At 39.7% G+C, this 144,179-nt stretch overlaps 4 protein-coding genes across 5 annotated transcripts in view; 1 reads left to right on the forward strand and 3 right to left on the reverse strand.

The window, feature by feature from the left end:
* TXLNG (taxilin gamma) overlaps positions 1-8,583 on the reverse strand; it is a 24,389-nt gene extending 15,806 nt beyond the window's left edge. Inside the window, 2 exon segments of the mRNA XM_063182987.1 lie at positions 8,286-8,510; positions 8,512-8,583. Of these exon segments, the coding sequence (XP_063039057.1) occupies positions 8,286-8,510; positions 8,512-8,583 (297 nt within the window).
* Positions 8,584-14,502: 5,919 nt separating this feature from the next.
* SYAP1 (synapse associated protein 1) lies at positions 14,503-33,536 on the reverse strand. The gene is made up of 9 exons (XM_063182997.1): positions 33,310-33,536; positions 30,092-30,210; positions 27,916-27,982; positions 26,801-26,874; positions 26,309-26,448; positions 24,215-24,360; positions 20,241-20,299; positions 19,152-19,296; positions 14,503-17,605 (listed from the first exon to the last, which is right to left on the reverse strand). Exons 1-9 carry the CDS (start codon positions 33,506-33,508, stop codon positions 17,478-17,480), a joined length of 1,077 nt encoding a protein of 358 aa, XP_063039067.1. The 5' UTR covers positions 33,509-33,536; the 3' UTR covers positions 14,503-17,477.
* Positions 33,537-33,784: 248 nt separating this feature from the next.
* On the forward strand, positions 33,785-92,891 carry CTPS2 (CTP synthase 2). 2 transcript variants are annotated; one of them, XM_063183009.1, is made up of 19 exons: positions 33,785-33,885; positions 35,271-35,476; positions 36,805-36,975; positions 37,300-37,400; positions 39,190-39,306; positions 39,998-40,081; positions 42,588-42,668; positions 44,016-44,167; positions 44,416-44,548; positions 46,658-46,746; positions 47,454-47,548; positions 48,356-48,418; positions 49,028-49,071; positions 76,984-77,080; positions 78,898-78,953; positions 79,678-79,774; positions 81,168-81,312; positions 89,524-89,634; positions 91,291-92,891. In XM_063183009.1, the coding sequence occupies exons 2-18, from the start codon at positions 35,293-35,295 to the stop codon at positions 89,591-89,593; spliced, it is 1,779 nt and encodes a 592-aa protein (XP_063039079.1). In that variant the 5' UTR covers positions 33,785-33,885; positions 35,271-35,292; the 3' UTR covers positions 89,594-89,634; positions 91,291-92,891. The 2 variants fall into 2 exon arrangements, with proteins under 2 accessions (XP_063039079.1, XP_063039076.1); XM_063183006.1 differs by lacking the exon at positions 33,785-33,885 and adding an exon at positions 34,027-34,188.
* S100G (S100 calcium binding protein G) lies at positions 53,677-56,151 on the reverse strand. The gene is made up of 3 exons (XM_063150385.1): positions 56,112-56,151; positions 55,743-55,902; positions 53,677-53,916 (listed from the first exon to the last, which is right to left on the reverse strand). Exons 2-3 carry the CDS (start codon positions 55,872-55,874, stop codon positions 53,803-53,805), a joined length of 246 nt encoding a protein of 81 aa, XP_063006455.1. The 5' UTR covers positions 55,875-55,902; positions 56,112-56,151; the 3' UTR covers positions 53,677-53,802.
* Positions 92,892-144,179: the final 51,288 nt, after the last annotated feature.

Genomic DNA, 144,179 nt, shown 5'->3' on the forward strand with positions numbered 1-144,179 from the left:
AAATTCACATCAATGAAATTATTCAAAAAAGTGAATATTAACTGACTTCAGGCCTGGACTCCTACTGCCTATGACTTTTAGAATATATTCTTTTGGCTCAATTAAACAGAATTTTCTCTAAAGATTTCCTAAAATGCTAAATGTTTAATCACTTAAACAAAAAGTTAACCACCACCACCAATTGTTTTATAACACTGTTGTGACATGGTTATATTTTAGAGCAGAATACCCCACGTTCTCTATATAATACTGTGTACTTTACTAAGCACCTCCAGACTTCTCTCTCAATCACCTGAACAACTTTCTCAATTTCTAGAAACATTTCAGGCTGATGAGAATTGTAAGGATGTTTGGTTGGGTGTGTTTTTGCTTTGTTCATTTCGTTACACGGCAGGGGCTGAGATTTAGGACAATCCTTGAAAAGTTGCATGGTTTTTTCTGTCCATTTGCAATCCCAATATACAACATACATGGATAGTTAAAAGCACGATAAGCAGAGCTGAACTCACTGCCAAAGTAAAATTCATGTTGATTTATTTTCAGTGGACTGAATGTAAATTTCCTTAAAATCCCAAGGAATTGTAAAAACAGCTTGTTTATACACAGTCATGCTGTTAAAGCACAAATTAATATCAGATTACCTTGCATTTTCTTAATAAAAATGTGTTAATTCTTAAAGCCAGGGGTTTGCACTGGGTTTTATATTCTGCACAGGACTGTTTTCCTCTTCAAAAGGAATTAGCCAACATCAAAGGAATGCAGCCAACACTCATAATATATTGTGAGATGTATTTCAACTCCAAATTTGTTCAGCATGCTTGAAAAGGTTATTTAAAAATCATTTAACAAATACATCTTTTTTTTGAAATATTCATGCATAACAGCTTTATTGTTCTCTATTCTTAAAGCAAGTCACTTTCTTTAGACCTTATCTCAAGGTACATTCATTCTTGAGGAGATGGACTTCACACAGTGTCTTTCTCAAAGGACAATAAGCATTTTAACTGGAAATAATCTCTACAGACATTAAGAAGCAACTTTTGACTTTCCAAGGAAGATTCACTTTACAAGTGTGGAAATTATGCACATGCTTTATGGACAAACATAAATGCACTGCAGTTTGATTCTCTAACCATGGCAGACAATTTACTGATAAATGCCTACAAAGGTCATGCAGTAATTGAACTGCTGGAACAAATAACCAATTACAACATTTTACACCTCTAAAAAGTCATCTGTAAAATGCCAATTTTTTTCCCCTTGGCTTGTCCTAAACTGTGGGTCTTTCAGGAAAGGCTTACTCCTCTAGGGTCAGTCAAATAAACATGAAAGAACAAGAAATGTGGAAACACAAGAATGTGAAAACAGCACAGCTCTCTTCACCTCTCTGTGTGTACCAATGGCTGAAGCCATGGCACAGATGTTGTGTAAAACCCAGGATTCACACAGAAGCTGAAGACACTGTCACATTAAGCTGACAAGACAAGAAAGGTCAGATTCTTCTAACACAACATGATACTAAGAGTACCTGCAGTACCAAGAGAACAGCTGAAACTTGCAGGGTTTTTATTTGCATAGAACATGAACTTCTGATTCAGACACTTGTACCCAAGTAGTCTTGCAAAACATACAGAAAGTTTGCTTTAAACTCAAAGTTTTGGGTTTGGCACCCAAAAGCATGAAGCATTTCCAGACTTTCTGATATCCATAAAGAGACTTGGGAGGTTTTTTTTTTTTTGAAAGCAGAGCAGAAAATTGCCAGCAGCTCCAAGAGAAGGTGAGAAAGCCTGACTGGCTGCAGTCACACACTGAACAGCAGCAATGCCCAAGCTCCTCTGGCCTAGCACTAACGTTTGTGCAACTTGTTCTAACACAGTTTACAGCCAAATCAGCTCCTCAGCCCAGTTCACTGCACAGCAATAGGCAATCCTGCCAACAGAAGGGGAAGCAGGATGATTGGAAAGAAGCCAAAGCACAAGAGCCTCTAAAAAATAAAAGCCAATGTAACCGCAGTCAGAGCACAAGAACTAAACACACAATACCTTATTCTCACCACAGGTACACACCTTGGCTACTGAAGGACTGGGATGTCAACAAGACCACATTTGTGTGAGTTTGTGACTGCTTCAAACCTAGTCAACTGAATAAATCTCACAGGTTTTTACTGGAGAAAATTCTGTTGTTTCCAGTGAAAAAAAGAACAACTGCTAGCAGGGGCATACATGTGACCAGTAAGTCATGAAATGCCCATGTCTTTCTGAGCAAACAATCATAGTAACCTAAATGTCAATTCAGAGCAAGCAATTCACATGCATATTCTAAAGCATCTGGAACTTTCAGGAAGTGAACACCACCACCTCATTAATTCAGTAGAGCTTTTTGTTGAAGTCAAATTAGGTGTCAGTTCAATTTTTTACTGACAATAATAATTTCTAAACTCTGAGTATTCTCTATTCTTTGTCAAAAAAAGCCACAAGGACTTTTAGAATTTCAGACTCACTCTCCAAAGTCTAACAGAAAAGGCAGAAATAACCTATCAGAATACTCAAATGAAGAAAAAGGTTTGCGTACAATTGTCCTGTACATCTCCAACACATTTGAAAATTATAAAGATGGTGAAAATATACAGAACTTGTCAACCCTCTTTTGGTTTTCCAAACATGAACATGGAACAAATCCAAGATTACTGACAAGCAAATAAGCTCCCTGCAAAACCAAAGCTCAGTGTAGCAGCAGACAGGCTTTGTAAAAATATCCAGTTTTCTTAAGTACAATTACAAATTGTTGACCACAGACTAGAATACTGTACTCAAAAAATGGTTCTATCAGGAGCTAGAACAATCTGACAGCATACACACACACAAAAAAACCCCACACAAAAACCCCTTCCTTCTAAGTTAAAACTCAATCTATCTGTCAAGTTGTAGCCCGTAAGTTTTAGCAAATCTGAGAGCAGTGGCACAACATACTAAAACTCTAAATTAGAAAGTGTTTTCATTGTAAAAAACACAAGTCTGCTACTGCCTGACAGGGGCCACAAACACAAATATCTAGATGATTTCCTGATTATGACTAACAAAGAATTTTCTACATTAGCTGTAACTTTAGATATTAACACCATTAGCCAGAAGTCTCAACACCCTTCTTACACCCAATGCTATTCTTAAAACACTTTAGCTGCAGGTAGTTTCATATTTGGTCTGTATCAAGCTTCAAGCTGGAGTATAGGAATAAGAAACAACACTTTGAGAATGTGAAGTATTAACCCGTATTAATCACTGAACTTGCTCCCTCCTTACTGAGGCAATGGTGAGAACAACCCTAACTCTTACCTCTCATCTTTTCAAATGTGTGCTCATCAGACTAGTGAACTTCTCAGCTGAACATTCCAGCCAGAACAGAGCACTTCCCACAGCACATTGTATAATAGTGCTGATTCAGTACTGACTGAATAAACCCAAAACAAAACTACCCCAGCAAAGACCTTCTACTGAAATCACCATTACCTTTTCTAACTGCTACCATTCCCTCTCAGCTTCCAGCCATCCTCAACCACAGGTGGCTCATGATCTGATAACCCAGAGTCAGACTATTAAATGCCTAGAAAGATTTACAGAGAGGCAAAAAGACTATGTTGCACAGGTAATGCGCAAATTCATAAGATCACAAATTTATCAAAACTCTAAGATATGTGCAACCTACCTAGCTGTGAAACCAACTATTACAAGATGTTGACATTTCTGAATAACCATGTCATCTTCAAGCTGCTTAAGAGTTACAGGACAAACCACCTGAAGATGACTGTAGGAAAATTACTGGCAACACTGCCCCTGTTCACCCCAGTTTTGAGTCAGTCTTCTGCTCTGCTCCTTCAACCTCGATCAAAAAAGATGCACATCAAGAAAACTCTACCTTATTTCATACCTACAAGATCAGCAGACAAGACACATACCCCATATATGAAAATTGCTACGATCACACGAGTCTAAGCCAGCTTTTCTTCAAACAGCTCAGCTTCAGGAACATGCACTGCACATAAGGACAGAACAGACACTTGTCCTACAGAACTTGTCCTACCACCATGCCAAAATGTAACACAAACCCACTTATTTTTTTTGTTCTACACCTACACAAGTCTACAGCACACTATGCTACACATCATGCCTAAATATACTGTGCTACACTGTCAGTGCCATGCTTACCTGTATTCCATATTCCTGTGCATACAAATACACAATCTTTCCCTAAACCACCTGAAAATACTTCTCTGTATTTTTAATAAAAACCCCCACGATTAGTAACTGCATCATAATCAATTTTATCCTGAATGTTAGCTAATTATCCTAAGAAACATAAGCAGTAGCATTAATCTGTGAAAACAACTCCTACATACCCCATAGCAGCAGTTGGACTGTACTGTGAAAAGACTCTTCCACCCTTAGTCTGTGGAATAGCTAATACTGCAGGAAATATCCAGGAAGCTTTGGAACAAGCACATGTACATAAAACACATTTTCACAACTGTGATGACAACCTATGTAAATAAATATATAATCAATTCCTCAACATCAGACTCCAAAAGAGATAATCTGAATAACACTGTTCAGCTGACTACATTTCCAAACTTGCTTCACATGCAACTGGTCATAAAAGCCTTCTTATACCCCTTATCTTGACTGCAGTAAAAAAAAAAAAATAATTGCAGCAAAAAGGTAAGTTGTATTTATCACAAATGTGTATGTTCATAACAAATATTAAGCTTCCTGCATCCCAGCAATTTACTTTTTCCTGCTAACACAGAAAAGCTTATTTTGAAAACATGTATGTGATACACTTTTCCTCAAATCGATTTTTCAACAGTAATGTTAAATAAAGAATAATTTTATTTACAACTTCTGCATGAAAACCACCATTTTAGGACATCACAAAATTTGAGTTTGAATTTTATAGCAGGTGCATCTTCATCCACTGGTCTAGACACAATTATTCAGATTCTTCTGACCACAAGACTAGATTATTCGGGTTATTTCTCTATGCAATACTTCTCTATACTGTGCTCACTGACCTGAATGATCACACAGTTCTAATTATACCTTTCTCAAACCTAATGGCCTCTGAGGTGGTTTCCCCACTGAACAAGGATCTCAGCTGTGAGATCTGAAAGTCATTTCAAACAAACACTTCATCACATTCTGTCATTACACTAAAAACTATGTTCTGGGCACTCATTTATCTACTTTCAAAACACAGGACAGAGGAGCCAGCAGCATTGCTCATCACTAGTTTCAAAGGACTGCAAGGTTAGAAGTTCCAACACAGCAGGACGACTATTAAGAAACACCTACTTCCTAAATTTGTATTTTACCTTCATAAAAGTCAAGACAGACTCTTTGTTAGCAGAATTCCACCATTAAGTTTCCTGGCCTTATAACTCAAGACCTAGTCTTCAATATTGGTTCAGAAACATTCTCACATGATCCCTGCTTCTAGCCCTCCCTTCTTCCTTTTACCCTTAACCACACTGGGTTTTTTTGCTCTTTCAGTGACCTCATGACACAGATGACATGCCTGTTTTTAAGAAAAGCTTTTAAATTCACCTCAAACACAAACAGGAAAAAACCCAACCATCTCTTTCCTCACTTAGCTGAAGGCACTAAAACAGTGGTGGTGCATCTCTGACATCCCCACCCCTGGCCACAGTACCACCCCAAGGCCTTGGCCGTGACAAACAGCACCCAGGAATAAAGCTCATCCAGAGCTTATCAGAAACACTGTCTGCTCCCAGGAAATAGTGATGTCTAACAAGCTCATGGCTTTCAGCAAACATCCTTGAAAATAATTTTTTTTTTACATGAATAACAACACAAATGGAACAACATTTTTGTTACGGGGCTTTCAAGGGAAGTTACCAACCCAAATTTGAACCAGGATGAAAAATTCTTACAACTGAAGTCCTCTCTCTTGAGACCCTACAAACAGTGGTCTTAGTGATATCCCTCGAGCTCCCCTGGACCATGGCAGGCTGTGGGCAGCATTTCCCCCTTGGGGGCAGCTCTCAGACCCAGCAACTCCCACGTTTGCCATTCCTGGAGGAGCACTGCCAGCTGCTGGTGATGGAGCCTGGGCTGATAGCACTCCTCAAGGCTCAGCTCTTTGTCCCTTGAGAACACAGAAAGGCACCAACCCTGAGTACTTCCCCAGATCTGAGGGGAATTCTTCACAGACAGACACCTGCTACACACTCTTCAAGTCTGTGTCTGTGCAGTGTAAATACATATTTGTAAATATATTTGCTATAGCAAATGTGCTGTGAATGCTGCTCTCTGAGATTCTTAAGCGCTTCACATTTGTGAGTGAGTGAGGTCTGGGACTTACTGTTGTAATGATAGTAAATTCTACAGAATATTTTGTTAAATTGGTTAACTGGAGGCATTGATTAATTGCTGTTAAGTTCAAGTGCTTTTGTGCCTAAACTATCAGCCAAGCCTGGGGCTAAATTTGGCAGGTGGGAATTCACTCTGAACCGTGTGACTCAACAGGAGGGTCACCTTATTTCTTTTCATCCTTACCCTTTCCTATCCTTACCTTTTTCCCATCCCTGGCATCCATGATGATCATTTTGGCTGCTTTTAGTTTTAGATCAACTGATTTTATTGAATTTTTTTCACTGCATACTTAAACCACAGAGTAAGTAGCAGAGTGAACCTTGCCAAGCAACTCTGTCATGCTTTTGCTTTTATATAAAATCTACTTTTGCCAGAGATTCTTAAAACAACCTAAAAAATTCATGACAAACACCTCCTATAACTCTAGCAAAAAATTCACTACAGGAACTCAAAGCTTACATGGATGCTTTCAGGGCATTTACCCACAGGACAAAGTGCTGCACATCTAACAAGACCTTTTTTAATATAAACATCAGAGACAGGTGTTAATTAAGAAAACATTTAATATAGTGTGAATCACTTCCACCAATGAGGCTTCACTTCCTCTTTACTATAAAGTTAATAGTTTTGTAGTTACCCACAGTATGATTCTGGAAAAAGCAGGGTAGACAAGTTCTGAATTCCCAATGCAAACAGGTCACAAGGAACCTAAAAATAATATCAAGGCAGGGGGAGGGAAATCTACAAGAGAATGTAGAATTTGCTTAACATTCCCTGCCATATTTCACCTCTTTAAAATAATTACATTCCTTTCCACTGTATTTGAAAAAATATGGAACACAGGGTTTTTTTTTAACATCATCATCATCTGCTTTCATAATAGACACCAAAGTTACTTACACGTTACTTCTTAGTAAAGAACTAAAAAAAAACACACTGCAGAGGACGGTGCTTTTCAGTGAAGAAAACTAGCTCCATCGCTTCCTAGACCTTTTTAACAGCAAAAATAAACCACCACTAAGAAGTTACTATTTCTGAGATGCTATCGTTTGTACCACGGAAAAAAGTTACCACTAAAAAGCCACTTGAATTTATGTAAGAGCACAGGATGAGATACTTCAGCAGCACACGAGATTAGCAAGGCAGTTCTGTCACAATAAACACCGAGCCGATATTGCACACAGCAGCTGAATTACAGCATATTTTAAGTCTTTGCCGTTGGGTGACCAGGCACAGGTATTTTAAGCTCTTCCCTACACGGATCTGCAACCAGAAATTATTGTAACATCACCGGGAACAACCCTGCTCTCAGTGTGGTTTCGGCAGAAAACGAAAAAAGAAATAAAATGGCCTTTTGGGGTTTTTTACTATTTCTGAGGTTAAGAGAACGCTGCCGCCACCCCCGCGGGCAGAGCCGCCGTCCGCTCCCGCCGCGCACCCCGGCCGAGCCCCGAGGGTCCGGAGGGCAGCGGCGGGACCCCGGCGGGGGGGGCATCCCTGCATCCCTTCCTCCCCCGGCCCGCAGCTCCCGCCCCCCGCGCACCGGGCCCGCCACGTGCTGCCGCTGCCGCCCCCGGCGGCCCGCGCTCGGCAGGGACCGCCCCGCGCCGCCCGGGCAGCGCCGAGGGGCCGCTCCCGACCCCGCAGGGCGAGCGCGGCTCCCCGGGGGCCACGCCGGGACCTCACGGCCGCGGGTGCCTCGGCGCGTCCGGCCTCGGGGGCAGCCCGAGATTCCGGCTCCGCGGAGCGGCGGAGGCGGCGCGGGCACTGCCCGCCCCTGCCCCGTGCGCCCGGGCCGGGCGGCCGCGTGGGGACGGGGCAGGCGGGGAACGCGAGCCGGCGGGGCGGGGAAGGTGGAGCTCCCTCCCGCCGGGCCCGACCGGGCCGCCGCCGCCTCACCTCGGGGCTGCCGCTCGGGGCCGCCGCCGCCGCCTGGTCTCCGCCGCCGCTGAGGCTCGAGCTCCGCTGGGTCGGTCCCGCCGCGCCGCCGCCCCCGCGCGTCGCCATGATGTGACGGCAGCATCCAAACAAGTGCCGAGCGCGGGGCACCGGAAGTGCTCCCCGGAGGCCCGCCTCCCTGCCGGCCGCAGCCAATCGCCGCGCAGCTCTGCGGCTCACGTGGGGGGGTTTGCACCCTCCCTGCCGCGGGGTGTGCCGGGAGTTGTAGTCCGTCCGTCGAGGCGCGGGGACGCGGCATGGCCCCGGGCGGACAGCGTCAGTGGCGGCCGGTCCCTTCTCTGGGGAACCCCTACTGCCTCGTCCCTGTTCCTGCCTCGGTCACGGCTTTGAAGCTGGGGCCAACTCAGCGGCGTGTCCGTGACGGGGCAGCGGGCGGGGCGGCCGGGATCAGCAGAATCAAAGAGTGCGTCAGGTTGGAGGGGAGCACAGCGGGGCACCTGGTCCAACCTGCCCGAGCAGGGCATCCCAGAGCACTGCGGCTCTGGAATATCTCCAGCGAGGGAGGCTCACTGGAGATACTCAGTGACACTCGGCTGCTGCTTCTGCAGGAAAACTGGGGCGTGCGAGCGGGGAGAGCGAGTTGCGCAAGGAAGTTGTGCCGGGAATGGCAGCGCGGGGCAGCCGAGGCCGGGGCTGCCGGCAGTGCTTCCCTTGGGGATGCCCTGGGAGGCATCGCCCGGCCCCGGCTCCTCCTGCTCGGGGGCACCGGGATGAAGGGTCCCGTCTGGGGAAACAGGCATTCGGCACAGGAGCGGAGAATGAAGCTGCCAAAGCGTTCCTGCGCTCCCGTGAGCCACCATCCGTGCCATGTGCACACGTGGGGCTCGGGTGTCGGGGCTGCAGGGGGATAACTTCAAATTGGTAGAAACAAACATCGTAGAAATATATTACATATGTTTCTGCTTTCCGGGAAAATAAGCCTACCCACTCCATATATGAGTTACTGAATAAAAATATCATTCTAAACCTCCCAAAGCACTTAATACTTCAGAGAACAGGTCAAGTGTTAGTGTTGAATAAAGTTGCTTCAGTGGGGCAGTAACTGCTTAAAATATCTTGTCCTTACATCTTAAATCTAAACTTACTAGAGTATTAGAATAAGTATTCAACTGTTAATCTCAAAATGAAAAATAATTTTACATTTTTTTTGTATCAACCTGATCTTTGGATGGGAGATTTGTCCCCCCAAAACACTTGCTCTTTTACAAACATGCATAATACTGGTAAAAATTCTTGGAAAAACGAAGACAGCCCACTCCTCTTCCCCAGCAGAATTTTGTTGTTTTAGTATTTTCCCTGTGCATCCCTTCCATTTGAGTGTGGCAAGAGATCCAGTCATCAAAAATGCTCTGTTTGATCCCTGGATAGCTCATGAAATCCTTAAATAGGGCCTTAAGATTACTTTTAATTTCTTCCAAGCATTATTTTTTATACATATATATATATATAAATTTACAAAACATAAATTACTTTTGCACTGTCCCCCTCTTAGACACTTTTGAAATGGAAGGAAGATTAATTGCAAATACGAGGTACTTGGAGAGAATAAAGAATGACAGAACTCTTGCTGTCTATAATAAAATTAATTGTGAGCTCTATTTTGGTGAATTTGGGTGCCAGGGAAGTTCGCGTATATTGTGCAGTAGAAGAAGGCACAAGGCTGATTTGTCAAAGAGAAAAAAGTTTTCTTCAAAAATTATCAGATGTTGAAGAATATATTTCCAGCAGTAATGCTTTTCACACATGAACTGCATGTTTGAGGTTTTCTTTCTGCTGGTAAAGTGACACAGATCAATTATAATTATTTTGTAAAGAAAGGTACTATTCCTAGTAAGTCAGTTTTTTAGAAGTTCAGGGTTTTTTGAGGATAGCTGATGCAGGTGTAGTGTGAGAGGTACCAGCAGGACTCAGATCTCTGGTGCACTGTTTGCCTGCAGTGCTGTTGTCCTCTGGAGAATAAAAATGAGAAATTGAATTAAAATAATTACTTTTAGAATTTTAAATTACCTTTAACATTCTCTACCTGTGTCTCTTCTTGTGCTCATGTGAACATGCTTTCCCTCTTCCCCAGTTACCAATAAAGTGCATGTCAACAGGATGGGAAATTTATAATCCATTCTTGCAAGTAAATACAGGTACTGAGAACATATTTTCAGCTGTGCCCTGTAAATGACCTTGCTGGAGGTTGTTCGTGCAATCCTACGCACCAGGAGCAGCTGTTCCACCCAACTGGCTGCTGCCAAGAAGGTGCAGTGGTCTCAAGTTTTGACAGGCAAGAAGCTGAAATTCTAGGAAGATTAGTTCTTTTAAATTATTATTTAGGGATATAACTAAATATCCATTGGCAGAAATCTTTAGTCATCAACTTTTTACAAATTTTGGAGTACTCTGTTTTTATGAGCTACAGCCAAGTTATGTGGTTATCACCCTGCTTAAGGGTAGTCTGACTTCATGAGCCTTCTCCACTTTCCAGCCAGGTGCTTCACTGCCCTCATTGCAGAGGCACTCCCAGGCAACTGGGAGAAAAATTAGTTCCTCCATTATGTTTAAACACATCAGCAAGGTGGCAACTAGAACAAGACGTTCAAATCTTTAACCAAAGACAACTGAGAAATTGTGAAATAAAGATATTTCTTTCCTTACAGCATTGTTACAACATGCAATGCAGTCAGGAGAGTATTTCATTTTGTCCTTTCCTCATGATGATTATGATAATTGCTTCTATTGAAACTTTGGAGAAGGTAAAAACTATCAGAATTTTTTTTGGAACATTTCCCTCCATGACACTGAGTAGGAGCAGTAGTTCTTCCAATGTTACTTTTCACAGAATAACTAATCAAAAATTAAAATGAAGGCAGGAGGGAAATAGAAAAAAAATACAAACAAATCAAAAACCAAACCCAAATCACCAGGCTTTACAGGATCCTAAAATTCAGTGGTGGCTAGGGAAGTTGCCTGGGGTCCATTGTGGACAACACTACAAACATGTACTGGCTGAACATATTATATAGCTACAGATAAAAACAAGAAGTTGAGGTACATGTGGAATGAGATGAAGAGAAATACAGAAAACCAGGATGTGTCAGCTGGGTGGTGCTTTCTTGTATGTGCTTGTTGCATGTCACACCTCACTGCCAGAGAATGACCTCCAAAGGTGAGTTTTGAAGAAAGCTGCTACACACTATTTGGTATATGGAAAACTGCCCCCATTAAAATTTGAAAAGAGTGAAGTTTGAAACTTCTCACTTGACTCAAGAAAGTTAACTTGTGGGACATAGAAAGAAGGCAAAGTCAAGTCCTTCTCCTATGTCACACATTTTTCAGGTAAATTCAAAATCAATAAAAAGATTTGTCCCCTTCACACATCAATAAATTCTTACTCCACAATACCAGGGAAGTAATGAATTAGTTCTAAAAAAAGAGCTATATTTTTTTATGAATAAGAACAATAGGCAGTTGCATGTTTGTGCAAACATGCTTTGCAATGGAATTGGGATGTCAGCCATCAGGGTAGGAAGGGGAGCTGTGGCCCCAGGGAGGAGGCAGGAGGTTGGTGTGGGGTTTGTGTGAGCCTGGCACTGCTCACTCTGAAACTGCACCTCTCCTGGCTTACAGCAGCCAGGCTGGGGGCTGACACCCAAGCCAGAAGCTGCTCTTGCACTTGTGACTTAAAACATGCAGGAGATTTTCTTTCTTTCTTGCTTCCCCAGCCCAAGGGGATGCAGACCACTCCCTCCTGTAGCCCTTGGCACCTGGCCTCCAAAGCTGGGGTGCTTGCCAGCTCCAGTGGAAACAGTGGCTGAGATGGAGAGTTTGCTAGCTGACTCAGGGCAAACATTATTAGTGGTCTTTGTAATTGCTTATAACCATTCTGTTTTCAACATGTGCTCAGACATGTCAGCTGACTACCAAAAACATCCACAGCCAGAGAAACCCAGAGTGGGTTGGATAACAACATTCTTCCACCTGAAAGATCCTTTGCACCAGTACTTTTGCCTGCTCAGGCAATGGTTCCTGCTTTTTCATGAACATGCCCACTAATTTTTTGACACTACATCCCACCATGAGATTGTTGTTTCCACATCCTCTCCACCCCAATAACATCCTTACAGCAGGACCTTTCATCCACCCAACACATGATGGGCTTGAAAATCTTGTTACACATGATACAGGATGAAAGGTGGTGATGATACAGCACAACCAGAACTGTTTGATGTTTAAATTGCTGGCATCAAAGGGCATAAGGCCAGCATTAAAACATTTCTGAAGTAAGTGGGACAAGAAGCTGGGTGTATCAACCCATTCTCTGGCCATAATTTGACTGTGAGGTAAACAAATTTAATTGGGAAGGAGAGGAAATGCAGAACAGCAGCAGTTTTATCTGGCTTTTCAACCCTCACATTTGTGTATGGAAACCATAGCCACGAGAAGAAATAAATAAAAGCAACTGCAGAATTAAGGTTTTATGCAGGCAGACAAGTTAAAAAAAAACCTACTAAGCACAGTTTTCTTTAGACCATCATATATCAAAGAGGGCATCAAATATTTATTCTTCTAATTTTATATACAGCCCTTAACTAGAGGCGTTTTTCTTGTCTTTCCCTACTTTGCCGGAATCACACTGAGACAAAATAACCTATCTGCCTATGTAGTTTTGGGGTAATTCTACCTCCCAAGTTTATCTGGAGAGGTTTGTCATAGATTCATGAATTCCTGAATTAGCAAAGGAAAATGTCCCAACCTGTTCATAGTGAAAACCAATCTTTAAGGAAACAAAGCAATTGATTTAATTCTTAATTTTTACAGAGAGCCATATCATTATAAATACCAGTGTGACAAACTAATGCTAATTATTTTGGTTGTACTTTGTCTCTCAATGGTATCTAGTTCAAAGTAACAGCTGAAAAGTACATGATAATTTCTTTAATATATTTAGACACTATAATACACGTGGGTTTGCATTTATATGTATGCATGGTCTTGATCTATCAATAAGAAATGCTGGGCTGTACTGAGAATAAAACAGAGCCATGCATGTCTTCTGGTATTTTTGTAGAAATTTTTGTTTTCTCCATTGTTAACTGTAATATATACAGAAAATATAGCAAGAAATCAATTGACTTGCCATTTTGTTAAAAAAAATTAGAATGACGATCTAACACACACAAACAATCCACATGTTTAAAACAAAGGAGAAAAGCATTGAAAATTAGTATTTTGGAAGGAAAATCTACTAATGGGTAATGTTATTTAAGGCTAGGCTACTGTACTGCTGTTACAGATCTATCACTCAGCTCTTACTGAGACATAAGAGTGTCAGGCCAGAGAATACATCCTGTTGACTTCTGCTGAATTGAAACCCAGACCATTATCAGGGTGGTAAATGGTTTTGGTTTTTACCTTTTTTTCTTTTATATATTGTCTGTATTCTTTACACATATATTTGTAGCTTCTTATTGTAGCTTAGCTTCAGCATTTCCCTAGGCAGGAAAACAAAACAAGTTCCTGGATCCCTATGCTGTCTTGGTTGTCCTTAGAAACCAAGGTTGAAAACAGCTTTTTGAGACATATTTTTGTAAACAGGGCCTGGTCCCCACTGAAGGTGGGGAGAATTTAGAAGGTACTAGAACTGGGGGGATTACTTTACCAGGTCAGTTGCTAATTGCAGGGCTCTTGTCAGATATGCCAATTTACAAAATCTATAAAAATTGTACACACGTCACACAGGGCATGCATGTTCAGTGTTTTCCACCAAACCAGCTGTGCACCTGAGGATCCTTATATAAAAGATTTATATAAAACCCTTTTTATCACCCTAACTGTGTCTGGCTCATATTTTTAGGCATCAATGGTACAACCACATTCCTGACAGCCCCAGGACTGAGGGCCTGATGCAGCTGCTTGGCACTGCACAGAGAAGTAACCAGACACACTTTGCTCCTTTCTATCAATAGATATTGCAAGGTAAAAGTCAATAATATGTGAGTGGCCAACAGTTCAAGGATGCATCTCACAGTCCAGCAACACACTCCTGCACATAGGGTTATTTAAATGCACAAGGGTAAAACTGACATCCTGCACTTCAATACGACATAAATCACCCCACCAGCCACCAAGATCACCAAACAGCAAGGAAAAAAATACTGAGACAAAAAAATAAAAAAAACTAGAGGTTTACTAGAACAATTCAGGAAACTGAAAGCTTTGATTAACTTTGATAAGAGATCATCTGTAAGTGATCACATAAAAACTTTTCACTACACTTTTCTTATTTCCAGATTTGACAACCTTTCCTCTTCTTCCAGGACAGATTATTAAATTTTTAAAATTCCATACAGGTATTAACTAATAGCAACTGGAAATATAATAGCTGAAGATGATTCTTCAGTGCACAGAATAAGTGGAAATGCTGGTATCTCAGAGCTATTCTAAGCTACCTACATAATTCCTGGGTGATCTTTGCCCTGTTTCCCAGAAGTTAATTAAAAAAATCTGCAAGTTTATCTTCCAAGAGAGCTTCTTCTCAATGTTTTGAATAACTGTACTTTCTATCACACTGTATCCACAGGATGATGTTATTTACATTCATTTTTGGTTTCATTTTGTAGCACTGTTTTGCTGGGATGCACTGTACCATCCCAGTACTTCTGATTTTGTAATCTTTTGTTAAGAAAAGATTACACACACTTGCTTATGTAATATACTAATATGACACATTTGGGTACAAAGGCATGCAAAATTCACCACAAACATGAAAATGTCTGCCTGTGCTCCTCCACCATGGCAAGTGGAATGCAGAAACTTTCTCTCTTCCCATGAACAATAAGAACTGATAGGCACTTGTAGCACCTACCTAAATAAAAGTCATAGGCCAGGCCTGAAAACTGCAGGATTATGGAGAATTTACTTCAGTTTTCCAGTTAAAAACCAGATACCCAGATTTGAAAATATTAATATGACTTTTGATAAGAGACTTTAAATATCAGAGCTCAAGTCAAATTCAGTCTTGCTACCTTGTCTTTTTTAAATGCAAATTTAAGCAGTGGGTTGGTTTCTTTTATTTTATAGATATAATTGCTTTTCACACAAAGGGAAAAATGAGCATTTTATATGAAGGAACCATCTTTTATGAGAAATGGAATTTAATATCTATGACCACTATACAGGTTATGCTAACATGAAAAGTAAGATGAGGCTTGATGTACAAGCTCCATGCAGATAAGGCCATCATACATCTGAAAACATTAGGAATGATCAGGCTTGTTTTTAAGAAAGCAGACTTTTGGAGCAGTGATTTTGGAGCTCTCAGTCATCCAGGGAATATTTGCCACTATCAGAATAGAACTACCCATCTTTTTAGAAGGTGCCATGTCAAACTGTACAGTAGATAGCTCCTATATCTCCAGCTTAAATCTACAGCAGTTATATTTGTCAGGAGTAACCACTGAGCTGTGAATACTTATTTTTATAAGCACAACAGATTTAACTTTTGTCATCTTTAATTAATTCCAGATATAAAAGCTCCTTAAGTACATCTTATTTACCGTGACTTACCTCACGTCTGTAAACTAAGTGAAAAACACTAGAAAAATACAAATTGTGCTTTAAATGGTTTGAAGTTGAGAAATTATATAGCAATGAACTAATTTAAGAAGCCAAATGTATGCAGGTTTAAAACAATTCCTTTTCCATAACGAGAAATAGAGGAGAACTTTCTGTCCAAGTTGCTAATGGAGACAATTTAAAATATTCCTTTCTTACAGTAACAGCAGTGGAAACTACTTAGCTCTTTTCATTTCCCACGGGATGAATATTGACTGAGTAATTACAGCTATAATCTCTTCAGTCTCTTTACAAAAGTTTTCTGCAGAATTATGTCATTAAGACAGAGCTTACTGTATGTAACATGCCTATAATTCAATTGTGCTTAATGGCTCCGACCTACTTAATTTTACCCATTTTCTTTTGTATTTGGAATTTCATTAATGTTTTGTCATAGGAGTTTATGAAATAGATGACAAACTGAACATAAAATTTTAATTTATCTATATATAAAGATACTGACTTGATGGTATAACCACAGGAAACACCCAGATGACTATGAAGAATCAAAAACCTTTTAGAGAAAAAAACCCTATTTTTAAATTTAAATTTTATGTCTTAAGCACTGTGAAAAAGTGTATTTTTAAAATCTGTGTCTGAAGCATAATTCGCTCCTCACTGCCCTCCCTCCAAACAAATGAGCCAATCTTATACATATTTACAATATTTAATAAAGATGTCCAAACCAGTGAAAGTTTTCACATAAATGTTTCAGCACTTAAAATTAAAGAGAAGCATTTGATTTGCTCTCAGCTAAGACAGTAAAATTAAATGGAAACATAACAGCCTTCTGCAGAAAGAATGCATTAAACCATTTCTCTCTGTGGGGAAAGGCAGTATCTCAATATGATTAACAAACCCAAATTTAATTCAAGTAGTTACTAACTCTACTAATTTAAATGCTTAAATGTTTGCTGCCTGACTGATAAATAATCAGCTTCTTTTGGATTCTGCATTAGTGTGTTTTACCAAATCCTTGAAGGTTATTCAGTAGGGTTTTCTATCATTTCTTTGGCTACATACATTAAGGAAGCTAAATACATGTGAAATCTACCAACTATAAGTACCTTAAAAATAGTACACATTTACAGATTATACAGGAATCAGAGTGCAAATATCAAGAGAGAATTGTTGTCAAGGACTAAGTTACTTACAACATCCATTTTTACATCCCAAACAGAAGGCTGTGGACAAAAAAAAATTGCAATTCTTAGATTTAGAAATCTCTTCGAAGAGCTTCTTGATCACCTAAAAATGCCTCAAACTGAACCACTGCTTCATGTATTAATGTTATCACTTCTAATTATAACCTGCAGTATCTGCCTCCTCTTTTTTTCTTTTGAAGAATATAGAAGTTCAGAAACTGCTCATATAAAGAACAGATATACTGGTTGTATTCCCATATGGAATTATAATGACTTTAGATTCTTTTATGTCTTCTGAAGATATTTTTGTAAGCAAAATATGAAAGCAGAAATCCATGTCAGTCCTCCAAAAGAGCTTTGGGTTATAGTGATTTTGTGAAAATGTTTAATTTTCTTCTTGCAGCATTTCTTCTATTTCTTTATCCCAGTTTTCATCACGCTTTTCTGATTCTGTCACCACCTCATACTCTTGAAGCTCTTGTTGTAATTCCTTTTCCCAATCAGCAGTTTCTTCTAAAAGAGAAAAAAAGATGTGTAAGAATTTAACAGATAATATTGTATGTTGCTTATTTATATAAAACTAGATATATTTGCACTGAATCTCTCTTATATCCTCTAAACTTTATGGACTATTCTCCTTAGAAACAAAAGGAACTTCAGAAATTTCACCTTCTTATTGATCACAAATAGGAAGGTGAAATTTCTGAAGTTCCTTTTTAAAAAATTAAATCAAATATTTTAATTAATTAATATATGCATACTATAATTATTATTAATTAATTATTATTAATATTAATTAATATATGCATACTATAATAAAGATATGAACAGCAAATACACAGCTAAGTCATTATGAGTGTCCCTTTGCAAGATCATTTTCTACAATCTTTCACTCTGCTTTCAACTGAATCTCCCTTTACAATTTTAAATTCCCATTAAAAAAAAACAAAGTTTGTAAAAGTGTGGATATACTGTTACAGAAAAAAAGAAATCAAGTCAAATACTGTGGCTGGTTTAAAACAAAAAAGGTACTCTCCTCACTATCATTTTAAACATTCTTCTCACTAGCTAGGCAAGCTCATTTAATCAGGGTTAAAGGTAATCATATTTCATACTTCAGGGCAAAAAATTAGTCAGAAGGCATTCCTGTGTTGCTAATCTCTGTTTCAATTAGCTCTGCCTATCATAGGCAGGAGTGTGGGGGAGGAGAGGGTGTTCACGTGCTACACGCTGGCTGCTGCTTCAGCCTGGTACGCAATTCCAGAGTCCAAATCAGCTCAGGCCAGCTGAGATTGCTCTGAACAAGTAACACATTAATGACCTATTAAAACACTTTAATCAAAGAGCAAGATGCAAGAAAATCCAAAGCACATTCTAAGCAAATTCTGCAAATTTTGTGATAAGCATCTGCATATAAAAGTGTTGTCAAAGTAAATTATCTATGGCCAGAGTCACATCTTCACAGGCTGTTTTTATGCTCTTTACACTGATACTAGTTCTTCTGAATTATTTTAATTAATAAGCTTCACTTAATTTCTTATCATAATTCCCAAACTATTTGTTAAATTTTAAGTGTTCCAAATGCCTATAAACCTTTATAGGGAGAAGCCTGAATCTTCAAACTCATAGTCTGGTGCAAAAGTTGCCTTTTTAGCTGGTGCCAAAAGAAGAAAACAGAGCCTGACTTTCAAATACTGTACTTTACCTACAAGGATGTCAATTAAAGAAAACAATTCACATGCAGAAGAACCTATGAAAGAGAAAGGAGGAGATAAAAAGAAAAAATACCCCACACTCACTTTCATCAAAGAGTGACCTAAAAGTGTTAAGTTCTTTGGATTTAAAGCCCTCACAGTTAATATTCTATTTAAGATGTGGTTTGACCACGGCAAAAATGATCATTAATTTCTGCAATATCTCATTGAAGGTTGTTTTGTACACTTTTGAAAAAAATGTTCACAGATCTACTTTTCTAAATTGAATTACAGCCTTTTTTTCTTTTAAATCAACCTGTCTTAGAATTGCTCTATGTAAGATACAGAGGTAATAGTAGCTTTACCTTCTACTATTGAAGTCTCTTTCTTTTTGTCCAGCACTAGTTGTTCCATTTCTTTTCTTAGATCTTCTTGATTCAGGTTACAGGTATCAAAAGCATCACTCACAAATTCTGATACACCTGGACTTGTGGAAATCTCTTCCTCATCCTGCAACAAGACACTTCAGTACAAACTTACCAGACAGAGTAAAAAAAGTCACCAATACATACTTCCATTTATGTGACTGCTTTTAACTAGAGTTGGCAAAAGCCAAGCACATTACTTTCACAACTATTTTTCTTTACTGGCTAATTTTCCTTACATGTATTTTTGTACAAACAAAAATGTTAGATAGCTGTACTGAAAATTATTTGGTTTACATTCTAGGCTTTTTGTGTTGTCTTAACAACTTTAATTCTGAGTTTGTAATCTTCAGAAACAATAATAAACTCCAGAGTGGTTTAGAACAGGACTTAAACATTAAAAATTTGATCACAATTTAGTAACACCAAAGTAAGATTAAGAGAGGACAGTTCTTTGGAAATCTTTGCATGCTGCAGATTATTGGCAAGTGAATGCACAGCTCTGTTTCTGCCAAGAGTGTTCTCTGGCACCAATTTTACAATCCAGAAATAAACAAAGATCATTTTGTGTCTAAGGTAAAGGCTTTTGCAGTACCCAGCAAAAGTGAAATAGAACAGTGTTAATATTGCAATGCATCATTTAGATTCCTTATACTTCAGCCTGACTACTGCTTGAAGAGTTGGACAGAACATGGCACACAAATATATTTTTATGAAAGTACCGCTCATGTCTCAATGCAATGCTAACCTTCTACTCCCAAACGTTTTGGAAATTTCACTCTTGACAGTAAAATCACATCATAATGTGCAGGGAAATATTCTTCAGATAAATACTGTTTCTGCTACTAAAAATGAGTTTCAAGATTATATGCTGAAAATTATCATCACAGCAAAGCAGCAGCAGGTTAGGGCTGTCAGATACTATATTATTATGGTTTCATAGCAGAGCTTAGTCAAAAAGATGATAATTACTTATTAAGGAACAGTTTCATGTACTAAGTCCCAGATAAAATAAAACAGCATTTTTACCTCTTGTGATTTTATTTGAGGCTTTATCGTAACAGGTGGTGTTTTTGGCCGTACTGTTTCTGTCAAGGGAAAAAAATGGTAGATAACATTTAAATATTTAAAAATCTAATTTAATTTGCATAGCTGTTAAGTATACAAGGAAATACTGTATTTTAAGGAATCCTTGTGGTTAAAGGCTGAATTTAGCCACAGGTGAACCATTTTCAAAAACAAAGCGAAACAATTTTCTATTGTTAATCAAGACAAATTTAGCAAGCCATTTCCTCATTATGGCTCCAAACTTAATAGACAGGATCCCTCTGACCCTCAAAAGGACATCCCAAGATCTTTAAAGTTACAAGTGCATAAACTTGTAAGTTTAAGTTTTAAACTCACGAAGTCCAGTCAGTGTCTATCACAGAAGTTTTCAAACTCCCATGGCTGGGTTCTACTGCTGACATGGGTGCCAGTTAGCTCTTGGGCAGACCAGACTGCCCATGTACTATGCACAACCCTAAGGGCACATGGGAACAGTGCTCTGCAGCCTTACCTTTCACACAGGCAAAGGAAGTCACTGAGAAACAAACCCTAGAAGCTGGTATCAGTTTCCTAAGAAAACTTGGTGTGTATTCTGTATTTAGAGCACGGTGCTAGGAAGACAATGACTGTTTACAAGCAAGGTCAGATCTTTTCCCTGGCAGGTAAAGGAATGCCCCAGCTTTTTCTCTCTCAGGGGACAGGAGTTACAATGAAGAGCCAGGTGGCTGCAAGAACAGTTAACATTCAGGGGAGGCTGTGGTAGTGGTCAAGTGCTTGCTTAGCAGCTCTCTTTGCTTAAACATGCAAAGCAGCTCTGAGCTTGCAGCTCTGCTTTCTACAGGGTGCCCAGCTGGATCCTTCCTGCTAACTCAGCAATTTCTCATTCTTTGTGTTTAATTTTTAAAATTAAGGTCAGTTTTAATTAAAATCATTCCCTAATTGGTAGCTGTCCCTGCTTTTATAGCTCATCTACTCAATGCCCACTGCTCTGTCCCATCTTCTCTCTTTCTTCCACTTTCCTGTCTCCAGAGAGTCTCACTGCACCCAACACTGCAGCCAAAGAGGCTCCAGCATTCCCTGCCAGAGGAAGCTGTAGGACATGACAGTAACTGTTTGCTGCTCAAGAGAGGGGCCTCAGACCCCCCTGCTGCTCTGGTGCAGGTGGGACACAGCTGCTCTGCCCTGGCCATGTCCCCATCAGGTGTGACTGATGTACCATTAGCACCATTCTGCACTACAGGCCTGCCATCATCTCCTCCATTGCACTGTGCTCTCATCCCAAGGTGACTTACTCCCTAACTACAGAGCTGCTAATACCCAGAGAAGGGCTGGAATTTGGCATTTTGTTATAGGTCTTATATGGTCTTTACACTAGAATGTGCAATTTCTTCCATTTGTCTCTTCTCTTTTCCTTTGCCATCAACCGTGCTTATTTAACTTTCTGAAAATAGCAGCTAAGGAGGAGACACAGAAATGGAAGGCTAACAATTCTATTTTATAGACACTCAGCTTTAAGAAGAAACCCTGAACATTATGAAGAACTACCAACAGGCAATTACTTCCAGTTTTAGCCTCCAATTAGGGAAACCAACTTTCAAAAAATATCATGTATGATTCAGAGCTTGCCAAATCTATGCAATTTCTGAGTCAAACAAAACATGCATTTACTACAGTCTGGTACATCTATCTTTGCCATTACAGAACATGCAGTCATTAGGAAATCTATCTGCATATCCCATACTGGTGGTTTGAACTGTAGAAGAGCTGCAACAGGCCAAAAGACAATGGAGTTTTTTGGTTTTTTTTTAAATGGAGATATGTTTTGCTTTAGCCACAACGGGAATTTTACTAGAATCCAGCAACTTTCTCTTTGACTGAATGGTACTTTCCAAGGGTTTGGGTGAATCAAACATAACATTTCTGTTGTTCAATAGGATCAGATGCAGTCTCTCCTGCAAAGCTGAGACACTTCAGTTAAAACAGCCACAGTTTTGGGACAGTAAACAACTGTCCTGAATAAAAGCAGTGGGAATTGGTGCCTCTTGGTCTACAGTATAGTCTGGAGTTGCCTGTTCTGTCAGCATTGCTTGGATGATGATGCTGACAGGACAGGCTACTGCAGAATCGACTCAGAGAAAATTCCTTTTTCCACTCTATGTGGGGACCCTGCCTAGGCTGACACAGGCACACTCCAAACAAAACCTGTGAGAAGCATGAGACAAACTGACAACAAAGGCACATGGGCAACATAGAAGCCCAGCTTTGTAATTCCATCTGTAGCCTCCCCTTCACCCCAAAGTTCTGCTCCTTGGATGGGCAGCTAAGGCCTGAGTAACCTCAGCTCAGACTGTGCACAAGATTACTTAAGCTGTGCAAAAGACCTGTGAAAAAGTCTGTAAAAAGAGTAAGAATGGTGACTCAAGAGGAAAAATACCTATATGGAAAGATATATTCAAAGAGGAGGAAAAAGAAGTTAATTTGGCAGCAATCACCTGACTGAAAGTCAGGCCAGCAGTGTCAACAGGACATAAGTATTACTGAACTTCATGGATGACAATTCATTGGTATTGGGGATATGAGAACCATTCCAAGGTGCAGAAAAGGCTTTGCCCTTCTGCTCAATGCCTACCCAGCCTGCCAAGATCCTTCAGGTGCCTTACTGGGGTAGTGAGTGTATCTAGGTTAGGCTAAGATTTAATGAGCTACTGGTTATCTTTTGTGTTTCTGCCAATAATTAACTGCTTTATACTCTTTAAGCCACAGATATTCCTGCTTGCAGAATCTATTAACATGCAAAGAGGTGCAGTGGTTTGTAAGAGGGCCAGTAAGAATCACCAGTAGAAACTGATCAATGTAACTGAAGACAGCTTTGTTGAAGCAGCTTTTTCATCTCAAGGTTGAATCCCAGGGAGCCTCCTGGCCCCCTTTTTTTTCTGTTTCCACAATACATTATGGGCCTTTGCACACCCTGCACTCCACCACCACAGCAGTTCTGTATCACTCACTAACTTCTGTTTGGCATGAGGGATGAGCAAAAGCCAAGAGCAATCCATATGCCAGCTAGCTGGGTTGGCTAGTACCTGTTGTCTGATCAAGTGAACCAAAGGTATCTCCTACTTCTTTCTGAAAGGTAAAAAATCATACCTAAGACCACTAATGGTCATGAGCTGTCATAAGCCAAGTACAACATTTCTCCTCTTGAGACTTCCACTCATCTAACAAAGTTGGCTGAAACTGGAAAACAGCTTAAAAGCACCAGGAGCCTTCTCTTCCCCAGCCTACACAAAGACACCAAGTATGGTGAGAGAAGCCTTGATTTAATAGGCAATCCAGGATAAAAATGTGATAGCAACCTGATGTATGCAGTGAACATTTGTTGATGCCTAAAGATTTTTTGTTTTTTTTTTAAATAAATTTGTAGCTTTGCACATTTTTAATAAACAGCTGTATAGTTTCTAGCACTTTCTTACACTTTGGAACACTAATTACCCTTTCTCACATATTATGCCAGATTCTTGAAATTGCTTGGTCTTATTTTCAAGAAGAAAGAGTTTCTAACAAGGACATCCTGGTTTGCACTAGCACCTGGGCTGAAATAATAAGATACTTTGTAGATATAACACCATATAGGGCTAAGAATCCTTGGAGGGGCTCCAATGGGGCAGATCCAAGGGTGGGTTACAGGGCAACTGTTCTCCTATTGGACGTACTTGCTAAACATTATAATTAATTAATCTTATAAAAACTGTGAAAATTTGATGCTGCACATATATATAGGTATTATGTGTGCAACTGAAAGCTTTCAATAAAAGATTGCTCTTTATGTTATCAATTTTAATACTGTTTGAAAAATGTTTCTTCTCTCTTTTACTGAATGAAAAATTCTTTCTTTCTGATTTTAGACAACAGCATTACACTGAGTGAATGAACTGTGCTAAAACAAATGTTTCCCATACCTTTCAGTTCACTGTCCTCTTCTCTGCCTTTGCCCTCCTCCTTTCCTGCTGCTTGCTGTTGAGCTGCAAGCGCTGTGAGTTGTGCAGACTGTTTAATTAGGGACACCCTGTAGAAATAATTTCTCCAGAACACCTCTTCCTTTACACTAGAGAGAACAAACACATTTTTATTATTACATTTGGAATACGGTTCCTTTTACCATCTAGCAGTGAAATAAAATTAAATATGCAGAGAAGAGGAATAGACATAGCTGATATTTAAGAAAAATCTTAAAAAAGAAATTTCTGACATTAACACATTCTAAGAAGTCTATCATTTAGAAGTTCCTGATCTCTCAATTTGCAATTGAATTGAACCTACAATAGTAATGTTATAACTCTAGATAAAGCTTAACAATATGCAGTAATATATGGTATGGAAAAATATTCTGGTGCTCCATTTCTCCTGACAAATTATGCAAACAAACCCAACAAGCCAAAAAACTCCGTTCTCTTCCCCTCTAAGCCAAACCCTCTATTATTGTCAAACTATAATTGTCTACATCTTCCCTAGACATCTGGTGGAACTGGAACACCTGTGGTGGCAGAAGCCAATCCCAGATTGCAGCAGTACTACTTCACTATCTGCACATCCTTCAGCACATCCACAGAACTTATAGTAACCAGAAACTGCCATCTTGGAAATGACTAGCTCTGGTAAGTGGCAGACTATCCCCTACCTCAGGTAACATTTCCCTCTGAAATTCCTCCAGCAAGAAAGACAAGATCCAATTTTAACCCATAGGCAACAGAAGGCAGAAATGGCAAGAGCTGTGGGGAGGAACTCGTGTAGGCTGAGAAAGAATGAAGTTACCTTCACACCTATTCAGGCAAACAGTGACTGAGACTAAGAACAGGCAAAACAAATATTAAGCAATGTTGTAGAAAAGGCAAGGCTAGCATGACCAGAGGCTGAAGACAATATGGGAGCATCAGAGAATATGGGCAGATCTTCAGAACTAACAACAGAGAAGAAGGCAAACAGAATGAGGAGCTGGGAAGGTTTATAAAAGGAGAAGTGTTGCAGACATCTTTTATGAAAAATCCTTTCCTTAGGATTTTTCCTCCTGAGAAGCTGAGAGGCCTCAGGAACAAAATGTAAACATTGATTATCTGCTGCTGTGGAATGCAACAAGTGGATCTGTGATTGGCCCATGTTGGTTGTTTCTAATTAATGGCCAATGACAGCCCAGCTGGCTCAGACAGAGAGTCTGAGACAGAGCCTTTGTTATCATTCTTTTCTATTCTACTCTTAGCTAGCCTTCAGATGAAATCCTCTCTTCTATTCTTTTAGTATAGTTTTAATGTAATATATATAATAAAATAATAAATCAAGCCTTCTGAAACATGGAGTCAGATCCTCATCCCTTCCCTCAAACTAAGACCCCTGTGACCACCATCATAGAGGAGATTTAAGACAGAAAATGTTGCAAGGAAAGATTTTCTTTCCATTTTCATCCTTAGACAAGGACAATAATGTTGGGAACTCTCCCTTAAATAGAAAGATGAGTTGAGAAATAAGTCTGGGACTGGACAAGGAATAACAGCTCCAGAATAAAGCTCTGCAACACAGCTTTTCCCATTTCCTATCCAAATCCAGTTTTTCTTGCTTGCATTGCTGCTTTTTTGTGACACATTCTGTTACCATTTCTCCAGGGGCAGTCTCTGACTATCTGTAATCACCTGTATGGGATATCAGTTACACCAACAGATCTGAACATTTTGCTTGTTGCCTTTACCTTTCTTTGGAGGAAAAAAAAATCATAAAATTTAGCACACTGGACATACTGAGGACCTCTCCCATACTTAAGTCAACAGGTCCTTACTAGTTCTGTCTCACAAACACTTTTTTTCTTACCTCAAATTGCAAATTGCACTGCAATGCAGGTGCAATATTGCATGTCTTAGACACTAGAATAAAAATATATGTACACAATATATGTATATTGGAAGAACATAAAGACTGAAGGAAGTGAAAGGAATAAAGAATAATTTATGAGTATTTACAGACATATTAAAAGCATGATGGTACAGTTACCAGAAGAAATTACTTACTGTTTGGGAACAAGGTCAAACCTCATCCTATTGAGAAGCTCATCTTCTTGTAACATGACCAGTGCAACAGGGTACATTTGATCAAAGTCAAAATGAAACTGCACACCTGCTGGGGGATCCCGCAGAAAATTCCGTTTATCCTTTGAAGAACATATTTATAGCCATTAAATGATATCAGAAAAAGGACACCATATTTCACACACAAGAGCAGTAAAGCAATCTGTAAAGCCTTTATAAAAATAAAAACCATATTGAGAATCTGCTTGGGTCAAGTTGAAAATGATAGAGCTATTTACTCTTGCACATGATTCATGTGGTGACAGACATATTAAAAGTAGGACACATAAAACACACGTAAAAACACATCATTTAATAAACTTACTTAAAAAACCCAGTAGTTTAAATTTCTCCACGAATCTTACAAATTAAATCTCCAAATTACAAATCTCCAAATTACAAATCTCCAAATCTTACAGAAAATTAAATACTTACTGCAGATAAAGCCAGTATTTGTTGTTGAATTGTCTCTTCTTCATTGCTGTCTACCCAGGGAGGCACTGCTGCTTCTATTATTGAAAACAGGAAGATAATTGTATGTAAATTACTTGGAAAAAACCTCACTCCAAATAACAGACCTTACATAAGGTAACAGTGTCATGAATTACAACCTCTTATACACTGAGTTACCTTACATAAGGTAACAGTGTTATGAATTACAACCTGTTATACACTGAGTAAGTCTACTCCAGTTCAGCTGGTCATTATTGTTATTGCCAATACTTTCCAAATAGTTCTTTGGGCTGTACAGAGAGGAAAATAAACTATTATAGATATATAGATATTTATCAATCTCTTCAGTGCCAATGCAAATTCAGCCTACAGAGACAATTTGATGCAACTGTAGCAGATAAATAACTCTTATGCCCTTAAACTAACAAAACAGCACTTATTTGCCTGTGCAGCTGATATCAGCAAGATCTTTCACCCACATGGATCCACATCAGATGCTGATCCTTCTTTCAGTCAGGCCACCTGTCACTCCTCCTTCGGCTAATCTAGCTCCCTATTTTCATGAAGCTTTTAGAAATAGATTAAGAGAATCCCAAGTTTACTAAGAGACAAAATGACAGAAATACAGACAACACAATCCCATAAACAATCTTGCAAGAAGAAACTGAACTAACATACTAATTAAAAACACCATGAAAAATTTTATCACAATCCATTAAAACCAGCTCACTTTAAAGATTAAGAGAGACACTACATACTCAAACTGTCAGAAATTATTGCATTCAGGTAACATAAAAAAAAATAAAAGTCAATGATGAAACACAATGTGAGAAAACTTTGCCAGCATGGTGATCTTTGAGTTTATTTCACAAAGCAGAATTTGGTTAAAAAGCAAATCTAAGCCAACTACATAACGTAACACTAACCTCACTTAAAAATACAATCTTCCTATTCCACCACAAGCATTAAGTTCTGTCATAATGTATTTAATGAAATAGTGTTTTGATAGATTAGTTTTAGATACAGCTCAATTATCCAGCTTTCAGCAAGGTTTCACTTATGTGATGCTAGACATCATCAAAAAAAGCATACATTACCTGATTTTTTGGTTTGCTGCTCTTGGACAAATTTCTTCTGTTCCTTCTGAAAATCTCCAATAATTGTCTAAAACAAAAAATAGGGAAGCACAATTAAAAGAAAATTAAAAATCAATCTTCTTTAAACTTTTGATTTTGCATTTAAAACTATTGTGTATGCTTTCAAGATTATATTTATAGTTTTATCAATTTCAGGGAACAAGGAAAAAAAATAAGGAAAATCTTAGCTGATAATTTGAACACTGGCATATCCACGTATTGTCTTGTCTAAAACAGAGCCAACACAGACTGTTTAGACTTATTTAAACATGTTTTTAAAGCACTAACATGTAGAGATACTCTTGGCCTTACAGCAGTTTCAAGAGTTGCCTAAGAAATACATCCATGGCAAGAAACTGGACTTTCAAAACTGTAAAGTTGCATTTCAGAACACCTGCTTAGCTGAAACAAAATAGCTTCTCCACTTATGTTGTTGACAATTTTTCATTAAAAAAAATCATGTTTAGAAATATTCTATATTGAAATTTGAATTTAAAAAATGGAGAATGTTCTCAGAATTTGGTATGCCATAATCTAGAGCTAAGAATGCAAATGTTCTGTGGTTGAAAGCAGAAACAAAAAAGATGAAGCTAGAAACAAATACCTAAACCACTCACAAAAATACAACTTTTATGTGGTGAAGTCTATGGATTAACAAGTTGCCAAAAAGCACAGAAGTCTTCAAGCTAAATCCTGATAAATTCCTTACTTCTTTTTTTCTTCAGTGACCCAGTTTAAGATTACTATCAGTGAGAGACCTACAGTAGTGTCAGTTATACAAACAGATTATTGTGGTTCCTTCTGCTTTAAAATTATGTTAATTTTTTTCTACTTATGGAATAAAATAATTTATATGGTATAAGAAGAAAGCTTTGTGATGATACAGATATAATCCTGTTTCTCTTGTATGTAATACTGATTAATTGAAACAGGGAATTCATATTACTTTAAAACATTTAGAAAAAAGAAAATTGTATTTTTGGTATAAAATATACTGTAGGTAGTTGGCTACAGTTTCTTAGGAGCATTATTATAAGTGTATTAAATTAACAAATAACCTTGTTAATTGATTTTCCCCCTTTGATGTAGATCAAAATTACATTACAGACTCTGATGTTACTGTAGAAGAAAATAGATCTCTGCTATAATTATATAGACAAATGCCTATGAAATCTCAAGACAAAAGTAAAATGTGATCACAATAGAAATTAATTTGATGCCATTTGATGGAAGACAACCTGAAAACTAATTCTGTCAAGAAATAGGATTCTGTTGTATTAAACAATAAACAGGCAATGCTGTAGTTCCCCAGAAGGGCTGTCTGAGAGACAGGAGCAGGAAAGGGGTTTGCTGTGTCAGACACTCCTGGATGCACAGTCCTGCTGGGATGGTTTTGACCAGTTCCCTTTCCCTTCCCTTCCCAGATACTCTCAACAGCAAACAGAACACTTCATGGCACTTATTGCTGCCTTTTTCTTTTTTTCTTCTCCTTCTGCCAGGTTTGTGGCTCGAAGCACTGGAAGAACACTTGATGGCACAAGTTAAGCAACTGGAGCTGACAGGAACAGAGAGGGCAAGAAGAGGGCAGGGTCAGGGTGGGGAGAAGAACAGGACAGTAACAGTGTTTCATTAGCTCACTGGTTCTTACAGAGCTGCACCTGTATAACCCCAGGTCCTAGGATACAATATATACAATGCCAAGCTAATTTTGACTTCTGCCTTTAAGGTTCAAGCTACCTCATTTCTTTTTCCAACTAAATAAGCTGTGGGGCAAAAAGAAACCAGACATCTTGGGACAGACATTCTCCAAATGCCTGTCTCTAATTCTTCCAGCCCTCCCACCTATCAGCATTTTTCATATTTTCTTCTGATCTTTCTCCAGTCTATCAACATCCTAAGGGAAGTGAACAAACATGGGTGCAGCACTGAGAAAAGCAGGGTGACCATTTTTTGGAAACTCTACCATGTATAAACAAATGTCACATCATTCATCATGACAAGAGATGCACTGTATCTCTTGAAAGACATAATATCTAAAGACAGTTTAAGGAAATGCTATCAAATGCCAGATATGCCACATGTTGTAACAATGGTAAGCAAACAGATATTTCAGATCATGTGTCTAGAAATAAATTACCTTATCGATGATACTGTCAATTTTTCCTTCTTCTACAGACTTCTTTATTGTCTGGGCTGTTTCAGCAACAGACTCAGATATCTTTTTTGTAGCAGCAGAGGCAAAATTGAAGAGGTAACCTTGCACAGACAAAAATACAAAGACCTGAGAATAGACTTCTTTACATCCAGTTCTCTTTCTACATTTATTTCATCTTCTCTTTAGACATTTGGATACTTACTTAAAAGTTTCTTTCAAAATAACTTAACCCAGCTTCTGGCCTACAAAAAACTCCTAAAATTCTATTTATCCTTTTCTTTATCAAACCTTTATCAAACATTGCTAAGGTCCTTGAAATACTCCTTTCCAGTGAGTTTTCTGAAGCAAAATGTCTTTCCTGATTTCATATAAGTATTTTGGAGGCATTAAGCCATAAAGTAACTTAGCCACAGTGTTAAAACATAATTATATGTTTTAAGAAAATCAACATGCTCAATAAATTCTTATAAACTGAGGCAGCAAATCCATGAAAAAATTCAGGCAGGTAACACCTTTAAAAGTCTTAGCATAGAAGCTTGTTCTCGATGTTTGCTCTTATCTATTTTGCATTGTCTTCCTCTAGGAAGCGAAAAGCACTGTGGCTCTGTTCACTTATTTTTCTGAGCCAAATTTTCTGAAAATATTCAGTGCCAGAACAGCAATGAAGACTATTCTCAAAGACTCACATTCTTTGTATTAGCAGTGCTGAAGTGAAGAGAGGTGTCAGGGAAAGAACTACATACACATAGCATGGCCATCTGCATTGTACTATTCTATTTTAATTAGGGAGAACAAACTTGCAAGAAAAAAGATGTATATCATAAACCTTCAGAAACCAGCTTAGAGACAAGTGATTTTAAGCCATTGGTGCTGTTTCTCAGCTAGCATGATGTCACAAGTACTTAATTATACCCAACTGGCTGCATTCCAACTGCAGTGCCTCAGTTGTAGTGCATACATTGTGTCAGTGCCACAGGAAATAAAATACTTGCAGAGGGATCTAGAGAGGGACTCCTAGGCAAACATCAATGGCATGAAATTTCACGATAAATTTCTGGAATACATGCTGGATTCTTCATGTGGAATGAATATAAATTGGGAGAGGAGTGTCTGGAGAGCAGCCCTGCAGAAAAGATCTGGGGGTGCTGCTTGGTCATCAGCTCAATAGGAGTCACATATTTCAGTTATTCCAGAAAATCACCTTTGACTTCTATACAGGGGGTTGTCAAAAAAAAAAAAAAAAAAAAAAAAATCAAACAACTAACAAAAAAAATCCCCAAAACAAACCAACTCCACCAAAACCCAGGTCCTCTGTTTCAAACAAAAGACCACCCTCTTTCTCAAGAACTCTCAAAAAAATCCAGTTTCTCTATGGGTTAAAAATGTAAAAGATAATCTTATAATAATAAAAAAAAAAAAAGTTAAGAAAAGTTCCTTTAACACATGGTTGTTAGCCACTGGTAGAATGAGTTACTTTGGAACACTGATGTCACCTCTTGGAAAGCTGACTATGCTCTGTGGTGGATAAAATGTCCTCTTGTAATGATATCAGCAAATCAATACCAAAATATGCAGAGGTCTAGCCAAGCCTTAAGACAAATTTTTATATGTAACTTTCGCTTACAAGTCACAATGGTTGTAACCAAACATCCTTCAACTTACTGGCATCTTTTGTATCTGTTATCAGGCTTTATAACCCATCACATGAGTTGGGTATAAAAAAAGGTAAAGTTCTACATTTTAGACATAGACACATACATTATTCACCTTATGAGAGTAGAGGAAGCAGGAACCTATTGGACTGGTTACTCCCTACCAGCTTTTATTGGCTGTTTCATGTGTCCCTGGAACCTCTCCTCTCTGCAATTGTTTTAGGTGCAAAATGTGCAGAGGCATTTGCTGTCTGGTGACATTCTGGCACTATGGCACAAAGTGAACCCATGCTGAAGAGCAAAATGCTTTTTACTTCCATTAAGGGCAAATATTCTTTTGAACTAAGGTACCTGTGAAGTTGCAGAAGGGGTGGTACCTAGCCTTAGAAAAATAGGAAGAGTGGTGAAAATAACACTTTCAAATGACTAAGAAACCTACCTTCCATCTTACAAGTGTAAGCCTGTACTAAGAATATGTATCTAGCAATACTTCTATTATTAGTTCACATTGGCAAAACGCTCATAATTTCTGTAATGTCATGATAATGAGCAAAAATAATGTCTATAAGGCTTCAGTTTTACCAGTAAAATTCTTTATCTGCCAGGACATTCTTTTCAAACAGCTACCCAGATTGTTGGCCATGCAGAGATTTCTAGCATTATGTGTTAAAACAGCAAGAAAGCCTTTCCACCACAATCTATTCTGGTGTCACAAACAACGGACCCATTGACCACTAAACCAAAATTTCATTTACAGAGCAAGTTATGGGATGGATCTTTATATAGATAATAGTCAATACTTATTCTTCCCCAGAAACTCTATCCTTCCTGAACAATCAGAGCGATCTGCAGATTGGAACAACCAGAGTCAGCAGCAGGTTAGTATCAATTTACCACAACAAGACAGGTATTTGACCAGACTACACCGACTGAATTGCTGCAGTTCTGGCCGCCCAAGACAATGGACAGTAAAGAACCAGCTCAGATTAACCTCTCAGATGATCCTGATCCACAATTTCAGAGCATCAATTAAAAAAAATCCAAAGCCCCTACCTTAAAAAAATCCTGTAGTAATGAGCTTAGGTCTATATTGTGGATTGATTTTAACCAAGAATTCACTACAGTAAAGTAGGGATTTTACTTACAGCAAGTTACAGCTTTCCCCATCCCCGGCAGCGTTCAAGGCCAGGCTGGATGGGGCATTAAGCCTGGTCTAGCAAAAGGTGCCCATGGCAGGGGGGTTGGAATGCGATTATCTTTAAGGTCCTTTCCAACCCAAACCATTCTGTGATTTTAAGACTGCAGACATGTTCAACAAAATCATCAAATACTATAATTTTCCTATTAAAAAAATCGCAAATGCCCACAGTGCAACGCACGTAGTACATTACGTAGACAGATCTATTCTCTCTACACACAGACCTCCTCCCACAGTGCCAACACAACAGATACTTAAGAAACGCTCTGAAGGAGGCGATAATCGAAGGGCCCTTTGCAGCCTTGTTTCCTTAGCTCATATTTGAAAGCCGGCAGCCCCCACACACTCACTGCCGAATCCCTTGGCCTGGCTGAGCAGCGCCTCCGAGTCCCCCTGCAGCTCGCCCTGCTCCGGCTCCTGCCCGGCCGGCCCTGCCTCCTCCTCCTCCTCACGCTCCTGCTCGGCGGGGCCGCTCCTCTTGCCGGCGGGCAGCAGCTGCTCCTCGCCCGCCCGCTCCAGCCCCAGCCAGCTGCCCAGGCCGCGCAACATGGCTCAGGGGCGGCGGCGGCGCTCGGCCGGCCCGGCGCGGCTGCGGAACCGGGCGGCGCTGAGCGCGGCTTCCGCGTGCGCCACTTCCGCCGGGAGGCGGCGCCGCCAGGGGAGGGGCGGCGCGGGGCTCTCGGCACCTGAGGCACCGGGGAGTGCCCAGCGGGGCGGTCCCGACCGGGGTGTGCCCAGCGGGGCTGTCGCTGTCCCCGGCCCCACGCGTGTTGCCGGGCCGCGCTGGGAGGCGCGGTGCCTGCAGGAGCTGTGCCCCCGCCCCGGGCAGGTGCCGCCCCCGCCCCGCCGGGCTGGGCTCTCCCGCGGCGGGCTCTCCTGCTCCGCGCTGCCGGGCGCCGCTCGGAGCGGCCGCCCGTAACACCTGCGTAAGTCTGAGGCCTCTCCCTGCTCGGCCCGAGCGCTCCCGCCGTGCGGCGCGTCCGGGGCGCAGCGCCCACAAATCCCGGCTGGAGGCGGCGGCTCCTGTGGATAAGGCTGGACGGAGCTGTTCGTGTGCCACTCCCCAGCAAAATGACTTCCTCCCTAACGCTATTTCCTTCATCTTTTACAAGTGTCTTCCCTGACCACCTGCGGTTCTCTTTACCTGTTTGAAGTAAACGCGTTTCCTGAAGCTGCTGGGATATCGCTGTTTTTGCTAAAATCACAGCAAAAATTTCATTTTGCTTTCTGTAAGCAAGATTTAAGGGTTCTGAAGTGGCGTGTACTCAAGATTTATACCGTTGTTGAAATTATCCCCCCTGTTTTCCTGAAAAGGGCTTTGAAAATGGCTTAGATGTTTATGATGTTAGTGTTGACAGCGAAGTTGGCTAAGTTTTGAAGGAATAGCCTGAAACAGAGGTAGTAGGGTCCAAGTATTAAAATCTTTGCTATTAAAAGAATTACATATTAAAATTAAATGTCAAGGGAAAGTTAATCCTGGTGTTCCTTTTTCTCCTGAGTCAAATGTGTTTAATGGTTATGGTTGTCTTTTCAATCATATTGACAAGCAAATAGCTTATTAATTCCGATTACCAGAAACGTAACAGCGTTGATAACATGCCTTGTTACATTCCTGAACTCAGTCTCCTGAAGATCTAGGCCTTATTTATGTTACTTTAGTAAACAAAAAGAAGAATTAAAATGTTCATTAGGTATCTACTGCTTCATACCAGCAGCTGAAATACCACATTGCTTTGATTTATATTGAGGGTCATTAGATCAATTGCTATTGCATGTTGTTTTGGGTGAATTGGGTATTTAAGTAAGGAAAGATTGGAAAGATTTTCTTGCCCCTAGAGTTCTTGCTTTATGGTGAGCCATGCTGTCACTGGTCAAAAATTGTTCAGTGCTTAGCCTCCACTGCCGCCTGAATGGAATGTGAATTTGTTTACAGATGAGATATGTGTCATCCTCTCTCAGATGGGTGGAAAAATGCAGCTTGTAGCTGTTTGCTAAAATATGTAAATAGTAAAAAGTTTTGTAGTACTTCTGTGGATTTGCCACCCAGCACCCCTTTCTATCTAGAAACATAAATTAATACCTCGGCTCTGTGTGTTGATCAGCCCCATCAGGACCTAGAGCATAAGATAAGTGTTTATCTTACAGATTGGTGTACAACCTGGGAGAGGTGAGTCCTGCTCCCAGGTTCCAGGATGGTCATTTTTATTGTATGTTGCATAAGGTCATTTCAATTTAGATCTTTGCAGATTGAGTCTGTGATCTTTCCAGACATGAATGTACATTCCTCAGAAGTAAATGTCTGTTGTTTTAGATTTCCAGCTCTAGGTGTGTGCATGTGTGCTGATTTTCCAATGAAGTACATCCTGGTAACTGGTGGTGTCATCTCGGGCATTGGCAAAGGGATCATTGCAAGCAGCGTTGGCACCATCCTGAAATCATGTGGTCTTCGTGTCACTGCAATCAAAATTGACCCTTACATAAACATAGATGCTGGAACCTTTTCCCCATATGAACATGGTATGAAGATAAGTGCTGTTCTCTTTCACATAAACATTTATATTTACAATAATGTGTTCTTTTTAAAAAAAAAACAAAAAAAACAAACACTAGTATGGTGTTTACAACTTGTTTTATCATTCTTTTGAAAGTTTATTGCTTACTCTGTGTTCTCAAGGACACTGTCTGCTCTAAGTTAAGAAACAGAAGCCTGTGTTTTTGAAGATACTGTTATGAGCAGATGCTTCCTTTCTCTAAAATCCCACTTTACTGGGAAAATCCTAGCTGTAAGACTTGTTCAGTTAATGCTGTCTTCAGTTCAACTTGATTAAAAACCCCTTTTAAACAGAACTATGAAACTTACTTGAAACTTAAGTCCTTAAGAATTACTTGAGAATGCTTTTCTCTGGGTATCAGGGCCTTCTAATGTAAGTGCCTTCATGAGAGTTAGCTTAAGTTCTCATTTTAGTAAAAAAAAAATTATTCAAAAACATTAGTGAAGCTTAGAGAACCTAAGTTCATTAAAGTGGAGTGTTGTACTTTGGTGGAATATACATTCCTGTAGTCCATTTTTTTTTCTGCATTAATCATGTAATTTGTTTTGCCATTGATTTTATTGGGTCATGGCAAAATATTTACAGTTTTCTGAAGAGCTTTCCAGCCTTACCTCAAGATCTAGTAAGTTGAGTTCAGAATTTAGAGACTCTTTAGAGGGCTGAGAAAAGTGTGAACCTGAAGGGTATTTTAAGTGGATTTTTCAGGGTCAGAAATAACCCTTGTTGTGGGCATGGATGAAACAACTGATTCAGAAATGGTGATGATGTTTGAAGAAGCATTTTTCTTCATCTTAACATTACTACCGATTGAAGCCTCAATCTTTAAAATAGATCCAATCAACGAGAATTTATAGTGAAACACTTTGAACATGTATAATAATTCATGCTTACAAAAGCATAGTTTTTCTCTCCTGCTGGTAAATGAATATTTTGTTTGCTGCTGATTTATGATTCCTAGAGGTTGTTTTCTTCCAGTGAAGGATTACTCTGCTGCTGAAATGCTGGTTAAATATTTATGTGGCTTAAATATTTTGGCAATGTAATTTTCATTTTGTTTGCAAAACTATATGTATTTGAGGGATGGACATTAGATATAAAACTGACTTGGATATTAAGTCATACAGACTGACAATGCAGGTTGGGTTGCATTATGGACTTTATTGATATGTTGTTGTCATACATAATTTAATTTTTTTTTCTTCTATTTTAAGGTGTCTGTGGAATTCCTGCTGTGTGTTTCATAATTTCTGATTATTTTGTTGATTTTCTGCCTGTTTTTGCTTTCTTTTTCAGGTGAAGTTTTTGTATTGAATGATGGTGGAGAAGTTGACTTAGATTTGGGAAATTATGAGAGATTTTTGGACATCAGTCTCTATAAAGATAACAATATCACCACTGGAAAGATATATCAGCATGTCATTAATAAAGAAAGACATGGTGATTATCTGGGAAAAACCGTTCAAGGTAATATTTTTAATTTTGTATTTTTTTTTGTAATTTTAATTTTTAGTTTTTGTATTTTTAAATTTTAGTCCATTCAGTCTTCACAAAAGTGGGGATCAGCTAGAACAGGTTGCTTCTTGCTCTGCCACCTTCCTCCTTTCTTCCTTCCAAAAGATATGGGCATATTCCTGTAATGTTTGGCTTCTGGGCTCAAGGAAAGGAGAACTAGAGAAAGGACCTAGTAGTTTCTTCTTGGCTTTCTGTTCACTTAACCCCTTTTGCATGCAAAAATTAGTATATGGACCTAAAGTAAGCTGTGCTTGCCTCTTTGGTTTTGTTTTGTAGTTGTTCCACACATAACTGATGCAGTTCAGGAATGGGTAATGAATCAGGCAAAAGTTCCTGTGGATGATGACAAAAAAGAGCCACAAATCTGTGTAATTGAGGCAAGTATGGAACCTTTTAGGTTGTTTATCTACAGTGAACACAATGAGCTTCTTTGCTTTCTCTTTGCTCCTTACTGTAAAGGGGTCAGACTGAAGTTTTATGGAGAGCAGAAATTCAAAAACACTTCCTATCGTCTTTGGTTTGGTCTGAAAGAGACAGGCATGGTCTTATCTCTACAGCTTCCATTTACTTGACTAAATCCACTCTAGAATACAGCTGAAATTGAGCTTCTTAAGAGTTCATTAAGTTAGAGAATTAAAGCAGTTACTGTAATGTGAACTGCCTATTCAAAGATCCAGATGTTTGACTGGAGCTTTATACTGTTAATAGTATTGAGAAAACTTGTGTAATACCTCAAATCTCCTGTGGTCTGTAGGAGAGCCTTTAAGAGCCTTTGTAGCTTCTGTAGAACTTCAAATGCTCATCTTGTTGCTTGTGGTCATGCTTAAAGGAATATATTTAAACAATGTGTAAGTTTGTGTCCCACTTTCTGATGTTATCTTTGGTGGCAACTTTGTAATTACTGAACCTGCTGATGTTCTGCACGATGGAAACAAGGAGTTTGACCCACCCTTAGTAGGGCACTCCGACAGCTGGATGAAAGCCAGTATTTGCTACTAGCACTATTACAGCAGAAAATACTGAAAAAAAGATTATAGTTGTGAATTTGGCAGAACATCTCACAGATTTAATGCCAGAAGTGAGCTCTGCAATCAACAGTACCATAAACTTTGTGACCCAGCAGCAGAATTACTCAGTGTTTCTTATGCAGAAGAATCTGCCTTGATTGAGGCACACTTACCACTATACCTATAGATCTTTTTATGATGTTCACAGTAGGAATCAAATACTTAATTTAAAACAAATATGAAAAAGTAAATACAAAAGTTGCACAAAAACATTAATGAGAGATGGTCATATCAGTCCTTTAGCTACAGTTTTTTCAGGTTTTTTTTCTGTTTTGGTTTGGAGGTTTTTTGTTTGTTTGTTTGTTTTTGTTACATTTATACCTCTAGCCTGGCAAATATTTTTCTTTAGTACTCTAAAAATAATTGTAACATTTTTACATTGTAAAATCCTGAAGGAGTTAGACTAAATGTGTGTGATGTACAAATATAGATGTCAGTTTTTCTGGTACTGGATGAACAGAAATATGCAATTCTGTTGAAAACCACTTGGTGGCACAAAAAGATCATTCTGAAATACAACTATTTCATCAGACTGTGTGCAAAGCTGCTTTATTCAGTGCTTAGTCTGCTATTGCTCCCTGTGTCCTTGAAAGGCATCTGATTTCTGTCTTTATAAATAAATTTCAGCATGGATTTAGTCTTGCATTTTGGTTTGATAATAAACAATTATTGGTGTTGGAAAGCTGTGATAATATTGAGAAATGTCTGTCTCTAGTTAGTCACAAGTATTTTTTAATTTGACAGGAAATAAAGTTTTCCTGTACAAAAACCTTTGCATCAGTTTAACTATTGATTGCTGGTTCACCACTTTGAAGGCAGTGTGAGGCATGTATTATTCAGCAGCACCACACATCTTCCCCTGGGAAGCTTGTGTATTTGGTGGAAAGTGAACATAACAAAACTGGAAAATTGTTTAATGTTTTCCACAAGAAACAAACCGTGCAGAGTAGATGAAAGCACTTCGTAGAGTATATTTGCACATTTCAATTGTCAGGGTTTTTTTTCAGATAAAAGTTTCAGAAAACATCTTGAAATACGTGAGACTTTTTTTATTTTGTGTTTGCATTCTGCCACTCTGACATATCCATTTCCTTTTCAGCTGGGGGGAACCATTGGAGATATTGAAGGAATGCCATTTGTTGAAGCATTCAGACAGTTTCAGTTCAAAGCAAAAAGAGAGAACTTCTGTAATATCCATGTTAGCCTAGTACCACAGGTAAGTTATTAGAGTTAATATTATAAATTTTAATCTATATTGGCTTTATATTTGTTCACTTGTCTCATTAACCCTTTCATGCTGGAGTCAAGTCAAGACCACTGTAACTCCCTGTACAGGACTGAAAGTATTTTTTCATTTGAACTCTAAATTTTGCTTCACTACTCACTGGGGATATTTTGGTAAGCAAAGGTTTGTAATGATGATAGATTTCACCTTCTACAGACAAAAAGATAATTACCAACTACAGCTGTGGATTAGAGAATTGAACAGCAATTGGTAGGATCAATTCTGTGTAATTGAGAACAGAATTATTTATTACATGTGAATATCTCAAAAACAGTCACTGGAGGCTTTGTGCTGTGTTGGACATTCTCCATTTTTTAGCCAAATCCAACTTTTAGAATATTCTTCTTCTATTGTCCAAACCAATTATATGGAAATTTTTCTCTGAAAACAAAAACAACAAAATAAACTTGACATGAATTGGAACCCTGTGGTTTCATCACAGTATTTCATATACAAGTGATAACAGTCGTGTCATTTCTGTGTCTGGCATATTATGGCTCTCTTTGGATATGTTTATTTCCTGAAAATATTATTACTTGCAATGAATTTTGTCTTTTAATCTGTAACTGCTTTGTTAGCAGATATTAGCTGCTATTTGAGCTTTCAAAATGTGCCTTTTCAGCCTAATGCTACTGGTGAACAGAAGACAAAACCAACACAGAACAGCGTTCGAGCACTGAGGGGTCTAGGCTTGTCTCCAGATTTGGTGAGTCAATAAATACAGATTTTTATTTATAGGTCATCTAGAAATATCCTTACATAACTTGTGTTCAAAGAATAAGCCATAGTCTCTCAGGAGAAATGAGAATTTTAGAAGAAATGCAAAATATGTGCTGCATAGCTCCATTAAAGCCACAGGAAATCAAATTAGTCAAAATCACTCTAAGCTAACTTAATTCAACTAACTTCTTGCAATATCTTGGGACTGTAGCTAGGTCCTTCAAAGGCATCTTTTTTACAAAAATAATTATTCACTGCTAAAAATAATTGAAATCTCAATTCACTTTGTAGAAAAACCTAGAATGTTTCTGTTTTCTTGTAACATTCAGATTTTTTTTTGCATTATTAAGAAGAGGCAGTGTGTATATCCTCAAAAAAGAAAACTTATTCTTAAGATAGTCACACAACTAAATTTTGTGAATTTTGTGTTGTGCTTCTTTCTGGTTTTTTTTTTTTTTTGAGCCCTTTCATTTAACATTTATGAATGAATGTGTTTTTAGCTACAAAACCAATGGATTTGGAAATAGGGGATGTGTAAGATGTGTTTGTGAAGTGGCTGTGACATGATAATCATAACCAGCTTGTGGAAGGAAAGACTTTTATTAATGTAATGCTGTACCCTGTTCCAAGTTTCAGGGCCTAATCTCCAAAATCCCTCTTGAAGTGCTAATTGCATAAGAAAGTTTCCTGTTCTTTCTGAAAGCCTTTAGGGCAATTTCCAGGGCCTGACTTCTCCTTCCCCACCAAAAATAATTTTTTTAAAAAAGCCTGTTAAGTGGGTGTGTAGTAGAAGGAGAACAGACAAACACAGTGACTGTCTTGCATCTTGGGTTCTTGCCTGGGGCAGTTCTGGGACTGCCAGGAGCACAGTATTGTTTTGGTTTTTGACTGCTGCTGTTGACACCTGAAGCAGGGACAGCTCTCACTTCAGGTGCAGCCTCTTGGTGCCCTTACAAAGTTCCTTGAGTGCTGCTTCAGGGCAATATTTAAATGGTTGCTGTCTTGGCCAGGCAGAACATGGGGCAGCTCCCACAGCTGAGCCTGTTCCATACAGTTCTGAATCCCTGCTGCCTCCCTGCCTGCTCCAGGCATCCCTGGGGGGGCTGCTCAGCTCTGTGTGCCCCAGCCTGTCTGTTCTGAGTGCCAAATGTGCTGTGGCTGCAGAGATCCTGTGCTCTGATGCAGCACTTAGAGTGTGCACTTGTCAGAGCTGCCCTGTTGGATTCAATTGTTCCTCATTGTGTGTTATGTTCCTTTGCAGTGCATCTCTCTCATTTTTATTGTAGCTTTGCTATTTTTGTGCTGGCTCTGATGTTTTTGATTTCTGTGTCTGCATTAGCTTTAAATTTGTCTCCACAAGATGGATGATAGATTTCAAAGTGGGTTTACTCATGTGCTTGTACTGTCAAGGTTTATAAATTATACCTTCAGATTCAAACTGTACCAAATTTTACAAATGAATTGTGCTTAAGTGAATAGAATGTACAGTTTGTTTCCTAATTACCTTTTGATCTAAAAGCACACTAATTTTCCCTTATACTTGGCATTTTTTTTTCTGTTTCCAGAATTACTTCTAAGGTTAGGGTAAGTTAATTAGACTCCATCAGTATCAATGTAGCTAAGCTGCATTAGCAAGGTGATCAAAGGGCAGCTACAAGTTTCTGAGCAAAAGGGCTGGATGAATTAAGTAGTTGCATTTGCTTGAAAGATGGGGAAAGTAATGAAGTAGCCTTGTAACAGGCTCATCCTACTTTTTGTTATACTTTCAGGTTTCAAAATAACTGAAGGGAGTGGACTGAGTAATAAGTAGGCACTTTACTAGAGCAGTTCTGCATTTTGATCTAGTTGCCTGGAATTATATAATGCACAAAAAGACCCCTTCCAACAAACACCAAAGTATATAATTATTTTTTAATTGGTTAAAAATTATCAATATTTTCTAAAATTACTGGGGTTTAAATGTATCAACAAAATACTAGTACCAGTAAAAACTCCCAGAATTATGAATTAGTTTTCTCCTCTTTGGCCTCGTTTTTGTCATGATGTCTAAATTAAGAAGATGCTGAAATACTGAAATACTCATGCATGTAAGCTAAGTATTATTGCTCTCAATTTAAATCTGATCATATTGATTACAATATTTCTTTTGATTCATCATATTCATTATTATAGAGCTGCTAGACTTGAGGCAAAGAGTATTACAATAGTAGTTGCAAGAAATAAGATTATGAGGAAGGAATATTAAAGAGAATGCCAATGGAAGATGAATGAAAATTGGTCAGTATGAGCAGGTGATGGATTTGCTTCTGCCTTGCTAGTATATATTTGTGAGCTCTGATATATCCTAGAACTCCAAAAGGGGGGAAAGAGTAAAAAAAGGCACATTTGTTTGTGCTCTGCTTCCAAAAGAGATGAATTTCACTATGAAATATTGAGGATCTTCTATTGGTTTGCCTAGTAAATATTTGAAGTTTTTCCTTCTGTTATGACAGATAGTCTGCAGAAGTGCAAAACCTATAGAGATGGCCGTGAAGGAGAAGATTTCCATGTTTTGTCATGTGGAGCCTGAGCAGGTCTGTATTTCAATATTACATGTGGGACAGTATACAAATATTTCTGTGCATTTCTCTTTTCAACTTCTGACTGTTTCATTCATATGTGATTGTTTTTGTAATTTTTTATCTTGCAATTATGGATGCCATAGCATTTTCAAAATATCAGGAGTACATACGTTAAGTTTTATGTCAGACAGTCATGAATAGTTTAAATGCGTGTTGAGTAAAAGCTAATAAAAAATAGATTTTGAGTGCATGGTTTGTTGTTATACATAGCATGAAACTGTACAGTTTTCACAACTATGGCTGGTTTTATTCATTATTTATCATTATGTATTTATTGTCCATAAACCATCTCAGGTGATTATAATAATGGATTAGCAAAGTGTAGTTAAAGCTTGGTGATTTGCTTATGTCCACAGATGGTCACAGCCACATGAACACTCTTACTGTGATTATATGTAATAGGCTATTTATACCCTCAAGCATGCATCTACTGTATATTCTCCTATAATTCATGTCTGGTTTTTTCCCCCCTAATAGTTTACAATTAATTGCTATTCAAATATTACTTTTGATTAATTCACTGCTCTTTAAATATTTTTGCAAGTGAGAGCATTTTACTTTTCAATGTTCTGGATAATGCTGAAGGTACAACAGATTCAGATTGAATGGGCACACAGAGAGGCAGGGGGCAGCACACACATGTACAAGGTTTGTGATGAGCAGAAGCAGCTCAGGCGTAACAAAGAGAGTATCCTTTACTGTTCATGTCTTGAGAACACTTGTGCTCAGGATTCTGAGCTCTGTGATCTCAGGTAAACCAAGCACAATCACCTTCATTGCTGGCAGCTTGGATGCAGTTTGTAAATGTGTTCTGAACAAAAAGGTCCTTAGATGAACTGTACTCAGTAATTACATAGGCTAGTTCACTAACAACATCCTTTTAGGTGACTTTGTCACAACCAAATTGGGTCTGTTTTGTTAGGTTTGTTTTTTTGCTTTCATGCTTAATACTCCTCAAGCCTGTGAGAGGGGAGGAAAGAACTGCTAGCAAGCATGAGTGTTTGTGGAGCCAGATGTTTGCATTAAAACTGATGCATTGATAGCCTTGACAAGCATGTATGATGGTGTGAAGAGGAAGTAAACCACATTTTTACTTTTTGAGTAACTTTTTTCTTGTAGGTTTAATAGAACCTTAAATAGTAGATTTAATAGAACCTTAAATATCTGTCCTGCTCATTCAAATATTTAAAAACCAGAATGTGTATAGAATAAAAAATGTATGTAGTATCCAAAAGTAGAATGAATGTTTCCTATGAAAAATTTACATAAGTTTTTTATGTTATGCCTGTTTTTTGTTAGGTGATATTTATTCATGATGTTTCTTCTACTTACCGAGTACCAATCCTATTGGAGGAGCAAGGCATCATTAAGTATTTTAAACAGAGGCTAAATTTACCTATTGATGACCAGCCAAGTGATCTTCTAATGAAGTGGAAGAAAATGGCTTGCAGGTATTCTACATCCTGCTGCTTTCTCTAGAAGTGCTGTAATTCCAGGTCAGTTTTGGCTGCTATGAAGTCACCGAACTGGACTGAGTGGGTTAGTGCTGATGGACACCTGTGAATGGTCTGGGTTTAAAACCATTTGGGAATTTTAGGAGATATTTTGTGGAGTTAAAGAAAAAGCAAATGCTGTTAAAATTTTTTTTTCTTCTTTTTGTGAAATTTGGTGTAGTAACTGAAGAACTTGTTTTTGTCAGATACGAAAGGTTGCTGAAGGTGTGTTCCATAGCTCTCGTGGGCAAATACACAAAGCTAAGTGACTGCTATGCATCTGTTTTCAAGGCTCTAGAACACTCTGCACTGGCAATTAATTACAAACTGGATTTAATGGTGAGCATATTTCTGGCTTTTGCTTTCAGGAATACTTTGATTCTGCTGTTGTATCATTCTGTGGTAACCTACTACTTCCCATCATGTGTGGCAGTTTTAATTCATGTGAAAACTAGAAAATGAATCATGCAGATAAATACAGACTGGAGACTTTCATTTTTTAAAAGAAATGTTTACAGATTTAATTATTTTATTTAGAACTAAACTACCTGAAAGGAACACTGAAGTTACCCAAAACTGGATCTGATGAAAAAGCAGACTTTATCTGCAAATTTGTATTTACTACCATAGTTAGATTTCACTTGTTTTCATGACACATAGTGTTATGGTGAATTTGGCAGTCCTGGGTTCACAGTTGGATTCAATGATCTTAGACATCCTTTCCAACTATTTTATTTATTTTATGACTAGAATTATTTATTGACTAGAATTTAATTATTTTATGACTAGAAAAGGGAAAATGTACCAGTCTTAAAAAAAAAAAAAAAAAAAGAAAAGGTAAAAAATAGCATTTGGGGAAATGGCAGATGGTCAGCCTTTTCTTGTTCCCTGGGAAGAGTATTAGCTAATACTCTAAAAAAGTTGTTTCTGTGTGCATGAAGAAACAAGAAAATGGGAACAGCCAGAATTGATCCCTGGGGATTTTTAGATCCTGACTGGAAATGATCCTAAGCAGCCTGCTCTAATTTGACTTGTTTTGGGCAGGGTATGAGGCTGGAGACTTCCCAATGTCCTTTCTGCCCTAATGATTGTGTCACTGTAGTGTTTTGTACTGACAGCTGCAGAGGGGAAAGTTTTTATGATATGAAAAATAGCTTTGCTTTTAGCAAAAAAGGTGAAAGGTGCCCTGTCTGAAAATGCACAGCAAGCTTCATGTGCAGCTGGTCTTAGTTTTGGTGGGACTTCTGCATTAACAAACATGAAAACTGAGGGTTGCTGAGCTCTAGTACAGTTGCAACCAATGTTAACAGACACAGTTCCCACTGTACTTAACTGCATGTCCAAATCTCCTTTTAGTGCTTATGCCCAAAGGCTGTCAGTATAATCCCATGCTCTGAAGAAACTGCTTTATCTGAATGACAAAATGTTGATGCTTCTTTAACTGATAAATGTTTCTTAATATGTTTGGCAAGGAAAATACAGTTAACTCCAACTGTCATTAGTTTCTCTTTCCAACCTCACACTATCATAGTGTCTTTTTAGTTGGTTATGTAATATTCTTCTAGTATAAAATAGCAACATTCAAAAGTAGTTATTTTTCTGTTGTATTTTTGATGCCTTCTGGAATGTGGAAAAAGTAGAAAATATTTGCTAGAAAGCAGTCTTGTCTGGGAAACTTTCAGCAATCTCCTTGTCAGTTGCCTTTCTCTGCACACAGGTGAGTTCTGCCATTTCAGATGATCTCATTTTTATGGAGGATGGAGTCTACATCAGAATGTGGTTAATTATGTTAATCTGAGAAAAAAGCTGACAGAATCCAGAATCAAACTCTGATCTTTTGTGTCCCCAGTGCAGTACATTGTTCCCTCACTTAACTCTAGTGGTGCATCAGGACCTGTGCTTTTTAATGACACTAGAGATTCTAATGCAGTATTTCCACTAGGGCATAGGTAATGATTCTTTCTCCCCTTCTACCCAAGAGACCCAGGAACACCTTTCTCACAGAAAATGTAGATTTTTCCAGTCTCATTATAAGATTGGACAAGCTGTGGCACCCAAAAGCCAGGCAAGGAAAGATCCTGGCCACATCCCATTGGGATGGCAGGAAAAGGTCAGCACCACTCCTTGTTTGGCCCTGGTTGCCCTAGGAGGGTAACCTGGGTTCAGAGTTGCACATTCTAGTCAATCTGCTTCCCTGGAGGCTGCCAAGCAGGGCTGCAGGCAGACCCAGCTCCTGAGCTGTGTGCAAAGAAAAGGGCACAGATTGCTGCAGTTAGAGCAAACACTGGATCTTGAAAGCAAATACAGGGTCTTCAGTGAAGTTGTTACAGGTTTATTGGCAAATTCACTTGAAACTGTTAATAGTTTCTCTTAGCACTTGATCATGTACTGTCTACTGCTCCTTCTGTGGAAAAAGAGACCATTTCATTGTATGTTTTTCTTTATTAGTACATAGATTCAACAGAACTTGAACGTTCTATGGAAGCAGAGAACTCAGTGAAATATCACCAGGCATGGCACAAACTGTGCAAAGCAGAGTAAGTGACATTGGGCATTCTGTATCCTAAATGCAGACTGTGATATTTATTTCATGTGATGAAAAATGCTTCAGTAAATTAAATAATTTCTCAATGCATCCAGACTTTTGTTACTTATGTGAAAGGATAAATTGAATGGGTGGTGAAAAACTTCAGCAAATTGAAGTATCAACATATATCCTCAAAGTCTGCTTAATCTCTTTAGACAAATTGCAGTTTTTTGGTTGTTGGTTTAGGGTTTTGATTTTTTGTGAAAAAATCAAAAAAGTGATATTTTGATGTGAAATGTGCTTGTAAATGCACACTGAAAATGTCTTTGTTAAGAATCATTGCTAGGATTTCAATTTGTGTTTTTAAAGTGATCTTGTTTCTTGTCTAGATGCATTTTGGTTTTTTGGTATTAAAAGATCTAAATTTTGGGTGTTAGGATTTTAAGCAGTGAATATGTAGCTAGTTTATTTGAGCAATATTTATTTAAGCAGTGGGAATTTCACTGTGAAATGTGATATTGGTCAGATGAGAATTGGGGTAGGTAGATGAAATAAATCTCCAATTTTAATGTCTTTGTATTCTGAATGTTCATATAAAACATGCCTTTCATGAATTGTGCTTGCTTAGTTTTAACTTCAAGAGTCTTCAAGTTGTGTGGATTCCTCTGCTGGCTTGATTCTACATGTATATTCTTTTGTATATGGCTGTCATTACAGTGGCATTCTGGTCCCAGGAGGTTTTGGAATTAGGGGAACAGAAGGCAAACTCCAAGCTATCTCCTGGGCAAGAACAAAGAAAAAACCTTTTCTTGGTAAGATCATTAGAGTGAGAAATTTCTGTGTTTAGGAGATGTATAGCAAGCTAATTGATTTGATTAAAAAAGACAAACCCCCACATTAGAGAAGTATCCTGTCTTAGGGAAGTATGTGTGATGTTGTGACTATCTGCCATGTAGAGAATTCCCAGGAGCATAGTCTTGTACCACATCTGCTGTATGAGGAAGGGAAAAAAACCAATCCCTTCTGCAAAGGTTTAATTTACATGCACAAAAGTGGAGAGTCTTTGCTTCTCATTGTAATTATATCACTATAATTCTCTTTATTAAACAGTATGCAGAAAACATAAATGTCTTTGCACCACTTTTTCTATATTAAAGTTTTTTTGTTTTAATTTACTGTTATATGTTATTACAGTAAAGTAAAAAATATCATCGGGCCTATAAGCTAAGTTTGTGTACCTCTGAGGCTTTGCTTCCCACTCCACATTTCTTACTTTTAAGTGTCTGAGTAGTTGCCAAAGCAAAGTTTGAATCTGTATATACCAGGCTTTCAGTTTCTGTTTGTATTTGCAATAATTATTGGTAAAATAGATGAGAGGAATAAAATATCTTTGAAAGGGCTTAAAGTGCATAATTGTGTCACGTGTATTTTTAATGTGCCAAGTTTGAAGTGTGAGTTTTACATTGAGCAGCCACTTTTGGTTTAAGTTTTTTGTAAGTCTGTGTATATGCAATGAATACCAAGATTTCAAAGCAGTCGAGTTTAAGACAGAGCAGCAAGTACTTAGTCAGTCCCACTCTTCAGCCTGGAAATTCTGGAGTTTTTGTTTTCTCTTCTAGGAGTTTGCCTGGGAATGCAGTTAGCAGTTGTGGAATTTGCAAGAAACTGTTTGAATTGGGAAGGTGAGCTCAGTAGGCTGGTGTGAATATGATTTATTTAGAGGGACTTTTATTCTCTGTGTGAAATGTATGTCTATTATTAGAACTGTTTCCAGATCCTGTGGTTGTTAGATACTTAGCCCTTGCAGCAAGACCATTTTCAGCTAAGTACCCTGTGCTACCTCTCTGTGCAAGGGAGGAAGAGCTCTTTGTTATGTGCATTGTTTGAAATCTGCTTTTTGATCTAAAGAGTGTAGAAGAAAGTGTGCTTAGAGTTCACCTCTGTAGTCTCTTTCTGAAGTGTGCTGGTGGTGAGAAGTAAAAGCTGAGTTTTCTCACTAGCCTTCATTAGCCAGAGTGGCCAAACAAGAGCCATTCAGTAGCAGTATGAAGAGATTTAACTTATCAACAATTTCTAATACTAAGAGCTGAGAGGAAAGTGTTTTGGAGAGGGAACTTATGTGTCTGAGGTCATATGCTTCCTATGATTGCTTCAAAAGTGGTGCAGGATGCATTTCAACTCATGAGATTGTAACATAAATGTAGACAAGCTCTGAAATGCCACAGAGCTGTTATGAGTTTGTAGTGCATGTAGAGCAAATGTACTGTGCTTACTTTGAACTTCTGTTCCAGATGCAAATTCTACAGAATTTGACCCAGACACAAAAAACCCAGTTGTAAGTACTGTTTTTTCCCTGCATGTGTTTTTTGAACATACATCTTTCTTAAAAAGAGAATTTGACTCTGTGTTACTTAAAATTTATCTATATTTCTATGTGGTAGGACATGAGGTGGTATCTCCTGTCTTTACTCAGTATTGCTTAGAAAGGTATTTTCTTTTGATAGTGTCTTGCCATTGCCTATTTGCTTCTGTGAATTGCCTTAGCTTTATTTTTGTAACTTTTCTAATGGTTTCCTTGTGTGTAAACTCATGCTGGGAGTAGACAATAATTTTCAAGGTGGCTTTACTAGGGAATAAAATATAAAAGGGAGCTGAAACGAGTAGCACAAGCTATTACCAAAATAAAAATTTGTATGACAAGAAATGGGCTGGAAAATTTTTATATTTCCTATATATATATATATATATATATATATAGTATAAATAACCACCACAGCCATCTTCCCCATGCATCTTATGATCCTCCTTTTGACAAAAATGTCAATGCCCCAGGTATGGCAGGGCTCTCTGCATCATATTCTGATGATAGGATTTTAGAGTGGATTTCACCACATTATTAATGTAGTAAAACTTATAAGTGATCAGGGAAAGGGGGTTTTTAAGAAAATGAAAAAGAACAGAAGTAAATATGAGAAATAAAGCAATATCTTGGTGTGAGATGTAAATATTTGCTCTAGTGGCAAATTAAGTAGGTTGCTCACAGTAACCTACTGTTTCTCTATGAATTTCCTTCAAAAGAATTTTGTTGAGATTTACAAGTAAAATATACTTTTTTTTTTCACATCTGCTTAGTCTGAAATGTGCAAATAAGAGGATTTTTAAAGCATTTGCTCAGTTTGTCAACGTTGCTTGTTTGCGTAGGAAAGATAATCTAGTCTGAAATTCTGAGGGTAAATTAAAGATCTTCAGAGTTTCAGGGTAGCCTTGCTGCTAGAATTTGGTGGTATTTGGAGAAGTGAAGGGTGAGTGAAGGGAAACTTTTGGCATAAAATTTGTGGTCTTGCCATAGTTAGAAGTCTCTTCCTTTCTCCTTGATTATGTGCAAAAATGTACTCTCTCTCTGCAGGGGTCAATTTCATAATAGCAATGTGTTGTAAAATGTGGAAGATGTTGCAAGCTTACTGTAGAATTTTAGGTTAGAACAAGATAGAGCACAGAAGAGTGATTCTGGGGCATCCTTATTTCTAGAGCTTTTTGAGTGTCAGTTTTATTTAATGATATTTATCTAATTTGATTGTCAGTTTTATTTAATGGTGTTTAACTGGGTGATCTGCAGTTTACATTCAAGGGCAAGTAAGGTAGATTGTTAAAGAGAAAATTATGTGTACATAAAGTTAAGAAAATAATGGAGTGAATGTGTCATAGAAGATTAATACATTGTTTATGATGGAAGCGTTGCCATTGCAGTGTGTATAATGGATATTCTGTTTTTCTGAGCTGCATTAAGGTTCTGAAATTGGTTATTGACAGTCATATTTCAGCGTCTTAATCTGATCTTTGACACCTCAGTTCTGGAAAGAAACAGATGTAAATCATTCCAAGTGGGAGATTTGCACTATCAATAATTACAGCCACTAAATAATCTGCCTTAGCAGAGTCCATCTTGTGTGAAAGCTGTTTAGTTATTCCATGTAATCAATAATAACAGTTGGAAGAGAAGCAGATTGCTGAACTATCAAACTGATGTAGATGTTTCATTATCCAAGAAAGTTAATTGGAGTATATCAGCACTGATAATATCTTGTGATGCCACTGTGCACTAAATTAGGACTGAAGCAGTGTACTTTTCTTTTGGTTTCTCCTCCTTTGAAAACAGAGGAGGGAGAAGAAAGGTACTGGTGGGGCAGTAGTTACATTTCCTTTTATTTTTTAAAAAATAAGATAGAACTTGACAGGTAGTTTGGCAGGGGAACTGAGGGGCATCATAAAAGATGCAGCTACTTACATTGCTTCTTAATTTGCTAAGCATTCAGGTACTCAGAACTGTACTACTAAAGTTGATAGTTTCATCTAAAGCACTTAGAAAATATTTTGGTCTCTTGTGTTTCTCTTTGTTGACTGCATCTATGTAAATTTGAACTTTTTGCTGCAAATAAAAACTACAATCATCAAGTAGTCCTGTAAGTCAGTATTACACAGAATCACAGAATCACTTAGGTTGGAAAAGACCTGCAAAATCAAGTCCAACCTTAAACCAAATACCACCTTGTCAACTGGACCACAGCCCTAAGTACCACGTACATCTGTGTCTTGAACATCTCCAGGGATGCTGAACTCACCACATCCCTGGCTGGCCCATTCCAATGCTTAGCAACCCTTTCAGAGAAGAAGTTAGTCCTGATTTCCATCCTGAACCTCCCATGGCACAGCTTGGGGCCCTTTCCAGTCATCCTGTCACTGGCTGCCTGGGAGAATTCCCCAGTGCCCACCTGCTGCCTTTGGGCAGTCGTAGAGATTGATGGGGTCACGCCTGGGCCTCCCTTTGTCCAGGCTAAACCCCAGCCTCCTCAACAGCTCCAGTCTGACTTGTGCTCCAGACCCTTCTTCAGCTCTGTTGCCATTTTCTGGACATACTCCAGCACCTCCATGCCCTTTTGCCCAGAGCAGATTTCCAGTCACTCTTCCCAAGCCTGGAGCATTGCCCTAGCTCAGCAGGCCATAAGGGAGATAAATGAGCTCTGAGCACAGCCCAAGTTCTTGGTTGATTATTTGCAGATGATGTTCCCATTATATATTTTTAAGCTTTCTGCTTTACTCCCTAGCCTTTTTGATAAATAATGATAGGTAAATTTTTAGTATTCTTTGCAGGAGGATGGCTGTTCAGAAAGGTCATGCATATGCTTGAGTGTAGAGCTTGGTATGAATTTTCTCATGCAAATAGTAATTTCACAAATAACTCCTTTAAAGGGAAACAATATGGTCTGAACTGCTAGTGAACTGGATTCACTGGATGGATAAAGAGTTGTTTTGTTCCATTTCTCTCATCTTCCTCTACTATTAAACTTAGCTTTTTTTTTTAAAAGATCCTTTAAATTATGTTATTTGTCAGTTTTATTGCAACTGCATCTAATACTGCTTTGGAAGAAGAAAAAAAGAAGAAAAAAAACTTTCTGGAAATAATTTTCCTTTTTTTTTCCTTTGATTTACGAAAGCTAATTTTAATTGTGATCATTGTTCTTCATGAGCAATTACATCTTGTATCATGAACCTGATCTTACTGCACTGGGTAAAATAACTGCATTTTCTATATACTCAAGAAATTGTGCAGAAGTATTTTTTGCCAGTAGGTGACATTCTTAAAACATGTTAATTTCCTAGTGCCCATGTTTCCTATTCAGGATGTCAGTAACCTGATTGAAATCCGAAATTTCTAAGGTCGTCTAAGAGATGAAAAGGAATGTATGTCTCACACATGCAAAAAGCATGTCCTAAATTTCTGTGATTGTACTTAGGTGTGTGTGTAAATTTGCTAGTGGAGCTTGGTTAGCATAATGTGCATGTGGTGTATTTACTTTTTAAATCAAAGCATATCATTAATTTAAAATATTTTTGCAAACCAGGAAAAAAAAATACATACAATTTTCTTTCTTTCAAGAAATAACATATTTCAACAACCAAAGGGGTTTTGTAAAAGAATGGCCTGGGAGCATGTTAGGACAATTATATGATGTTTAAACATCATATTTTTTAAGGCTTCTATTCATACATCACTGGTGTGGAGTACTTTATTCCTCCTTTCATTGAAGGGAAATTCAGGGATGGGAGCTACCGTAGTGTGGGATCTTGAATGCACTTCACAGGCTTTGCAATTAAGCCATGTCTTTAAGTCCTTAAGTAAATTAAGAGATCTATGTGATTTATCAGTATAATGGATGATGTTGGTGTTAAAATTCAGTCCAAAATTCCAAGTTCTTTAGTAGGATTAGTCCCTAATCCACTGATTACTTGTCTTCAAAATATACATTCTTCATATTTCTCTTTCACTAATTTCTTCTTGAAGTAAATAATAATGCCCATGACAACACATCTGTTACAGGAATCATGCAATGAAAAGGTTAAGACTGCACCAAATAAAGCTAATGAACTTTAACTGCAACGACAGTCACTCAGTTTATATATATACTTGTATGTTCCCATTCACAGAGTCATAACAAAAAAAGTACATACTTCTGTAAATATAATTTAAATTGAGCAGCTAATGTTGCAGTTATCATATTTGGCATTGTTACATTGAAAATGTAACATATTGAAAATAAATACATATTGAAAGTAAATACTTAATATTTGAAAAATTTAAAAGGTTTGTTTTATGAAGTGTCGTCTTTTGTGAATTATGAAACTGAACTGTGAGGAGTATTGGATAGTGTACTCTAGTAAACACTCCTCAAATGGAATGCTGCATCTTTCTTTTTGTGTGTTTTGGAAGCTGTGTGATTTGAATTTCTCTAGAGGTCCAAATAATAGCCCAGGTAGAGCAGAATTTGTTAAATAAAACCTCAAATGTAGCATGAAATAGAAGCAGTAGTTCTGAACTAGTTGGAAGGCATTTTAGCTGGAATGTGTGGCTGGTGACTGTGGATAAAAGACAATGCAGACATGCTTTTCTGTTAAATCTTTATTCCATATGCTTTAAAATAATAACAAATCTGTGGGTTTAGATGTACATGTCATGTAAACAAATGCCAGGCTCTTCTCCAAAGCAGTGATACTCGTCCTTGCAGATGCCTCACTGTCCTGTACTAGTTATCTTTTTTACAATCATCATAAACTCATCAAAGCTGACAGATCCATCCTTATTTTTGTCCAACGATTTAATTATGTTATCAAGTGAGAATTGATCCTGTTTTCATAAGACAAGAATTAAAGAAAAAAAAGAGAATGAAATGATTAGATCACCATGAGCATTTTCCTATGAAGCACGTTGCCAAGAAATGATGCAGTCAATAACAGTCAGTGTTACTTGAAGGTGTTACTGGTGGTGTTGTATTTACTGGTTTGACTGGTTAAACTAGTAGGACAGTGTCTGCTTTTGCCTGCCAAAAATGTTAACAAAGATGTATAAATATTTGAGAAAGATGAAGTATTACTCAGATGGGTTACTTCGTTCTTCTGGGTAAATTTGGAATCTGGGAAATGGAACAGGTGAAATAGCTGCAGCAGGTGCATAATCACCAGTAAAAATTAATTAGCATATGACCTACTCCTTTTTTCGACACTAAATTTGGCCCTGTATGCACGTTTTGAAAAAATATTGTTACTTTCTTTATGCTTTGGGCCAGGATCTGAGGGTCTCTTTCCCTCTCCCTTCTCCCTCCTTAGTAGGAATACTGTATTCACTGCTAAAAACTTTTTGCTAATGTAATACATTTAGCTTCTAATACATTATTAGCTTCTTTTATTTGTTATGTCTGGTAAGAGTGCATGTAGCATCCTGATGCAGTGGATATTCTGATAACAACCCTGATCAGGCTAATTAAATAATGTAAACCAAATTTGGAGTTATAATTTAAATTCATAAAATGTTTTCTTTTGTTCATACCCTGGATCTCTGCATGTTTTATAATGACCTGTTATATTTTGATATTGATTTATTGTGGTGTCATAAATATTTGGAAACAGACTTGTTGCTTGAAAATGTCTGAGGTCCAGACAGAAAACATCAATATTGCTTTTTCTGAACAGTTCCATTTCCACATAGCTGGGAAAATCTGTATGATGTTGAATTGTCTTCAGTGTTACAGAAAGCATTATATTTCTGAATTTGCCATCACATTCCTGTTAATTTTTGACAATCAATTTCTAAGCTGTCTTTTAAGAGAAAGAAAAAACCCTTTGTGTTTTATTGGGTTTTCTGGGGAGCCTGTTGTTAATAAGCCATCTCATGTTAATTGAACTTACTAAACTGGATTACTGTAGTTCTCAAAATACTGTTTTTCAATGGGAGTGCCACTTATTTCAGACCTTCAGCAGAAATTGCTTTTGTGAGATATCCGAAACACAGTATTTAAAGATTAGTCTAGCAGAAAAATCTAAATTGACTCCTAATGCAATTCAGGAAAGATTTGGCAGAGAATATATATAAAATGAGAGAATATATATAAAATCAGAACAGAGATTTTTTTTTCTAGCTACAGGAAATAGGTATTTCTCTCTCCAGCTTGGTGGCATCTCTTTTCTTTACTTGGCATCGTTCTGCAATGGCAAAACTTCTTTTATTATGTGATGGTGGTAATTTAACCTAGATAGAAAATGGCTGAAGTCTCTTGCTTTTAAATGTGTTCTACTATTTTACTCTGTTTATAGATTTTTTCTATATATTTTATAGATTCAAGATTAATTATTTAGATTGAAATGAAAAATATTTTATAAGATTCAGATACAATATTTCAGATTGCATTAAAAAAAACCAAACCCAAACAGAACAGCTCTTAGATTTTTTTTTGCATTTGATTTCATAGGACTTTGTATTAACTCTGTGCTCAAATATCTGTTGGAAGCTACTGTTACCCATGTAAATGAAGTTTTATAAGCCAAACCTTATTTAAGAATTATGGATTTAGTGAAACAATTTGGACACAGTAATCTGCCCTGAACATCATTGACTCTATTTCCTTTTTCTCATACATTCCATAGAAGCACAGTGAATAGAATGAGAGTGAAACTTACCTTCAGGTACTGTGCAAATTGATTCTGAAGCAGACTCTTCAGCCCACCAATGGACAGGGCACTGGTGCTGCCCTCCTGTAAAGCATACTGAGTAAAATACTTCAGGAGGTTTTCGTTGAGTAAATGTTCCATGTTTCTCAGATGTTGTCTTGAAGAATAACTGCAAACAGAACAGACAACAACAATCACAATTTGAAATATATCTGACACTCTTCATTGTTTAATTAACCATTTAATGAACAATACTTAACCTACATGAAAAGAGTTGAGTTTTTTTCTCTGTAAAATTGATCAACTTTCCCAAGAAAGGAAATTGTCTAAGTTAGGTTTAAGGGTTTGAAAGACCCAATATATTTAGGTTATGCTTACCTCACCGAGAACCCGGAGCTTTCAGATGTGCAGCAGTGAGAGTCTCAGATTGGGACAACCTTTATAGTTGCATGCTCCACCCTAATTATGAAACTGGCATGTGTCATTGAGTCAGTGCACTAGTTATTGTGTTTTCAGTAGTCAAAGGAATAGGACACTTCAGTAGTAGAAATGAGTAATATTTTTTTATCTCTGAAATATGTCATCATCCTCCACTGCACTTGGTGTATATTTATTTGGTCTTTATGGGTGATACTGGAGAGGTTTTCTTGCTTGAATTTGTGTATTCTTCACTTCAAGATGAAGTACACTCAGAGAAGTGTGGAAAAGACTCCTATGGCAATGTGTATAGCATTTGTTATTATAGTGGTCTTTTGGAAAATGGCAAATATAAGGGGTTTTTAAACCTACCCAGATATGCAAATGAAATATTAAGAAGCTACTCACTCTTTGTGTGAGTAGTTAATCACACTTCTCCACATTTTGTGCTATTTCTTAGCACAGGAAAAAGATGAAGTTCATTTTGGAATAAAATATTGGTTGCTAGTGTTAAGAAACAAAACATAGCATGATGTGAATGGTAGAAAATGGAAGTGTTCTAAATGAGAAAGTTGAATGTGAGGTTCTGAAAAACACTCCCTTCTTGGGAACACCTTTATAACTGACTGTTGTGTTCTGCAGGTTCTGAATGTTCCATTCTGAATGTTCTAATGGTTTTATCATGTTCCATTGATAGTCTGTGGGACATCCTGGAGCTGATAATCAGCCTGTGGTTGATGCTTCATGACCCAACACTGTTTATTTTGCAACTGCTGAGTTGCTGGCTCTGGCTGTGGTTTCTTCTTGTGGTTTCTAATCTGCCTGCATTCTGTTGTCTTTTTTTTTTTTGGTGCTTGACTTCAGACCCACTGACTAGATTTTTCGCCTTGTCCATCACTTTTTCAGAATCAGTTGTCATTTCATCATTTATAACTCTAAACAAAGAACTTTGTGGTTCTGTAGGACATGGATGGGGCAGAAGGGATGTTTTTGGAACTGCAGCTGTTTGGGTGTAGGATTCCATAACAGGTAAGTAGGAGGTTTCCTGAGAAAACCAAGCAAACTTTGGTAGATGAATTATGTAGATACACACCTTGCATTAGCAGCCCATTTGAGTGTGCTTGCACTCACTTCCAAGTGTCAGGAGAGTATTATAAGAGTCCCTAGAGATCATATAGCTAATGATTTCCTTTTCCCTGGAGTGGGGTTATCAATATTTATACTGGATGTCTGCTCAACTTATTAAGTGCCTTAATAACGGGGCATCTACAGCCTCCTTATCTGGTCTATTCCTTTTGGGTTTTGTTAGAGTGTATTACTGTGTGTCCACAAGCCTTGCTGCACTCAAGCCCTTTGATTCTCCTGTCTCAGTAGATAGGCAGAACAGACATCTTCCTTCTTAAAATGGCCTTTGACATCAGTGAAATTCCCTGTCTTCCTTTTTTTTTTTTAAATCAGAAATCTTTGCTAGTTTAGTGTTCCTTTGTGAGTCCAGCTACTTAGTTTTAGTAATTTCTTCTTGACTTTCTTCAGTTGTTTCCCATTCTGCTTGAGATGCCATGTCCAGAGTTGTGCCACTTGTTCCCCTCTCTGGGTGGTGTTGCAGATTTAAATAGTTCCAGAGGCATTTGGCAGATGAGGACAATCTCTGTGTTATTTTACAGGAAAGTGTCCAGCTACAGAGTTTTAACAGTGGAAGACTTGTCAAGTTCCTTGACACTTAATTTCAAGATTGTGGAGAGCACAAATACAGTGATTTAAAATTCAGTGCAAAAGCTTGGCATTGGCTTGGAATTCACAGAACTGGGGCAAGGCATCCCCCAGTATCTGTCCAGTCCAGCTGAGGGACAAAGCTGGAATTGCTTTTTGGCTCTACAGAAATTCAGGAGCTGCTGCTGTCTATACTAACAGAACCTCTCCTGCTGCTATGGGATTTGGGAGTAGCAGTGCAAGCAAGCATGGGGCTCGTGGCCTGGAATGCATTGTATGGGTTAGGGTGAGTCCCACACACCAAACTGGGGCATGAACTCCATGGTTGTTCATGACAATAAGATAATGATAAGTCCTTTTGTCTTCTTTTTCTTTCTGCCAACAAAATGAAAAAGAAATATCTGCTTCTTTCTCCTTACATCCTATTTTCCACCTTTGGTAGGTGGTCAAATTTTAGTAGTATTGTGTGACTGGCTAATCTGCTAAGGCTTCAGTTCCACACCTGCTAATTCCTCCCTGCAGCTCCTGTCTGGTGGCCTCACCATCCTCGCTGCTTTATCCCTTTTGGAAGCAGTGTTGGGAAGCTGGTGTGCCTGATCTGAATTGTTGACATTACAGTATTTACCAGATTTGTTTTAAGTAGTCAAATGACTTGTCTTTGTACCTAAGGCACCTCCCTGAGTACAGAATGGAGTAGTAAGATGCTTAGTGATATGGAAAAGCTGCATTTTGAGGGATCACAACTCGGAATTCAGCACATTAGCCTTGTTAATTTACTGAGAGTTCATTAAAGAACACCACCTAATTGCAAAATAGCATAACCAGTTTTACTGAAACATCTTCCTGGGAAAGTGAGACCAAGGTCTGGAAATGTGGGTGATTTCCTCAAGAGTTGTGTGCCAAATCTGGGGGTGAATCCAGTGTTCTCAGATCAGCTCTGTTCACAAGGCACTGTTATCTGTGAGGCTGTTTGAATGAGAGAATGGCAGAACTGGGATTTGCAGTTTGATCTCCCGACTCTTTGTCCTCCTCCAGTAGTTTGTGTGGCATCTCTGAACTCTGGAATCAGCCACAGAACTCAGTTTGACAGGCCCCAGTACTCTGTCTTTTCCAGAAGTGTCTCCTTGTAGGACTTAAGTGTTGTTCTGAAATACATCCACCTTACCCAGCACAGCCCAGCAATGGCAGAATGATATCCAGGTGGAAGGAATTCTGGTTGCTCACTAAGAATCTGAGCAAAAGTAGGGGAAGATAATATGTTACTGTTGCTGCCCTGATGATGTGTGACTAGCAGATATCAGCATTTATCTGGACTAAAGAGCAGCACTTGAAGCTTTGATGTCTGTGCAAGCTGACATCAGTGTAGAAGCAGCAATCCAACTTTGGTTCCAGGGCCTTGCTGCTCTTTCTTGCAGGTATGAAAATACATAATTCCTGCAGTTTCTGGCATAATTCACTTGGGTTTGCCCTGTTCTACAGAAGTCATTGTAAGCACAGTACCCGTTTGGAATTGACATTTTTATTTTAGCTTAGATACAAAGCCATTAGCAATGGCTAATGCATGTCCCTGTGGTGGCGGTGTGTCATTTTCTTTCAGAGTGTACACATTCAGTATTCACTCAAAACTGGCTACTGGTGAATATTTCCCCAGTAAACTGGCTTGTTGGCATATTTGGAGGAAGCAGTTCCAGTCACATTGGAGAGTAAGGGAGCACAAGCTGCAGGGATGGCTGAAGTCTGGGTGCCACCAAAGTGGTAGGAGGGGTGAAGTTTACAGCATCACAGTCATGTGCATTTAATGATGGATTCAGTGGGATGGTAATCCAGGTGTTGTCTCTTTTGCCCTTGTCACATCCTTCCTGCCACCACTGATGGCTGAATGTTATGTGATTCTGTGCTCTTTGCTTACCTTAAGGTGATGGACAATAAATTGGGTTGGTCTGCAAGTGGGTTTCTATGCCATTCATTGACAGTGTTGGAAGGGACAGGGCACCCTCCACAGGGGTGGGGCTGTCACCTGAGGGCAGTGACTATCTCAAATCATCCTGTTTAATCCCCTGGTGATGGGTTAACGCCCTAACCCTCCAGTATTTTTCCACCTTCTTTGGTGTATTTTATTGTAGCAGCACCAGGCTTGCTTGTATGTAAACCCAGCTACTTTAAGCAATTTCAGGAATCTCTGTGAGGCTTATTTCACAGCCTAGCCAGAGTACTGAAATGTCTGCTGTCAAAATGAAGTTTGCTGCAATGGAGAACATACCTTTGTGGATGTTGAACACTTGTAAAAAAGAGCAGGAAGCGGCTTTGTGCTTAGTGTCCACTCACTTATTTCTACTTACATAGTGCTTGTGCATCATCTCAGGCTTACAGACATCCATCACTGGAACAAAGAAAGCCCTTTGTTAACTTTGCTTGTTTTTTGTAGCAGAAAGAGATGGGAGATGTGGGAGAAAAATGATGGGACAATTAAAGTAAATTGGGATGGACTGGGGACTCTGTGGAACGTATGAGTCCTATGTGATTTGCAAAGAAATCTTGCAAGGTGTCAAGTTTTGATTTCTTGTTGTGTAAAAAGGCAGAGCAGAAATTGTGTAGAACTAGTGCTGGTATAAAGAATGTATGTGTGCCTCTGCCTCTGTAAATTACCAATCCCCATGCTGCATCTGAAGTTAAATATGGGATGCATTGTGCTGTAGATAATTTGCGAATAATGAAATCCATGGAGGTGCAGATGGCTGCTGCTACCATGGTGTGAGTTCATTTCAGCTCTAAGGGCTTTGGTGAGTTTGCAGAGTCAGTCCCACAGCTTTAGGCGCTCATCTTCAGGCATTCTTGACCTGTCTACAGAAAGGAACGGGCTTTAAAGTTGGGATACTGAGAGCCAGTGTAACCCATGGGAAATTTTTCCAAGATATGGGGTGCTGGCAGATGTGGGAAATAGCTCTGTAGTGCAAATAGGGGGGTTGTGATAGAACATTTCAGTGTTGTCACTTGGTTTTTACTGTTAGCCTAGGAGAAGACAAAGGACTGACTGAGAGAAAAGGAACATTCAGTGAACAAACTTTCTGAAAAAGATCGAATAATTATGGGTGAGAAGTTCAGCAAACTGCACTGCAGCCATTGTAGAGAACATGGCATTGCTTTGAGGGATGGAATTGTTAGATGGAAGTTGGGGATGAGTTGTAAAATCCTTTATGTGTCACAGGTGATGCATTCCCTATGTTAAAATTGTCATTGTTTGTAAAACCTGTAGTGGTGACGTGTAAAAGGGTTGTCTCATCTCACAAATTAAACTTGAGCTATATGGGTTATCCTGACAAGAGTCTCTTGCAGGCCCTCCCTTGTGACATACACCTAATGAGATGTTGAAGGTGTCTCCCTAAACAGGACGGGGTGTGACTGCTGCAGGGATGAATTATTTAATAAGATGCATTGTTTGTAGTCAGCTTTAAATTGGTGATGTGTTATTCATTGTAACTATATGTGTCAGCTGTTACTGTCATATGTACACATCTGGCAGACTAATTTATTACTGAAACTCCCTGTGATGTAGATATTCTATATTGCACAAGATAGTTTTGAGGGAGAATGTGTTTCAATAAGAGGTTTTATCCTTCCATTTGTGAACCTTGACTCGTGCAGCTGTGCAGTCTGGTTGTTAGTGCCACAGCTGAAATTTACAGTTATGTAGCCACTAAAACCCTTTATCTTCTTTGTTGCATACTAACTCAGATTTGTTTTTTGAAATTCTTTAGAGTGATCAAAAATGTGTAAATCTCCATTCCAGCAAAGCATATATGCATTTATGGAGGAGTGGCTTTGGTTGAATTTCAGGTAGAGCAAAGTAACTATAAGTACAATAATGCTGTACAAGAGGCACTAGTGAGTTTATTTCTCTGGTGAGATGAAGTCTTTTCTCAGCTGCCCTTTGACACTGGAGATAACTGGAGTCTCTAGATGTCACATCTGTATCTAAAAACCTTTCTTAATCCTGAAGAAAAAATCGATGAGGGGAGTTGGAATCAAGTTTGTAGCTCATTTTCAGAGCATTGTTGTTGCTCTCAGCAGTGCAAACCTGATGGACTGTTCAAAAGAGGTCTAGAGGTGCATCTAATAAGACAAATGGGCACCTAATTTAGGGATTATATCACATTGAGATGCTTGATCTCAAAAGAGGAAATGTACCACTAAGAAACTCCCTTGCCCAGCATATTTTTTATCTAAAAATAATTATAATCTGTTTTCATGCAAGTCTAGGACTACTGTCTGTCAATGTAATAATCCTACTGGTGAGTAAGAAATGTCATATCTGCTTGTCTTGATCCTGGAAGGGTGAATCCATTTTGTATTCTTAGAATTTATTGAAAATGACTTGACAGACAGGAGTCTGATACCATATGAGTTTGTGTGGCTTTCTTATAAAGCCTGCAGCTTGAGATGATGGTGAGGTGATAGGTGTGGTGTGGTGACATGATAGGATCCTCTTGACTCACTTTGTGTGCATGTGGGATTGGGTTCTGGGTTCTCTAAAACAGTTCTGGCTTTTCTTTTAAAGAACAGAAGCTGGGAGCAGGAGTGTTCTGGTGTTTTCCCCCCTTGAACCAGTGTGCACTCTTCTGTGGATGCACACTGAGCAGGGACAGGGGGCTCTAAGCAGTCAACCATGTTCAAGCCCCTATCAATCAGTGACTGAGGTCTTTTATCAGAATTGTGCTGCAGTGACCCTTTAGGCCCCTGGGGCCCAGCTGGAACTGTGCTGACTTTGCTGCTGAAGTGGAAGGAAATTGTTGAGGTAGTGCCAAAATACTGAGCTGAAGGTGCTTGTGCTAGATAATGACCACCTACATTCTGCCAGGAAAAGGTAAGTGTGGAGAAAACAGCAGCAAACATGAGAGGTGCCCTTAGGCAGAAATAAATGGAGGTAATTTTTTGGTAGAAACTTCTGATTCTCTTCAATTTCTTCCCCTTCAGCACTGTGTATCTGGATGGTCAGCCTTGCTGGCCTGATCAGACTCAGCAGTACAAAATGCAGAGGCAGAGGAATAAATAGAACAGTGGTAAGAACTTTGGAGCTCTCTCTTTGATTTGGAGAAAGAGATGCTTATATGCACCAGTAGAGCTCCAGAAGTTACTAGTTCTCAGTGAGAAGACTGCAAGTGAGCCATGCTTTGTAAAATCAGATTATTAGTGGTATTATGGGGTATGTTTCATTACCAATGGGAAGCATAACAAAAATGATGCTACAAAGTAATGGCTTTACCTTTGGCATAGAAATCCCTCATCTTGTTAGCATTTTGATGTATTAATGTCTAGATAGAATAGATATTGCTAAATTATTGCTAAATTATTTTCAAAGGAAAACTGTCAAAATTGGCATTAGTAACTTTCAGGTCTCTCTGAAAGGTTAATGGAAATTTAGGACAATGGAAGCAAGAAGCTCCTAGAAAATTCTCCCCTTATCCTCTATTTTGACCAAGTAAGAGTGGACATGAGGGAAAATCAATGAATTTAGAGGGACTAATGAGGCCTATGAGAAGAGTAGCAGTTGTCTAACAAACAGTATAGAGCAATCAGTTTTCTAACTATTTTGTATGTGATTATGGCCTATTGAAAGAAATTAAGCTGTTGCTATTTACAGAAATTGTAGTTAAGATAGGATAGTGCTTGTACACCTGGCTTAATTTTAGATTATCTAATTACTCAATTTGAATATTAAATCAAAACCAAATTATTAAATCAAAACCAAATTATTCTAGGTTCAAGAAGTAACTGGAGTAGTAGTTTGGATTTTCTCAGTTTAGACAAGTGCATCATATTTAAACATCTGTAAACCAGAGCTTTGAAGAAGTAGATTTGCATTTTGTAAGCTGAAATGAACAATTATCCAACTCAGCCATAACTTGCTTCTTAGCTGTGCTAGTGAGGAAACGAACTATCAATTAAGTTGAATTTTCCTTAAAGGCAGTTTAATTTATTTTGGGTTAGTGACTAGTCTTCCCTTCAACACAAAAGGACTTGCTTTTTTTGGTTTTTTTTGTTTTTTTTGTTTTTTTTTTTTTTTTTTCCTGTAATACACAGGAGTTCACAGCTAAGCTATAACAAAATGTAGCTTTAAGTAATTTCTTAGGATTCAGAATCAAGAGTGGAGTGAATTTTATAAGAAAGTTTTAAGTGTCTTTAGCTTGTGAGGCAGTGCACCAGATGCCATATAGAGCTCAGCCTTAAGGCTGGCGCCAGTTTGGAGCAGAGCTGTGTAACCCAAGATGCCTGTGCATGCTATGCTGAAACATCAAAAAAGGAAAACATTGCTTTTCTTCTGAGACATTTTTCCCAGACATTGGTTATCCTCTGAGAGAAGTCCGTTTTTCCCAGCACCTCTGAACAGTCACCTTCCATTGCCCATTGGATCCTAGTATTAAGTATCTAGCTGTGAAGAATCTGGAATTATAAATTTGAAAAAAATGAAAATATATGTCTAAAACCACTTGGTGATTATTGCATTGCCACTGAAAGATAATACAGATTTATTAGCTGTGGCTTCCATTGGCATTGTCATTTGGCCTGGCTAATTAGGGGGAGCCTGTGTAGGCATCAGAGACATAACTTGCCATGAAACTCTTAACTTTGGTCTTCATTGATGAGAAGGAACTTGCCCAAGAGCCTGGGAAAACCACCAAAACCTCATTATTGCTGAAGCTGTAAAATGAAAAATTAGTTTTGACAAATCACAGCAGACATGCTACGCCTGCAAACGACACAGATCAGCGACTGTACTTTCTTGCACAGCTTGACTTTGTGTACAACTTTTTTGTCTTGTGGCAAAGAAATATTCTAATCTTTCTCAGGATAATCCATTTTAAGTAATGATAAATAGAGTTCTTGCAAGGTTTGTGTTATCTTGCTGTTTCTCTCACTGTGAATCTGGAATTGTAAGTGAGACTATAAAGAAACAGTATGAATTAACTAATACAAAGTAAATTACCATTTTAGAGATTTAGTATCATTAATACCATTATGTGGTGAATATATTTATATTATCACCTTCTCAGTCAACTTAATTAATTTTTACCTGCTTTTTCTGAGCCGAATCTTAAGTAATGAGACATTTTAATATCTCTCTTCTTGGAGAAATAAGACAGCCAGTAATTAAGCAAACAACTGAAAAAGTTTCTAAAAAGAATTTTTTCAGTGAACTTATTTTCTTCATTCCACCACATACTTGCAAACTCAGCAAAATGTGGAGGTCACGTGACAAATAGCACTGAGAGGACCTTTACTTTAGATAAGGAATTAAAAGGAGAGAACCCTGCTTTCCTCTGGAGACCCAAATTGAGCTGATGAAATACATTTGTGGCTAAGCACACCTGTAATTATTTCACAGGAAGGCAATGTGTGTGGTGCTCTACAGTGCATGTTATGGTATCACCTTTAACAAGGGCACACTGGGTCAGGCCACGGCTCCATCCAGGCCAAAGGCCCCTTGGCCAGACTTCTCCTGTCTCTCCCTTTACAAAATCTTTGTTGTCAGTGTCCCAACCTGTTATAGCTGCCCAGGTGCTCTGTACTTCTACATTTTTGTTAAAGCTTCAGCTGCATTGCCTGGCATGGCCATCAGGTTGTTCAGACCCTGGGTCTCTCTATCTCCATGAGGCATTTGCCACTTGGCTGGGTGACAAGGCTGCTGGGAAGTTATTCCCCACAGGTATTGGATCAGCTGTTTCACCCTTCAGTCTCTTCAAAATTGAATGAGTACCACCTGTTTTCAGTGATTTTTTGCTGTCTATTTTGTCTGGTTTGTAACCACTTCTTTTAACACTTCAATTTGAGAGTTTCCCCTGAAAATGGATTTAAGCTTGGCAATGTCTTTCAACTGCTTGACACTGCACACAAGCCGAATGCTCATGTTTTTTCTGCCATGGTCATTGTTCTGTGTATGAGTTTTATTTTATCTTTTAGTCCTGATATTTGATTAACTTCACAATGCCATTTTTCTCCTTAAATGAAAATGAATAAAAACAATTGACTCTCAGTTACTGATGCCTTTTACAAGGTTCTTCTTAAATATTTGGGGGATGGGGTAAATTATTTGGTATTTATATATGTATAAACTTAAGGGTATTTGTGTTTCTTCATTTAGACATTTAGTTTATGTGAAGAATGCCTTCTTGATGTTAATGAACTCCCACCTTTTTCCTTTCTTAAAATTTTCTTCAAAAGAAAGCATTTTTCTAAGTAGAAATGCATGCTGGATTATCAAAAAAGCTTTGCCCTTTCCAGTACTTACAAAAGGAATTATGTGTAACTAATTGTAAATCAAATAGGGAAATTTGTGCTGTGTACAAAACATTTTTCTGGATGAAGTGGATGTAGGTGAGTGTCTGTCAGGGTTTGATTTAATAAGCAGAGAACATTTTATTTAATGGAGAACCGTGTGCCTGAGTCTGCATGGGTAATGCTGCAATATATTGTGTGTCACTTCAGAATGAGCTGAGGATGCTCTGGGATGCTGTAGTGTTGACAAAGAATGGATGTTCAAGGGACATTCACAAAACTCCTTCTGTGCAGGTTAGGGCAGATCAGCACTGCTCACCTCATGGCTTAGATGAGCTTTTCAAGCTGCCACATGTTTTGGTGAGGTTCTCCAACTTGAATGTATTGGCTCCTGTCTGTGTTGTGGTCCCTACAGAGAGAAGCACTTGGGTGGTTCTCTTAAATTGTTTATCTAGAAGTTATGCAGCTGAAGTTATGTGAGGTGATTGTCACACATAGGGGAAACACTGTAACTAGGGAAGTAGTTCCTCACCATTGTTCTGTTTGGCAAGTCAATAATGTAAAGGGGAATTGTCCAGATCCCTTAATACTGTGACTATATTGCTTCGTATAACAATTCCAAAACATCTCCTCCACCCACTGCCTTAAAACAAGCTTGCAGAAATTGTGCATTAACAAAAGATCTAAAAATTAGGGAACATGAAATATTTTACCTTATATTCAATTTATATATTTACCTAATATTTAATTCCTTATTTTAATGTTCACAGATTCCTGCATAACTCAATAGATTACTGGGGTTCATACATTGAAAATGACATGAAATCTCCAATTTTATGAATGCCATTTCTGTAGACATTTCTCCCACTCAGATGAGGCACCAAGTGACATTAAGGCACTGGCCTTGTTAGAAGGTTATCTGGGAAGGTGTGGTTTCTGTATCCTTAGCTGCCTTGTTTCTAAAGTGTAGGAACAAGATTAGATATCACAGAAATCCTGGTTCTGCTAGGTGAAAAAAATTGTTAAATCTGCCTTATTTTTCCCATACCAAATGGAGGTAATGAAGCACACTTGCCTTTGTAAAGTGACTTGATACCTGCAGAGAAAGGTCTGTGCAGCAGCTGAGGAAGTCCACCCTTTTCCTAATAGCCTTTTATACACCCCAGTGTGAGAACTGGAGCTGAACATGTGCCTAGAAGTGCATGGGCAATGAAAAATAAAGGATTCAAATCAGTTGAATGGTTGTATTGGAGGGTGTGTTTTATTAGATGTGAGTGGCCTGTTCATTATGTTGTGAAGTATTTAATTTTTATTAAAACTAAAAAAAAAGCTATTAGCTGAAGTTTTCATTTTAGCGTAAAGTTTAGTTCATGGGGAGGGTCTGGTCTGCCCCCGGACCCCTCCTGTGAAGTTGATGTGATGGAGAAAAAAATAATGTGGAATATAAGAAAATGATGAAAGTTCCCCAAAAGGAAGACCTTTTTATTAATGAGGTTTTCTGTTTCCTTAATTCTGTATTTATTTGCTTCCCATCCTTCATTGTATGTGATAATGCAGTGTTCCATACTGGGGGGTTAGGCACTGAACAACAGAACTGCATTTGCAATGGATTTGACAGTGATGTGCTGTAGATCTGTGCTTTTAAACTAAAAGTTCTTTCTCGGGCTCTCTGTCTCTTCATTCTGCTGTTGGAGACTATCAGAGGTGCTGATGAAGGATAAAAATGATTTTTGTATGGGTGCCACTGGGAGACTTTGCCTTTGTGAGGTTGGCTGTTAGGTGCCTGTTGTGTGCCACTGTGGTGATGCAGCCTGGAGCTTTGGCTGTGTGGCAATGTCTTTTGGTTGCTCAGTAAACATTTGTAGCATTTGAGTAGATCACTGCATTATCTGCTGATTTAATCTGTACCTGGCCACCCACACTTTTCACAGAGGAACAATTCTGCTGGGTGTGTTCAGCTGATGTCATGCTAATGGAATGTCTGCTTGATCTGCACTAGTATAAAGTCAAATCTGTAAATGTTACTTTCTTAGAAACAATATTGGTATTTTTTTCTATAGGCTTTCACCATCTTGTTGCTAAATAAGAAGCAATGTGAAGATCCATTTCTCTTCCTCTCTGACCTTTTTTCTAGTGGTTCTCCATATGCATATTCACATCCTCTCTGCTCTCTCTTCTTACTTCCTCACAGGTAGCTCTTTCTTTGGGTTTATATTCTAAAAGTGTGTACCATGTCCATCCCTAAAAATGAAAATGAAGATTTGCAATTCTGGTTTTATGATCTGTTAGCAAGCAAGAACTGCACAGGCATGTCTGGACTGTCATGTTAACTCTGGGCCTTGTTATTGGAATGGGAGAGGAGTGATTACTGTTTGATGTACCTGGTGTGGGTGCAACTGGTCAAGCCACTTGTCCCTTTGAATGGTGTCTGAACCTACCCCCTGATTATACATTATAAACACAACTAAGGAAAGCAAATTCTAAAGAATTCTTGTCATTTCATGTTGAAGGGGATAGAGTTAACATGCTGGGGGAGAAGATCACAAGAAGTGCAGAATTAAATAATGATCTGAACAGTGATGTTTATTAGGTTTTTGGAGGAAGTAGGACAGACAAAATGAGACAGGAGGGATGCTGCTCAGAAGGAAAACATCATGGTTTCTACTTGAGGAAAAAAAAAAGTATTGTAGGTCATAAGTGTTTTATCAGAATAGAGTCTTCCAGAAAAGATGGTCTTTGGCCAACTGAAGCTTTTCTGAAATGGAAGCAGGAAGCTATTAAATGTAATGTAGATCATGTGCCTCAAAGCATCCCTGAAATGCCTGGCAGAGACAATCAAGGTAATTAATCTCTGCTATGATATAAATATGCAGCATTCCTTTTGGTTTTCTGAAGCTGAAAAGATGTTTACTGTTGTTGGATAGACAGTAATGGAAATACCAAAGTATTTACAAGATAATCTGTTTAAAGTCGTGTTGTAATTATCTCCCTATGCTGTCTTTTTTTCTAATATAGTTCACACTAGGAAACTATAGGATTTAGAAAATCCTAGAATTACAGTTCAGTTCCTTGATGAGCACTATATGATATCCAGCTCTTGCTTCAGTTTTTCCAGAATGAGAGGAGAAACATTATGATGTATGTGTGGGAGGGAGGATAAGGACTCAAGGAAATAATCTGCTGTTGAATTCATGGGGGAAAGAAAATCCCATTGCTTGTTGCTGGAGAGCTTTCCAGAAGAATAAATGTCGATACTGTATGCCTAACAAGATACCCAGCATTCATGTTCTCTATAATTTAGGAAAAGTTATAGACAGGAAAGACAGATATATCAGATGTACCAAATATGTCAAAGTACATGTGTTATTCTGGGCATCCAATGGAAGACAAGAGTAGTATTTAAAATTAGAATGATTGAGCCAGAGGCTTTCTGCCTAGATATTCCCTGTTAAAATATGTTTGTTCTGTTCTTAATCCATAAGATTAACATTACTAGAATTTCTCAAATTAGTAAATTAAGTGGAAGTACCACTAAGTAATGAAGTGGTCAGCTTCAGTTCTAGAGGGCCTTTCATTTTGTTTGCTTTGTTAAGGGGTGTAGGTTGTAGAGGTGAGGGAACTGGGATGACATTTAAACAGGAGTTAAATCAAACCAGAAGCTTTCAAAGAGGAAGAGAGAAGGAGGGCATTACAAAAATGCATGTCAAATATTTCAAGATCTCTACATGGTAGATATGAATCAATTTAAACAGTAAAAGTGATCCTGCATGCATTCCAATACCAGTTATTTGAGCTTGCAGTGTTCTTCCTGGTTGTGATCCTCTGTGAGATGCTGTTTCAAAATGAAAAAATGTAAATGAAGAACAGAATGAAGTGGAAGGTAGGAAGAAGCATGGCTCTACTGTTAATTAGTATGAGAGCTTCATCTATTTTCATTTCTACAAAGTTACAGCTTAGATGTAAAAGAACAGTTGAAAAGAAGATAGACTTGTGCCTGAGAAGAAATTTTTTCAATTAAAGGTTACAGTGGTGGGCACGAGCTGCCTGCTTTGTGTGGTTTTCCAGAGTGGACTCAGCTGAGCTGCTTGTTGAAGGAGTCAGATTGGCACAAGATTTGGGCACTGGATATAGATCAAGATTTACTTTCACAACTGTCTGCAGTTATCTTTAGTGGGATTTTTTTCCAAAGACAGCTTGCATCATACCTTGTAGCAGTTTAACATGCTTGCTCAGTGGTGTCTTTAACACATTTTGAGATATTTTCTCACTACTTTTCTTTGGGATTTTGAATTGTACTACAGGGGTTTTGTTCTTTGAAGAGTTAAAAATTAGCATTTTTTATTCTGAGTAAGTGTATTGTTCTTCCTTCTATTCAGCTGATTTTCATGGAATGTTCATGTATCAGAGATACTGATTTAGCCCAACTAGTAGAAAATTCTTTTTGATGTAGAAATGTCAGATTTTAAATTCTGTGTCTGTTTCAAAAGGTGATCAATCAGCCATTAAAGTGATGGTCAGACACTGATCTTTGGGCATAATATGAAGCATAATGCCCTAATTAGAAGGAGTGGTAGAGGGCTGCTTCCTATCTTTCTGTAGCAAAGAAATCCTTATGGAGCTAGAGTCCATTCTTTCTGTTTCATTCATTTACTCCAAATTGTAAGTAAGGAATTATCTTCTTTCAGTATCAACCAGTGTGATTGTATATTTTTGTCCTTCAGTTTAAAACCTCAATTTAATGATACATTAATCAGATGCAACTAAACCTAGTTGGTGAAATCATCTTAGCTAGAAGTTGTTTAAGCTTTGGTCAAATGTGTGTTGTCAGATAATGTAAAAATGAATGATCAGGCTGAATCAAAAAGAAAATATATAATTTCTCTTAGAAGCAAAGCCACAAAAAATACAGATGTTCAGGTTTGTGTTCTTAAAACTGACATGGATTTCATGCTCTAGATAGCACTTGCACTTCTTTCTTCTGTGAGTAGAGCTCTTACTTGAAAATATTGTCTCTTTTTCAACTTTTCAACTAAGGGTCCTTATCTTTTTATTTTCTATTCAAATAGCTATCCTTTTGATAGGATGCTTTTCCATATCCAGTGAATCAAATAAATAGTCCACAGGTGTCTTTCAGCTGATCTTCCAGGGATTTCTTCTCAGCTCTACATTTAGCTGGGAAGTTTTACACTACAATAAAAACAATTTCCAACTAGAAAAAGAATTAAAATGGGTCAATCTGTAATTTTCTACTTGCTGCCCATTCACTTCCTTTCTAAAAGAAATACCTCAGTTTCTGTGTCTCTGGTTATTGAGTACCAAATCATCACTGAGCAGATTTTGAAGGTGGACAGAAAATCAAATGGGTGGTGACACCATTCTGTGGGAGGCATCAGTGGTTGGACTCCAGGCAGTCTTTCTTACAAGTCTGATGGTGGTCTGATTACTTTAGGGAAATGGGATGAAAAACAGTTGTTAGTTCTCCTCATGTTCCCTATGAGGATAATGGTTTTTATGGCAGATGAATAGAATTTCTTCAAGAAGTACCATGATAGTGTAGGTCATGGCGCTGAGCACTGCCTGAAAGCTGGTATCAGTAATTCTCCTCAGTGATGGTCTGGAGTAGTGACCACTTGAAATAATCAGTTTTCCTGCTCACTTTCCTTGAAGTAAACAATTTTCCTTCTGTCTTGCTTGCTGAAGGCAGAGATAACTGATAATGAAGTGGTTTAAACTAGCACAGCTCTGTTAATGAATGAGAAACAGCTGGAATGGATACTTGCTCAGGCATGGTAACTCAGGGAGGAGCAAGTATAGAATATTGGACAATTTTGAGGGTAAAACATCTGTTGTGCTTTGTGTCCACCAGGGACAATTTTGTGTAGTTTAGGTAATGGGGCTTGTCTGTGGCCCAGTCTTCTGTGGCAGCTGCCTGCAGGATGTAATAACTCTCTGAGTCAGAGACCACCCAAGCACAGCGCTGTTCAAACAGTCCCAGGCTGTGTTTGATTATTCCTCTCTCACCTTTGTGGGTGGGGTGTTTGATGAACATACTCACCAGGCTCTATCTCACTCTCTAGGTTCTCCCTCTCTTTAGGATGCTCAGGCTTGCTTCATGCCTTCCTCTTTCTGATATACCTGATGTAGATTTAAGGGCATTTGATTTAAGAATTTCACCTACTTGGAATTGCAGCTGCAGAAGTCCTCTTCAAAGGCAGTGACAGAGTTCTGATTTTTTAAAGATATATATGATAGGATTAAGGATTTCACCTAGCTACAGATTTGCTGATCTTTCTGAAATTAAATTAGAATTTAGTCATTAATTATGATGTGAGATGGACCATTATGAAGTCTGAGAAGACCCTTGCACATCCTTTTTAGTTATTCAAGTCTGTGGCAAATCCTGCCCTTCGTGGCATGGCGTGACTGACACTCCAGTGTATTTCTGTAGCCAGCACTATCTGACCCTGTGCCTTTCACTAATGCTGACAGTCTGAAACTTTCTGCTTGATTAAGTCTTTAAGCCAGCTCTAGGACATGTGTTTGGAATAACTTGAATGAGTTCTCAAAATGCTATTAAGCAATATCTTTATGGGCTTTGCATATCAACATCTCCATTAACTTCCTCAGTTCATTGCACTCTGCTTACCAGTGAGTAAGCACTGTTTGAAAAGAAGCCACGCCCTTCATGAATTCTCCTTGAGAAAATGTTACAAAACATTCTGGAGCAGAATTTCTGCTTAGACAGAATCCTTAGAGAGCTTTTAGACTTTAATAAATGAATGCTCCATGGCAGTTACTTAATTCTAAAGTAGGAAACAACAGATCTGTGGAGAAGAGGAACACCCAAACTGGAAAATAGTTGACAGTGGTATTCTATGGGATTTTCAGAGTTTTAAGAAATTTAAATTGGTGTTTGTTGGAATGTTTGGATACTGTGCTGTAGTTTATTGAAGAGAGTAGAGGACAGGATTTTTCAAGCTGGTTGCTTGTATCAATATGTAATTGCATTAATCAGCTATTGATAATTTCTGCTTTGATCTTACACATGATGGTGGATGTCCTTTAAAAACATTACTCCGATCAGAGTAATGGGGCACTGAGTAGTCTGAAATCTGGAAGTGGCTTTGTTGGCAGTTAATTCAGTCCTAGGGCACTGAGTGCTTCACATGGGTGGGCAGTGATGCAGTTTGCTTGGAACTGGGAAATCTCTGGGGGAAAAGGGAGCAAGGCAGGTAGATGTAATATTTGCACATTCTTTCAGTAGCTGAAAATGTAACACTCTGAACAGCGAAAGTCTGTCATTTTGGTTTCCTTGCCAGGTGGGAAGGTCTCAGTGCCCCTGGTAGTGTTGTAGTTGTCAACTTTTTCTTTATAATATTTGTACTAGTTTGTTTCTAAAACAGAATAGATGTTAGTATAAATATCCCATTTGTAGGTGTCTGGATTTTTCTACTGATGAACTTGTGATTGATTGATTTGATCAAATCTAGCAAGTACTGACTAATCCTACAGAGAATGATGGAAGAGTCAATAAAAGGATGAATTCCTTAAGTTTGAGTTGAGTCCTTGTCAGTTTGTGCTGCTAGATTTTTTTTCCATAGCTATGTTCAGCAGGGATTACTATTCATCAGTACCTGTCACTGCATTCCCTGCTCCTGTCAGCTTTCCCTCTACACAATCCCTTGTGTGCTGTGTTCAGAGCCTCTTCTCAGTGTTCAGGTAATCTCCAGGGCTGTGGCATCTCCTGATGCTTTGATCTGCACTTACATGTGTAGTCATTTATTTCAGCATTGTTAAATCATTTGCTCACCAGTCAAGGGCTGAGTAAAAAGACAAAAAAAAACCCTAGACCCCAAACTTGTAAAAAGGTGCTTTCAAAGCTACTTAGCTCTCAATTGTTCAAATCAAGTAATGCTCATGTCCCTCCTCAACTCCTCAAAAACAAAGCCTGCAAACAAAACCCAAGCAGACACCCCTCCACTCCCTCCCCTTCCCCTGCCAAGGTAACCAGAGTAGATGAATTTCTCAAAATGGCATTGCAGAACATGAGGCAAAACAAAGATAAAATGTAATGGTCCTGGCATGATTGCTAAAATGATATTTGTGGGGATTTCAGAGCCTTGGCTGCTCTGTGTTGAGTCTCAGGGCTTGAAAAGTTTTCTCATTAGCTTTTATGTTTTCTATCAACAATGAAACAATCCAGGCAGTAGATATCTGAAAGAAGATTTCTGTTCATGGATAGTTGAAGTCACTATTCATTAGTAACATGATTATATAGTGGTAAGACTGCTTTATATCTAGAATGTGCTTTATGTTGTGTTCCAGTGATTCATTCTTAATTTCATGTTGGCTATCTGGTGTAATACATATAAAATCTCTATAAAATCCCTGTAGTGTTGGTAGTTTTCAGAGATTTGGGTAAGAAAGACCTAATTGATGCCTTATTTATTCTTGCATCCTCCCTACAGATATATTTTTGTTGCTTGTGGTGCCTGTTCTGTGCTGTTCTCTGCCCTTCAAAAAACTAATGCATAGGAAGAGCTGATTTATTCTGTGCCAGGAAGCATAAGCTTGTTGAAGAGTCTATTCAGTCGCACAGTTTAAAATTACCACTATTTTAAACCTCTTCTTTTTCTGATCAAATAAATTCTATATAATATGGCAAAATATTTCATTAATATGACATTGCTTTTCTGATTCTCATGATTTTCTTTGGGCTGTAGGGCAGCAGTGCCACTTTGGTTTCAAAAGCTTCTTGCACAGATGTTGTTGCAGAGAAACTCAAGTTATATATAGACAAGTAATATTGAGGGCTGTGCTGTTGTAGTTGCTGGAGGTCACCTGGGCCACTGAGCCAAAGCAGTTCCAGGGCATTAATTCATAAATAGCTCCTTTTGCCACCTGATGACAAAAAGTAATAAATCAAACCTTGTCCATTTCTTACTAATATAACAGTATTGGGAGAGATGGAGAGCTGAAAACACACACACAGACACACACACATACACGCAAACACTTGGTGTGGAAACTCACCTGAACCTTCCCTGTGAGACCATTTCTGCAGCCAAATTTTTTGTAGGGCTGGCAGTGCCATGAGGGGGTCTGACCCAGAGGATGACAGAAGCCTTCAGCAGAGCAGATGCTCTACTTCTGAGACCCTCTTCTTTTATTGTGGCCACTACTTCAGGAAAAAAGTGAAAATAAATGAAAGGAAATAAAATAAATTCAGGAAATTTCATATTTTTAAAATAGTAAGGATTCAGTGAATGTGTTTTCTTTTATTTTATGTATTTGTAGAGGGGGGCTTACCTCAACATCTTGCACAGGTCCTTACTTTTGTGATTTGAGAGGTAATTGAAGAATCTGTAATATCCCTTTGGTTTCATCACAACTCCTGCTCATGACATTTTATAATGAATATATTGCTTATAAATAACATTTTGAATGTATAAGGTTGTACAGAGATAATTGCACAGCTGAAATGCATTGGCACAAGGCCAAAGGTTGAGCACTTTCCACCATCTCTCCTAAATTGAATAACTTCACTTTACGAAGTGTATCATCAGATATTGTTTTCATTACTCTCAGAGGGCAAATTAAGGTTAATAAAAATCCATTGAGATTATCCATATATGTGAATATTTGTATTTTTAGAACTTTTCTTTGTCAATTACATTTCTCACTGACTATGTTTATGTGAATACAAGTACGTAGGTCAAAGCTTCAGCTCATGTTTCTACAATTTCAAACTGTTTTACTTCTCTTAGACACATTTCCTCTCAACTGGATTGTGAGACCCTGCAAGGTTTTTCAAACTGAGCAAAGCTAGGTGCACTCCTTCCACTAGGCTGTGGTTTCTGACATGCCCTGAATCCCACTTTCCTGGGTTTCACCTGACCCACGTAGAAGCCATTTGGCTCATCTGCTTCAGTCCTCAAACCCAGTATTTGTATATCCTTGTCTTTAAATTTTATGTTAAATAGCATATTCTTCATATAAGGCAACCCAGTATTTTGTTAATACTCTTATTACTCTTCAGCAATCTGAGAAACCCTTTAGAAGAGATGAAAGGAGGGGAATGGTTTTCCATTTTCTGTGATAAGTTAGTTATATCTATAATCTGAAATAGCACACACATACTGGAGTCACCTGTTCCCATACTCTGGTTTTACAACATTGTCCTCTCACTACAAGTGTCCTCTTTTCACTCTGCTGCTGCATGCCCTTCCCCTCTTCCTACTGCCCAAGAGATTGGTTGCCTTCTTACTTGATACCACATCTGTGTCTGCCTCTTGGCATAAGAAAAAACAATATAAGAAATGGCCTAGTGTACAGAAATTTTAGCCCATATTATTTACTCATATTTAATATGTATAATCTTTCAGCCTCTGTGAGGTCAAGGGACTTTGTTTTTCCAGAGATGGTGTCTTTATCACTTGGTGGACTTTTTTGGTCTATGAATTTGAATTTTTAAAAATCTGTGTAATATCCTAGCACAAAGAATAGCTTTGGGCAGAGTTATCCTATTGGTAACATTTTGGTATAAGTTTTAAAAGAAAGGTGTTTTTCCCACCCCAAAAAATTAAAATAAGAATTTTTTAAGTTGCTTTTGTGTTAACATTAGATGAAAACATTTGTCACTAACTAGTTAACCTTGTCAGTCTATTGCAATGCAGTATTGAAGAACAAAACATTAGAAAAACAAAAGAAAAATAATGATTGGGAATGGTTGGAGGTAAAATATGTAAAGTTGCCACTTAAAAATCTATGCCACTTGCTAGGCTAGGCTTGTTTGTTTTAGGATTTTTTTATTTGTTGAATGAAACAGTGTCTGAGCAACTTTTCTCTACAGGTTATTGACATGCCAGAACACAATCCTGGAGATATGGGAGGAACAATGAGACTGGGGAAGAGGAGGACTGTTTTTAAAACTGAAAATTCTGTTTTAAGTAAGTTATTTTTCTGCTCTTATGACTTTGCCTTTTGGATAGGAGCTTTGTAACATGGAAAACCAAAAATGCTATAGTCTTAAGCAAACAGTTAGGTGGCAGCTTCCTTGAGCTCATTCACTCTGATCCTGTTATTTACATTTACTGAGAATTGGAGTGAAAAAAGGAAATGAGAGGCATCTGTAGCTCCCAGTGAAACTATCACTGAGGGTCCAATGCTTTTTTAAAAACAATGAGTAAAATGTTGAGAAAACTGAAATTCTTCTGATGACAGTTTAATTCATTATGTTCTTGAGAAGGTCAGAGTGCTTTCTTCCTATTTTCTTGCTTGATCCTGGAAGGAATCTTGTTTTGGGAAAGCAAAGTATATGTTGCAGAAAAGGAAAATTATTTGCTGTAACAGGATGCTTCAGATAACAAAATAAAAGAAACCAGAATATAGAAAAAATTATTTAATTAGATCTACATGTATTTTAAAATTGAAGTAATGCTTGTCTCCTATTAATCAGCCCATTATACAATAGTAATATAGATGATGCTGCAAAAGTGTGAAAAATAGTTTCTTGTCCATTAACTAAATATATGTTTATTTCTTATATTGCCCTGCCCCGATATTGATCTGAGGTATTCTCTATTTAACTATGTTAAACTTAAGGAATGTATCCTTCTGAGTACTTAAAAATTACATCTACTTCAGCAGGAGACCAGAGTGTAATACCATATGCACATTTAATGAAAAATCTGCAATTCTAGAGATGCCCATACTAGTGATCTAACTGTCCTGGGTGATACTTTGCCTGTGTGTGATATAGATATGCATATCACAATGTTCTAGTCATTGTGTGACCTAAACACTTGGAAAAGTTAATAAAAATTACCATGTGTTGTAACCTTTGACCAATATTAAGAGTTGTTTAAATCTGTTTATATCTTTGGAAAGAATAAGAAAAAACTATAGTAGTTTAATCAGGAAATCTGACTTATTTTCCTTATGCTTTACAACTTGGATGAAAAGAATAGTTTTAAAAAGGTGGTCCCTTAAAATTAAGACATACACCATACTTTGTAAAATGGCAGTATTGTTATTCTACAATTTCTGAAGATGTTCTTGGCAGTTTAGTTCATGTACCAACCCCCTGGCAAGACAGTAATTCTCATGACCTTAGTGTAAATTGAGAGCAAAGTTTGAGCCATGATTATAAGTAAGAGATACGATTGAAATCTGGTTTACTGCTCAAACTTGCTCCTTGTTGCTGTGAAAGGCAGAGTGTTTGAGATGACGCACAGAAGACTGCCAGAGTCATTTGGGTAATGAGATCAGGAAAACAGAGAAAAGCAATATTCTCTGTTCTTTGGAGGTACTCTGCCAGGTGCCATGCATAATCTATTAAAATGGAACAGATGCTACTAAAAGGCTTCCTTCCCTGCATCTTTTGTGTACAACTGTTGTAAAACCCTGAAGGGATTTTACATTGCTGGCTCACTCAGACTTTTTTTTTAAAGCTTTATAATTTAAATTAGTTAAAGTGTGTTTAGAGTCTAGTTTGCCTAAGCTATTTCTAGTCAAGGAATGTTGAATCTGAATCCTGAATAAACTCAGGTAACAGTGAATTAAGAGAAACTAGTCATCACTCAGGATGAGTGATGAGTGTTCTTCCACTCAGGAAGAACAGAAAAATGCAGTGAGATGAATAATGTCTTGTTGTGTTTAACAAGTGTTAAATGTGACTTCTTTAAGGTTTAAATTACAAGGAATAATTGTAGCAACTATTAAAGCAACACATGAGCTTTTAATTTCTCTTTTGTTGTTTATTCAGGGAAGCTTTATGGTGATGAAATGTTTGTAGAGGAGAGACACAGGCATCGCTATGAGGTAAGCACTGTCCTTTGCATGGATCCACTTCTCTGTATGCAAACATCTGGGATAGGGTGCCTGAATACTTTCAGAATACTGACATTCAAGGAGACACACATGAGGTGGACTCCTGGAGTTACCTCTAAGGTAGTTCAGAAGGGATCTGACTCCATCAGTGTCTCTAAAGGGCCTTGAACTATCAGATTTGTGCATGCTGTAACTGATTCAGACAATATTAACCTTCCTTGAAAGGGAGGAGAATATGATGGTGGCAAACCTGCTCAAGTTTGGATATTAACTGAGTGGTTAAAACATCATCAAGGAAATGAGACAGCTCACTGCAGAGCTCCTCAGTTTGAAGGAAGAGCTGCATCACAGCTTTTGTCATAACCACCGAAATTCACTGTTCAAAGGGAGGTCAGTGGGCATCTGGTGGGTCATTTAAAAAGGGGGAATTCAGACTGCTTGGTTTCAGAAGAGCAGCAAGCAGAAGGTCCAGGGTCCTGGCTTTAATTTTTGAATATTGCGTAGTCACTTTTAAAATTACTGGTTCATCTCTTTATTTAATAAACATGACCACTTTTACAAATTTATGCCAGAGTTGTTAAAATAAGAAAGCAAAAGTTCCCAACCCTTACCCAATTCTCTTCATTCTTGTATGCATGAAAAAACCATTACAATTACTGTTTGTTAAATCCAAAAATAAACAGAACTACCATTGTTATTGCTTTCAACGTTTCAGGTGAACCCAGAATTGACTCACTGCTTTGAAGAGAAAGGGTTGAAATTTGTTGGTCATGATACAGAAGGGAACAGGATGGAAATTATTGAACTGGAGAGTGAGTGTCTTACTTGTTTGTAATACTTATTGCATCTGTTAAAACTGTATGAACTATAAACTATAGGTTATTGAATGACATGTAGGCACAATATTTATCTGTCTTAACAGCCAAGATAATTTTGGGTGCTAACTGCTAACTCCACTTGTGTATTACAATTGGTGAAAATTCAGAGTGGGTTAGGAAAAGTCTTACACTTTGCAAAGACTGTGCATGTATTTGATTATGTGGGACAAATGTGCTCCTTGTCCAAAAGGCCCTAAGTCTAGCTCAGGGGCATTTGGCTATGTAGAATCATTGAGTGATTTGGGAGATTATATTGTCCAACCTTCTGCTTCAGCACAGGGATACCTCCAATTATAGGTCAACTTCTCTAGAGTTGTATCAGTAAAGTTTTGAGTACCTCCAAGTATGCTGTTGCTGGGACTTCAAACCACTCATGACTGTTCTCTGAATACAGAAGTCTGGCCATTTTTTTAACATACTTTGTGGTCTACCCATTGTCCACAGCTTCCAACTTAAAGGGTAGGAAACCACATGAAAAGCTTTGTTAAAGTCAGAATTAAGGAAAGCCAGTGCTCTCCCTGCATCCAAAGACAGATTCTTCTCAGGTTTGTTGTTCCAATCTTCCTGACCTTCACGTTCTGAACGTCAGGAATTTTCTGTGGTTCCTTGGATCCTTCTTTTTGTCTTGAAGAAGAGCATGGTGACTGCCTTTTCCTACTCATCAGAGACTCCTGGCTTTTTATAGATTTTTACCTATATGCCAGTTTCACAGTGACATTGCCCTGCTCCCTAAGCACCCTCAAATGTTCTTGGTAAGGTCTCCATATGTATTTCATTTTTCCCAATTTGTGTTTCATTTATGGAATATGAATACATCCAGTATAGGCAAAGGATATGACATTACTGGAGTGTATTACCTACAGAGTCTGTGAAATCTCCATCCAGACCTTCAAAACTTGACTAGACAAAGCTGTCAGCAGCCTGATTTAACTTTGAGTTTGTCCCTGCTTTGAGCATATTGTTCTGAATAGACACATATAAATAGATACTGGAAACCAAAATACCATGAAAATAACATGATAAATGTAAACTTTGTGACTTTCCAATTGTGTCCCTCTCCTCCCACCCTTACATGTTGGTACAGGTTTATTATTCAGTCTTTATGAATCAGAGGATGATTTTTCTTTGGTTTGCCCTACTAACCTTCTGCCTCTGTTGTCAGTTGCCTTTTGTGGAAAGAAGTTTTCTGCTCCTTCACCCTTAAATTCACATGTGCTGCTCTGGCTTCTGGACACTAGTCTGAAATCTTTAATAAGCTTTTTTCCTAAAAGTTTTTCTACTATCTTCTTCCTACATTGTGTAATTTTCTTTGATGTCTATCTTGTAGATCACCCATATTTTGTGGGAGTTCAGTTTCACCCAGAATTTTCCTCAAGACCTATGAAACCTTCACCTCCATACCTTGGACTGTTGCTGGCAGCAACTGGGACACTGAATGCATACCTGCAGCGTGGATGTAAATTGTCTCCCAGGTAATCTTTGTTTTTTGCTTGCCTGCATTTGACAGTCACATTTTCAGAGGGACTATCCCATCCTTCAATTCAGAAGCCCAGAAGAGGAAAAGGAGTTCTTCATGTATTGATTTACTTGTGACTGTGTGCCTGTCATATACCTGGGTGTAAAATAACCTGTAAGCAGGAAGCACAGTGCCTCACTTCTTCCTTTTCAGAGGCTATTAGGGCTAAAGCCAGAACTCCACATTACAATCAGAAAAAAGTAAAAAACATTAATAAATTCAAATGAAGATAGCAGCCTCCTGTGCTAACTTCCATTGACAGTAGCTTCATAGGGAAAGAGATTTGCTAGAGGATCAAGCAATGAAATGAAATTCATACCTAGCTGTACTTGAATGATGGTAACAACAACAAAGAAAGCACTGATTTTATTTTGCAGTAGCTAAATAATAAATACTATCTTTCAGAGACAGGCCTGAAATAAAACAGTTGGGATACCTTTAGACTTACAGAAGGATTTGGATCTAGGTCAGAACTGGATGGTTCAGCCAAAACTCTGTCCTTGGTCTCTTGGTTTATTGAATGTACCTTTTTTTTTTATCCAGGGTTAACTAATTCTTGTTTATTTCAATGATATTAAGAACAGTTAAAATTTCATTATAGTAGCAATAATAAAGAAATCAGAGGGAAGCCTTGGGCACAGTAACAAAAAATTTTAAAAAATCATAAAATGACTGAATAATAACATTGAACAGATCCAACTCTGGCATTTTGGCTTTTCCTCTAAACAAGACACCAAACTTATTAATTCTGTGGGTTGGGCTTTTTTTTTTTCCCCCAAATCTTGTGTTCTATTAAAATAAGATGTGTTTGTTAGGAGAGAAATAGCAATTTTATTCAAGTTTGAGTAGTAATGGGAAAACAGCCAAGCCAGACCAGACCAATCTCTTTTGGTTCCCTACTCCTTTATGGGTATCAGTTTTTATTCTCTCTGCCTGGTTGTGCAGTGATGTACATACAAAGAGAATGAATTTCTGATCTGCAAACCAGAGCTTGTTTGAAACAATCCTGTTACCTTAGCCTGTTATTGTTAGAAGCAGTTATAATGTTAGCTACCTTTTAAAAGGTGTGCTGGTGAAATACACAGATCAAATTTTTGTGGTGCTTGGCAAGGCAGAGCATTCCATCACTGTGATCTTCAGCATTACCCTCTTGGTGGGCACTCTGACTCACACTTCACAGGCCCCAATATCCTTTCTTACACTGCTTTGTCCCATAAGTAACCATATTTATTTCTCTGAGATAAAGAAAAATTACTTTTTTTTAATAAGTGATCTGCATGTATCCTGCTAATTTACATCCCTTGGTGTTATAACAACTATGCCATCTAACCCTGACCTAAAGTTTCAGCCATTACTGAATTTGCCCCACTTAGACTTACTTGAATTAATAATTCAAAATGTATACCCAACTCTTTTTCTTCATGTTCATAGAATAAGCTCCTACCAAATCTTAAACATTTAGCAAAGAAAAAAATCCATACTCCAAAACTTAATTTATAAAATTGCAGACTTTTGCTATTTACCTAGTTACACAGCAGTCAAGCATACCCCTGTGTCTTAAGATCACTGGACTAGGAAGGCATTTTGAGGCTAAAAGAGGAAGATTTTGTATGAAAGAATGTTCAGGAGGGAATTGCAGTTAGTTACAGCACACACACTCGTATTAACATACCCATCTGCTGAGTGGAAAGATTTCCAATGTAAACCTTTAAACCCCAGAATGCTGGTGATGTCATTGAGTTGTAAAGCTAAGGCATGTCCTAGCAAGGCTGAAATAAATCTGAGGAGAGGATTTTCTGTACACCTCATCCAGCACCACCCACCTGTGTTTTAGTTGTGCTGTGGACTAGAGCAAAGTAAGCTGGCAGAGAATTTGTGGAGACCAGCAAGCTGAGCAGATTACCAAAGCAAGGCTATCATAAACACTAAAGAGAGAGTGAATGATGAAGTCCTGAGACAAAAGGAAATGGGTATTTCAGCATGAGAGTCTTAACAGGAAACTATTACTCCAGAACATATAATAGCCCCATAATTAGGGTGTGATTTTAGAATATTTGACACCTGGATAGAATTCCTAGCTTGTAAGCAAAGCTAATAATAACTTCAAAGATGCATTACTACTTCTGGGAGAGTGCCCTAAATAAATGAAAGTGAATAAAGTGTCTCTTAAATTTTTTTAAGGCCTAGTCTGGTACAGACATAAGCCCACATAGGCATGAGCATACCTAGTTTGAGACTGGAATGCATCCTCTGGGGAAAATTTAGTTCCTAGAAATGTCAGTGTATACACCAAGAGACAGCCAAGAACTGACCAAAGAGTAGCTCAGTGATTAATTGTTACTTATTTACCTGAAGTACTAGTTGGGCTCCCAAGTTGCCTTTGTGGTTTCAGCCTCTTGTGCTTTATGGCTTGAGTGCCCAACCATCAAAGCCCTGCACTTCATTTCCTTGTGAATGGCTTTAGATCATGACCTTTTCCAAACCTTTCCATGGAAATACTGAAGTCACCATTTCATATAGAAGTGAGGAATGTGGTGGAGGCTGCCAGTTTACATTTTCATTTTCAAGGCAGAGAAAACCAAAACTACATGAGACTCAAAAGTGTACAATACCCACAGATATGCTGCTTTAAAAGATAAAACAAAGGGTTTTAATAGGAAACTAGTGGATGAAGAGGGGAACTTCACATGTAATGTTGTTGGCTTTTACTGAGACTTACGTAGTTTCATTTCAAAAAATTAATAAAAACTGACTTGTCTTTGGGAATGGTATAATATGGGTTGCAAAATCACTGGTGTACAATAAAGCCGTGTTACTTGTTTTGTTTTGATGTGTTTTTTCCCCTTATCCAGTTTAGCATCAGCAGGCTTTATTTCTTCTTTGTCTGCAGCCAGCACCTTTATTAATGGCCTGCAAGAGTAAGCCTCAGTGCATTAATTATATTTGCAAATAATGTCATTTGAATAAGAGATGAAAGCGCTATTCAGAACAAAGAAGTAACAAAAAATATGTAGGGAATTTAGTAATCTCTGTTGAGTATAATGATATCTTTGGAGGAAGAAGATAAGAAGCTAAAGATAAATAAACACAAATATCCAGTACAAGGGAGGAAATGTAGGAAATGAGAGGTGTTCCTAGGGGACTAAGTGTAGGCAACACTGACTACTGCCAAAACAAAGCTTTCCAAAGCATTCGTGAATATGCTAATGTGAAGTACCAATCCAATGCCATCTAGTCACAGAGTACTCTTGAGTTCTAGGAAAAACATTAATGAAAGATGACCTATGAGCTGTGTTCAGAGACAAAGAACAAAAGTGGCCAGACAACAGAAGGAATAGTGCATTAAATGAACCACCAAAAACCTCAGAAAATTTGCCCACATGGTGCTTACTGCATTAGCATGGTCCAGCTCTCTCTCAGACCAGCTGTGGAGGAAAGCATCTATGAACAGGACAGAAACCAGCCTGTGTGACCTGTTCTGGTGCCTGATGTCCCCTGTACATTGTCCCCAGTCAAGAACACATTTGGCACACCATCATGCTTCTGCCATTGGCTGAATCCAGACATGTGATTTGATGGAAATGGAATTTGATGATTGTCAGGAGAGCAGCAAGAGAGGGGCTTCTCCACAAAAGATGGCACTCCAGGAGCTGGGGGTGAGAGCTGTCCTGGTGGGGATGGTGTCCTGAGTCAGTACCACAGTTGCCACAGAAGACAAGTACTCTGGCTCCAGTGACCTTCCATTGAGTGGGGATGGTTGGGACAGCAAAGATCCTGTTACCCTCAGAGCTCTTACAGAAAACTACAGAAAAGTTTTAAAGGAAATCCTTTCTTAACCATACTGGCACTTAGTAATGGCTAGTTATGTCAGTTCACTTTGTCATTTAAATGTTAGATGTTTAAATGTCATTTAAATGTTAGTGAAAACCCTTCTGAACTAGTGACCTCAAGTCTTTTTCTGCAGTTGTTCAGTGAAAATGCACTTTAAGGAACCAAATAGCTCATTATAGCTGTTCTGGGGGTCAGTTCTGCATTACACACTGCCAGAGCCTATTTCTCTCCAGTGATTGTAGGGAGCTGCTGTTGCCTGTACCAGATGAAGATTTTATCCTAGGTCCAGTTATGTGAAGGCAGGGGGCTCACAGGTCAGGACTGGGGAGTTTTGGGTTTGTGCTGAGGGATTCCCAAATGAAATGATGTTTTATGGAGGCATAGGGTTGTATCATGATGACCATCATTTTAAAGGATAATCATGATTTTAAATGACAGATAAATTTTTTATTACCATAAATGATATCTGTGATTTTTATGACCATATAATAATCATAAAAATATGTACCAAGAATATGGGTGACTGCAATTATAACCATTGCACCATCAAATATGCATTTATTCAAAATAATGTTTTAATGACATAATAATTTTAATAATTCAGATTTTTGGGGGGGAAATTAATTATTATAATTTGCAGATTTCATTTTGCTGAGTCCTCAAAAGCTAAACACTTAAACAACTGCAGTCTATACTAAATTTATCTGTACTTCATGTATCTTTAATTTGCACTGAGGAAGAAATGCACTTAGCTTGGCACCTTGCAGGGTATAGCATTACTGTAGTAATTATTTTAATTCCTTATGTTTCTGGAAAAGGAGTTTTTTATCAATTGTACATTAAAAATGGATGGAGGAAAAGCTTCCTTGAAACTGCTGCTTTGTTTCTAAAGAATATTGATGTGGATTTTCCAAGTGAAAACCAGAAAGTTTTACGGGAGTGAGGTGACCAAAATTCATCATCTGAAGTGACTGACTAGAGCCAGTGACACTACATTGAGTTTTGTTATGTATTTTTCCCTTGGCCACCACTTTATACTTGAGATCCCACAAAAACAAACAAACAAACATAACCTGTTGGGGCTAGGTCTTAGATCTGGTGGCCTCAGATCTGCTCAATACCTCCTTATTCTTGTCCACTGTTGTAAGAATTGTTACAAATAAGATGAAGTGGGTGTTGAGCTCCTGCACAAAATAATTACTGATTAATTTGAAAACAGACTAATTTGCTGAAGCAAATATAAGCATATTTTTTCAGTGGTTGGCTCAGTGTGCAGAAGAATTTCATTAAAGAAAGCTGGGCTTATTTGTTTTCTCACCACTACCACTTTCACAGCCAGCAGATTCAAATAAGGTTACTGAATATTACCAGCTATGAGCACGAAGCATCCATTAGGGTTTTATGTTTAGTATCTGTGACAACTCATTGTAATTTGGAACAAAGTATACATTTATTCCAAAGAGAAAAGATAGCTTGCTCCTGGTTAATGCCACGTAAATCTGAACTTTTCCTTCAGATTACACATAATACTAATATGTTTGAAATCAGAGTAAATCTCAGAAACCTGACACCAGTGCTGCTTTGAAGCTGTAACACACAGGTGCAGATACGCCAAGTTTCAGGAGTCCCTATTTGCTTTCAAGTCCACTGGCAGCCTAACTCTTGAAGTTCAGGTTTCCTTGAGGCCCAAGTTTTTATTTTTAAGATGATGCCACAGGTTCTGGGTATGCTTAGACAAATCATTCAAGCAGCTGAACCTGAGAGGCTGATAGCCTCTACCTGAGTCTAAAGCCCAAGGGCTGATCCTTACCTGGGTATTTCCCCTGCCTTTCTTGCCCTGTGACCTGCTTGTGAGACATCAAACTGACTTTCACCCCATAGATCAGCCCTAAAGTAGGGGAGGTGCTACTGCAGAAATCAAGAATGTGGTGATGTCAGGAATGTCCCTTCTCTGGAATTTGGTGTCAAATCCTGTACTGAAATTGGGCAGTGTGGGAGCAGGAACAAAATTGTCATCATCTGAGTTAAGTGTTTTAGCCTCTGCACTAGTGGCCAGGTGAGCCTCAGCTTTGGGAAACTGGAAACAGGGTTAAGAAGATTGGGTGGTAAGTCAGTGAAACCAGAGAAGCATCCACTTCTGTGGGCAAATCCAAGTTTGGGTGGTAAGTCAGTGAAACCAGAGAAGCATCCATTTCTGTGGGCAAATCCCTCTAAAACCTGTGTCACTGAGTGGGGGAGGACCTATGAGGAGAGTGCTGGGTGGGGATCAGCACCTGACTGCCTTCAAGAGATGAAGCTGGGCAGTTGCCCACTCACCCCATTGGTTGGTGAGCACTTCTACTTAAGCATGACTCCCATACTGTGTTGTTTACAGAGCTCTGACATGGTTTTGGGCTGGGATTGCCACTGGCTAGCAGAGATAATTAAAAAAATAGAAGTTCTCTGAAAACTTTGGGTCTCAAATCATGGCTGTCATAAGATTGTGCAGTTCTCTACAATCAGTTTTACTCTCTGCTCTGTGGACAGTATTTGCTATTTTGCTGTGATGTGAAAATGCAAAACTGTTTTAATAATACTGAATTTTTGTTCCATGTTTCCATGGGTACTTTCAGAAAAAAGTAAGTACAATGTTGGTAATGTTGTGTTTGTCTTGTGCATCTGGCATGCTTGATCATACTGTTAACAACACTTTCCTCACTTGAACTGTGTAATTGATCACCAGCTGATGAAATGATCCAATTGAACATTTCACACTAGCCTGATGTGACACACCCTTTATAAGAACACATCAGCAGTGTGTGTGTCACACAGACCAGGGCAGAATGCTGTAGACAAAGTCTGAATGTCAGGACAGCCAGAATATCTATGCTGTTTTACACAGATTTGGTACAGTGACTTGCTGTAACTGTGGGAAACTTTCCTAACAGAGGTAGAAATTAAATGAGGTGACTCTTGGTGCCATTCCTCCTGTCCCACTCTGTTTAAGTGTCTGTTTTTTTACCTATTCTTTCTTTAGTTTTCCTTTTCTCTCAAAGAAGAGAGGGTGAAATTCAGGCTATAAAGCAGTGCTCAGTAGCAGCAAGCAGCAGAGTAGCTGAGTGCAGTTTGTTCACTGTTCCCCAATGCAGCCTCATCAGAGACTGTGGGGCTGCATGGCTCCCTTGCAGCAGTGTCCAGCAGGCAGTCACTGATTAGGCTCTGGCACTGATAAGGCAGTCACTGATAAGGCTCTGTCTGGCTGGGCTATGTGCTCCATGTCTCAGTAGGGGATCATGCCCAGAGATGGGGAACACAACATGAGTAGGGTCCTGTTGTCTGGAGGATGAAGGGGTGTGTAAAGGGGAGGTGTCACAGGACAGCTGTGCAGTCAGTGCCTGGCACAGAGTTGGCACCCAAGGCTGTCATGATCCCACACAAATGGGGTCTGAGATCCCCAGTGTGCTGTGCTAACCACGGCCTGGGCTCTGGAGGGTCACAGGGCTGACCACAGTTATTGCTGCTCAAATGTACTTAATCTGTTCCCTGGGCTGCCTTTGCTGGCTTCTCATCTGGGGAAATTAAAAGATCTGGAAAACAGACTGTAGCATGAAGTATAGTAGGGAGGGGTTGAGGCTGGAGGCACTTCTGAAGTACACTTAAATTTAAGATAATCTTGGAGACCCAATAGACACTAACTGAAAATGTGGTTTGTGGGCACTTCTTTCTCTCAGTCACTGTGGTGATTCCTGTTCTTCGCTGTTTCCTTGTTCTTACCACTTATAAAACAATCACTTGCATGGCAATTTGGTCTCTGAAAACCAGTCTGCTTCTCTCAGGATACAACAAATGGGGATAAAACCTCTAGAAAAACTGTCAGGATATTGCTTGGTGCAATTAAAATTATTTGTGTTCTTACTAAAAGAGCAAGAACTATAATTTAAGTGTAGAATTGTGAGCTAATAAAGTTGTCTTAACTTAATGATTTTCTTTACCATAAGGGAGAAATTCCTTTTATTTTAGCTCGGAATACCTGTTATTATCTATCATGTTAACCATGATCTTAGACACGCAGCACCAGCAAAATGCAGAATGAATGTACAGGAGGCAAGCAAAAAGAAATTGAATGTACTGTTTATCAGGTAGAGCATTATTTTGCATCAGGTCTTAAACTCCAGACTTCAGCCCATTCCTTTAGAAGAAGGTGTTCTAAAATACCATGTTTTTAGCATGAGCCTAAAGAAGTTTTCTGGAAATGGGTTGCATTTGAGGAAAGTGTTGATCACATGCATCATGGGTTGGAGGGCTTGAAATGAAATATTTGGTTTAGATCTTTCTGAATTCTTATTGGTTCCAACAGTGACAGCTACAGTGACCTAAGTGATGACAGCTCTCCAGAAAAAGAGTTTCCTTATTCTGACACAAGCTGAAATTATTGTATGTGAGCACGGAAATGGATGATGCTATTGAGGTAAACTGAAATGTTTTGATACTGCTTTATGACACTGATTTATTTTAGACTTAAAACAGGAAATAAAGTTAACTTAATTCTCCCATTTGTGTAAAGTCCCATCTGAGAGCTTATGTCTTCTTTCTTGTCTGTAGCATTTAATTGTTTTCCTCATCTGCTGCTTAACTCTCAAGTTGAGATGTTAAAGTCTGCTAGTATTTTGGGTACATCTTTTATGTAGGATGCTGTACAAAACCAAGTTGTGTAAGTGTTTGAAGATATATTAAAAATGCATTTTTAAATTATATTTCATTTCTTCGTGTCTTCAGTTTACAATTTAGAATCACTTCAATTACATTGTGTAGACATTAGTTTTTATTTTGCCTTAATATTCACCTGTAATTGCATTGATGCAACTAAGACATCCCAACATAAATACTTGTATTCAATCTGCAGAGTGATAGAGATACAAACAGGTTTTATAAAATTGTAGCTTTGTTTGCCATAGCTTTTGCCAGAGTGATGTTGGATTGGTTGTTTATTCACCTGTAAACGTGGTAGTCGTAGATTTCCTTTTGGTTTGGAGGTTGTATTTCCTGTGAGACACCTGATCTCTGCAGGATCTGGGCTTGAAACTTGGTCTTACTTTATTTTTCCTATGCAGATTCATCAGAGCTGGGGCTGGTATGAGTGTCCCATTCAGCTTTTCAGTATTTCTGAGCACTTTTGTGAGGAGGGCACAACTTTCCCCTCTGAACATGTCTCACATGGTGTTGACACTGAGCAGCTGTGCTGAGCAGACAATTGAGGCTACATGTGAACAGCATTTCTGCCTGATGGTTCCTGATCCAAGTAGTGGCATGGAATACTAGAAACTGGAGTTCAGTCCTTAGATGCAGGGGTTTCTTCTATGATTTTCAATTGAATTCTTTTTTGCTCTCCTGTACTACATGTTAAAGATAATGATCCATCCCCAAATTATGAGAGCAAAGAACAGAATGTTAAGAGATTAAATGACCTGGCACAGGTACATGCAGTACTGATGCCTGCCCTAAAATAACCAAAAAATAAGTAGACAAGACATTCCTTTTCACTCTTGCCTGGATCCTTCCCACCTCCAAACATCACAATGGTTCTGTTTCTTGAGCCAACACAAGGTACAGGACAGCGCCTCTGGAAAAGCCCTTGCTTTCCTCAGTGGAATTTATGGATGGTAGTTCTCTGTTTACTGTTGCAGGTGACTTGTTCAGTGCTTGGATGAATGCACTTTTGTGATGCTTTTAAGTGGTTATCAGTAGCCAAGCTGATTTTGTTTGAACTTGTCACTAGTGGATAACGATTTTTATTCAACAGGATTACTCTAGAAAAGATTAAATAACTAAATCCAGATTTCAAAAAATAAGAAAAGCATTGGCTTTTTTTTTTTTTTAATCTCGTGGTTAATTCTAGCCATTAATCAAAACTGAATACATGTGTAGATTATATTTAGCTTTGTGGTTTCACTTTAGATAAAATGCATCTACTCATAGAATTTACTTAGCACTACTTTGAAACGAGTCAACACATTTGGGTGAAAATTACATAAGCATGAGATAAACTGAGTTAAAGATTAAATATTTTTAATAATTGATATTTTAAAATTTATTCTTCCTTTCTCTCCCTCTTTTTATGTTACAGAAAACTTGGGAACAGGACAATATTGAATAGAAGAAAGTAGAAGAGTAAGCTGCTTGCGGTTCTCATACTGTTTCTTCCCCTGCTATGTTCTATAATTCTCATTACAGATGACAGTTTTACTGTTCTGTAGCAAAAACTGTTCTGTGTAAATGCTGCTTCAAAAGTTACCAAACAGTTGTGCACCTTAGCTGTTAATCATTGTTATCTTGTCCTATATTTCAGAGTAATCTCAGGTGAATATGTATCAATTCACTAGTTCACACCTTTCTTGATTTGAAGAAAGATTTGACTGGTTTCAGTTTGCCTTGGAACAGGAAGAATAAATGCATTAGCTCTTGGGAATGAGGAGGGCCATGCACTAAAGCATTTAAGAGAAAATTGTCTTTCTCTTGAGCAGTAGAAAACCATTTCAGGTTTTTTTCCTATTAAGTTTGTATATATATATTTTTATTACTTTTTTTGCTGTTCAATATGTACAAATGAAAAATGGTTGCTGTACCTCAGCTCTATGTGATTATAGTAATTAATGTTGGATACAAGTTTTTTCACTTTGCTTTTATAAGCAATTTGATTTCACATAAATTCATTTTCTCTATTTCTCCTGGAAGTCTGATAATGCTGAACATAAGTCTGACCTACAAAATTACAGAAGTGATACTAGAAGGTGGTTTCATATTTGTATTTTGTAAGAGAGAAAGTAAATACGTTAATATATAAAACTCCAGTTTTAACACTTTTATGAAAGTTGTAGAAAAACCAGTCATAAACCTGGGGTGTTATCTGGGTTCCAGCTGTGCCACACTCAATCAGTTGTAGTAAATAAGTGTGAAGCAAATTAAGTAAGGTTCACCCTTGTTTTCCTGTATCCTGTGACCACTCCATCATCATGGCACTTATTCCCCAATAGAATGGAATGATGTGTTTTAATTTAGAAATCACAAGTTATTTCACTGCATCACAGCTCAGGCAGCCCCGCAAGGCCAGGGCTGGAGCCTGAACCGCTGGGACAGAAGAGGAAGGTGAGAGGTGCTGCTCTGGGTGTAAGGCAGCATTAAAGTGTAAGGGGTGTAAGGATCCTATTAGCATTGGGGCATCATCAAACCTGTCACAGAAGGTGAATCTGATCCATGTAACTGATGGGCTCCAGATGCTTGGGGCACACTTTCCTATAAAGAAAAATTCTGAATTTTGAGAGTTGTGTTTCATTTTGGTTTTGGGCAAAATGTCTGCTTTAATTCATCAAAAGTAAATATCTGCACAAAAATAAGTAGCACCATGTTCCTTATTACAGCTTTGTAAAACAGCAAGTTTGAGGGCTGTGCATTGCTCTAGAAAATCTCAGGTTACACATCAAATTTGTCTTTTCACTAAAAGAAGCTTTAATGGTAATGAAACATAAAATGTATTTTTATGGCTGCGCTTTCCTAAAGTAGTTTGTGAATATGTGCCTTAGAAATGCTGACAGCATCATTGGTGTCACTGTAGGTCTTCCCCAATGAGACACTGGCCACTGCTTTGTGAAAAGTGAAGAATTTCCTAAGATTGACTGTAATTTGCAAATGTATTTTCAAAACATTTTCAATAAATTGTGTTATTTGGAAGTGTTTGGGTACTGCTAAAGAATCATGGTGCCAATGTGATGTGAACTGTGGTGTTAAAGGAAGAATTCATCATTTAATGAAGCTGTGCTTGTTTGTAAGGAAGGGGAGCAGCATGCAAGTTTGGATGGGACTGCAGGGTAGGTATTGCACTTCACTGACTCTGTGGACAGAGCTGTTTCTTACTGAGTGTCTGCAGTCCAGTGCTGCATCTCAGCAGTGTGGGTTCCTGTTTCACTGTCAGCTTTACAGGTGAGCTCCTTTAGCACCTGCCTAACATATTTAATGTGTACCCCAAAGCTGAGATTGCTTCCCATTATGTAACTGCTTGGAGACAGAACCTGCATGTGCAAGTGGGTAATGCCTGCAGAGTTTGGATCTAGTGAGGAGGATTTGCTTGACCAAACAGACAGTTCCTCATCAGGGAGCTCTTGTGGGAGGGTGGGCCAGATGCTACATTAAGTTGCTGTTTTTCTGAACATAATATCAGACAGTGTGATTGTTGGTTCAAAGTAGTACCAAAAAAGGCTTACTGTGACCTGAGATTCATGGGTCTCTGGCATACTACTTCTGAAATCCTCTAGAGGCATCTAAGCCCTGGCTTTCCAGGAAGACACTGGAAGTTTTGAGCAATACCTTAAAAGTAGAGGTTGAGTTTTCTGCAAGAACCTGTGTAAGCAGGAATTGCAGCCCAAAACTAAAGGAAGTTTTCAGGAGAGAAAAGGCAGGTTGTCACTAATCATAAGGGCAGGGTCTTGGTGCCCAAAATGATGTGGAGCATGATAAGGGAGAGTCAAATGTAGGTGCAACAAATGACTTACCAGCCTGAGCTAACCTCCTCAGGAGAGCTGTTACAGCTGCCATGGCAATGCAAATGAAAGATTCTCTCCAAACTCTGTGTGTATCAATGACAGAAGGGAGTGTGATTACAGCCTAGAGGACTTCTGAGCTGGCAGCAAAGCCAGATCAGCACAAGGGGACAGGGGCTGTGGAAACCTATGTGGGACTGGCTGAAGCTCATTTCCCTCAACTTTGCTGTCTGCATATGTGAGGTGAGCAAAATGTGCTGAGAAAGGGGAGTGAGGTGGAGCAGGGGGCAATCAGAATAACATTGTCCTTGGGAGAACACGTGGCCTCTTCCAACATGCTGCAGAAACTCACTTACTCAGCTTGACAGGGAAATAAACAAATTATACACTTCTTTCTGTACCTAGGACTGAATAACACCTTATCCTTGCACACAGGTAGAAGGAGGCTTCTTCCCTGGGACATCTGCATGGGAGTTGTGGTGCATTTCTGTGCCTCAGCATTTTATCCTATACAGTGCTCAGTTTTTCCCTGCTTGCAAAGTGAATTGGTAGCTGTTAGCTCTGTGATAACCTCCAGACAAACTCTTCCTCTTATCACTTCACCCCGTCCCCACTGTTGATATGGCTGGTACTTTGTTCAGGGATTTCTCACATTTTCTCAGGTAGCAGCCTCTGTATTTTTGATGACAATGAACTTAGCATCTCAGCTATTTCTCCCTTTGCTGGCTACTGTCTAGATTTTTCAGGTATTCAGTTGCGTCTGAATTGGTAACTAGCATGTGCTAACAAGGTGAAATGAATTAAGACCTCATCTACAATAATTAAAAGAGTCTGCATATGTTCTACTATGCAGCAGGCTCATATTTGTATAGATGCCCTAAAATGGCTCAGAATATTTACATCAGCATCTATTAGATGGCCAAAGAAAATATCTATGTTACCTCAGTTGGAAATTCCCTCTGAATAGCAATTCCAGAAATGCTGATTTTCCAATCTGTGGTTGATCATCTTGATTTTATCTGTAAACTTTTTTTTTTTTTAATGTGAATTAACTTTTCATGGAACACAGAAGTGGGCCAGTTCTATTGTTCTTTATTCCTATAAAAGTAAGTCATCTTGAGTACTGTCTGGTTTCTTGCTCTCTAAAACACCACAGAGACTGCAGGATTTAACATCCTGCTGTGACCTAGCTGACCTACTGCTGGAATAAACTCTATTAAAATGTCTTTCATCTTGTAAAAATTGTGTACTTTAATCTTTAGACTTTGATGATTTGTTTGTATATGAAATATTTTCCCTGCTTGTAACATTCTAATTCATTTGAAGAAATTGGTTGCCTTTTTGGACTCCTGGTAACCTGCTCTCACAAATTTGGATCAGAGCCTAGAAAACCAGTTTTTCCTGAAGTGTGGACAACATTCTATATTTCAGGAATGCTCCTGGAAAGGTAAGGCTATTTTTTCTACTTCTATGGACCCTCAGTTAATAACTTTAGGAAAGTTGGGAGATGCTAGTGAAGTTCACAGTAGCATCCTTTGGATAACCTAAGGACTGACCCAAGTCTTGGATTAAGGCATAATCCAAGACTCCATTTATTTAAAGGAATAGTCAGGATAGTCTGCTCTGAGCTTCTGCATAACAGATCCTCATCCAGTAGCAGCTTCACTAATCCCTGATTTCACAGAGTCAATCTGAGCAATAAAAATATGACCTCAGGTGTCTTTTTGTTTGAATATCACTTGTTCTACCTTTGGAACATGGTCCTCATTGCCTAAATATAGATTTGTAATTTGGAGAAATAGTGCAGTTCTGGAGCAAACATTCTCACTACATGTGATTGATTCCCCACAGCAGCTGTTGTGTACCAGACCTCAGATCCTTTTCAGGAAATAAATTTGAAGATTCATTCCAAAGCCCAGTGTAATTCAGTTCTGAACCTGCCCAGGGAAGAACACTGCCATAGTATATGTATGGGTTTTGTATTCACCTTCCTATCAGCCTTGTCATTGTTGTGGTTTTTTCGTTGTTGTTGTTGGTTTTTGTTTGTTTGTATTTTTTATTGTTGAAAGCTTCCTCAAGGTTCCACACAGGCACCATGTTCTGAGTTACTGGGGATGTGTTTTCATGTAAGACCAGAAACCAGGCAGCACAGTCCTGGTCCTCTTTGAGCTTGGTAAGCATCCTACTCAAGTGATGGGACACTGCAAAATACAGCATCACAGACAGTCCTTTGGGCCTTGTGGGCCATGCTTGTATCAGCACCTGCACTGCTAAATATTGATGCCTATGTGTGAGCCACCCACCACAGGCTCCTTTTGTCCTCAGCAGACAAACCAGGAACTTTTCAAGTCAGCCTTAGCAGATCAGATTAATTACCTGTGGGTATTGCTTCTTTCTTGGCATGAACCTTAAAAAAGAGCCTGATCCAAATGGCTAAGATACATAGATTGGGTCAGATGATTCTATTCCTGATAGGTGTAGGTGCTGAACTGGGAATCAGTCACTGCTTGTCATCATATTGCAAAAGTTCCATACCTTCTCAGTGATTTCTCATGTTCAGCTCCTTACAGCACTGGCTCCTTCTTCACAAAGCAACCAAACTCCAGTCTCTTCACAACACAGACAGCAAACTCCAACTCTTCACACCCAGCTAACCCACTCTTTTGTAGCACTCTTCTTCTTATTGGACACAGCTGTGGCCTATTAAGGGCAGGCCTGTTCCTAATCTTTGGTGATTAGTGCAGCTGTAACTCCTCAGGGGTGAGACTACCTTCTGCACTATCTTTATTTTCTTACATTCAATCCCTCCACAACTACTATCTACTCATTGTTACTAATCAGTTAGATGTATCTGGCTCCCTGGTTTTGGGGGGCTCAGTTGAGCAGTCTCACCCCCAGACAGGCTGAATTTTCTCAGAATACAAAATTCATTCTTCTCTCGGGCCTCAAACCCATTTTTGTGTTAGTCAAAGCCTTGAATGTAGCAACCCTTTCTTGTTGAAGCCTAGCCAGGGGCCTGTCCCCGTGTGTCCCCAGTGTGGGTGCTTGCGTAAACATCTCTGTCTGCCCTTGCTGGGACCAGTTCCACATGAGACACAGCTGCAGCAGGATCTGTCATCATGAGTTTCATGTAGTGCCTCCCTCCCTCCCTGGAAAAATAACAATCCCTTTCCCAGGGCACCCCCCCAGGACACAGGAGACATGATCCCTTTCCTCCTGACTTTCAGAAGCAGCCAGGCCCCCTTTCCTCTGGGGGCTGCCCACTCCTCCAGGTTAAAGCCAGTTCTCAGTACCAATGTTCATGGCTCTCATAATACCAGGGCCACCTGCCTCCACTGGTCCTGTGTTGGAAAACCATCAAGGATGTGATTCTGCAGATGAAGCAACAAGAGCTTCCTTGAGAGGGAGGAGAGCACCTGAGCCCGTGTCTTTAGACTGTGTATGAATTTTAAATAGATAATGAACAAAAGACAGAAACTGTCATTGGAAAAGGAGCCAGAGCACAGGACTCCCATTTCTTAAACCAGTGCCATTATAAAGAGGCTTTCTGATTTTTGGCAAGCTAGTCTTGAACCCTTTTCTCTGGGGTGGCTCACCCTAAAATTAACCTGGAAAACGAATGACCCAGTATGGGTGGACCAGTGGCCCCTGGAAGAAAAGAAAATGAGTGTTCTGAAACATTTAGTGAAAGAACAATTGCAGAAAGACCCCATTAATCCAACAAACGGTCCCTGGAATCCTCCAGTGTTTGTTATTCACAAGAAAACTTCTAATTGGAGATTACTTCATGACTTTAGAAGAATTAACAAGGTCATCAAGGAAAAGGGACCGTTTCACCTTGGACATCCCTCTCTTTCAATAATACCAAGAGAGGGGCCACTTTTAATCATTGATTTGAAGGATTGTTTTTTCAACATTCCACTTCATCCAGAGGATGCTCCTCGATTTCCCTTTTCAGTTGCAAGTATCAACAGCCAGGAGCCTTTACAAAGATACCACTGAGTAGTTCTTCCTAAGGGACTAAAAAACTTACCCACTGTCTGAACAGGAAGGAGTGACAGCACCTTCTCTCTTTCTTCTCCCCAATGGATGGAAGTTGTTGCATCATTATTTCTTCCATCCAGTTATTGTCCCTGCTGGCTTGTAAGAGCCTGTGCCAGTTTGTGCTGCTGCTAGTGCCAGCCTCAGGCAGCTTATTATCTTTTCCTCTGCTGGATATGCTATTCATCATCTGTCCTACCCAAGATTTAATTTATTTTATCCCAAAAAGGGATAGAAGGAAGCCTGTACACATAAAAGTAAACTGTTCTCAGCATAGTTACAATGCCTGGAAGAGCTTGAACTCTTCTTAACATACCTGCCTAATAATATGCCTTGGTTAAGTCTCTAGGTTTGAGAAATTGAAAAGGCATCCAAAATTTTGAACAGTCAAAACATTGACTTCTAAGGCTTGTGGCTGGCTAATATACTTCCCCTGTGTTTAGTCTTGGGGGCATAATGTGCCATTTTTACAAAGTTTGGACAGTGCTAGTGTGTAGTTGATTTTGAAGCAGGTTGACAATTTAAAGATTGTTCTGTGTATGTTGTCTTACTGCCAAATTTTATTTACAAACTTACTGGGATATCACTCTTGAGAATATCTCCTTTCAGTTTTACATGAGCTTTAAGAAAGAAAGGTTTTGACCAACAAAGATTTCTCTCCAACTCACTGAAGATACAGAGCTCTCCTGGCTACACAAAGTCAGGCAGCAGTGTAATATTGTGAGCAGGAGAGAATCAGACCTCCTGAGGGGCAGAATCTAGGAGATTTGCTACTCACATAACTAAGTGAATTAGGGATGAGACTATAAATGTAATGATCTGATCTTTACTCAGGGTAATGCAGCTCTGACTTTGCTAGGGAACAGAGACATGATTGCTTATTAATTTGAGAAGTGTGTAGAAGAACTCCTGGGATTGTATTATTTGAGAATTTTGACAGAAAGCTTACTAGGGTGGGTCAGAGGAATCACACAAAGGTCATGCTTGTGTGCTTTTTATATTGTTGCAGTGCTGCAAATGTAAAAGTTCAATCAAGATCATAGCTTAAAATATGTCTGTATAAAGTAAAAACCTAGGTACAAATTAAAATGTACCAGTGGCAGTTCTCTGAAACTGCTTTTCCCAAGATCATTTGTACAACATCTGTTGGTCATCTCATTGTGTGAGAAGAATATGTGAGTGTGAAAAAGATAAAAGACCCTTACCCAGTCTGTTTGTTTTGTTCTTTAGCAGTATGGAGTCCTAATTTACAAGGCTGTTAATTTATGTCATTTTTGTTTCGACTGTACAGGCTTAAAAAATTCTGGTAATATTTGCTGTAGTGTTCAGGACCATGAACTTGATAAAAGAATGAGTTTCTGCTGCTGTCTGAATGCCCTCTGCTTTGCTGACTTTTTGCACATGGGTTAACACTTTGACTAGGAAGTTAGAGAAGCAAACTTGATGGCAGATGTAACTGTTTCCATGAAATGGAAATACTTATTTAGAAGTGTTTTGGCAATCTTTTGGGTCATGTGAAGGAGAGCTTCTGTACTTGAAATTTAGTTTGCTGTTCCCAGCAATATATCTTGATCTAATAAAAACACAACTTCACCCCAAAAATCCCTATCCCTCTGCAGAGCCTTCCTGTTCTCTAGCAGATCAACACTCCCTCCTGCACAGCTTGGTGTCATCTACAAACTGACTGAGGGTGCACTTGATTTCCTCATCCAGATCATTGATAAGGGTATTAAATAGGACTAATAATGAGCCTTGAGGGACCCCAATGGTGGCCAGCCACAGCCACCTCTGGGATTTTCTCCATTCACCACCACTCCCTGGGCCCAGCCATCAGCCAGTTCTTAACCCAGTGAAGAGGGAGAGCAGCACAGGCTGCCAGCTGCTCCAGAAAAATGCTGTGAGAGATGTGAAAAAGGGTTTGCTGAGCTCCTGGTAGGCACATCCAAAGCCAGGCAGGTCACCTGGTCATAAAAGGAGCTCAGGTTGCTCAAGAAGGACTTGCCTTTCCTAAATGCTGCCTGTGCTGGCTGGGCCTGCTCCCCTGGCTGACCCGTGTGTGCCACATGATGGCACTCAAGATGAGCAGCTCCATCACCTTTCCTGACACTGAGGACAGGCAGACAGACCTGCAGTTCCCCGGATCCCATCTGTCCCCAGAGACCTGTGAGCACAGCAGTGGCACAGCAGGTCACTAACTACTCCTCTGGATTGCAGGGTGTCTATTCTGCTCCCCATCCTTGTCTACCAGCTCACAGGGCCAGTTGCCTGGAGGATAACCTGTCTTTCTGTTGAAGACTGAGACAAAGAAGGAATTTTCCAGCCTTTCCATCTCAGTCCTTTTTTCACCCTTGGTTACAATGTTCACCTCCACATCTAACAAAAAATGCAGATTTTCCTTAGCCCTCCTTTTGTTGTTAATGCATTTATAAACCCACTTTTTTATTATCTTTCACAGCAGTGGCCAGATTGAGTTCTAGCTGAGCTTTTGCCTTTCTAATTCCCTCTCTACATGACCTAATGACATCCTTGTACTCTTCCCGAATTGCCTGCCCCTTCTTCCAAATACCTTAAACTCTCTTTTTTCCCCCTGAGTTCAAGGGACAGTTTCCTATTTAGCTAGACTGGTTTTCCTCTCTGACTTTTTTTTGGCACATAGGGATGAGCTGCTCCTGTGCCACCAAGATTTCCTCATTTAAAGTATGTCCAGCCTCCATGGACCCCTAAGGGCTGTTTCCCAAGGGACTCTCTGAACCAGTGTCCTGAACAGCCCAAAGTCCACCCTCTGGAAATCCAAGGCAGAGGTTTTGTTCCCATTCCTTACTTCCAGCTTGAGTTGTCCAAAGGCAACATTTGGCCTTATCCCTTCAGCTAAGCTGTAAATGGTAGGAAAAATTTATGCTGCAGTGGCATTAAGAACCTAATTGTTTTAAAGCTAAATTACCACAAAGGACCTTCTACTGCCAGCTTACAATTGAAGATTTGGACATTACAGTGAATCTGTAACACAGGACTGAGGTGCTGCCACATAACCATTTTAGATGCCTGAATTACTAATTTTTTAATAATGCATTTATTTATTAAAATTTAATTCCAGAACATAACCCAGAATTTCCCCTCCCCTTCTGAGATGAAATATCACTATTTGCTTCCTCGTTTCAATTTCTTCTACTAAATAAAAAAGTCTTATTGGAAGTGAGTTTTTTAAAAAATTATGCGTGTTGGTCAAATTCTTTGTAGGGCAATTTCTTATTGGGGGAACTGGAACATTTTTCCTTTCACATAGTCTGGTTGTCTTTACTACCCGCTGGGGATTTTGATATTTATTTGTAGGAGAATCCAGTCTGAAAGTAAAATATATGATTCTGCTCTTTTATATGCTGTTTTCTTTAGTCATCTAGAAATGGGCAATATAATGACACATTCTTCTGAATTTGCATTTGATTTCAGTCACTGCCTCGAAGCAATATATTTTAGCTTCAGTATATTTCCTACAGCCAAGGAGACTAGAATCTCATTTTGGCTTAATTGAAATAAAAATGCTATGGAAACTGTGAAAAGGCATTCCCTAGATGTAAAATTCTAGCCTTGTTGAATTCAAACACTGGCTAAACCTACTCCACAGTTGCCCTGGTCCACTTCTAGTGCAATTTTCATTAAACACGAGGTCAATACTGAATCTCTTTCCCATGCTACCAATGGCGACTCTGCAGCTGAGGTGTTGTTTTTATTTGTGCTCAGTGCTCTAGACAGCTGTAGAATATGTGTGCTTTGGAGAACTTTAAATACCCTTTAAAACCCCTTTTTATTTAAATTTGCATTGCCATCAGAGATGAAGGGTGAGCCACAGAGCAGTTGCCTTTGATTTCAGGCCAGAAGTGCTCCTACCGAGGCTTGCTTTGGTAGCAGTGTAGCCAATGCAATTGCCCAACTCTCTGGTGTCCTTTGGCAGCAGTGACTGCCTTTTACCTTGGCATTTCTAACCTGTTTCCATGAAGTTTGGAGGAATTCAACATTTCTGACACATGTTTCTGTGTTGCACTTGTTTGAAAATTTCCTGGAAGTTGTTAGAACTGACAAACTGAGGAAGGGATAGGGAAAAATGCTGCAGTCACAGAAATAATTTTTTTCTTATGAAAACAGGACAAAAATTATTATAATAATTGTATTTTTTTAACCTTCCAAATCTCTTACTACAATCCCAGCCTTATGGCATGTCAATGTGACAGAGCTCTTATCATAAAGACCCTATAATCTGTTTTAAAAAGATAGACAGTAGAGATGAGCAATTCTGAAGTGTTTAATATATCACTTTAGAAAAAATTATGGTTTTGAATTGGAGTCCAGAAGCAGCCTACTGTCATGTATGCTTATAATCATTTCCACTTAGTGCAGATTTGAAAGTCCAAATATTGAATTTGGTTATGTGTAACATATTTGGGGGAAAAGAATATTTTAAAAAAATTGCAAGTGCTAGTCTACCCTATGTAAAACTATATCCCAAAGGCCAAATTACACTATGATGTTACTTAACAATGCAATGAGCTGTAAAATAGGCAATTTTTATGCAGCTGAGCCCTCAAGCTTATTCTTCCTTCTAAGGCACTGCTTTCTTACTGTGGAAAGAAACAAGTGAATAATATACATTGCCTTTTTTAATGTTCATTATGCTACTATCATTTTTGAACAGGGAGGACAATAAGATAATCTAAATGATATAGATCACTTGTTTTCTACCCTAATAGGAAAGATAATGAATGGCTTTGTTTTGATGGTTTTATTGCCTGCAAGATAATGAAATAGCCCAGCATGGATTTCATTAGACTTTCTCTAGTCTCACCATGATAGACCCATTAAGAAGCCAGATCTCCTCTTTGATATAAGTGGAACCAGATATTGCAAAGATTTTAGCACACTGTAAAAACCAGGGCATGAGTGTCACCAAAACTGGTGGGTCTGTAGATCAAGGCTGGCTTTGGCCATGAGAGACACAGAAGCACTAATGCAATTTATCACAATGAAATAGCTCATGGTGACAAAAGTATGATGCTAAGAGAGCTTTGGCATTTAAACTTTGTCATTATTCACAGACCATGTGCTGCTTGAATATCCAAATCCTTGCTCTTGTTTCATCTGGTGGCTTTCAGGGGTGGGGCACAGAGCTCACAGCTCTGTCCTGACACCAGCAAACCAGTCCTATGGAGAGACCTGTGCATCAAGACAGCTGCAAGGAAGGACTCCTTATGGCATTGACTGGGGAGCATTCCAGCCACCTGGGGTTGGAAAAGAGAAGGCTTTAGTGTCCTTCAAACAGGCATATTGTCTGTGTTCTCATCCCAAAGATGAAAGGAAGAGACTTGGACTAGAGGGATCAGAGACATATGAGCCCCATGAAGTTCTTTTCTGCTAAAGCTTAATTTTCTTATAGAAATCAGCTGCATTTTTTATTTCTGCAAGGATGACAACAAATGTGTGTTGGAATAAGACCAGGAAGACACATTGTATGAAAGCAAAAATAATCCCTATTTGACTCTTACATGAATAGGAGATGTTTGGGAGCTGGAAGTAAGATAAGCCAGAGGGTAAGTTTATGCAGTGACTTAAAAGTGTCATTTTTTTTGTATTTTTCTTTTCTTTTTTTCTTTTTTTCTTTTTTTTTTTTTTTTTTTTTTTTTTTTTTTTTTTTTTTTTTTTTTTTAACAATTGTTCATTAGGAAAAAGCCTGACACTGTTCTAAGGTTTAATGTACGCCTTTTGGATGGAAGGGATCAGGAACCATAGGAGGCCACACAGAGATGAGTAGCAGTAGCTAAAATAAAAGGAGCTGAGAAGAATTGGAAGGCATCAAGTTAATGGGCTACACTGCAGTGGATGTTTTATCATTTCTTTCTTTTCTTCTTGTGATCTCTGCCATAGATAATTACTAGCTCCCATCAGTGATTATTTTCTTGTATCAAAGTGTTGTAGCAATGCTCCAAATAAAAAATTGGCAGCAAATTTAAACCGACCCAGTGTAGGGAAAGAAGTTATTGACACTGCTTCCTATAGTTTCCTTAGGGAAATCCTTACACTCCCTAAAGCCAGGTGTGCCTACCTGGGAAGAGAATCACAGGTGTGATTCTCTGGGCTTTTATTTCCTGAGGTTCCTTCTTTGCCATGGAACAAATTATGTGAGGGCTCTCAGCCAGACTTGACCACTGCACTACTAACATCATTAAATGCTGCAATTTGAGATGAAGAGAGGAAAGTGGGTTTCTGTTCTCTCTCCCTCTCCTTACACTTGTCTGAAATGGGATTAGCCCTTTGCTACATCTGAAACCACAGCAGCAGTTTTCTAAAGGTGGCTGTGGAACAGTCCTTGCACCATGGCTTTTCCCCAGGATATGTGTCAGCTAAAAACCTGCCCTGAAAGAAATCAGGTTATCTGATAGCTAGCATAGATTCAAACAAGATTTCAGGTTTTCAACCAATTTTGTGAAGAATGAGTTGAGATTCTCAGCATTAAGTGTGGCTCCAGGTGTTTCATGGCTCCTTTCCCACCAGTGCAGACAGGAAACTGGAGGGAGGTGGTGCAGTGCTGGCAATGCCTGTCTTCATGACTGCTACCGACAAGGAGCAGACACTTCAGGGGCTCTCTGTGATGAAGCAAAATAGCAGGAATGCCAGGTTGGACTGCTGGCTGGGCTTCTCATCAGTCACAGCTCTCCATGTCTGATTCAATATTGTACAATGACATCTGCTTTTTAAGAACATTAAAGCTAAATTATTTTGAGATTAAGAGAGTTGCCTGTCTGTGTGCTGCATTCTAATGCTTTCCCTATGTTTGGCCACTTGTCCATACAAATTTATGTCAATTTTTTACAAAGCATGACTTAATTCATGTTTGAATTGCTTTTGCTGGAGTTTTTTTCATGCATTTTCAGGATTCAGATTCACAGGAGAGGAGGCATAGGAAATAAGCTAGCCTTCTCCCTTAACAGGTAGATATTACAGGGAAACCTAGTATGAATAAAGACTGGGGATTACTTTGTTCACCTCTCAGTGTTTGTATGTCACTCAGCATTTCCAGCCCAAATGTTTGACAACTACTGAAATACAGCAGCACTTGTGTTTTCCACATTTCCCTCTCTCTCTCTCTCTCTCTCTTTTTCATTTTTATTACTAGGACTAAATTTTGGCAGCCAAGAGATGCTCTGGGGCACAAACTTGTGCTAAGAATTTGCACAACAAAAGTTGAGGCTGAAGACGGATCATTCCTGCTGGAATACCTGTGATGATTTCAGAGGTGATTGCTCCCCCAGGTGGAGCAAATATGAGGTCTTTTTGTCCACCTCAGGGTAAAGTAAGCCAGAGCAGGTTAAATTGTCTTCTAGTGAATATTTAATCAACATAATGCTGGTACAGGACTGATTAAGAACACCACTCAGTTCTCCTCACTGGGATGGAGAAGTGTTCATCTCCAGCAGGGAAGTGACAAAAAATGGTTCAACAGTCATTTGTGTAGACATGTATGATCATGGTTATATTTCCCTTTGAAGGAAGGCCCCACTCAAGGAGATGAGTAGAAAGATTTTGAAGACAGTTCTTCAAAGGCTGGATTTCTCAAGTAAGAAACGAAAAGAACAACCAAGCCTAAACCCACAGCAAGTCAGATAATAAAATGTTCAATTTTATTTCTTCCCCAGTGGCCTGAAAAGATTACTAGAAAGATCATCAAGGTCTGCTCTGACAGCTATTCCTAAGCTCACTGAGACTTAAATGGGTTAGGAGAGAATTCCCTCAGGCATAGTGGTGGCAGGGTTAGATGGCTTCATAGCCTGGTTGGATAAAGCTTGGTTGTCTCTTCTGTTGTGGGCTAGGAATAGTCAGCACACATGCTAGAAGAGGAGAGGATTAATAAAATTAATGTGTTTATTTTGCCTCACTGACATTTTAATATGTATTGATTAGAATTCTGCTTTTATAAGAAATATTAATCTTTTTCTGTCACTCACAGCAGTATTTTCTCCTGCCTTGTGATGTGTCTTATCCTCTGGTTCCATCCGGTCCCTGTTCTTCCCCTTGTCCTGGAGTTCCTCATTGCACTCAGGAACCTCTGGGACTTCATTGAAGTTTCTCTCTGGTTTTCACTGAGGGAATTTTGTCCACATGGAAACCATCTTGGAGAGGACACTGATATGTGTGAGAACCTTCAGAGAATATGGACTAGAGACACCACCTGGGTGCTTGTCTCGAGATAAAATCATAGAATGGTTTGAGACAGACCTTTGAAGGTGATCTAGACCAAACCTCTCTGCAGTGAGCGAGGACATCTTCAACTAAACCAGGTTGCTCAGAGCCCTGGTCAGCCTGACCTTGAATGTTTCCAGGGATGGGCCATCCACCATCTCTCTGGCCACCCTGTTCCAGAGCCTCACCACCTTCACAGTCAAGACTTTCCTCCTAATATCTAATCAAACCAGATATCTAATCAAACCATCATTCAGTTCAAAGCCACTACTCCTTGTCCTATCACTACACATCCTTGTAAAAAGTTCCTCTCCAGCTCTCTTGTAGTCCCCTTTAGGTACCTTCCCCTTTAGGAAGGTGCTATAATGTCACCCCGGAGCCTTCTCTCCAGGCTGAACAACTCCAGCTCTCTCAGCCTGTCTCCATGGTGGAGGTGCTGCTGCCCTCTGGTCATTTTGGCCTCCTCTGGACTCACTCAGGTAAGCTGATGTCCTCCCTGTGCCAGGGAGCCCAGAGCTGGGTGCAGTATTGCATGTAGGGTCTCAAGAGCACAGAGCAGAGGGCCAGGACCCCCTTCCTCACCCTGCTGGCCATGCTGCTTTTGATGCAGCTCAGGCCACAGGGCTGCAAAATGCTGAATGCACTCAAACTAGAAACCTAGGCAATATTCATCCCCTAATTCTAATAGTATAATTAAAGGCAAGGAACTAGATAGGCAATGGTATGAAACACAATGTAGATTTGCCTTCTCCTGTCAGTCTAACTCTGCCAGCTCATGTCCAGCTTCCCTTTGGATGCTGGTGATTGCCCTGACCCAGGTGCAGCATCTTGCACTTGGCCCTGTTTGACCTCATGAGGTTCCCATGGGCCCAGCTCTTGAGCTTTTGTTCCTTTGGCTCCTCTGCCTCAGCCTCTCTTCTTCCTGCCCCAGGCCTAGGTCTGAATCTGCTGTGCCTGGCCAGTCATTTTATTTCTTGTTATTTTGATTTACAGCCCTTATTCATAAAGAGCTGGTCCCTCCCTTGGATTGCTTGAGTGCCACCTAAGGTACAATTAAGTACAAATTCTTTGTTTATCCCAGGTAGGTCCCAAATGAGTCAGAGCAGCTGTTCAGGAGAGTTTCCCAGAGCTCCTGCATGTTGAGAAGTTTCCTGGATTGCGTCAGTGAGGGAAATGGGTGCACTGTGCTCAGGGAGGGCTGTACCTCTGGGCAGTTCAGCTGTCAAACACTTCAGAGCATCTGTGGAGTGTCTGAGGACTGTGAAGCTTAGCTGAGTTTAGCTGGACCCTGTGGGAAGCACAGTTCCAGTTTCTGATGCTAGCTTCCACTTTCTACTGCATTTTAAGTACCCCTCCTCTGAAGCAAAGGGTAAGAAGGTGGAAATAATTGCCTGGAAAGTTACATGGCTAAGCAGTATCCTGTTCACTGCTTTGATTCTTGGAAATGGTTATACTCTTTTTGATAACATTTTCTGGAAAAATTAGTCAAAATTTGATATCACATATGGACAATTTCATTTCAGACAGATGAAGCTGTGCAAGGAATATTTAGATCAAAAGCAGATTTTCTAATAAGAAAAGTCCAGCCACTTTCCTAACAGGCAGCACTACAAAATTTGCTATGACTAATCCTTGGTATTGATTTTGTTGGCTCGTTGTAAAAAGACAGTTTGTCTGACTCCAGTAATTAAATTTAGTTAATTAGAATAAGTTGCTGTGCTATTTGTCAGGATCACTGTTCATTTGCCTGTTTTCTTGTTTCATGCACAGGTTCTCTTCTGCTGCCCTAAAGACCATCAGACCATGCAAAAAAGTTCCCACAAACTGACAGTCTCTTTTTTATATCTGAAGCTGTCCCTTTTCAGTAGCTGTGCCAAGCATTTAAGTAACCATATTGCATGATTTTCAGGACTTCCAATACAAAATGCTTGCAAAAATATATTTATTGTCTATATATTGTCTCTGTCTAACTGGGTTATTTTAACTATGGTTCCACTAGTGCTGAGTGTCATCCAGTACCTGAGTGCCACCTCATTTCAAGAAGACAATCTCTCTTCAGTGGGTGTTTGCAGTTACTTATTGAGTCCAAGACTATGGAGAAAAACTTCAGAGCAGATGAGATGGAGGGGCCTAGGATTTGTAACCTTGTCAGAGCATCTTAAGCTGTTCTCTGCCTGGACATGCCTCTGTTCTGATGCTGGGTTTAAGAGCTGTCCTTTAAAGGGCTTTTAAAGTGGTGACAGCATAGATTTTTTGCTATTCCTGATTGTCCTGTTTTTCAGTTCTGAAGGCATTGAGCTGGATTTTTTTCTGAGTACTGTCAATAAGGCTGCACTAAACAGCTCTTAGTATAGGGACAGAGATGGAAGAAGGTCTTTCTCCCTCTGTTTCTCTGCAGGGAGGAGATTAAATCAAGGCATTATTTTGATGTATCTAGAAAATGGGAAACGTTTTGTGTTGCTTACAAAGGGTGATGCTGATTAGGAGGGAATTGGAACATTGAGTGCTCAGTTGGAACAGGAACAAAGGATAGGTGACGAGTCTGTGATGTGTCTCCCCACTGAACAATGCAATTCAAGGTCATGAATTCTCCTGCCCCAGCTCTTCACTCCAGCATAATCTTTGCCCTCATCTCCTCCTCCTCCTCCTTCAGGGATTCAGAAACCCTCCTGTATGCCCTACAGGAACCCTGCTCCTTAATACGGCAAGGCTGGGGACCAGGAGAGCTGCTTTAGGGGCAGGTGGGGATGCACAGCTTGGCTTCTGCCCTTCTGCTCTGCTGCTGAGCCCCAGGAGCTGCTTGTGAAGTCAGGAATCCAGAGGCTCTGGGGCCAGGTTGTGCAAAGGGCAGCTGGGCTGGGCTGTATGCCATGATGCAAGGCAAGGTGTAATGCCTCTGCTCTGAACACTGCATTTCATTGGGAATTATGTGCCTGAACAGCACTGGGGCTGTTGGGATTACATTTGTGTAACACCACAGTACAGTCACAATGGGTGAGTGCCTGTAGCAGGCTGGACATGTTTCTGCCCCTTTCTGTGTGAGTCTTTCAAAACTCAGGTGTGCTGGGAAGTTCACTAAGAGTTCTCACAAAAACCCAGGTCAGACATGCTCAAGTAATTCACCTTTGCTGAGGTGCATTTTAGTAATGAAAATACAGCACATGAGATCATTCTGGTCTCAGCCTTACTAGGGGGTCTAACATGTCCTGTGGTTCTGTCTATATGGGCCTCAGACCAACCCCATCACTGGCTTTCCTGAATGAAGTTTTTTTTTTAAAAGCTCCTTGATGCCAAAAACAACCTATCCTCACATCAATCAATGGGGTAATTAATGACTGGCCATGAAAAACAAAGCAAAGACTAGAACTAGAAGCACAGTCTGAGGAAAGGGATGGGGCACCCAAGGAAACTGAGGTTAGTTTCTTGCACCCTGTGTAAGACCTGCAGCAACCAGCATCCAGAGACTTACTTGGATGTTTCTGAGATGAAATCAAGCTTCACACATTGCTGGCTTCTCCTGGGCCCTGTAGATGCCCAGGGAAGCTCAGAAGCATGACTGGTACCTGCTATGGGGTGGTGGCTGTAACATGACAAGAGAAGCACCTTCCCAGGCAGAATAAACCTCTCCAGTGGCTTGCAAGGCTTACAAGGCACATGGTACCATAATTCCTCCTGCTCAAAGGACAGTTCCACAGAAAAGCTGTGTCAGGCTGCTGACAGACTGGGCTGAGTTGGACTGATCCCCAGCCTGAAAAGTCAGAGCTGTCTACAAGATTGAAGAAGACTCATTCTCATCACAGCTCCCACAGGACTTGAGCGTTCTTTTTACAGAGCTGTCATGCCTTGGTGCCTTTGGAGCTGGGGTTTAGTTTGCCCTCTGCAATGGGCACTGTCCCACAGGCTCTGAGCAGGGGTGGGTTGGTGACCATGGCAGGATCCACCAACAGTCCCAGAGGAAGCAAGGTAGTGAATCACATCCGGAATGCACCTGGCAGCAGAACAGAAACTGCTGCAATGTGACTTTGAGGTTCACACAAGACACAGGGGCAGTCAGGACTGGGATGTGACAATGACCAGGGGCCTGTGGTGTAAGTCCAGGCAGGGCCAGGGAAGCTCCACATGGTTCAAATCTTAATATTTGTCTTAATCTAAAGGAGTTTTACAGTGTAGTCTTTTATAACAAATATTTTATTTTGGTTGCATACTGATAAGGTGAAATATGAGTGAATATACACTTTAAAAGTAGGTTTACTTTTCTACAACTCTTCAGTACTACCATGACGTCCAGTATGAAATATTAAGTCTCTGCTCAAATGATGTCCTTCTCGAAATAGTAACAAAACATCTTGACCACCTGTAGAGCTCTCTCAAACCAAGATCACCAAGACCACCTCATTCCTCTCATTCCTCTTTTTTTTTTTTTTTTTTTTTTTTTTTTTTACATAGAATATTTGGTTTGATAAGGAATAAGGAACAAAATGAGCTGAAAACAGTGTTGAACACAGCATCTTGTGTTTCTCCTTGTCTGGAAATAACATTCTCAAGACCTTGGTGTATGCACTTATTTCCTTGTGCAGGCACATGAAGCAGCTCTGGAATAGTTCAAGTGTGGTGGAGAGGATGGCACGAGCAAATTCCTGTAACCCTGGCAACATCTTGTCTTGAAAACCTCCAGCTTCCTCCTTAGTATGTCTTGTTTCCCTTCAATCTAGCAACTAGGTCAAATCCTCTAGTTCTCCAACATGTGAAGCTAAATGCACCAGGTGATTATAGAGACACTTGTAAGGATGGTAGTGAGAAAGGCTTTTTGTGCTAGTTTGAAAAAAACAAATGTGCTATTGTGCTGTGTGATTCACAATTAATGACTCTTACAATCTTTGGCTGGTTTTCCTCCCTTATGTTAATATCTGTGCTTGCTTGTGTGAATGCATTGGAGTAGATTAACATTTGAGAACTTCTTCAAGTTAAAACCATTTTAAGAATTGCAATATGAATGAGGAAACTCCCTTCTCAGATGTAGAATGAAGAACCATTGAAAAAACGTTGAGGCACAATTTTCCTGGATTTTCTCTGTATATTTCTCTATATAGAGAAGAAGGCATTCTTTAGACTGATCAGATAAAAATGAAAGAGCAGATCAATAACAAAAAAAGACAATTTCAAAATCAAGAAGATTGTGATGGTGGAAAAATGGCATTTACTTAGACTTCACAATGTACTTTAAATCAAATAAGAAGTTTATTCAGCAGAATAGGTGCTGAAATAGACATATTCCATCACAGAAAACCTTAAAAATAATTAAACCTTATTGTGTTTTCAAGTGAGCCCAGTAATTCTTAACTTGATGATAAAATATGCCAATTCCCATAAACAAATTTGAATTCAAAATGCTGAATGCAGACAAACTAGACACTTAGGCAATATTCATCCCATAATTCTAAAAGCATATTAAAGGCAATGAACTAGATGGGGAATGGTATAAAACACAAAGTAGATTTGCCATCTCCTGACAGTAGATTTTGTCAGTCTAACTTAATACTTATCTCTCATGATTCAATTAAATTTTGATAAAAGAGGGAGTGAAATAGCTTCAATCTGCCTGGACTTAAACATTTCCTCACTGGAAATGATTAATAAGGCTGCAGTTTTGAGTGTTAATTTGTATATGATAACTAAGGAAATGTCTGATAAACAAAATGCAAGGGACGAGGGGAACTAATCAGTAGTAGAAAAAAGAAGAACTGAATTCCTTGGGTACTGGATATGGGACTCAGAAATATCTTAGAGTTTGGCAGAAAAAGTAGAAACATGCTGATGAGTTCTTGGTGGTAACAGCTGGGAGGAAGAACAGTACAGGAACAAAAGGATTACTTTAAATCTTGACATAATAAAGAAATAACGACATTATGGAAGTCAAAATTACAAGGTCTCCAAGTAGCTAAAATTCCTGCTGTGAGCTGGAGCTCATCTGCTGGAAACAAAGGAAGAAGGAACAAGACCTTGTTGTTGTAAGCAGCTGCAGGGTGAGCGGGTTGGGATGGAACTGTGGGAAGGCCAGCACAGGCCTGTGGCTGGATCAGGCAGAGAGCTTGCAGCAGGCACTGGAAAAGTCTTATTCACCCTCTGAGAACCACTGATGAGGTCCCACCCAAAACACAGCACGTGGTTGTGATGTCTGTTCTGTCTGAAGAGGAGTAACAACAGGGGTAAAGAAGGAGAGGAGAATCAGAAGAAAGGAAAGCCCATTTTCTGGCAGCTAACCAAAGGACCTCACTGCATTTAACTGACCCAAATGCTGATACAAGAACTGGAAATAAACAAGGACAAGAATAATTTCCAAGTGGAAATGAGCCCAATATTCCTAACCAGTAGATGGTCACTGATATGAATGAAAAATAAACTTAGATACTTGTCTCTTTATGGAAAAATGTGTGTGACATGGCTAATAGGGATAACAGAAAGCTAGATCTGATGACACAAGAAAATCCTTTCTCTCCTAATCTCCTGACATGGTCTTATCCTCAGAAAAACGAGAAGAATTTGGGCAAAAATCCGCCAACTCCTTTTGTCTTTCAACTGGACATGAAATGGGAAAAGAGGACATAGTTAATGTCTGTCTGAATATTGATCTAACCAGATATCCACTAGACTGCTTTATTCTGAAATATTTTCCTATTAGGATAAACCAGAGCAGTTTGTTCAAAATACAGTTTCTCAGTCCCTAGTAGTAAGTGAAGAAATACTCCTACTTATTTAATCACCATTATCAATACACTTACTAATACTCATCTAAAATCAACTTGTAAAACACTGAAGGGGCTATGCAGAGGAGTTTTATAGTGTATAGAGATGTGCAGAGGCATTAAATCACAGAATAGGAACAGGTTGTATGAATGCAGCAATTATTTAGATAATTCCAATTACATGTGCTAGATAAAGGGAGAGTCTTTAAAAGCCTGCTTACTTGTTGCCTCCTTTCTGAGACATCTTATACTCTATATCAAATACAGGATATGCAATATAGAGCATCCATTTGAGAGGGCCAAATAGTGAATTGGATGACAATGCCAACAGGAACTCCTGCCTACTGCAAGGGGTCTGCTGAAAAAGGAAAAGCACAGCAGGAGATGGATATGAGGTTTGCATTTGGCAACATTTATTTCTGAAATCCAGCTTGTTTATGAATCTGCCTCTTGTATTTTAAAAGTTCTCTCATGGATAGCTGTGTTGTTTGCAAAGTGAGATATTGGTATGATGAAAAGAAACAGCATTTATTGAGTCTTACAAGTAGCACAAACATTCCTGCTGTTGCTGCAGCTTTCAGAGACTAAGCTGGGACTCAGTTTTCAGAGACTCTGCTTTTAGGTACTTTTTTCCATGCATTTGGAAACAAACCCAAAAGCTGCTTTATATGACTGTACATAAGAACTTAAATAACTGTCCTTTTGTTTTCATTTTTTTTCTCTTTTATGTAGAAAATATTGATACACTGATACAATTATTTCATTCCTTTGTGTCTATGTAATGTTTTCCACTTGACTATAAGGGTGTCACTATGGTAAAGGATTTTCTTTTACAAGAAAAAAACAAAAGTACTGATGCTTCTTCTGAGAATGATGATAAAATTGTTCAGTTGTGGGGGGTCATATGTGCTGCTAATTACTTTTATATTTAGATCGGAAATGACAATCTGAAATCAGAATATCTCATTAGTAGTAATGCACTTTAATTTCTGACAGGTGAAGTATTCCCAAGGAAATGACAGATGTTCGAACTACAGTGAATTACATATGGCTTAAGATACTTCAAAAAGTGCAAAACATTATAAAAATTCCTTAATTGCCTAGAGTGAATCAGTGTTTGCTACTATCCCAAATTTTTACTAGGTGAAAAAAAATTGAAGGCTCTGGCAGACTGCTAAAGAAACTATTTTAGCACATTTTGATCTCTTCTTGCCTAACAGCAGCTATCAACACACCCTTTTTTTCCTTTGTTTTTATGTTTAAGAAGCAAAAAACATGTTTCAGATTTAAGAGCTTAGCAATCATTTCCTTTCAGATCAAGGCAGATTTGTGAGATATTGGTATGATGAAAAGAAACAAGTGACATGGGTCTGTATCCAAAGAGGCCTTTTACTTGTTGAAGAGTTCAGAACCAGCCTCACAAAGAGCTTACATGTAACTTGGGTTGGTCTGAAGTCCATACTCAGGACAAAAGCTAAGCTTGGCTTAATCTGATACCATCATTATTTTTGAGACTTCTGGGCCATTATCTGTATATGAGCATGAAGGAATAAAGCATTACCTATTCCAGATAACTGAAATGAAGTAGAATCTGGAGTGGCAAGAGGGAAGCTGGATCACCAGACAAAGGCTGGGCAAGAAGAACGTTCTTTGATGTCACCTCCAGTCATGTTTTACATGAAGGCCTTTGAACCTGTGAGGATGAAACTTCCCTCAGGCTCTCTGCTTTTATTCCAGACATGAAGCAATGAGGAATGAGTTTTCAGGACAAACTCTCCCCACAGAATTGACTGCCAAAATATCTGCTCAACAGCCACGTGATGTTTGATGCCCATGTTCTGGAGACCCCTTCACTGATCCCACTGCCATCTTGCTGGCAGGGGATGTCCCATCTGGTCCTCTTGCTTCCTCATCCATGCTGCATTTTACCCCATTTCTCCCTCCCTTCAAGGAGCTTGGATTGTTATATCCCTACATGAGGGATTTTGAGTATTTTTCTCAAGAATTTATACATATGCTACAATTTGCCATGTGTTTCACCACTGGTGGTTTTCTGGGAAACAGGCTGTGGATGCCAGCTCCAGATCTGGGTGAGAAGGGTCTCTGAGGGCTTCAACAGTGATGACTGCTGAATCCTTCTTTCCATCACCAGGATGTGGCACCAGTGTTGTGTCACCCCATGCTAGAACCATCCCACCCCAGATTTTTTTGCTCCTGCCTTGTTTCAGAAAGTTTAATGTTCTGTATTTCTCCAGCCCTGCTATCAATGGCTCATCCTGAAAGAGATGGAGTAAAGTGAAGCAGATCTAAAGAGCTGAGGAGTAAACACTCTTCACTCTCTCATGAGGGAGAATACATCTTTATTGCCAGAAAAACATCTAAAAATATGGAGTAGAGAGAAAGTCAAATCCCTATGAAATGCATTAACAAAACTCTTCAAGAAAATCAAGGAGGAGATGTTACTATTATGTCTGCATTCAAAACATAGGAGAAATGCACTTGAAACCCTTGAAATTACTCAGAACCCCTGAGTGTGCTGTGAAAGTGGTGCACAGAGAGATCAAACTCCTACAACAGAGAGGGGAAAGGAGCTCTCCAGAGTGTTTGTGGCAGAATCCTGTTTCTATTTCAAATACTGTTTTGTCCATATGTCTGTGTTGCTGTTGTGCTCAGAAGTGCTTGCTCAGAGAGAGATCCCTGCATGCTGGGTGCTCACCAAAGGCCATCCTTGCCCCCCTCTGGACAATATAATAAGCTGACAAGCTTCCCTGGATAGGCATGGATGGGGTGGTAGACAGAGATAGAACAAACAGCAGGTGCCCTCTCCCATGGCAGAGTTTCAGCAGCTGAACTGAAAAAGGCAGCTTGAAAAGGGCAGTGAGGTAGGCACAGAATGCAGAAGCTGAGGAGAGCTTTTGTAGAAATAATTATGTGCCAAAGCACTCAGATGTGCTTTAAAAACTCCATCAAAACAATGTTGCCTGCCTTCTGTGCAGAGACAGACAATGAAACATTCAGTTGTGTTAGGTCAGGTGTGGCAGAACACTGGGAGAAAGCAGACTCCCTACAGTCTGCTCCTGGGATCTGGGCTCCAAAGACATCAAGCAGGTGCTGGGCAGAAACTCCTGGGCTTCCCTGCCATGCAGCACTGCAGAAAAAATTTTCCTACTTAAAATTCAATAAAAAAATTAAAGAATACTGTTCTACCACAGGTTCCCTTTCAGCCTTTGTCATTCAGATATCTGTTTTTCTAGGCAGACAGACAGGAAACATGTCTGTATTTCAAATAGGATTCAGTCTCCAGGTATGATCAGTGACAGAAACACACAGGATGAATAAACCATTCCCTGTCATTGTTCCCTGAATACTAGCAGTATTTGGGAAGCTATTGGCAGTGATACAAAAGTATTTTTTCCAGTAAGGAAAGATTATTTCAAACCAGGAGAAAAGTGGCAAATCCAGCAAGCTGACAGACTCTGTGTGTGTGTGTGAGCATGTGTGTAGGCAAAATGCAATCAGTGCACAAAGGAGGCAAAAAGACAATACCTTAACCTTGCAGCAACATTCTGAGGGCTGTAGAGAGTGTGGTATTTAATTATGCTTTGCCTGCGCAAATGCTTCATCCCCAAATAATCAAATAAACCCTTCAATTTTGTCTTAAGATGTCTAGCCACTCTTCCAGGAGTATCATTTATCATCAAATATACTGGTGCAGATGGAGTAGAAACTATTTTTGAAAAGCAGATCACAGTCAATTGTGAGATCATCTTCTGGCCACGTGTCCCTATTTCTCTTTCTGACCTGCAAACCACCTTCCTTCTCCTCCCTGCTTTTATTTGCTCTCCAAAAGCTAGAACAACTGCTTATTTGGAAAATAGTTTATGGTTTATTTTAATGTGGTTTGGCAAGTTAGCAGTGCCAGGTGCTCTCTGCTCTGAAGGCAGACTGACAGCTGTCACTGAGTCTGTGATCAGCTGGGGTCAGTCTAATGCACAATGTCCATCTCTTGTGCAGCAAAACAAATCCTTTCACCTCTTAGGCATGGGTGGGACCTACCACAGGTGCAGGCAGGCATTTAATGACCCTGCTTTCTTGCTAGATCTTGTGCTGGCACTTTCTAATCTGTTCCCAGGGTGCTGTGCATGGCGGCTGTCCCTTCTGCAGGCAGCTTTGACATTCACCTTCTGTAAGCTTACACTGGGAAAAGCCCCTTTCCCTCCCTGATCACAACAAGCAAATTAAAAAAAAACTGTGGGAAAAAAGTAAAATTAAAAAGAAAAAATCCACTCTCCCATTGCTGCAGGCAGCATCATCTTGCAGTCATTTTCAGAAACACACCAGGCTCCAGCTTAAGGATGACTTATTTTGTTGTTCCCACAACTCTAACAAGAAGGTTGTTTTAAAACCTCACTGCTTTAATGTCTTGAAACCGTTATCAGGCACTGATTACACAGTTACATGGCATCAAGGATGTGATGATCTATGTACATCCTGTGGTCAATTCATTCTCAAGGGTATACAGTGAAAGACTTATCATTCTGTGATTGCCCCCAGCTCAGGCTTCCTCTATCATCTATCATTTGAGCTGTAAGCTTGTTAGAGGAAAGACTATCGTTGCATTGGTTGGAAGTACTATGTTTACCTCAAGAATTAAATGAATAATGTGTTGCACTTGTAAAGACTGAATATGGACTTTGAAAGGCAAAAGAAAATAAAATTATTAAGTAGTACAACCGGTGAATTTAAAACAAGTAAAATAAAATTATTAAGTAGTACAACTGGTGAATTAAAAATAAAAAACTAAAGCTTAATAAAAACATGGGTGATCATGTATTTACATAAGAAACACCTCAGCAGAAGAGAGAGACAATAAGGGGTATCAGATATGGAGACTATCAGAGCAAATAGTCAGAGAAGGGATTTTGAAAAAGCGTAAACATAAAAGTGAATGTGTTGGGCTTACCTTGGCTAGCTGCCAGGTACCCAGTAACCCCTCCATCAACAGGAGAGGGTGACAAAATGTGAAGAAAACTTGATGTGAAAGCTGACATTAATAAAAGTGTATCTCTTAATTAGCCTTGTTCCTTAAGAAACTAAGCTCAAACTCTTGCTGCAGGGATATGTCAACCATCAGCTTCCTTATCAATAATTTTCAAACTTGCTGTTTGTTTTAAACAGATTTGCCAGACTCCTGAATGTGTCAAAGACACTGCATTTCCACTCATTTTCTTACTCCAACTAGAGTTCAGATTATATTATACCATTTGCCAGAAGAGCCAATGGATGCTCCGTCTGTCTTCAAGGTCCCTTGTGAGTTGTGTTTCACGGCTGATGTTCAGCTGTAAAATGCACAGGGTCAAGTGAAGAGTCCTCTCCTCTTTCAAAGATTGTCTCCTAAGGAGATTATCTGGCATTAACTACTACTAATAAAAAAAACAACCCAATTGGCTAATGGCACTGTTCATCGAAAGTAATATTATTACTTTCTTTCTGCAGTGTTCTGTCATGTTTACTGACATGGTGAGTTCATGCTGCAACCTTCATGCAATTCAACTGCCTACAGAAATCCATTGGAAACTGGCTCTGCCACTTCTGGAACTAATTCTTGAACTTTTTTTGTCAAAGTAATACTTTCTCTGCAGCAGTTATCATCCACAGTTTTAGTGTGTACCACAACTGTTATTCTCACCACTGCTGTTTTATCTGATGGGAAATGTATCTATTTCAACCCAGCAGAAATGTTCCCTTCTTGCTTTTCTAAGGCAAAATTTGCTTATGAAAGGGAAAAAAACAAACAAACAGAAAAAACCCCAAACCCAAACTTACAGGAGAATTCATTGGTATAATTTAGGGAGGTTTCAGTGAAATTAATGAGGCGCCATTACCAAGGGAACATGGGCTGATTTCTGCATAATTACTGCTATTTGTATAACCACCCATCCAATGTATTATTTCCACAGGCTTGAAGCAAGAACAAGGCTCCTTTGAGCTGATGTGCATGCATAATACATTTGGATGTCCAAGCGCACCCCAGTAGGAGATGAATAGAGACCAGTTCAAAGTCACAGTGCAGCTGCCTGTTGGTTTTCTCAGGAGCAAGGCATGAGAATAAACCAGGATGTGAACTAATAGGCTGTTCATTTTACTATAATGTCCCGTTGTTATTCATTGACAACAGCTGTGAGGCAAGTTGTGTGACACCCACTGCTGGAATAAAATAGCTCCAAGGGAATTGAATGTATAGGATCCTAAAATGAGGCAGATACCACATAGAAAGAAAAATCGTGTCCCTGTCTGCTCCTACAAGGGAAGTGAGGTTCTTGCTCCACTATTTACAGTACCAGGGCCTGTTCTTGTGTAATGCCAGCACAGCTCCCTGTGCTGGAGGAGTTCACCAAGACATTTTCAGTCATTTATCAGCACTCCTGGCTAGCTGGGGAGGTGCCACTTGACTGGGGTTTGGCAGACGTGACAGCCATCTACAAGAAGGGCCATAAGGAGGATCCAGGGAATGAGAGGCCTCTCAGCCTGATGGGGAAGGTTATGGAGCAGATCATCTTCAGTGCCATCACACACCAACCAGGGATCAGGCTGGGCCAGCATGGCTTCAGGAAAAGCAGGTCCTGCTAGACCAATTCCTTCCTTCCTTCCTTCCTTCCTTCCTTCCTTCCTTCCTTCCTTCCTTCCTTCCTTCCTTCCTTCCTTCCTTCCTTCCTTCCTTCCTTCCTTCCTTCCTTCCTTCCTTCCTTCCTTCCTTCCTTCCTTCCTTCCTTCCTTCCTTCCTTCCTTCCTTCCTTCCTTCCTTCCTTCCTTCCTTCCTTCCTTCCTTCCTTCCTTCCTTCCTTCCTTCCTTCCTTCCTTCCTTCCTTCCTTCCTTCCTTCCTTCCTTCCTTCCTTCCTTCCTTCCTTCCTTCCTTCCCCACTATTTTATCATTTTAATATATTTTTACTATTCAGAATAAATCTCTGCAGATGAAAACAACTGCTGTCATTGATACAATCATCAGCACCCCCCTCCACCAAATCAAAGCCAAGCCATTGTTGGAGTTCGTTCCTATGCTTTTGAAAAAATGTATTCGCATTTTTCATGCTGCTACTATTCCCAGTGCAAACAATTCCCAGATATTTTATTCTGCCAGTGGGAATGAGAAAAATGTAACATAATCTTAAAGATGGGTAATGACAGGAGGCTTTCTACCAACTTTTTTGTGGGCCAGGGTGAGAGCAAATACTGCTTGCAAAGATCAAGTGGAGACCACTGAACCTTCATGAACATGGATTCCATGGCACTGTGAAATCACCAGCTCCCTGTGGCCTCAATGGATTTTCCCTTGGCTAATGCAGAACAATTGCTTTAAACTACACTAGTCAGACCAAACAGAGACAAGAGGGGTAAGGTAGAGCTTTCTCATCCCCTTGATGTCCTCTTTGCCTGACCCAAGAAAAGTGACCAAATCTTAGGTGGTATGGAGTGTCTTGATTTCCTCCACCCCATCTGATTCAACTTGAATCTGTTTCTCCAGGAAAGGACCTATGCATGGAAAATAAATTGTGTCTTCTCTCCTGTATGACTACTGACAATAGTGCCAAAGTACAAACAAATAAAAACCCCAATTTGTGAGGGAGAATTTCTGTGTTGCCCTGTAGTAGCTAAATTTCAGTCTCCTTAGGAGAGGAACTGGCAGAGAAATTGAAAGGGGGGTTGGGAGGGGATGTTAGGAAGATGTTTCTAATGTACTATCTAAAGGTCTCTTCAGTGAAATTTGAATCCACAATCATGGTCTTGATTTCCACGGAGGATATCTTGCAGTACAGTCAGTCAGAGCATGGTGCTAATAGCACCAACTGGGTTGTGGGTTTGATACCTTCATGGGCCATTCACTTCAGATTTGGGCTTGACGATCATTTAGGGGTCCCTTCCAACTCAGAAGATTCTGTGGTTCTGTGAAATTTCACCTTATTTTTGTTCTAGGCCATCCTACTCTGCCCTGCTACATAAAAACATTCAGACAGGATTTGCCAGCTGAAAAATTATTTCCTTTATAGTTTTGGCCAGTGGTGTTGGAGATGTCTCAGGTCACTCAGTTCTCTTCCTACTCAGAATGGAGAACATTTGACTGCAACCGTCCCTAGACAAGCCCCTGAACCTCTTTCTTCTTGTGAAGCCAAGAGTGCTGGTAACCCTGAGCATTCCTGCCCTGACCTGCTGCCTCAGGGCCAGTGTGGACAGGCAATAGCTCAGCACATCCTTTTGTTACATTTCACTGAAAAACACTCCAGTCAGGCTAGCCCAGCTATTTGACTCAAAAGCATCTGTAATACAGAGATCATCAATTATATATCAAAGTATCATCTAAATCCATTCCCTTCAGTTCCTTAAAAATTAATAAATTCATTGGTATGAGGTGGCAGGACGTGACAGTAATGAATGATATCTTGAAGCTGTAGAAAATAAACAGATTTCTATGTTTATTTAGAAAAAATTATGTGTATTAATGTGCTTAATTTTTATTTGTCAAAAGAAATTTTAAAAAAGCATTTGGTAGAGAAAATAATTTCTCCATTCCCTCCAATGGATTGTTTGACCTGGAAACCTGTATAGTATGTTATTACACTTGGTTTCACACTGTAAAATATCCATATCTGGTGTTAATGCAATTGATATTTCTGTCCATATTAATTTTTTCAGGGTGTTACTCAATAATCTTCATAAAAAATTAGAATATTTGAAAAGAAATTTTGAATCAATTTTTCTCTTTATAATAAAAGTAAAGTATGGAATTCTGGGTCTTGTTTTAAAACTGCAGGGAACATAAAGTTCAACAAAAACTAGAATAAAGCATACAGAATTTAATAAAGTACAGAAAACCTTCCCTAGGCCCCTTTTAGCTTATTTCCAGCAAAAGACCTTCAGACTTTCCCAGAGCATAGCTCTTTTATCTAGATGATAGCTGTTATCAGTAAGATTTTCATATCGGGAAGGTATGTTAGCAAACCCATTGGCTCTCAGCTGTTCTCGTTCCTGCACTCCTCCTCTCCCTCCCCAGAGCTGTGGACAATCCCTTCCCCACAGGCTGCTTCTCTTTCTCTTCACAGTAAGGATGACCATTCATGTATAAAGTAAGACTCTTTCCTATGGTCTAGTCTTTATAAAGCAGGTAAGTGATTTCCTGACCCAGATTCCTCAAGTGGGGCTTCCTGGCCCTCCTTGCTGGTGCAGCACCACATCTCAGAGGGGTTGCCCCAAGCCCATCTCTCCCCACATCACCAGCTCAGGGGCAGCTCTTGCTCTCTCTGGAGGTCCTGGCTCTGCTGCTCAAGCAGCATTCAGAAATTGGTTTTGGGTGTCTGTTTTTGTTGCTTGAAATAATTTGAAAACAGAGAAGAGGAGGCACTTATCCATCTGTCACAACAAACAGACACTCCAGTGATTGATTGCCTGTGGCCCTCAGCATGAGAGCAAGCACAGGGCTGTCTTTGCCAGCTCATCCAGCCACTGCCTGGGAAAATGGGCTGTTTCAGGGGAACAGAGACTGAGGAGTGATAAACGGGAAATTTAGCCCAAAGTGGGGAGCATGGAGGCGAAAGCCTGGAAACCTGTGTCACTTTTAGCTCAAAGCTGCAAGAAGGGCAGCTTCCCCTTGCTCCTCTAATGGAGGATCTGTGACTGTGGGGTTTGGGGGAGCAGGTCAGGAACCACCAGCAAGGGTTATGCTGGTTTGGTGGGGAGAGCTATGGGGACAGCTACAGCTTGATGAAGGCACTGTGACCTCTCACACTGACCTCCTTTGGGAAAATGCCTCAGTCCCTCCAGAGCAGTATTACAGGGAAGCAGCCCCCAGCACATATTCTGCCTGTGGTCTGGATAGCTATGGTGGCTGCAAACTGGGAAAACCTTTCTGGTTCAGAGGGGAAGGAGTACTGGGACAGCCTACACTGCTGCAGAGACAAGGGCTCAGCTGGGTGGTAACATCACTGCTCAGAGTGTTTTATCTCAGAGACTGATACTCTTTCTCAACAGCTCTGCTCAAAGTGCTCCGGGCCACAGCAGCCCTCCTTGGGAGTACTCACCTTTGCAGCCCTCCTTGGGATTGCTCACCTTTGCAGCCCTGCACAGCACACACGATCATAGACCCCTTGGCTGGAAAAGACTCTTGTCTAACCATTAAACCAGCCCTGCCAAGTCCACCACTAAACCATGTCCCTCAGCACCACAGCCATACATCTTTTAAAAACCTCCAGAGATGGAGACTAAACCACCTCTCTGGGCAGCCTGTTCCAGTTTTGAAAGTAGTCCAATCATTTTACATTAAGAGTCATCTTCAGATTTGAAAATTATTATGGGAATGATTCCAAATATTTTCTTACTGGTCATGTGCTGCTTTGTTTGTCATCACTCCTCGCAGCATTTTCTCTAGAAGCAGTCCTGACACTTGGAGAAGAAGCAAAATGAAACATAACAGAGCAGTTGAATAACTTCACCCAGAAGGAAAGTAAACCCCTCAAGAGCAAAATCCCTTTGTCCAGTATCTCTTTTGCACTTTGCACCCTGAAAAAGTATTGTCACTGTGCAACTGTGATAAACGAACAGGCAAACCTGCATGAAGGTCAGCCTTTCCCTGAGTTTTGTTTAGGGTTGTCTTTACAGAAGGTACTTAGAAAACTCCCTTGCCTTCCTTTTCATGCTGTTTGTATTCAAATCCATAAATATGCAGCAATATCTTGAGTTTAAAAAGCAGGCAAGAGTGTCCTGTCCTAGTAAGTAGAGATAGCAAAGTAGCAGAGTTTATTTTCAGCATATATTTGTGTTTGGACTTTGGAAGAGTACATGAGACATAGTATTCTGCTGATAAAACTTGCAACACTGTAGACTAAAAATCAGGTTATTTACATCTGTTAAAAGGGATTTAGAAAACATTACATATAGCAAACTGCTTGAGCTTAGGGCCCATATACTCAGAAAAGAAAACTAAACGTGTTTTCCATGATCCTTAGGCACTCAATCCTTTTCTTTCATACACATGCTATATAAATTTAATCCTGTAAACATCTTTTTCTGAACTGTACACTAAATACTAATTCATTCAGCACTGTGAAGACTTAGCATGTCTTCTTGGGGAGATCAAGTTTCATTGTTGAAACCAATGAAGTAGACCATGGAGAACTTCACTTTGTGAACATTTATACTATACTGTGTTGCTGGATAGGGCAGAAAACATTGGTAGCAAAAATGCAGCTCAGTCCTTATTTCCAGCTCAAGACAAAGTGATGATGAGTTGCTTGAAGAACCAACTAATTCCTGATACAAAGGTTCTGTGTTGGCAGCTCATGAGGATTTTGTGGAGCTCTGGTCAGCAGAGAGAGGACATGGGCAGCAGTGCTGATGGACACTCAGGGTGGCTGTGCTGCCATGGAGAAGGCAGCTTGTTTCCAGCCACAGTCCTGGGACTCTGCAGAGGCAGGTGAACACCTGAGAGGGTGCCAAGATAATTGGATGGGAAACAATTTACCAGGACTCATCTGACAAGCCTTTACCACTCCTGCCCTACTTAATACCTCCAAAAATTTGGACCTGTTTCATACCACATTTTAAATCTATTCTATATTACCGCGCCTGAGTGGGTCGCAGCTGGTGATAGAGAGACGGTGAATCTTGTATCTTGATCAGAAGGCTTGATTTATTAAGATATTATATATAATACATTATGACTATACTAAATAGAATATAGAGAGAGGTTTGCAGAGCTGCTAGCTAAGCTAAGAATAGAAAGAAAGAATCCCAAACAAAGTTGTGTCCAGGGACTCAGTCCCCTAGCTTGCACTGGTGATTGGCCCTTAATTATAAACATAGAAAATGAGCCAATCAAGGTGAATCCTATTGCATTCCACAGCAGCTGATAACAATTGTTTACCTTCCCTTCTGAGGCCTCTGCCTTCCAGAAGACACAGAAATCTGAAAGAAAGGATTTCTGTGGAAAAATGTCTGCGACAATTCTAGTCTTGCTGGCTTTTGTGTCCTTTTGCACAGTCCACTTCTTTTTATTTGAAAGCCTGCCCTCCCATTCCATTTGGTTTGTTAATGTTTATACCACCTGTTGCCATAGCACTAAAAACCAAAGTTATTGGGAAGGTGCCCTAATTAGATAAACACCCCCTGCAGAAAGGGTTGGCCTTTAGGATGCTTTGTTTTGCTGGTCAGTGATGGGGTTTGTCTTCACTTAGTGAGTTGGTGTGGAGGGAAGGACATCCAGAAGTGCTGCATGGCTGGGCTGCTCGAGCATCCCTGGGGGGCTGCTGAAGCACAATGAGCTGAACCACTGAGTGATGGTGATGGTGTTTTTTCCTTGGGCATGGAGGGGCAGGGAGCCCTCCCTCTGTCTCACCGGGTGCTCAGGGCCAGGACTTCACACAGGACAAGAGGAAATGGGGATTAACAGCTCCCCATGTTCAGCTCTGGATTTTGCAACAGGCAGGTGGGGTCTGCAGGGTGCAGCATCCCTGGCAAGGAATGTGCATGGACAAGGCTGAGCCCTGTTATTTTTTTCCAGCCTTTTTTCCTCAGCTGTGAGCCTGCTCAGCCTCAGCCCAAGTCTAGGGCTTGCCCAGGGCAGACTGCACCCAGCCCAAGGCACAGGCTCTGCTCTGCTTTCTGTCTCTGTTTTGCAGCAGTTTGGGTGTTGTTATCTGAGAGGGGAGGAAACCTCCTGAACTGGGTGTTAGTGTGGTGTTACTAGGTTTGAAGGAACAGTAAAAATAAAATGTTTGAAATTTTGTGATAAATCACAGCTCTGACAGAACTGGTGGTGGAAACACATAGCAGAAATATGAAAGTTCAGGAAAATTACTCACCTTGATGCATTCACCTCAGTGGTTAAACATCAATTGGGACCCAGCCGGATGCTCTGGGCAGCAGGTACAGCACTAGTGACACAAAAAATCAGCCTTGAGGGACCTGTCTGCACTGACTGGCAGGAGGGAAAAGAAAGAAATGAAACTGAAACATGATGCAAACTTTCACAATAATAGCTGAAAAGGGTAATACTGGAGAGACAGAATAGATTTTAAAGGTTCATAAATATTTAGAGATTTTTTCTTTTAAGAAAACATCTGAACAGGAGCAGAGGAAGAGGTGGGATCTCCAAAATCAGAGTGTTCTCTGATGGGTATTTGCTTGTGAGAATTTATCAGTAAAGGCAACATCTGCAAACAACTCCTGACAGAGCAGATAAGGACAGAGAAATATGGCAAGTGGCTTTAATAATTAGTTTTTCTTCTTCTTCTTTCTTTTTCCCCCTGTTTTTTCCCTCTTTTCTTATTTTGTAGTTTTATTCCCAGTTCCATAAATAAAGTACATTACTCCTGTGTTCTGTGGCAATAACTATGATTTTGCTTTTCCCTTGAGATGGGTCTAGCACTGAATGGGGTTACAAGGTGAGCTGACTCTGGGGGATCCTGTGCTACCAGAACAGCACATCTGGTTAAAGGCTGGGCTGCAGCAGGGAAAGATGGGTTGTTCAGGGATCACAGCCGTGTGGTGGGGCCATGATCTTCATTCCTCAGCCATGGACTGGTGATGTATCCAAACTATGTCATTGACTTGCCTGGGATTTCCTTCAGGGCAAACCCAAATGCAAATGTCCTACACCATGCACAGACCTGCAGTTAAGATGTCATTTTGCACAGGCACACTGAGTTCAGGACCTGAGGCAAGCTCTGCTGCCTGTTAAACTCACCAGGAGCTCTGTAACTGCCTCCAGTGAGGCAGCTCTTTTTGTGCCATGTCCGTACGGGAGCGATGATCCGAAGGCAGCGAGCAGAGATGCATCAGGATTTCTGCACAAAGCACTCAGCAGCTCTGCATGAGAACTGGCATTGCATTAGCAGGGGGGCTTGTGGCTTTTCTCAGCTCTCTGAGTCACGCTGGAAGGTTTTGCCCCTGCTGCTATTATTCTATATAGATAATGAAGAAAGGCAAAACATGTAAAGAAAGAGCTCATTTTTCACACGTCAGCGCAGGCTGTCTGTATGCCAAAGTGCAGATGAGAAAAGCCTGTACTCACTACTCTGTCAGTTGCAATAATTGTTAACTGCATTTGTACCCTACTCATTTAGTGAAGTGGCTTGCTAATGGTGTATGCTTTGTATGTATATAAACATTAGCAAATAACAGCCCACTGTGGAGTTCAACACTGCCAGTATCAAAGTGCAACCATTCTCAGCAATGTACTTGTATCAGTGCTAGTTTTCAATTAAAACTGTAATTTTATACACTGCAATTTCTGCATGTTAATAAAGTCAGCTCCAGATCTCCTAAAAAAAGGACATGGAACTGTTGGAGTGAGTCCAGAGGAGACCATGAAGATGGTCAGAAAGCTGGAGCTCCTCCTTGTTACACTTAAAATTTACATTGAGATTTCTCAAATGGTCAGTCAATCCTCACCCTTGAACTATCTGCAGAAATTCCCTGTGACTGTTCATTGAGGATAGGAGCAGAAAAGAAAAAATCCCTGTGGTCAGTAACTTCCCCTTAACCTCTGGATGGGATCCACAAGTCTGTGCTGCAGCCACAATCAATATATGGCTTTCTGCAATATAGGGCTTTCAGCCATATGTGGCTTTCAGCTGGCTTTTTTGGGGTACACAGTGACTCCTAAAATAAACATGTTATTGTCCTAAGCTGTGTCTATTGGGGAAGATGATACATTTTCAATTATGAGACCAGGTAAAGGATTTCCCTGGCTCATATCTGTATTTAGTTAGTGCAGGTTGGTCCTATGGAAGCTGCACAGCACTTGGCCCTGGGTTTCTGCTGTGGAAACCATGTGCATGCTCCTCTGCCCCAAAGCTGGGTTGCTCTTTTCTTTTGTGTGTTATTTCAGTTTCTAAGCATAAGGTAGTTGGAGAGCTGTGTTTTAGACCATCTGAGTCGTGTTTCTATAGAGTGAGGTAAAAGATCTGTGTCCTGAAGTGGGACATCTGTTTAAGAGAGAGATACTGCGATCATCTGGACTGGGCATGGGTGAAATATTAGAGTGAATGAATTGAAACAATGAAAGACATACCAAGGGATAAAGAAAATTATAGATGCTCAAAGGTTCAGTGTATAAAATTTGTTCCTGGCCCTTTATATTTTCTGCATTGACAATCCAGGAGTCTGGAGGGTCTGTCTTTTTTTGTTAACTGCAAAAGGAGATTAGGAAGGCCATATAAACATCCTTATATAGCTACATAGATGGCAATGAACATGGTAAAAGCATAATTGGAAGAACAGAAGATCAGTCAAACGAAGAGCAAAGTATCATTTTCACACCCAGTTCCTCCAGTAAAACTCATGGAAGTCTGTTTTGGGGTTGGATACCACTCTTTGATATAATCAACAATATTTAGAGCCTATGGAACTAGTCGCACAACAAAAAGGTACTTAGGCAGAGAGTAAGTCAAATGTGAATATATTGATTAAGTTAAAAGTGAACTCATTTATTATTTGAGAAGAGCAGGCAATCATACTTCTTCTACTTGCAGATCCTCAGGAATCATAAACCTGCATTACATGAGGCAGTAGAAATCTGTCTGGTCTGCAAAGGCACAAGGATTTCTAAAATGAATGAAGTGAATTGATGCTGACTTGTATCTTGGAAGATTGTTTTTTATCTAGCTCTGCAAGCAGACAGAGAGAAATTAATTGAGTTACCTGAACATGGTGTCACTTCTGCTGCTTTTGATGGCCAGGAGATCTCTGTGGAACAAGGGAATATAGAGCCATGGGAGAGCTGTGTCCTGTGGGACAGGCCAGATGGCAGCAGACACCTCTGGGCTGGTGACTGAACTGTGTCCACTGCCTTGAGGGGAATCCTTTCTGAAAAATATAGCAACCAAACAGGAAGCTTCAGTTTCACTCAGGTGTTTGGCCTTTTCCCACCTGGACTTTTCAGTCCCTTTGAAAGGTGTGGGTGAGGCAGAACATGCCAAAAGCTGAAAGGTGGCATTGATAAGAAGGGTGACTTGAGGATGCCACTGCTGAGGGATATGTTGAAAGTACTGCCTTGTTTAGTCTTAGGCAGAAAGGATAAATGTAGTGAAGGGCAAAACAGATTTCTAACACAAAATTCTAAAGGTAGCCTAAAATAAGCTCAACAACTAAGTGCTCTCCATGTTCAGTTTTTTTCCACAGATGGCAAGATGTGTTCAGTTTAATTATAGAAAAGAAGATGTAAGTCTGATTTTGGAGAAAAAAATTGACACTATAGTTATATAGTGACAGAGATGTGGGAGACTCTGGCATACCCCTCATCAGAAAATTTCAAGAAGTGACTGGACAATGTTGACTGATCTGACAGTGTTGTCTCTCTATCAGTGTGGGCAGGGACCAAATAGCCTTTTGAATTTCTGTTTTGCAGGTGATTTTCTCCCCTGCTGATCATAGCAGCATTCACAAGTAGTTTCCCAAGAGAGCAGCCTAATGCAATACAATAGCAATGCAAAACAGGAAAAAATGAATTGAAGACAATGGTGCTCTGAGTAAAAAATGAACAAGCTCTTAACTCCAAGGCTGTATATAGACCTGTGCAATCTTGAACAGTTTTGACTTGTTCTTCTGTTAAAATGTTTAATAAGCAATTTTAAATGCTGGCCTTTGGTATCACTCCAGAGGAGATCAAGGGACTGCGCATTCAGGGCTGTGCATGTGCTGCTGTGCTCAGAGCCTTAGAGAACATTTTCATTCTCTTTGATACAATACCATGTTTTGCAAGTGTTAATATGTCATTTTAGCTCTGGAGAAGGTGATTTTCTTTCTAGCTTTTCATGTGAAGCTGAATGGCTCATTACAGCATGGGCTGTGAATTTTTGTGCAGGGACTGTTAAAAAATTTCATACCAATTATTAGGAGTGGGAGAATCTCATCAATTTAGGTTGACATCTGTGTCTAAAGAAAAATGCTCATCTTATATAAGCAGGGTTCAATAGTGAGACAGAGTTCCAGGAATGCTAATATAATATTCTGCCTCGACATGAATTGGGACCTGGTATTTATTAGATAATAAAGCCTGAAAATGGATTTCAAATGGGAAAAAATATAACTGGGGAAAGGAATACTTTGTATTTGAATGGACAGCTTATTCTTCATACAATACTAGTTTCTAAAGGCCATATTTGTTGCTGTAGGGGAAAAGGAATTGCTGAATCTAATAAATAATTTTAATGTAGATATGTGCTTGAAATTTCTTTGGTAAGTAGGTTTTATGTCTTGGTATGTTTGGGAGACCAGGTATAGCCTAGAACTACAGCAAAATGAAGATAATAACATTTTACTACTGCCAGTAAAACTTAACCACTCAAGGAGAAGGGAATCAACATTACCAATTGCTTAGTGACAATAAAGGCTTGAAGTGATATGAAATTAATTCCCTTTCTCCATCAGCATACTGCAATGAAGGAAATGTAATGGAATGTGAATTGAATGCACCAGAAGCTGTTCCTATTAGGGTGAGAAGAATACTTTCTGATAATTGGCATTGTTTGTTCAGCCTACATGAATCCTTTGCACTGTCCAGAAAAAAATATTTTCTGAATAATAATGAAAACAAAAAAGTGAAGCCATATAGGCTGATTTCTGAGTGCACTTCTCAGGGACTCCTAAAGAAAAGAAAAACAAGAGCACTTTGAAGAATGAGATGATTATATTATTTGTGAGAGTTATAATTGTGTTATATTGTGGCCAGCGAAAATAGTGTTCAAAATTTCTGAAACATAGAAGTTTATTAGGGAACTTTGACATACATCATAAGTACTGAGGGACTGGGGGATTCTTTCATAAACAAGGTTATAACTACTATTTTCACCTAAACAATGTAGTCACCTTTTGCTTATTGACTATGGCTTTTCCAGATATATTAATTTTGATATTCTATCATGAGGAAAAATATTCCAAACATAATTTCTAATCTTCTTGGACATTGTAGCTTTGTCCTGGTTCTAAAACTGCATCTTCTCAGAGGAAGCTGCATTGCAGCATGATTGCAGACTTCTGACTATGAATGTGATGCCAGTTTAGTCACTCCATGCTGCAAGCCATGGAGAGCATCTTTCTTCTCCATCTGCACTGGCCACTGCAGCCAGGGAAATGTCCCTGCCCTCTCTGTGTCATCCCAGCCTGGTCAGCCAGCAGCCAAACCCCAGGCAGCTGCTCATGCACCAGCGGGACTGGGGAGAGAATGGGAAGGGTGAAAGCTGGAAAAGTCATGCATTGATACAAAGACAGTTAAATAGGGAGGGCAAAAAGCCAGGGACACAGGCAAAGCAAAACCAAGAATTCATTCAGTGCTTCCCATGGGCAGGCAGGTGTTCAGCCATCTCCAGGAGAGCAGGGCCCCACCACGTGTAACAGTGACATGGGGTGACAAACTCCTTCCCTCCAAATGTCTCCTGCTCCCTTCCTCCTCCCCCCAGTTTATACACTGAGCATGATGTCAGATGGTCTGGAATGTTCCTTTGGTCAGCTGGGATCACCTGTCCTGGCTGTGCCTCCCCCCAGTCCCCCATGCAACCCCAGCTTCCTCAGCATGGCAGCAGGTAAGGCAAGAAAGGCCTTGGCAGCCCATGAAGAGATCCTGCAGAGCAGAGTTATCTGTGGCACACAGCAGCATCACTTACCTTGTCTCTTCTACACCAGTGTTCCCAGGGGAAGGAAACCACAGACTGAGAGCAGCATGAGGAATCCCAGGAGTCATATCAAGACTGAGCAGGAGATGAAAGAAAGATAATGTCAGTTCTCTCTTTGTGCTGTGCTGGGTGGCACACAAGCTGACAAACTGAAATCCTCTGCAGCTGGTAAAGTGAGACTTTTCATGCTGCCACAAAAAAAAAGGTGTTGTTATTCAAAAGCTAAATACCCTTGTCTGTAAGAACAGCAAGACATCATCATACACACCCCAAGCTGGATTCCAGAAGTTAGTCATATTGACTGGATGAGCAGTGGAAGCAGTTTTGCTCTTTTCATCTGGCATCTCCCATGAACCCTTCTTGACTCACAAAAGCCAAGTCCAGGAGGGCACCTTTCCTAGCTGGCTTGCTGACTAATTGTGAAAAGAAATTATAGTAAACGACCTTTAGGAATTCCGTGCTTACTTTCCCCCACAGTAACAGTAGGGTATTTCCAGCTGAGGTGTGAGACATTGAAAGGTCCCACAAGGATTAGGGTTATGAATCAAGAGATTTTTCCTAAAGGCCTGTAGAATAACTAACTCATCTGTTAGTTAACTGGCTGGTGATTCACTGAGAACATCAATAAAAACTTTTTTCTTTTGTCTCTATCTAATTTAACCCATAGCCTCTCGAATGCTATGGATCCCTAAATGTCACAATTCCTTTAAGTGAATTAAAGTAAAATCTTTACCTTAAGTAGAGTCATATTGCTTCACCTTGCCAGTCCTGCTGGTCTCTCCTGAAAAGTCTGTTCCTCATCTTCCTGTAATAATTATACAATTTGGACAATAAGTATCATCAGAACTGGACTAGTAATGACTCTTTGATTAGACTTTTGCAATTTCAATTAATCTGGCTTTGCATAAAAAGGTGCAATGCTGTAGTCCACTGAAATTGTGTGGGGTATTTTGTCTTGAGGCTTAGTTTCAATTTGGATTCCCTCTATCCATACCTTCTGTGTTCTACAGCCAATAGCTGATGTCTGAAATTGGGCACTCCCTGCTTATTTAGGATATGCAGTAGCATTTGGTGCACATCAATATTCAACAACCCTTTCACTGTAGTTTCTAGACAGCAGAAATTTTCTGTCATGTCTCAGATGTGATGTTAACACAGCTCTTGTGGTGTTGTTGAAAAAGGGGTGCATTTTCCTCTTCAGAGAGGGAACACTGCTCCCTTACACCCTGCAGGCTGGTGGTCACATTGCAAACTAAAATATGTTTCCTGAGGATTTGGATCTGTTGTGGTGAATGATTTTTCTCACAGTGTTGTACTTTTTCTGCTTCCCCATACTTTTTATCAGTCAATAGAAGACCAGTGTGAAAAATGCCCTTCTGTATTGTGTTTAAAGGCCATACAGCCCCTGTAAAGAAGAAAAAAAAAAAGAAAAAAGCATTTGAGCTTTGCTTTTCTTTGCAGAAGTCTCCATTTATGACCGAAAGTTTGCAAAGAAATTTCATTTCAATTGTCAAGAATTTAATTTCAAATTTCAAGAAATTTTCAATTTTTTAATTGATGTCACGGACATATTTTATGAAAAATCCTTTTGCTAGGATTTTTCTCCTGAGAAGTTGAGAGGCCTCAGAAATGAAATGTAAACAATGATTATCTGCTGCTGTGGAATGCAACAGGTGCATCTTTGATTGGTCTCATGTGGTTGTTTATAATTAATGGCCAAGCACAGACCAGCTGGCTTGGACTCTGGTCAGTCACAAGATTTTATTATTATTCCATTCTATTCCTTTCTAGCGTTCTGATGAAATCTTTCTTCTATTATTTTAGTATTGTTTTAATATAATTTTCTTTTAATATAATATATATCATGAAACAATAAATCAGCCTTCTGAAACATGGAGTCAAGATTCTTGTCTCTTCCCTTGTCCTGGGACCCCTGTGAACACCACCACAATAAGACTGGATTGTAGAGCTTGTGTATATTGGGCAAATTCCTACTGTCTGTTTAGAGAGGATGGGAAAGACTGACTGGAAGAAAATACATGAAAGAGCTCCTATAACAGCATTCAAAATCTCAGCACGGGAGGCAGGGCTGGGTGGAAGCCTTGCCTGGGCTGCAGGGTGATGGGAGTGGGAGCTGCAGGTCTGCATCTGAGCCTTGTGCCTGCCTGGGACCCGACAAGCTCTGCTTTTCTTGCCAGCCACTGCCCATCCTGCAGGCTGTTCACACAGATCACTGCCAGTCCAAGGGAGCCTGTGAAACCTGGCCCAAGAGAAATGTTGGGAATTTGAGCCATGCTCTTCTTTGTCTACTTAAAAGTTGAAATTGTGGATTTTCCTTATGAAGAAAAATAATCCATAGCATTTCACTGAAGCTTTTTAACCTTGGCATAATGAAAGTTGGGTGTTATTATGAGAAAATAAAACAGAAAAGGGCAAAATAATTTTTCTTAGAAATTAATGTGTTTCCACACATATGTTTTGCCCCTTCAGAGCTTCAAGAAAAAACATTCTGTGAGAAAAATATCAACAACTTCATTCATGGTAAAGGTAGCAGAAAGCTGAACTGTATTCCTTAATCTTGTGAATTCAAAATTTCCTGCCTTTCCTCTAGCTTAGCGTAGCTAAAGAATTTTGACAAGGTTTTGTGCTCACATCATATAAATTACAAGGCTGTATTTTCTTTCCCTCTGCTGCTCACATGCATTAGCAAATGCCTGGAATTTGGGTCTTAATGATGATTTCATCAGAGGAAACTGAAAACAGAAAAGGAATGTGGCTTTATGTAAGAATAAGGGGAAAACTTGTCAACAAGTTTCTTTATTATTGCTCTCCAAAAATCAAGACAAGAGTCCTCACTCCATTTATAAGTGTTGATGACAATTAATAGGTTTCAATTATATTTGCAAACCAGTAAAGGCAGGAAAATGTCTTTGTCATGTGTCTGTAGAAACTTGAGCTTGGAGAAAACATGAAAAGGGAGCCTCCCTACCTATTGAGCTGTGGTTCCTTTTTTATGGTTCCACCCCTGGTTGGTAGATTAAAGAAAGAGAGCTGGGAAATAGTGTAAGATTCCTGTTGTTCATTAGGATGGTGCAAGCATGTGGCAATCCAATGTCCAGCTGAAGAGTCACTGTGCAAGTAGTCTGTTATTTGATCTCTGCAGATTAAAAGATTTCTTGCACAGAAAATGTATTCAATTAGCTGTTACTTAGGGTAAATCTCAGGCCTTATGGAGCCTGGATGAGAGGCAAAGTGGATAATGAAGGGCAAGTTTGCCAAATAATGAAAATGTCAGCGCTGTTTGAAAGTTTAGACAGCCTCAGCAGGAGATTAATTGACAGCAGCCTATTGAAAAGATGGCAAAGGTTTTTATCTTAAGCAACATAAAACGAAGATAAATTTGAGTACTTAAAATGTGTTCTCAGATCCTACAGCACTTTGACAGGCTGCTGGTACCACAGACAGCAGGGATGCACAGAGATGCCCTGTCAGGCTGAGCCCGCCTTGCCAAGGCAGGCTCTGCTCCCTCACAGGCAGCATCCTCCAGGCTTGCAGCTCCATCCCCTAGAACTGTACTGATCAGTTAAAAGGTCTGACAAACAGGATGAAAGCTGCCCAGATAAGTGGAGTTTCTAAATACCTGTACTCAGAAGCATTTTTGGAGGGAGATCAGAAACTTCATGAGCACTCACCTCATTAGAGCAGACAATGGATTTAATGAGTCATCTTCTGCTGAGTGGAAAAGGGAGAATCTGGACATATGTAAATTCGTTTTCAGTCAGAAAAGAGGCTGTAAATCCAAGCAGTCAGAGGTGTGCTGCTCAACAGGGGTTGAACAGAGGTACCAAATTCCTTTCCTTAGTACATGGGATTATTGCAGTGGTTCATACAGTTTTGTAACAAGCTAATCACAGCATGCGTGGGGAATCTGCAGATTACAGCTTGCTGGAACATCAACAATTTCTTTAAATCCACTGACTACAGCCAGGAGCTCAGCAAATTTAGAAGATGAGGCTGACTCAGACACCTGCAGGTGGCCCATGACTCTCTAAGGAGAGAAAAAACTGCTCTTGGTCAAGCACAAGAGCTTCTGGAGTGATTCAGCTACCTGGGGCAGTGCTATCTTAATCCATTTATACAAACAGAGTTGGGCATCACCAGAGGTTTTCTCTCATGCTTGCCACAGGGATCCAGTAGGGAGGCCCTGGAGCTGCAGGATCTGGGGGACTTGGATGCTGCTTCTTGTGGGTACAAGGTCAGGGGAGTCCCCTTTTTCCTCCTCATCAGAGGAAGATGAAGGAGAAAGCTGCTGGGAGCCATATTCTCTCACCTGGGCACATCCTGTAGAAAACAGCAGATCCTCTCTCTGGAAGATGTGAGACCTTTAACAAAAAACTTTAGCATCATCTTGCAGTCCATTTCTCTTTGTAAACCATGGCTGCTCTCATCGAGGTTTCCATATTTCCACGTAAGTAAAAAGTATTGTTTCAGAATGAAAGATGTTCAAAACCATCATTTATGTCTCCCTCACTGTGTTTCACAGGCTTTGCTAGGAAAGGAGCCCTCTCCTCCCTGGATGGCAGCATCCTGAGAGCTGGCTCAGGTCAAAGCATGGGAGGGTCTTCAGACTCAGGGCACCTGCCCTGACAGCCACAGGTGTGCCCAGCAGCAAACTGGCAGTGCCTTGCTTGGGGGAGAGGCTTCTGTTCCAAATTCCCCAAGAATCTGGAGGGACACCAGCACCCTGAAACACAGCCTGCAGCTTTTAGTGAAGTAGAAACCCCAGCCACAAAATGAGCTGCTTGTAGTCTTTGCTTCCAAAGGTGTCTGCATGCCCTGTCTGTGGGTCCTGCCTTGGGAATTGCTGTGCAATGTGAGCTGAACAATTTATTAATTTGCATCAGAGGAAAGTAAAAACCTACTCCAAGTAGATATTTCTTTTATCTACAGCAAAAACTCCTTGGAGATTAAAACTACTGCTTGAAAGTAATGGAGGATTTAGGGAATTTCTAATGTTCAAGGCAAGTGCATCTGTCTTCCTTAATTCTCTAGAACCTGTGTTTAAAGATATTTTTGGGTTTCAGAGAAAATATTTTTGTTATCTCTGTGTGCTGTGTAGCCCTCAGAAATGTGGTTCACAATCAAACATCAGATTTTTTAATGGAAAACTCAAATGATTAATATGTCTTTGATATAGCATCTATACTATTTCTCACTGGTTTTCCCATATGTGCTGAAGTATAAATGTTAGTCTCCAAAATGTATGGTTATCACAAATAAAGATCTCTTCCTCTTTTTGCTCCCACTTGTCTCACCAGGAATGATATTTTCTTCCATGTTTTTTTCAGAAATGTGTATTTTTCAGAAATTTTTATTTTTCTCAAGCTGTAAAAGAAACATTTCTTATCCTGCAAAATATCTTTTTGTATGTTTCTCAAATCCCTAATGTAATCAAATTGTTCCTGTGCCTCAGAGAAAAGGAAGGACAGCCTGATTTTATATTACTATACTTCTGGTTTTGCAGAACGTGCTCTGCTCTTTCTTGATGTCTGTAGTGCTGTTGATTCCCCTTCCTGTTCTTTCTTTGGCTTCCTTGGTGTTCAGGGACAAAACTCTACCTCTCTTCCCCTCTCCTTTTCCCTTCCCTTCCCTTCCCTTCCCTTCCCTTCCCTTCCCTTCCCTTCCCTTCCCTTCCCTTCCCTTCCCTTCCCTTCCCTTCCCTTCCCTTCCCTTCCCTTCCCTTCCCTTCCCTTCCCTTCCCTTCCCTTCCCTTCCCTTCCCTTCCCTTTCTTTTCCTTTCTTCCCTTTCTTTTCCTTTTCTCAATTTTTCCTTCTCATAGCCAAGTTAGCAAATGACAAAACCCCTCTTAACTTTCTCTCCTGCCATTGTGTACCATCCCATTGACCTTGGCACTATCATTCAGCTTCTCAGCTCACAGGTATAATTCACTCTTTTGTTGCTGTTTCAAAATACGTCTTTCTTTTGCCAGCTCCATTTTTTGGAGGGCTTTCTTCATCCAGCTATTTTTATTCTGTGATTCTCTAAGTGTCCTCCCAGAACACTCTTATTCATGTTTTGTCTTTTCCTTTTCTTACAGGTCCAATATACTATTTTTACCTGTAACCTCCACACATTGGCTATTATTATTTTAATGGAATTGCTGTGTCCATTTCTACCATCTGTGTAGCTCTTGGATCAGAGGCGCTTCAGAGGTGGTTGCTTCTACTCTAGCTAAACAAAATTACCAAAATTGTGGTTCAGATAACGGGGAGTAGACTTTTCTCGAAGCACACACATGTAGGAACTGCTGTGTAATGCTTGTGGAGTGTGGGATTTTCTTGACATTTTGCTGTTAGTAAATCATCTTACAAAACAAGATCTCTCATAAAAAAAGCTGCTCTAGTATGACCTTAGGCTATACTAAGAGTTAAAGAGAAATGCAGTATAAAGTGTTAAAGAGAAATGCAGTCTTCATCAAGGGAACAATGTGTGATACATAAGATATATCTTGGTGAATCCTGTTAACTATGCCCATCTGTAATTTAAAAAAATAAAGAGACATTTAGCTCATGGGCATTGTTGGGATGGCATTTCTGGAAAATGAGGTACCCAGCTAACAGAAGAGCAGCCAAAGCTGGTGGATGAACAGCCCTGACCCTCCACACGGAGCAGGAGGCCTCAGGGGAAAGCACAGCACAGTCATGGTCGGACCAGCTGTGCTTCAACATCAGCAGCAAAATCAGGACTGACTGGGTCAGAACTCCTGGAGGGTTCACAGTGTCACAGAACTGTCCTCACCTGCCCTTTCAGCCCTGCCATGCCCCAGGGCCAGCCCAGGGCCATGAAGCTCCAGGGCACAGAGGGACACCAGGGCTTGGTCAGCAGCAGGGCAGGACAGGCATGGATTGAGGAAGGTGATGGAGAGGAACTCTGGAGAGGAGGTCCTGGGGAGAATGTGGGGCATTTAACCTCTGCTTCCACTTCCTGGTGAGTGGTCCACATGCTTATCTCCTCAGGCATTTATATTTCTGTCCAGACCAGAGGCACCACATAAACATCAGTCTCAGTGATTATTGAAAGCAGTAACCAGTGCCCCCACACAGGGCTCACTCCATGTCCCTGCCTGCTGCCCTTGCTGCTGCCCCCAGAGGGTTGGGAAAAGGAGGATCAGGAGTGGTTGGCCACCACAGCAGAGCACTGGGTTTGATCATGAGATGGGCATGCCTGGGCAGAAATGGTCTGTAGGTCTGCAGCTGAGCTCCAGTCCTCCAGTACAACCTACCACTATCATGTCTCAGCTGTTTATTGTAACACATGCCAAAACAAAATAAAAAAGGAGGGAGAAACCCCTCAAAACCCCAAATCTCACTGTCAAAAAATTAATGCATTTATCCAAAAATAAAAATGAATTTGAAGGGACTTGGGTAAGCTGATGGAGAAAAGAGCTATTGTTGCAGACATCTTTTTATGAAAATCCTTTTCTTAGGATTTTTCTTCCTGAGAAGCTGAGAGGCTCCAGGAAAAAAATGTAAACAATGGTTATCTGCTGCTTGGAATGCAACAGGTGCATCTGTGATTGGCCCATCTTGGATGTTTACAATTAATGGCCATCACAGCCCAGTTAGCTTGGACTCTCTGTCCAAGCCACAGGCCTTTGTTATTCATTCCATTCTATTCCTAGCTTAGCTAGCCTTCTGAGATGAAACCTTTCCTTCTATTCTTTTTGGTATAATTATAATGTAATATATATATAATAAAATAATAAATCAAGCCTTCTGAAATATGGAGTCAGATCTACATCTCTTCCCTCATCCTGAAAACCCCTGTGAACACTGTAACTCCATACTCATCACTGTAATATACTGTGATGAGTATTCAACCTCAAGAACTCCTTAACATGTTGGTTTCTAGAGGCTGGGAGGAATTGAAAGGGCAGAGAACTGGTTTTTACACTCTATTCTTAAGAATGCTTCAGAAAGCTGCTGTTAGATGAGATGACCCTTGCTCTGAGTCTGGGTGCAATTACATTCTTAAGAGCCCTCGTAGACACTGCCTGTAGCACAGTGATGTATCTGAAATCCCAAGTTTCTAATGCCTTTGAGCCACAAATCTGGAGCAGGGCAGGCCTAGGAATTTCCCCATGGGTGATTTATGAAAACTTCACCCACATACAGGATTCTCCAGGGTGAGAAGTGGGCAGGGGACAGCTCTGTGTGGGTGCTGTCTCCAGCCATGTGGGGAGGCAATGCAGAGCCTCTTGAGAGATGATTCCTGAGGAGGAGAAAGGCAATGAGCAATCAGGCAGGGCATGTTTGGAAACCTCCCCAGCAGATACAGCTGCCATGAGGCAGTCAGCCATGGCTGACCTCTCCCAGAGGCAGGATGCTATTTCTGGAGAGCAGGAGCTGCAGTTTGGGTCACAGCATGCTGCAGCATGAGATGAGTGGCAGTGATGCCCTGTGGGGAAACACAGCTCCCTGGAGAGGCACAAAGGCTATCCACAAGCCAGCAGTGCACAGTACAGCATGGGAAGGGAAGGAAAGGGCTGTGCCAGTGTAGATGTGCTATTTTTTTACTGTTCAGAGCCTGCCTTCCACAGAAAGCTGCAGCACTGTTTCAGAAGTGAGCATTTAGGGGATTTCTTAGCTTAGTAAAACACTCCAAACTAGGATAATTCCCAGGGGTGCCGAAAGCAAATGTTGGCAGCAGAGTTCCTTCTGAAACCAGTCCTAAATTCCTTACCCAGCAAAGCTGGCCCTGACAGAAATGCACAGACACCCATGCCAGTTACTTTGTCAGGCAGACATAATTTGTGAAGTAACAATTCATCAAACCTGTTCATAATGGGCTCAAAGCTGATTACATTTCCAAGCCTACCTGCCAGTTGTCTGTTGTGAGGGTGGGATACACAGCCCAAAATGGCTAATGAGAACAGCTTGCTAATTTTCTTATCTGGCATGTTTCACCACAGGGCAAAGCAAGAGTGAACAGAAATATCATGCCCTGCATCATTAGGAAAGGCACTGTCAGGAAATACTTTCAGAATCCATTCTAAATTATAGGGAAGTCACTTTAATTTTGGGAGAAGGTAGCATAATAGAATCAGTTAATGATTACCTCACCTGCCTTACAGTTGTTCAGTAATATGCTGTTTTCCTGTTCTATAAACTACATTTTAATTCCTGCCTAACGGAAGAACTTGAATTTTTCTTACCTCTTGCAATGAGAAAAGAAGGATGTATTTTTGCTCCATACATCTCAATTTCATGTCTCCCTTACACTGAGTATTTGCTGCATTTGGTTTTGAACTATACCAGAGTGGACTGGAATATATGAAGTGATAAAGAGGTCATTGCATTATATGTGACATCACGTAAACTGTACTCATTGGTCATACAGGGTTCAGCTGTGCTGTCAGTGCTCAGTCCTGAGTCAGAAGGAGAGAAAATCTTCCCCCAGCTCTGAGAAGTGTGGAGGTATCCCTTGCTGAAGTGTCACCATCACCTTGCCCACTGTGCTGCCTCCAGGTGGGTGCTCTCACCATGTGCACAGCCCAGCCCCATGGCAGTCACTCTGCTCCAGCTGCCTCTGGCCAGTCTGGAGCTGTACTGATGACATGTGCCAAAGGGTTTACAGGTCCCATGTGGCCCAGAACCCTCTGTGCCTCCCTGCAGCCACCATCAGGCAAGATGAAAAGTGCTCAGGCAGTAACTGGGTGCATAGAGTCAGTCTGCATTCATGCTGCCCTGGTAGGATCTCTTATCCACAGCCTGCTGTCAGGGGCTTCTCACTCTGAAGGTGTGGGTTTTTTATTATGAAGCCTCTTCCTTCTATGAATTTGTCTATTTTTTTTTACATATTGTTTCCATACTTTCATGCAGCAATGAGCTCACAAATTTAATTCTATTGGATAATTGTCTCAACACCTTTTGGGCCATTACTGCAGCTTCTGGGAACTAACTGACTTCCCAAGAAGGCTTCAGGTGGTTTAATAGTCTGAAATGCAGAAGCACAGTGAGGTTGTTGTCTGTGGGAACCTGCTCCCATCACTGGACATGTGCTCTGCACCTGAGCCTTGCTGCTGGAGAAGCGGGAGCTCCACGTGCAGGGAGGAGTGCACCAAGCAAGGGTGGCTTAGAGAATCCTGCCCAATACCTGAGTGTTAAATTATACCAGTACCTCAGTGCCATTATAAACTGTATTAACTCTCATTACTGAATTGTGCATTCTGTTAATAGTATGTGACACGTGTGGTCATGGGCAGTTATCTTTTATTCTTATTATAAGGGCTAAAGGTATCTGTCCTGTTTATTGTAATGATACTCTCTGACCAGGGATGGTAATGAAAGAGATTTTAATTATGTCAGGCTTTAAGGCAATAACTGTCCTAAAACTCTGTCTGTGCCCAGCCCTTTCTGAGAGGAGGAAGAAAATAAGAGACTGAGGGCACAGGTGGAGGTAAAGGAACAGACAGAGAAAAGTACCTGACCATGGAGTACCTCTCTCTCCCATCTGCTCTCCCAGCAGAAACAAAGACAACTCATTTTAATCCAAAAAGTGGTGGGTTGAGGGATAAATAAGGGTGAAGGCACCCTTATTTAAAGGTAATGTTGTAAGCTGTATGCTCAGCTGAGGAGCCTTCAACAGACACTCAGCTTCTCTGCAAGGCACTGTTCAGACACTTTTTCCTGCAGGTAAAACCTCACTGCATAGGGTGGGCAAGTTGGGGAAAAGTACTCTGGTCTGGGAGGTGAGAAGGGGTGACCAGAGGAGTAGGACTGGTGGGCTGGACAGAGGGGAGTTATTTGTGAATGAAAATCAACAGATGGAATCAATAATTGATGCATCTTTGGCCTACTAATACACGACCCCTGCCCCTTGCTGGCTGTCTAAGAACAGAGATATCTGTACTCCTGCAGGCTGCAGGCTCCTCCTCTGCTGCAGGTCCTGGGACCTCCCCGCCTGCTTTCCCAGGGCTCTGGCTCTGCAGGTCTCACCCCAATGCTGCACTGGGACTCAGTGCTTTGTAAAAGCAACACAGCAAATCCTCACCCTCTGATGTCCCACTAACCCTGCAGCACTTCTAATGCACTGACCCACAGAAAAGGCAATGATCCCCCAAGGTACTTTGGACATTAAGCTGCTAGATTTTGTAGCTCAAATACTTCAAAAAGCATCAGGCCTTGGAGAAGTCAAATGTACATTTAACATTTCCAGAAGAAGTGACTGCCTAAGATGTCATTCCTGTTGCAGCAGTGCCTTGGAAATTTGATAAAATCTGGGGAAAATAAGTTTCATGCACTACTTGCTTAATTTCTTATGTGTTCACTTTCTTCAGCTGATCACTCCCATACTTGGGAATGATTAATGTGGGGAGTTTTGTTTTCTTGAAAGGAAAGCTTCTTGCTATTGTTCTGACCTTTGTGACCTAGAAATACAAAGCTGATATGTTCTCCTCACTGAAAGTTGCTTAAAATGTCTCTCAAAGTTGTCTGCACACTGCAAGGCCTCTTTTCTGTCTGTGCCTTCTGATCCTCCTCCTTGGGTCTTTGTCTTTAAACAGTCACTACACTGCTATTCAATTTTTGTTCATTCCTTTGAGAAAAAAATATGACTATTTAAACAAAACTTTCTGAGAAATGAAAAATGGAAGTTAAAAAAAAAAGGACCTTGTCAGGAGGAAAAAACAACCTTGCATTATTACTGCGCCTGAGTGGGTTGCAGCTGGTGAGAGAGAGACGGTGTATCTTGTATCTTGATCAGAAGGCTTATTTATTAAGATATTATATATAATACATTATGACTATACTAAATAGAGAGAGCTTTGCAGAGCTGCTAGCTAAGCTAAGAATAGAAAGAAAGAATCCATAACAAAGTTGTGTCCAGGGACTCAGTCCCCTAGCTTGCACTGGTGATTGGCCCTTAATTATAAACATAGAAAATGAGCCAATCAAGGTGAATCCTATTGCATTCCACAGCAGCTGATAACAATTGTTTACCTCCCCCTCTGAGGCCTCTGCCTTCCAGAAGACACAGAAATCTGAAAGAAAGGATTTCTGTGGAAAAATGTCTGCGACATTGCATTGAAAAATAAAATTAGGTTAATAGATGGGGATGTGAAGTCTTAAGAGGGACTTTTGGAAATCTGAACATGCAGCAGTAGCCTGTATTAGGCTTTGAGCAAAAATACATCAGTGTGATGCATATGCAACATATCCCACACATGACACTTCTGATGCAAGCAAAGCCTAACTTCTGTTAGGATTTTCTTTTTCTCTGTGTACTCTTCCTTAGAAAGTGTGGGACTATGTAAGTAGATACAATAATCTGTTCCTATCCTATTGATTCATCTAAGTTTGTTTTGCTCCTCCATTCTATTGGGGTTATATGAGGGATATACCCAGGGTTTTTTTGGATTACTCAATCACACACATGATTGCCCTCACAAATTAAATTTTGTTGCCATTTATCTTGCACCTTGGGTCCAAAATAATTCTTTTTCAGCAGCGAGTAGCAAATTACTTTTATTTCCCTTCTTTTCATTAGCCCAGTTTGTTCCTTCAAATGACCTTTGTTTTTCTTTTTGTAGTTGGTTTTTTATGGGTTTTTTTGAGAAACTAGGAATCTATTAGGTAAGTTTGTGCCTATTGATGTAAAAACAAATTCTGAGGAAAAGTCTGAGGAAGCTCTTTCAGTGGCCCTTCTTTCCTTTGGAGCTGTGTGGTGGTGGCTGGCCCCTGCCTGATACACAATCTGATGTGTGAGCTGGAAAGGACAATCTTTGTGCCTAAATGTTTTTCCCACGTCCACA

This window comes from Melospiza melodia, chromosome 2 (genome assembly GCF_035770615.1).
Source record: "Melospiza melodia melodia isolate bMelMel2 chromosome 2, bMelMel2.pri, whole genome shotgun sequence".
Taxonomy (NCBI): Eukaryota; Metazoa; Chordata; class Aves; order Passeriformes; family Passerellidae; genus Melospiza; species Melospiza melodia.

Coding starts and splice junctions, on each gene's coding strand:
- SYAP1 (XM_063182997.1), bottom strand. CDS start 33,508: ATGTTGCGCGGCCTGGGCAGCTGGCTGGGGCTGGAGCGGGCGGGCGAG. Junction 27,983..30,091: donor TTGACAGTATCATCGATAAG/GTAATTTATTTC, acceptor TTTTTGTTTTAG/ACAATTATTGGAGATTTTCA. Junction 17,606..19,151: donor AGAGACTTCAATAGTAGAAG/GTAAAGCTACTA, acceptor TTTCTCTTTTAG/AAGAAACTGCTGATTGGGAA.
- CTPS2 (XM_063183009.1), top strand. CDS start 35,293: ATGTGTGCTGATTTTCCAATGAAGTACATCCTGGTAACTGGTGGTGTC. Junction 37,401..39,189: donor CACAAATCTGTGTAATTGAG/GCAAGTATGGAA, acceptor TTTCCTTTTCAG/CTGGGGGGAACCATTGGAGA. Junction 81,313..89,523: donor GGATGTAAATTGTCTCCCAG/GTAATCTTTGTT, acceptor TGGTTCCAACAG/TGACAGCTACAGTGACCTAA.
- S100G (XM_063150385.1), bottom strand. CDS start 55,874: ATGGAACATTTACTCAACGAAAACCTCCTGAAGTATTTTACTCAGTAT. Junction 53,917..55,742: donor AATTTGCACAGTACCTGAAG/GTAAGTTTCACT, acceptor TTATGAAAACAG/GATCAATTCTCACTTGATAA.